The sequence below is a fragment of the Sphaeramia orbicularis genome, unplaced genomic scaffold (genome assembly GCF_902148855.1).
Source record: "Sphaeramia orbicularis unplaced genomic scaffold, fSphaOr1.1, whole genome shotgun sequence".
Classification (NCBI taxonomy): domain Eukaryota; kingdom Metazoa; phylum Chordata; class Actinopteri; order Kurtiformes; family Apogonidae; genus Sphaeramia; species Sphaeramia orbicularis.
In genome coordinates this window covers 75,559-219,737 of record NW_021941519.1, presented here as the reverse complement: position 1 = coordinate 219,737, position 144,179 = coordinate 75,559, and positions in this window count along the sequence as shown.

The window sequence follows — 144,179 nt, the reverse complement described above, 5'->3', positions numbered from 1 at the left end:
GAATGAGAACAGACCAGACCAAGAGACGAATGAGGATGGACCAGACCAAGAGGACGGACCAGACCAAGAGACGAATGAGGACGGACCAGACCAAGAGACGAATGAGAACAGACCAGACCAAGAGACGAATGAGGACGGACCAGACCAAGAGGACGGACCAGACCAAGAGACGAATGAGGACGGACCAGACCAAGAGACGAATGAGAACAGACCAGACCAAGAGACGAATGAGGACGGACCAGACCAAGAGGACGGACCAGACCAAGAGACGAATGAGGACGGACCAGACCAAGAGACGAATGAGAACAGACCAGACCAAGAGACGAATGAGGACGGACCAGACCAAGAGGACGGACCAGATCAAGAGACGAATGAGGACGGACCAGACCAAGAGACGAATGAGAACAGACCAGACCAAGAGACGAATGAGGACGGACCAGACCAAGAGGACGGACCAGACCAAGAGACGAATGAGGACGGACCAGACCAAGAGGACGGACCAGACCAAGAGACGAATGAGGACGGACCAGACCAAGAGACGAATGAGAACAGACCAGACCAAGAGGACGGACCAGACCAAGACACGAATAGGGACGGACCAGACCAAGAGACAAATGAGGACGGAGCAGACCATGAGACGAATGAGGACAGACCAGACCAAGCGACCCAATGAGGACAGACCAGACCAAGAGACGAATGAGGACGGACCAGACCAAGCGACCCAATGAAGATGGACCAGACCAAGAGACGAATGAGGACGGACCAGACCAAGAGGACGGACCAGACCAAGAGATGAATGAGGACGGACCAGACCAAGCGACTCAATGAGGATGGACCAGACCAAGAGACGAATAAGGATGGACCAGACCATGAGGACGGACCAGACCAAGCGACCAAAAGAGGACAGACCAGACCAAGCGACTCAATGAGGACGGACCAGACCAAGCGACCAAAAGAGGACAGACCAGACCAGGACAAAAGTGAAAGTGACATTTCGAGTCCACTGAGTCCATCAGGAACCTGCTCAGATGCTCCAGTCTGACAGAACAACTGCTGCTTCAATTGTGGGGAGTGGTTGGGCTTCTTTTATGACCTTTGACCTTTGTCAGCGTTAACATTGCAGACATTCCGCCCACTGCCCTCAGAACACTGACCTTTACCTGTTCACCTACACTGGCCCAACAGATCCAGTATAATGACCAGCATGAGCGTTGGCTTGGACTTGGTCTGATAAAACAAGTGGAAGGTGTTTGTTTTGTTTTTTCTGAGGTTCATGATACATTTGTAATAGTAGCCGTTTGTATGTTATACTTTTAATAACACACGCACATACTTCTTTGATGTCACGGTATGGCAAGCTATAATTTCACTGTTTTCCTTTTCTGGAAAATGAGACACATCCATGTGCCAGAAGATGAATATATTTTCTCGGATTGTTGATTTTTTCTTTTTTAAACTTATTATAGACATTCATCATACAGTCACAAGACTTGGATTGCAAATACTCAAAATACAACAGACTGAAGTATCACATCCGATAGATTCATACCAACAAATTTACACACAGACAAAAACAAAACAAAACAAGTGTAAGGTACGAGTTACTGAACCACCCTGGTGGTAGGACTGAGTCCCAAACCGCCCTGGTCACCTGTGGGGTCCCACAGGGTTCTGTCCTGGTCACCTGTGGGGTCCCACAAGGTTCTGTCCTTGGCCCACTCCTCTTCATGGCCTACACTGTCCCACTGGGCCATGTCATCAGTTGCCATGGTGTCTCTGTTCACTGCTATGCTGATGATGCACACCTCTACTTTTTCCCACCCCCCACCCCCCCAACTCTCCACCTTCACCTCGTGCCTTCTTCAGGAGATAAAGACTTGGATGAACCAAAATGTCCTCCTCCTGAACATTAACAAGACCGAAACCCTTTCGATCGGTACCCCCCCCCCCCCCCCCCCCCCCCCCACACACACACACACACACACACACACACACACACACACCAGGTCTGGTTCTCCTCCGTACCCTCCATCTCCTTCTGGGTCCAGAACATACCACTCTACACCTATGTAGCTAACCTCTGTGTGAAACTGGACCCACTCCTAACCTTTGAAAACCACATCAAACACCTGTTAAGAACCTGCTTCTTCATCTGCAGACTCCGTCCTTCCCTCAGGATGTGACACAGATGCACAAAAGCTCATCCACACCTTGGTCTCCTCCAGGCTCACAATCCTCACATGACTCCACTTCTCCACAAACTCCACCGGTTTCCAATCTCCTTCAGAATCAACTATAAGACCGCCCTCATGAACAGGGTGGGGAAGCAAACTGTACACTGAACATTTAGTTGTTTTTTCTCAGCAGACACTACGTCAGTTGTTTTGAACCCAAACATATACTGATGTCATAATCATACCTAACACTATTATCCATACCTTTTCAGAAACTTTTGCCCATATGAGTAATCAGGAAAGCAAACGTCAAAGAGTGTGTGATTTGCTGAATGCACTCGTCACACCAAAGGAGATTTCAAAAATAGTTGGAGTGTCCATAAAGACTGTTTATAATGGAAAGAAGAGAATGACTATGAGCAAAACTATTACCAGAAAGTCTGGAAGTGGAGGAAGCAACAAAAAACGTACCAAAGCTTTTATTAAAGCTCTCAAATCCAAAAGGATCCAACCAAATCCATGAGAAAAATGGTAATTGACCTTGAGGTAGACAACAAGAGCATTAGAAATGCAATAAAATATGATTTGAAGTTAAAATCTTACACAAGAACACCAAAACACTTGTTGACAACAGCAACAAATCCAACTTTAGCAATTTTTGGGAATCATGTTTATGTCCGCCTTCTAGCCCAGATCTAAACCCTCTGGATTCTGCTGTTTGGGGCGTTTTAGAACATGCTACCAATAGAACATCACACAGCAATGTCCACTTTATTAAAGATACTATTAAAGAAGAATGGGAGAAGTTGTCACCCGAATATTTGAGGAACACTTGCACAAGTTTCAGGAAGCGTGTGAAGGCAGTTATTGAGAAAGAAGGAGGACACATAGAATAAAAACATTTTCTATTATGGACATTTTCTTGTGGCAAATAAATTCTCATGACTTTCAATAAACTAATTGGTCATACACTGTCTTTCAATCCCTGCCTCAAAATATTGTACATTTTGCTTCCCCACCCTGTATCCATGGAAACGCCCTCGTGTATCCATAGAAACACCCTCATGTATCCATGGAAACACCCTCGTGTATCCATGGAAACACCCTCATGTATCCATGGAAACACCCTCGTGTATCCATGGAAACACCCTCGTGTATCCATGGAAACACCCTCATGTATCCATGGAAACACCCTCGTGTATCCATGGAAACACCCTCATGTATCCATGGAAACACCCTCGTGTATCCATGGAAACACCCTCACGTATCCATGGAAGCACCCTCGTGTATCCATGGAAACACCCCCACCACCACTTCAAGGAAGGACCTCCTCACCCCTAACACATCCACCCATAGCCTCAACCCCCCTGAACTAAACTTTGGACCATGGGCCTTCTCCTCTACCCCCCCCACCCCCTTTATCTGGAACTCCCTCCCCCCACCGCCTCTGAAGACATTCCTGTTCAGACAGGCTTGTTATGATGCTTTGTTTTATTTGTTTAGTATTTTATTTCTATGTAGTATTTTTTTTTATTGTTGGACTGTCTATTTTCTGTAGCACTTTGAGACTGAAATGAAAAGAGCTTTATAAATAAATTATTATTAATAAATGACACTCATGCAAGATAAGGCAGGACACACGTGTTAGTGCAGCAGCGTTCATCCACAAGGCCGGTCACAGATGTGTCCAAAAACACAGACGATGACATCAGACAACAGCAGAAGAAGACATTCAACACAAGGAAAGGACACAGAACATGCTCCACTGCAGCACAAAACACCACCCTGGGGGGGGTCACGGGCCCCTGGGGGGGGTCATGGGCCCCCGAATCCCAGAGGCTCAACCAGTTGTTAACCGTGTCTCTGTGAACACCGGGTTAACCCTGCTGACCCGGGTCTGGAAAACCTGGAAGCCCAGTCTGGTTGGTTCCCTTGCACTGGGTGTGGAACCCTGGCAGCAAAGAACCAGGAACCGGCAAATACTGTCAATCTAGAACCCATTTATTCTATAGCATAAAGAAATGACTGAAAGACAGGAAGCACATTCACAAATGAATGACACAAGCATGTTGATGTCCACACAGCTGCGGCCTTCACTGGTCTGAACAGAAACCCAGAGTCCGTTTAGTCCAGACCAAGACAAGATGGGTTTCAAATAGATAAATAGATGTGAGACTGAGACGATGACAATGCCTTCAAAAAAAGACAAAAAAACCCAAAACAAAACAAAACAAGAAAAGCACTTGGGGAGTCCAGACCTCTGCCAAGACAGATCTGCCCCCCCCCCCCCCCAGTCACAACCAAACTTTAATCATTTCTTCTTGTGCCAGTATCAACATTTACTGAAAATTGACTGTAAATCCGTCCTTAACTTTTTGAGTTATCTTGCTAAGAAACACACAAACAAACACACAAAGCAAAGTGGTCACAACACCTCCTGGAGGAGGAAACAATGTTTAAACCAGTCTGAAGAACTACAACACCAGTTTATTACAGTCAGTGTCTTTAGTTTAGTACAGAGGTAACCAGTGCCACTGTTGTGTGTGTGTGTGTGTGTGTGTGTGTGTGTGTGTGTCTGTGTGTGTGTGTATGTGTATTCACGTGGGGGGTGGGCTGAGTCCATCTGAGCGTGCTCATAAGTGTCCATATGTGCCTCTTGTGCCCAGCAGGTCCAAACCAAACAGACAGCAGACGCTCTTCCAGAACCGCTCATCAGCTGCCATTAGACCAGCACGACTCCACCCACAACACCCCCACTCCTACTCTGAGCGGACATGGGGGGGGGGGGGTCAAACAGAACCAGGTCTAACAGCTCTAATGTGTGCCAATAAGCAGGTCTAACAGCTCTAATGTGTGCCAATAAGCAGGTCTAACAGCTCTAATGTGTGCCAATAAGCAGGTCTAACAGCTCTAATGTGTGCCAATAAGCAGGTCTAACAGCTCTAATGTGTGCCAATAAGCAGGTCTAACAGCTCTAATGTGTGCCAATAAGCAGGTCTAACAGCTCTAATGTGTGCCAATAAGCAGGTCTAACAGCTCTAATGTGTGCCAATAAGCAGGTCTAACAGCTCCAGTGTGTGCCAATAAGCAGGTCTAACAGCTCTAATGTGTGCCAATAAGCAGGTCTAACAGCTCTAATGTGTGCCAATAAGCAGGTCTAACAGCTCTAATGTGTGCCAATAAGCAGGTCTAACAGCTCTAATGTGTGCCAATAAGCAGGTCTAACAGCTCTAATGTGTGCCAATAAGCAGGTCTAACAGCTCCAGTGTGTGCCAATAAGCAGGTCTAACAGCTCCAGTGTGTGCCAGGTGTTGCCAGCGGTGACAGGAGTTTTTAATGACCGTCAGTTTGTGGATGTCAGAGTCTGAGACCGGGACCAAAAAAAACTCACATTAGAACATGACTTCACATTGTATTGGACAGAACCAAAGCAAGTCCACCCTTTAATCTCAACAGGACCCAGATTTAAAGGTTTAGAGCTCCATCAGTTCCAAGAGGATGCTTAAGTAAAGAAATAAATTAACCAATCAATCAATCAAATTGGCCCACAGCGTCCATCCGTTGGATAGAATAAATGCTGTCAGTATTTCCAGCATTAATCCAAAATTCAATCACCTTGAAGAAAACCACTTCCACTGTCCTTGAACCATCAGCTGTTCATGCAGGATCCTCAGTTTCATAATGTTAGAGGAATTATCTGACACATGTTCCTCATGTACATGTTGTATTCATTAAAAACACTGGAGTTCACAACAACCACCACTTTTAGAAACCAAACTGTCTTCACTCCATCTGGGGGTCTGAGTGAAGGTTTCCAGTCCAGTGAAACTGACAGATCCCACTGCACAGTAATAGAGTACAGATGTGACTGGACAGTAATAGAGTACAGATGCGACTGGACAGTAATAGAGTACAAATCCCACTGCACAGTAATAGAGTACAGATGTGACTGGACAGTAATAGAGTACAGATCTGACTGGACAGTAATAGAGTACAGATGCGACTGGACAGTAATAGAGTACAGATGCGACTGGACAGTAATAGAGTACAGATCTGACTGGACAGTAATAGAGTACAGATGTGACTGGACAGTAATAGAGTACAGATGCGACTGGACAGTAATAGAGTGCAGATGCGACTGAACAGTAATAGAGTACAGATCTGACTGGACAGTAATAGAGTACAGATGTGACTGGACAGTAATAGAGTACAGATGCGACTGGACAGAAATAGAGTACAGATCTGACTGGACAGTAATAGAGTACAGATGCGACTGGACAGTAATAGAGTACAGATGCGACTGGACAGAAATAGAGTACAGATCTGACTGGACAGTAATAGAGTACAAATGCGACTGGACAGTAATAGAGTACAGATCTGACTGGACAGTAATAGAGTACAGATGTGACTGGACAGTAACAGAGTACAGATGCGACTGGACAGAAATAGAGTACAGATCTGACTGGACAGTAATAGAGTACAGATGCGACTGGACAGTAATAGAGTACAGATGCAACTGGACAGAAATAGAGTACAGATCTGACTGGACAGTAATAGAGTACAGATGCGACTGGACAGTAATAGAGTACAGATGCGACTGGACAGAAATAGAGTACAGATCTGACTGGACAGTAATAGAGTACAGATGCGACTGGACAGTAATAGAGTACAGATCTGACTGGACAGTAATAGAGTGCAGATGTGACTGGACAGTAATAGAGTACAGATCTGACTGGACAGTAATAGAGTACAGATCTGACTGGACAGTAATAGAGTACAGATGCGACTGGACAGTAATAGAGTACAGATGCGACTGGACAGAAATAGAGTACAGATCTGACTGGACAGTAATAGAGTACAAATGCGACTGGACAGTAATTGAGTACAGATCTGACTGGACAGTAATAGAGTGCAGATGTGACTGGACAGTAATAGAGTACAGATCTGACTGGACAGTAATAGAGTACAGATCTGACTGGACAGTAATAGAGTACAGATCTGACTGGACAGTAATAGAGTACAGATCTGACTGGAGGCCTGCTGACCAACACGGTTGAACACATTTCCACTGGATCTACAAACACTCAATAAGGAGGAGTTCTATGGAAAAGGGAACGTTACTCAAACAGACAAGTGGAAAATGTTAAAGAGGAGAACAGTCCAATATCTGAGGTCCGTCTGTGGTGTTAACCCTTCAAGCCCCAAATATCCACCTACGGATGTAAAATGTGCAACAACTTAACTGAACCATCAAACTGATTCTGAAATGTCAATAATTGGTGTCAAATACAGTTCTTCATCTTTTCATGGTCGTCAGATATGACCATATTTGGACGTTCAGAGGCTCCGTAGTTACCGTGGAAACTCTGTCATCTTCTCCAACATTGGTTCTCCAGTCAAACCCATGGATTTGGATCAGGACCAGTGGACGGACACACTGGGTTTATGTTGAGTTCATGACAAAGACACTGTTTATTCAGTTTGATGTGTTTCTGATCGAAGAACCATCAACTGGAATCTGAGCCGTAATGAACACCTACAGGATCAGTGAATCAAACAGAAAATACAGGATTTACACTGAAAAAACACAAAATACACAGGATAAGATTACAACAAATGCTGATAAATCATTTAACAAAGATTAAATGTCGAGGAAAAAATCCTTTGGGAAGAACCACAGTAGTGCTGGGTCTTTATGGGTCAAGGATCCACCGACAACCTCATGTCAACCCTAAACCACAAGCTCCGCCCATAGCAGACACCAGACCAAGCTCCACCCAAACCGACCCAGACCACCTGGGACCAAGACCACGACCCCCGATCTCCAAAACCACCTGGAGCTGCTGACACCAGACTTGACATGTCTCCATGGAAACCACAGAAGAAGAGGAAGAAATGGAGGACACTCACCTGGAAGACACAAAAACAAAGAGAAGGTAAAGGTTAGGTGGATCTGAAACAGGGTCAGGGTTAGGCAGATCTGAAAAAGAGTTTGGTGGATCTGAAACAGGGTTAGGTGGATCTGAAAATGGGTCAGGGTTAGGTGGATCTGAAACAGGATTTGGTGGATCTGAAACAGGGACAAGGTTTGGTGGATCTGAAACAGGGTCAGGGTTTGGTGGATCTGAAACACGGTTAGGTGGATCTGAAACAGGGTAAGGGTTTGGTGGATCTGAAAAAGGTTTGGTGGATCTGAAACAGGGTCAGGGTTAGGTGGATCTGAAACACAGTTAGGTGGATCTGAAACAGGGTAAGGGTTTGGTGGATCTGAAACAGGGTCAGGGTTGGGGGATCTGAAACACGGTTAGGTGGATCTGAAACAGGGTAAGGGTTTGGTGGATCTGAAACAGGGTCAGGGTTAGGTGGATCTGAAACACAGTTAGGTGGATCTGAAACAGGGTAAGGGTTTGGTGGATCTGAAACAGGGTCAGGGTTAGGTGGATCTGAAACACAGTTAGGTGGATCTGAAACAGGGTAAGGGTTTGGTGGATCTGAAACAGGGTCAGGGTTGGGGGATCTGAAACACGGTTAGGTGGATCTGAAACAGGGTAAGGGTTTGGTGGATCTGAAACAGGGTCAGGGTTAGGTGGATCTGAAACACAGTTAGGTGGATCTGAAACAGGGTAAGGGTTTGGTGGATCTGAAACAGGGTAAGGGTTAGGTGGATCTGAAACACGGTTAGGTGGATCTGAAACAGGGTAAGGGTTTGGTGGATCTGAAACAGGGTACTGTCACATCTGCCACCAGTCTGGTTTTGTCTGTCTTGTGTGTTTTGTCTGTCACTTCCTGTTTTATTTTGTTCAGTTCTCCTCATGTGTCATGTCTGGTGTCTTTACTTCCTGTCACTAATCTTCTCCACCTGTGTGTGATTACCTGTCCCCGCCCTGGTTTGCTCCACCTGTGTCTCATTGTCTTCCCTCCCTCTTGTGTATTTAAGCCCTGTGTTTTCCTCTGTCCTGTGCCAGTTCGTATCGCCTTGTGTGTTACTTACCAGCGTTTTTTGGATCCTGTTTGTCTGTCTGCCTGTTTTTTGACCCGGATTCTTCCTCAAGACCTCTGCCTTTCTGCCCGTCCCCTGTCTGTGCCTCTGCTGCTGTTGCTTAAACGTGTGTTCGACCTTTTGCCTGTTTTCCTGGTACGTGAGCTAGTCTGTCCCCCATGTACAGTTGCATCTCCGTTTGCCTCACCGTGTATGACCTGCTCTGTTTTCTGACAACCCTCTGCTCTCCCCTAGTCGGACACCCGACGTGTGTTTTCTGTCCGGGCTGTGAGGGTCCGTCTCCGGTCCACCTCACAAACCCTGTGAAGAACCCTGAACTCTGTGACCTCAAGAATCTGTATTCGGTCACAATCCAAGACTTGTCAGTTAAACCTGTGTTTAATAAACACTGTAAACTTTTATGTCTGCTTCCGGGTCTTGCATTTGGGTTCAGTCACCGTACTCAGATCGTTAAAGGTTAGGGTTTGGTGGATCTGAAACAGGGTCAAAGTTTAGTGGATCTGAAACAGGGTCAAAGTTTGGTGGATCTGAAAAAGGGTTAGGTAGATCTGAAACGGGGTCAGGTGGACCTGAAACAGGGTTAGGTGGACCTGAAACAGGGTTAGGTGGATCTGAAACAGGGTTTGTTGGATCTGAAACAGGGTCAGGGTTTGGTGGATCTGAAACAGGGTAAGGGTTAGGTGGATATGAAACAGAGTTAAAGTTTGGTGGATCTGAAACTAGGTCAGGGTTAGGTGGATCTGAAACAGGATTGGGTGGATCTGAAACAGGGTCAGGGTTTGGTGGATCTGAAACAGGATTGGGTGGATCTGAAACAGGGTCAGGGTTTGGTGGATCTGAAACAGGATTGGGTGGATCTGAAACAGGGTCAGGGTTTGGTGGATCTGAAACAGGATTGGGTGGATCTGAAACAGGGTCAGGGTTAGGTGGATCTGAAACAGGATTGGGTGGATCTGAAACAGGGTCAGGGTCACTGACAGACTGGTCTGAAAACACAAATACACGCTTTTATCAGACAAAAGTGTCGCATAAAAAACTTCACACAGAAAAACACATCAGCACACACAGGTGAGCCACCAGTGACTATATATGGATAAAGGGGTGGAGCTATGGGAAATCAAGGGGTCATGGATGAGCTGAACACTAGTTCTGTCTCAGCTGTGACGGGGCTGTTTCCAGCTGAACTTTTTGTTCATTCAGGCCCATATCGGCGCTCTCAGTGCCTACTTTCGTTGACGCTCTCAGTGCCTACTTTCGTTGACGCTCTCAGTGCCTACTTTCATTGACGCTGTCATTGCCTTCTTTCGTTGACGCTCTCAGTGCCTACTTTCGTTGACGCTCTCAGTGCCTACTTTCATTGACGCTGTCATTGCCTTCTTTCGTTGACGCTCTCATTGCCTACTTTCGTTGATGCTGTCATTGCCTACTTTTGTTGACGCTCTCATTGCCTTCTTTCATTGACGCTCTCAGTGCCTACTTTCGTTGACGCTGTCATTGCCTTCTTTCGTTGACGCTGTCATTGCCTTCTTTCTTTGACGCTCTCATTGCCTTCTTTCGTTGATGCTCTCATTGCCTTCTTTCATTGACGCTCTCATCGCCTTCTTTCGTTGACGCTCTCATCGCCTTCTTTCGTTGACGCTCTCATCGCCTTCTTTCGTTGACGCTCTCATTGCCTTCTTTCGTTGCCAGCTCCAGGCGTTCGTTCTTGGAAACCTCTCATGACGGTGCGTTCTTTGCCAAACTGCTGAACGGTTGCTGAACGGCTGTTGCCACTTGCCAAGATGCTTTTGTGTCTGCATTTTGGGGGCGGGGGGGGCGTATGTGACAGGATCAGGGAAAAGCAGCAAAAATCTGATTAACACTTTCCAACTGACAACATGTATGTGTGTGCATGAGCTCCACTTCCTCAATGTGTGCTTTCATGGAACTGAACAAGCCAAAAATAGGATTAGTGCGTGTCTTGGCAACGCTCGGAGCAAAGACTTTACAGGAGAACACAAAAGGATGGGGGGGGATTATCACTGCAGAATACTGGTACCTAATGCTGCTTTTCTACTGGTTTTGCCGTTTGTTCCAAAGAAAATGTCAGACTTTCTAGACCACACAAACTCAGACTGAATATTCCAAACTGTCCAGAAACAAACCAACACAACGCTGACTCCAACACAAACTCCAGTGTTTGTTTACATCTGTCTCCCTCCACCTGCACTGATGCTAACGGTAATAAGCACTGAGTCACTGAAACCAAGCATGAGGTTGTTGGTTCGATTCTGTGGTCTTTACTTATGAACTAAAGAAGAACAATCTGGAAACAGACAGAACCAGTCCCCATCCAGCAGGTCCATGTGGGCCCCATGTGTCCAAACTGGGTCAGGGTCTGAAACACTGGGATGGGCTACGTTTGGAACCAAAGATGTGTCAGCTGTGTCCACATGTGACCCCCCCCCCCCCCTTTTAAAAACCCAGATGAAAAATGGTGAAAGTGTGTGTGATAAAAAATCCAACTGTAGGCAGGTGGTTGGGACGCTGTGTCCAGGAAGGGTCACAGGGGGTCACAGCGGGGTCGCAGAGGGGTCACAGGGGGTCACGAGGGGTCATAGAGGGTCACAGGAGGTCACAGAGGTGTCGCAGGGGGTCATGGGGTTGCAGGGGGTCACAAAGGTGTCATAGGGGGTCACAGGAGGTCACAGAGGTGTCGCAGGGGGTCACAGAGGGTCACAGGAGGGTAGGAAGGGGGTCACGGAGGGGTCACAGGCTAAAAAGGACCAGAAATAACTGAAAACAAGAACATGGACACTGGACAGTAATAGAGTACAGATGTGACTGGGCAGTAATAGAGTACAGATGTAACTGGACAGTAATAGAGTACAGATGTGACTGGGCAGTAATAGAGTACAGATGTAACTGGACAGTAATAGAGTACAGATGTGACTGGGCAGTAATAGAGTACAGATGCAACTGGACAGTAATAGAGTACAGATGCGACTGGACAGTAATAGAGTACAGATGTGACTGGGCAGTAATAGGGTACAGATGTAACTGGACAGTAATAGAGTACAGATGTGACTGGACAGTAATAGAGTACAGATGTGACTGGACAGTAATAGAGTACAGATGTAACTGGACAGTAATAGAGTACAGATGTGACTGGACTGGACAGTAATAGAGTACAGATCTGACTGGAGAGTAATAGAGTACAGATCTGACTGGACAGTAATAGAGTACAGATCTGACTGGACAGTAATAGAGTACAGATCTGACTGGAGAGTAATAGAGTACAGATCTGACTGGACAGTAATAGAGTACAGATCTGACTGGACAGTAATAGAGTACAGATCTGACTGGAGGCCTGCTGACCAACACGGTTGAACACATTTCCACTGGATCTACAAACACTCAATAAGGAGGAGTTCTATGGAAAAGGGAACGTTACTCAAACAGACAAGTGGAAAATGTTAAAGAGGAGAACAGTCCAATATCTGAGGTCCGTCTGTGGTGTTAACCCTTCAAGCCCCAAATATCCACCTACGGATGTAAAATGTGCAACAACTTAACTGAACCATCAAACTGATTCTGAAATGTCAATAATTGGTGTCAAATACAGTTCTTCATCTTTTCATGGTCGTCAGATATGACCACATTTGGACGTTCAGAGGCTCCGTAGTTACCGTGGAAACTCTGTCATCTTCTCCAACATTGGTTCTCCAGTCAAACCCATGGATTTGGATCAGGACCAGTGGACGGACACACTGGGTTTATGTTGAGTTCATGACAAAGACACTGTTTATTCAGTTTGATGTGTTTCTGATCGAAGAACCATCAACTGGAATGGACACAAAGATGGGGACAAACACGTTTGAGTGTTTAGAAAATTAAAGAATAACATGAGTTAAATAGATGGAAGTGTATTTGTGTCATCTGTAAACATTCAATACACACATTCATTTGGAACCCCCCCCCCCCCCCCCCCCAGCAGAGTTCCCCTGTCTGAACAGGAAAACTTCTACCCTGTTTCCTCTGTTTCACTGGATGCTCTGTAGCCCCTCCCATGTCCAGGAGCAGCCCCTCCCCCACAGACTGTTTGTTTATTGGTGTTTTTTTTCTCGGATGTCGTTTGTGTTTCAGGTGTTTATCTGAAACACCATCTGAGACCCCTTCAGTCCTTTCACACAAACACCAGTGTGTGAGTCACAGTTTGACCTGGAGCTGCTGACTGGGCACATAACCCCCCCCCCCCCTTTAACTCAAACTGACCACAGACAGACCCACTGAGGGTCCAAGACTGAAGCAGGGTCTGCACATGCACTGAAACTGACACTGACACTGCATGGGCTGGGCCTGCTTCTCTGCAGGTGCACATGCACATACACATACACGTGCACATACACATGCACGTACACGTGCACATACACATGCACATACACGTACATGTACACATACACATACACATGCACATACACATGCACATACACATACACGTGCACATACACATACACATGCACGTACACATGCACATACACGTGCACATACACGTACACGTGCACATACACGTACACATACACATGCACATACACATACACATGCACATACACGTACACATGCACATACACATGCACGTGCACATATATATACACATGCACATACACGTGCACATGCACATACATGTGCACATGCACCCCAGTACTGTCCTGGTCCATAGTGGGTCCTTCCTTTCTGTTTCTGTGGTGGTGCGTCTCCTTGGCTGACCTTAAACTGGACTGACGCAGCTCGTTAGCATCATGAGGCTTATGGAGCGAAGCCTTACAGCTCCAACAGAGCAATGGTACATTTGGGGGTGGGGGGGTGCAGAACATTAATGGATGAAATATTAATATAGTTCATAAACCCTCCCCCATATTGTGCATCATCAGCCTCAGTCCATGGACAAAAACCTGAGTCTGAGTCTACTGAAGCCTAATACTGAAGCCTCAGGTCTAATTCTGAAGCCTGTGGTCTAATACTGAAGCCTCAGGTCTAATACTGAAGCCTATGGTCTAATACTGAAGCCTCAGGTCTAACACTGAAGCCTGTGGTCTAATACTGAAGCCTGTGGTCTAACACTGAAGCCTGTGGTCTAATACTGAAGCCTCAGGTCTAATACTGAAGCCTGTGGTCTAATACTGAAGCCTGTGGTCTAATACTGAAGCCTCAGGTCTAATACTGAAGCCTCAGGTCTAATTCTGAAGCCTGTGGTCTAATACTGAAGCCTCAGGTCTAATACTGAAGCCTGTGGTCTAATACTGAAGCCTGTGGTCTAACACTGAAGCCTGTGGTCTAATACTGAAGCCTCAGGTCTAATACTGAAGCCTGTGGTCTAATACTGAAGCCTGTGGTCTAATACTGAAGCCTCAGGTCTAATACTGAAGCCTCAGGTCTAATACTGAAGCCTCAGGTCTAATTCTGAAGCCTGTGGTCTAATACTGAAGCCTCAGGTCTAATACTGAAGCCTGTGGTCTAATACTGAAGCCTCAGGTCTAATACTGAAGCCTCAGGTCTAATACTGAAGCCTCAGGTCTAATACTGAAGCCTGTGGTCCAATACTGAAGCCTGTGGTCTAATACTGAAGCCTGTGGTCTAATACTGAAGCCTCAGGTCTAATTCTGAAGCCTGGTTATGGCTCTGCATTACGTAAGTTATACTGTTTTGGTAAAACAAACAGGACGCACAACAGTTTGGCTTTTCTTCTGCTGCTCATACAGAACTAATACTGAACACAGCCTGTACACACATATAGACACACACACACACACACATATATATATATATATATATATATATATATATATATATGTACACACACACACACACACACACACACACATATATATATATATATATATATATATATATATATATATATATATATATATATATATATATATATATATATATATATAATGGTCATATGTCATGGTCTGATGTAGCTCTGTTAGTACTGACCACCAGCTCCTATCACACATAGGACTGACCAGTACCACATGGACACTGGTCTGGTCTGGGTCTGGGTCTGGGTCTTCCTCTAAAGAGGCCGATCCACACATCCAGTGTTTTATCTGAGGCTGCAGACTCCGCCCACAGAGCATGAGCTAATTAAAGGGTTCAAATAGAAGATGAGCTCCTGTTTTAGATTTGAAACTCTAGCCCAGTTTCATCTGGAGTCATGGAAGTTCCCTCTGGCTTCAGGACAAACAGTTTCATCCAAATGAGTTCAGATTTGGACCAATTTAGCAGCAAATGATCCACAAGTCACAAAGTTAAAGAAAGAGTAGATATGAGTTTGTACCACACACAGAGTAGATACGAGTTTGTACAAGAGAAAGTGTAATGGTCTGAGTACGAAAACTGAACCCAACTGTAAGACCCAGAGACAAACGTAAAAGTTTACAGTGTTTATTAAACACAATATTAACTGACAAATCTCTGACAGTGCAAGTAAGCAGAATCTTGAAGAAACTGAGTCCTGGATTCTTCACAGGATCTGAGAACTGGACCAGAGACGGGACCGCACAGCCCAGACCGGTAATACATGTTGGGAACCCAACTAGGGGAGAGCAGAGGGCAGTCAGTAAACGGACCAGGTCATACACGGGAAGACAAACGGAAAGGCAACAGAACATAGAGAACAGGCAAGCTCATGTACCAGTAAAACAGACAAATAGGTCGAACACACGTAGACTCGTTGGAGGCAGAGGCACAGACAAGGGTAGGGCAAAAACACAGGAGTCAGAAAAGGCAATCCAGTTCAAAAACAGGCAGGAAGGTAGACAGACAGACGGACAAAGACAGACAGGATCCAAAAATGCTGGTAAGTATTACACAGAGGAAAATACAAACTGGCACAGGACAAGGGGAAACACAGGGCTTAAATACACAAGAGGGAGGGAAGACAATGAGACACAGGTGGAACAAATCAGGGCGGAGACAGGTAATCACACACAGGTGGGACAAAATAGAAACAGGAAACAAAGACACCAGACATGACACATCAGGAGGACTTAACAAAATAAAACAGGAAATGACAGACAAGACAGAAGAGACCAGACTAATGTCTGGTAGCAGATGTGACAGAAAGAGTAGATACGAGTTTGTACCACAGACAAAGAGTAGATACGAGTTTGTACCAAAGAAAGAGTAGATACGAGTTTGAACCCAAGAAAGAGTAGATACGAGTTTGTACCCGAGAAAGAGTAGATATGAGTTTGTACCAGAGAAAGAGTAGATACGAGTTTGTACCACAGACAAAGAGTAGATACGAGTTTGTACCACAGACAAAGAGTAGATACGAGTTTGTACCCGAGAAAGAGTAGATACGAGTTTGTACCAGAGAAAGAGTAGATACGAGTTTGTACCTGAGAAAAAGTAGATACGAGTTTGTACCCGAGAAAGAGTAGATACGAGTTTGTACCACAGACAAAGAGTAGATACGAGTTTGTACCACAGACAAAGAGTAGATACGAGTTTGTACCACAGACAAAGAGTAGATACGAGTTTGTACCCGAGAAAGAGTAGATACGAGTTTGTACCAGAGAAAGAGTAGATACGAGTTTGTACCTGAGAAAAAGTAGATACGAGTTTGTACCCGAGAAAGAGTAGATACGAGTTTGTACCAGAGAAAGAGTAGATACGAGTTTGTACCCGAGAAAGAGTAGATACGAGTTTGTACCCGAGAAAGAGTAGATACGAGTTTGTACCCGAGAAAGAGTAGATACGAGTTTGTACACGAGAAAGAGTAGATACGAGTTTGTACCCGAGAAAGAGTAGATACGAGTTTGTACCCGAGAAAGAGTAGATACGAGTTTGTACCACAGACAAAGAGTAGATACGAGTTTGTACCACAGAGAAAGGAGGAGATACGAGTTTGTACCAGAGAAAGGAGGAGATACGAGTTTGTACCACAGACAAAGAGTAGATACGAGTTTGTACCAGAGAAAGAGTAGATACGAGTTTGTACCACAGACAAAGAGTAGATACGAGTTTGTACCAGAGAAAGAGTAGATACGAGTTTGTACCCGAGAAAGAGTAGATACGAGTTTGTACCCGAGAAAAAGTAGATACGAGTTTGTACCCGAGAAAGAGTAGATACGAGTTTGTACCCAAGAAAGAGTAGATACGAGTTTGTACCCAAGAAAGAGTAGATACGAGTTTGTACCCGAGAAAGAGTAGATACGAGTTTGTACCACAGACAAAGAGTAGATACGAGTTTGTACCAGAGAAAGGAGGAGATACGAGTTTGTACCAGAGAAAGGAGGAGATATGAGTTTGTACCACAGACAAAGAGTAGATACGAGTTTGTAACAGAGAAAGAGTAGATATGAGTTTGTACCAGAGAACGAGTAGATACGAGTTTGTACCACAGACAAAGAGTAGATATGAGTTTGCACCACAGAGAAAAAGTAGATACAAGTTTGTACCAGAGAAAGGAGGAGATACGAGTTTGTACCACAGAGAAAGAGTAGATACGAGTTTGCACCGGAGAAAGAGTAGATACGAGTTTGTACCAGAGAAAGGAGGAGATACGAGTTTGTACCAGAGAAAGGAGGAGATACGAGTTTGTACCAGAGAAAGGAGGAGATATGAGTTTGTACCACAGACAAAGAGTAGATACGAGTTTGTACCAGAGACAGAGTAGATATGAGTTTGTACCAGAGAACGAGTAGATACGAGTTTGTACCACAGAGAAAAAGTAGATACAAGTTTGTACCACAAACAAAGAGTAGATACGAGTTTGTACCAGAGAAAGAGTAGATACGAGTTTGTACCACAGAGAAAGAGTAGATACGAGTTTGTACCAGAGAAAGAGTAGATACGAGATTGTACCCAAAACAGAGTAGATACAAGTTTGTACCAGAGAAAGGAGGAGATACAAGTTTGTACCACAGACAAAGAGTAGATACGAGTTTGTACCCGAGAAAGAGTAGATACGAGTTTGTACCACAGACAAAGAGTAGATACGAGTTTGTACCAGAGAAAGAGTAGATACGAGTTTGTACCCGAGAAAGAGTAGATACGAGTTTGTACCCGAGAAAGAGTAGATACGAGTTTGTACCACAGACAAAGAGTAGATACGAGTTTGTACCAGAGAAAGGAGGAGATACGAGTTTGTACCAGAGAAAGGAGGAGATATGAGTTTGTACCACAGACAAAGAGTAGATACGAGTTTGTAACAGAGAAAGAGTAGATATGAGTTTGTACCAGAGAACGAGTAGATACGAGTTTGTACCACAGAGAAAGAGTAGATATGAGTTTGCACCACAGAGAAAAAGTAGATACAAGTTTGTACCAGAGAAAGGAGGAGATACGAGTTTGTACCACAGAGAAAGAGTAGATACGAGTTTGCACCGGAGAAAGAGTAGATACGAGTTTTTACCAGAGAAAGGAGGAGATACGAGTTTGTACCAGAGAAAGGAGGAGATACGAGTTTGTACCAGAGAAAGGAGGAGATATGAGTTTGTACCACAGACAAAGAGTAGATACGAGTTTGTACCAGAGACAGAGTAGATATGAGTTTGTACCAGAGAACGAGTAGATACGAGTTTGTACCACAGAGAAAAAGTAGATACAAGTTTGTACCACAAACAAAGAGTAGATACGAGTTTGTACCAGAGAAAGAGTAGATACGAGTTTGTACCACAGAGAAAGAGTAGATACGAGTTTGTACCAGAGAAAGAGTAGATACGAGTTTGTACCCAAGACAGAGTAGATACAAGTTTGTACCAGAGAAAGGAGGAGATACAAGTTTGTACCACAGACAAAGAGTAGATACGAGTTTGTACCCGAGAAAGAGTAGATACGAGTTTGTACCACAGACAAAGAGTAGATACGAGTTTGTACCAGAGAAAGAGTAGATACGAGTTTGTACCAGAGAAAGGAGGAGATATGAGTTTGTACCACAGACAAAGAGTAGATACGAGTTTGTAACAGAGAAAGAGTAGATATGAGTTTGTACCAGAGAACGAGTAGATACGAGTTTGTACCACAAAGAGTAGATATGAGTTTGCACCACAGAGAAAAAGTAGATACAAGTTTGTACCAGAGAAAGGAGGAGATACGAGTTTGTACCACAGAGAAAGAGTAGATACGAGTTTGCACCGGAGAAAGAGTAGATACGAGTTTGTACCAGAGAAAGGAGGAGATACGAGTTTGTACCAGAGAAAGGAGGAGATACGAGTTTGTACCAGAGAAAGGAGGAGATATGAGTTTGTACCACAGACAAAGAGTAGATACGAGTTTGTAACAGAGAAAGAGTAGATATGAGTTTGTACCAGAGAACGCGTAGATACGAGTTTGTACCACAGAGAAAAAGTAGATACAAGTTTGTACCACAGACAAAGAGTAGATACGAGTTCGTACCACAGACAAAGAGTAGATACGAGTTTGTACCACAGAGAAAGAGTAGATACGAGTTTGTACCAGAGAAAGGAGGAGATACAAGTTTGTACCACAGACAAAGAGTAGATACGAGTTTGTACCAGAGAAAGAGTAGATACGAGTTTGTACCACAGAGAAAGAGTAGATACGAGTTTGTACCACAGAGAAAGAGTAGATACGAGTTTGTACCAGAGAAAGGAGGAGATACAAGTTTGTACCACAGACAAAGAGTAGATACGAGTTTGTTCCAGAGAAAGAGTAGATACAAGTTTGTACCAGAGAAAGGAGGAGATACAAGTTTGTACCACAGACAAAGAGTAGATACGAGTTTGTACCAGAGAAAGAGTAGATACGAGTTTGTACCAGAGAACGAGTAGATACGAGTTTGTACCACAGAGAAAAAGTAGATACAAGTTTGTACCACAAACAAAGAGTAGATACGAGTTTGTACCAGAGAAAGAGTAGATACGAGTTTGTACCACAGAGAAAGAGTAGATACGAGTTTGTACCAGAGAAAGAGTAGATACGAGTTTGTACCCAAGACAGAGTAGATACAAGTTTGTACCAGAGAAAGGAGGAGATACAAGTTTGTACCACAGACAAAGAGTAGATACGAGTTTGTACCCGAGAAAGAGTAGATACGAGTTTGTACCACAGACAAAGAGTAGATACGAGTTTGTACCAGAGAAAGAGTAGATACGAGTTTGTACCAGAGAAAGGAGGAGATATGAGTTTGTACCACAGACAAAGAGTAGATACGAGTTTGTAACAGAGAAAGAGTAGATATGAGTTTGTACCAGAGAACGAGTAGATACGAGTTTGTACCACAAAGAGTAGATATGAGTTTGCACCACAGAGAAAAAGTAGATACAAGTTTGTACCAGAGAAAGGAGGAGATACGAGTTTGTACCACAGAGAAAGAGTAGATACGAGTTTGCACCGGAGAAAGAGTAGATACGAGTTTGTACCAGAGAAAGGAGGAGATACGAGTTTGTACCAGAGAAAGGAGGAGATACGAGTTTGTACCAGAGAAAGGAGGAGATATGAGTTTGTACCACAGACAAAGAGTAGATACGAGTTTGTAACAGAGAAAGAGTAGATATGAGTTTGTACCAGAGAACGCGTAGATACGAGTTTGTACCACAGAGAAAAAGTAGATACAAGTTTGTACCACAGACAAAGAGTAGATACGAGTTCGTACCACAGACAAAGAGTAGATACGAGTTTGTACCACAGAGAAAGAGTAGATACGAGTTTGTACCAGAGAAAGGAGGAGATACAAGTTTGTACCACAGACAAAGAGTAGATACGAGTTTGTACCAGAGAAAGAGTAGATACGAGTTTGTACCACAGAGAAAGAGTAGATACGAGTTTGTACCAGAGAAAGGAGGAGATACAAGTTTGTACCACAGACAAAGAGTAGATACGAGTTTGTACCAGAGAAAGAGTAGATACAAGTTTGTACCAGAGAAAGGAGGAGATACAAGTTTGTACCACAGACAAAGAGTAGATACGAGTTTGTACCCGAGAAAGAGTAGATACGAGTTTGTACCACAGACAAAGAGTAGATACGAGTTTGTACCAGAGAAAGAGTAGATACGAGTTTGTACCACAGACAAAGAGTAGATACGAGTTTGTACCAGAGAAAGAGTAGATACGAGTTTGTACCACAGACAAAGAGTAGATACGAGTTTGTACCAGAGAAAGAGTAGATACGAGTTTGTACCAGAGAAAGGAGGAGATACGAGTTTGTACCACAGAGAAAAAGTAGATACAAGTTTGTACCAGAGACAGAGTAGATACGAGTTTGTACCACAGAGCGTTCAGACTCCGCCCACAGATTGTCCCACTTCCTGTACTTCAGACTCCGCCCACTGACCCACAATGTCACAGTGAACATACCAGGGTTATTTTCATCACAACAAACACAGGCTGCCATGGCAACTGCCAATCACAACTGACTGTAAGAGCAGTTTAAACCCTCAGAACTACATTACTTTCCTGCTCATTATTATGGGAAGTATTTGTGACAGATTCAGGTCCAAATGGACCCAGATGGTTCCACGGTAAACCCCTCCAGTCCACCAGATTCAGGTCCAAATGGACCCAGGTGGTTCCACGGTAAACCCCTCCAGTCCACCAGATTCAGGTCCAAATGGACCCAGGTGGTTCCACGGTAAACCCCTCCAGTCCACCAGGGCTGGTTTACAGAATGATGGAGGTAAAGGACACATGTAGGTTCAACACTCACCAATAGACAAACTGAACCTGCACAGAACTCACATTCCCACAATGCACTTTTGCAACAAATTTGTCGAAAAGGGCCCGAGTATCTTTAGGGTTCATTCTGTAAACAAGTGGACTGTGTTTGTGATGGAGTTATCTGCAAAGGTGTTCAGGAGCAGAAGCACAGACAGACGAATGGACTAGAGAGAATTAGGACATGTCTGGGGTTGGACACATCTGAACAAACATCTGGGATCAAAGTCAGATCCTGACTTCATTAAGCACCTGCAGATACACCACACAAAGGAGCTCCAGGAGCACCAGGAGCATCAGGAACACCAGGAGCACCGAGAACACCAGGAACACCGGGAGCACCAGGAGCATCAGGAACACCAAGAACACCAGGAACACCGGGAGCACCAGGAGCATCAGGAACACCAGGAGCACTGAGAACACCAGGAGCACCAGGAGCATCAGGAGCATCAGGAACACCAGGAGCACCAAGAACACCAGGAACACCAGGAGCATCAGGAACACCAGGAGCACCGAGAACACCAGGAACACCGGGAGCACCAGGAGCATCAGGAACACCGAGAACACCAGGAACACCGGGAGCATCAGGAACACCAGGAGCACTGAGAACACCAGGAGCACCAGGAGCATCAGGAGCATCAGGAACACCAGGAGCACCAGGAACATCAGGAGCACCAAGAACACCAGGAACACCAGGAGCATCAGGAACACCAGGAGCACCAGGAGCATCAGGAGCATCAGGAGCACCAGGAGCACCAAGAACACCAGGAACACCAGGAGCATCAGGAACACCAGGAGCACCAGGAGCATCAGGAGCATCAGGAACACCAGGAGCACCAGGAGCATCAGGAGCACCAAGAACACCAGGAACACCAGGAGCATCAGGAGCATCAGGAGCACCAGGAGCATCAGGAACACCAGGAACACCAGGAGCATCAGGAGCATCAGGAGCACCAGGAGCATCAGGAGCATCAGGAACACCAGGAGCACCAGGAGCATCAGGAACACCAGGAACACCAGGAGCATCAGGAGCATCAGGAGCACCAGGAGCATCAGGAGAAGGAGGAGGAAGTAGAGAGTTTGTAACAGAGAAAGAGTAGATATGAGTTTGTACCAGAGAACGAGTAGATACGAGTTTGTACCACAAAGAGTAGATATGAGTTTGCACCACAGAGAAAAAGTAGATACAAGTTTGTACCAGAGAAAGGAGGAGATACGAGTTTGTACCACAGAGAAAGAGTAGATACGAGTTTGCACCGGAGAAAGAGTAGATACGAGTTTGTACCAGAGAAAGGAGGAGATACGAGTTTGTGCCAGAGAAAGGAGGAGATACGAGTTTGTACCAGAGAAAGGAGGAGATATGAGTTTGTACCACAGACAAAGAGTAGATACGAGTTTGTAACAGAGAAAGAGTAGATATGAGTTTGTACCAGAGAACGCGTAGATACGAGTTTGTACCACAGAGAAAAAGTAGATACAAGTTTGTACCACAGACAAAGAGTAGATACGAGTTTGTAACAGAGAAAGAGTAGATATGAGTTTGTACCAGAGAACGCGTAGATACGAGTTTGTACCACAGAGAAAAAGTAGATACAAGTTTGTACCACAGACAAAGAGTAGATACGAGTTTGTACCACAGACAAAGAGTAGATACGAGTTTGTACCACAGAGAAAGAGTAGATACGAGTTTGTACCAGAGAAAGGAGGAGATACAAGTTTGTACCACAGACAAAGAGTAGATACGAGTTTGTACCAGAGAAAGAGTAGATACGAGTTTGTACCACAGAGAAAGAGTAGATACGAGTTTGTACCACAGAGAAAGAGTAGATACGAGTTTGTACCAGAGAAAGGAGGAGATACAAGTTTGTACCACAGACAAAGAGTAGATACGAGTTTGTACCAGAGAAAGAGTAGATACAAGTTTGTACCAGAGAAAGGAGGAGATACAAGTTTGTACCACAGACAAAGAGTAGATACGAGTTTGTACCCGAGAAAGAGTAGATACGAGTTTGTACCACAGACAAAGAGTAGATACGAGTTTGTACCAGAGAAAGAGTAGATACGAGTTTGTACCACAGACAAAGAGTAGATACGAGTTTGTACCAGAGAAAGAGTAGATACGAGTTTGTACCACAGACAAAGAGTAGATACGAGTTTGTACCAGAGAAAGAGTAGATACGAGTTTGTACCAGAGAAAGGAGGAGATACGAGTTTGTACCACAGAGAAAAAGTAGATACAAGTTTGTACCAGAGACAGAGTAGATACGAGTTTGTACCACAGAGCGTTCAGACTCCGCCCACAGATTGTCCCACTTCCTGTACTTCAGACTCCGCCCACTGACCCACAATGTCACAGTGAACATACCAGGGTTATTTTCATCACAACAAACACAGGCTGCCATGGCAACTGCCAATCACAACTGACTGTAAGAGCAGTTTAAACCCTCAGAACTACATTACTTTCCTGCTCATTATTATGGGAAGTATTTGTGACAGATTCAGGTCCAAATGGACCCAGATGGTTCCACGGTAAACCCCTCCAGTCCACCAGATTCAGGTCCAAATGGACCCAGGTGGTTCCACGGTAAACCCCTCCAGTCCACCAGATTCAGGTCCAAATGGACCCAGGTGGTTCCACGGTAACCCCTCCAGTCCACCAGGGCTGGTTTACAGAATGATGGAGGTAAAGGACACATGTAGGTTCAACACTCACCAATAGACAAACTGAACCTGCACAGAACTCACATTCCCACAATGCACTTTTGCAACAAATTTGTCGAAAAGGGCCCGAGTATCTTTAGGGTTCATTCTGTAAACAAGTGGACTGTGTTTGTGATGGAGTTATCTGCAAAGGTGTTCAGGAGCAGAAGCACAGACAGACGAATGGACTAGAGAGAATTAGGACATGTCTGGGGTTGGACACATCTGAACAAACATCTGGGATCAAAGTCAGATCCTGACTTCATTAAGCACCTGCAGATACACCACACAAAGGAGCTCCAGGAGCACCAGGAGCATCAGGAACACCAGGAGCACCGAGAACACCAGGAACACCGGGAGCACCAGGAGCATCAGGAACACCAAGAACACCAGGAACACCGGGAGCACCAGGAGCATCAGGAACACCAGGAGCACTGAGAACACCAGGAGCACCAGGAGCATCAGGAGCATCAGGAACACCAGGAGCACCAAGAACACCAGGAACACCAGGAGCATCAGGAACACCAGGAGCACCGAGAACACCAGGAACACCGGGAGCACCAGGAGCATCAGGAACACCGAGAACACCAGGAACACCGGGAGCATCAGGAACACCAGGAGCACTGAGAACACCAGGAGCACCAGGAGCATCAGGAGCATCAGGAACACCAGGAGCACCAGGAACATCAGGAGCACCAAGAACACCAGGAACACCAGGAGCATCAGGAACACCAGGAGCACCAGGAGCATCAGGAGCATCAGGAGCACCAGGAGCACCAAGAACACCAGGAACACCAGGAGCATCAGGAACACCAGGAGCACCAGGAGCATCAGGAGCATCAGGAACACCAGGAGCACCAGGAGCATCAGGAGCACCAAGAACACCAGGAACACCAGGAGCATCAGGAGCATCAGGAGCACCAGGAGCATCAGGAACACCAGGAACACCAGGAGCATCAGGAGCATCAGGAGCACCAGGAGCATCAGGAGCATCAGGAACACCAGGAGCACCAGGAGCATCAGGAACACCAGGAACACCAGGAGCATCAGGAGCATCAGGAGCACCAGGAGCATCAGGAGCATCAGGAACACCAGGAGCACCAGGAGCACCAGGAGCATCAGGAGCACCAGGAGCATCAGGAACACCAGGAGCATCAGGACAGGGACGTGCACAGGATTATAGAGGGGCAGGGGCTCAAACTCAGAAAAGGGCAGGATGTGTGCGCCAAATTTTTGTCAGGCCTGAATAACACAATATGTGGTTCAATGTAAAATGAATAAAGTAGCCACAGATAACAACAACAACAACACAGCTGTGTATACTTGGTAGCTGCGAGTGATGCAGTTGCTGTTTCTCTTGTGTCATCAAATTATTGTCCAGATGGATCATCATACTGAGGTTTGGAGGACATGTGATTCAGCTGCAGTTCTAAAAAGTAATAAAACATTGTCTTATTATCAGGCTATGTATTGTTGAAGCTAAAGACTGTAACACATGAACATTCAACTGTGAAACATTGAACACTGACAGAAATATAGAAATAAATGCTGTAAAGCAGTGGTGTTTAGTCTGTAGTTCAGCCTGCACGCCTACAGGACTGCAGTCCACATGTGGATCAACAGGAGTAGCTGTTGACGTAGCAGAGCCAGTACAGTCTGAGACTGAGATTAGATTCACAACAAACTACAACATTTACCCACTCCCCAAAACCCAGTCAGAACTTCCAAACTGGTAAGCTGAGGATAATAGGATATTTTTCCCATCATGAACGGAGCTTTCATTTAAAAAAAACTGGTCCAGTCTGCACATAAACCAGTCCTACTGTGACTGCTGTTGGACTTTCCTGTTCCTACTGAAGAAACATTCACAGCAGCAAAGGCACAACACACTCAAGATCTGGAAACTAATGGAAACTGTCAGTGAAATCAAGCGGAGTGAATGATTCCTCCTGTTTCTGCTGGGATTCAATACATTCAAGTAATGTTGGGGGGGTTGGGGGGGGGGGCTGGATAAACCACAAAGGTTGAAGTCAACCCACTGTCCTGTCTGATCTGTGCAGGAAGTACAGACTGGACATGTGACCACGGCTTGTACTGCTCTCTCTCTCTCTCTCTCTCTCTCTCTCTCTCTCTCTTTCTCTGTACATGCATGTGAGCGTGCAGCATGGGGAAGCCCCGCCCCTCAGTGACAGACAGCGGACAGAGAAGCGCATCAGACTCTACGCACATACAGTACCATGACGCACTATTACAAGGAAATGTGTACGGTAGATAACCGTGGTGTTTTTATACAGCTGTTTTCTTTTACATTCCTATGCAGAACAGGAATTTATTTATTTTTTAAAAGTAAAAAGGACACTTTTTTCTACGAGGCAAAAAGGGCAGGAGCTCAAGCCCCCTTTGGGCCCTACGTGTGCATGTGCCTGCACCAGGAGCTCCAGGAGCACCAGGAGCACCACAGATCAGAAGGAGCCACTGCTGCTGGAGGTCGAACACAGCCAACGTTGGTAGATGCTCTACAGAGACGGATGAAAATGTCAATGATATCGGATGGTTATCGTATATCGACTGATACCAAGGGCCCGGAATCTGTACCAGTATCAGAACTGAAAGAGTCCGATGGGTTTATCTGTATTTAAAGTGACAAACGTCACATGTGCAGATCAGGGCAGAACTGGCAGGGTTAAATAATAATAATAATAATAATAATACTATATTACATTTGTATGACTGTGTCATTAATACGCGTCCACTTTTCCATATTTGTCATTTCCTGTTCAAACTCTACTTCCACTTGTGTCTGTTAACTGTGACTTCAGGGACAAATACTTTAGTTCTGCTTTAAACAAATGGACTAAAAACTTCTAACGCTAACTGTTCGACTTGGAGGAGAAAAGGAGTCGATTCTGGAGACGTTTTCACCACAGAATGTCCCTGTTTTGGCTGGAATGTACATCATGTGATGGCCTAAAGCTCTGCCTCTGAGGTGTCTGACAGACAGCAGCACTGGTGTCGTCAGGGTTCGACTAATTGAACAGCACACTACAAAAAGATGTCAGGGTTCGACTAATTGAACAGCACACTACAAAAAGATGTCAGGCCACTGTTGTGACAGGACAGAAGACACAAAGGCGACAGCCACTGGTTGACTGTTAATTGTCTGTTCAGAGCAGAGGAGCCCAGATTTTAGTGAGTGTCAGAGTCTGCTCATCACTGGGGTTTTGAAGCCAATCACGCCTCAGATGTCTCCCATCTGCTGAGATCAAATGACAGAACATCACTTTGAGACAAGAACAGAGCCACCAGGCCTGTCCGGGTATGAAATGTGGAAGTAGGATAAAAGCCTTTCATGTCCTGGTAGATGGCGGTAGAAGATCATGAGCGCTGAGTCTCCGGCTGTCACACACCAACTGCACCGTCTGCGCCCTGGGAGCCCACCGTCTGCGCCCTGGGAGCCCACCGTCTGCGCCCTGGGAGCCCACAACCACACAAGACGCACACCTACACTCAAGGCTAATTGGGTTTTCTGCCTTTTTTTTTTCTTTCTTTTTTTTTCAGTGCAACACAGTGACAAGGTAAGACTAATGTGTTTATGTTTGAGGATGGAGAGAACAAGCATTTGGCAGGTGGACAGTCAAGTGGACCAGACCTTTGAAACAGTGACCACCTGGACCAGGTTCAACAAACCAGTGGAATGACCAGCTGACATGAGGTCCACAAACACCCAGAGCATAAAACCAGCCTCCTGGACACCAATGAATGAAGCACACAGAAGGAAGGATCCGTTAAATGAAGGAGGGATCTGTTAAATGAAAGAAGGATCCATTAACAGAAGAAGGATCCATTAACAGAAGGAGGATCCATTAAATGAAGGGAGGATCTGTTAAATGAAGGAAGGAGCCGTTAAAGCTGCGGCAGACTTTCATCCCCAGTGTTTCCTCACATCTGTCCATCCTCACATCTGTCCATCCTCACATCTGTCCATCCTCAGTCCTCTCCTCAGTCTCATTGGTCCGTTCGTCTGTCTGTCATTCCTCAGCTGAATCTCTTCCTCATGCTGAACAGTTTCTTAGTTCCATCCACCACAAACAAACCATGTGTTTTACAAACAGAGCAGGAGGAACTCAGGCATCTGAGGAGATTTGTCATGATGTGCATTGTGGGAAGCGGAGGTTCGTGCCGCCTGGCAGCACCAGCTGGAACACACACAACCCAGAGACGGCAGGAGCTCCGCTTCCCTCTGTCCATATTCCTCCAGCCGTTTCCACATCATGTTTGTTGCTTTCTCATCCTGCTGCTGCCAGGCGGCTGTGTGAACCTCCGCTTCCCATAATGCACATCATGACAAAATTCCTCAGATGCCTGAGTTATCACTGATGGGATCATTTGGAAAAAAAGAACAAACCTTGGTACGAGGAAAATCAGACTGGATATGAGATGGAAAAGAGGAGGAAGAAAAAGAGAGAGATTTATTTAAAAGAAGGAGAGTTTTAGGACGAAAACATTTATTGGCAGGATTTTTTTTTTTCTATTTAGATGAAAAATAAAACAAATGCTGTAGAAATAAGACCGTTTCACCTCCTGCAGTGTTCAAACTGTGATAGTGGACAGATGCCTCAATGCAATAAAAATGTGAATTTTCAAGGTTTGTGTCTTGACTGAATATTCGGATAAAAAAAGAAAACCCTGTTTCAAATGTTTTATTAATTCATGAGGGAACGGCCGAGTGCAGAAGACATCATTATTGAAGCACATGTACCGACCAGAAGGCACGTCTGCGCTTTTGTGAATGCAGGAAACCTCAGGGGGATTAGCAGTGCTCATCAACCCCCCCCCCCTCCCATCAGCCCCCCCACCCCCCACCTCATGCTTTCCTGATCACATAAAGGATTACACAGCTTTGAGAGAACACATTTGAGCATTAGCCCCTGACAAAGCACTCCAGTCTGCAGGCCCAATGAAACATCTGAAACATCTGAAGCTTTACAACTCACTCATTCACAGGTATCTAACATGTGGACCGGGGTCCCAAACCAGCCCCCAAATGGTCCAGTCCGGCCCCCAAAAGGGTCCAAAACTGGCCCCACAAAGGGTCCAAAACCGGCCCCCCGAAGGGTCCAAAACTGGCCCCCCAAAAGGTCCAAACCGGCCCCCAAAGGGTCCAGTCCGGCCCCCAAAGGGTCCAAAACCGGCCCCCCAAAGAGTCCAAACCGGGCCCCAAATGGTCCAGTCCGGCCCCAAAAGGGTCCAAAACTGGCCCCACAAAGGGTCCAAACCAGCCCCCCCGAAGGGTCCAAACTGGCCCCCCAAAAGGTCCAAACCAGCCCCCAAATGGTCCAGTCCGGCCCCCAAAAGGGTCCAAAACCAGCCCCCCGAAGGGTCCAAAACTGGCCCCCCAAAAGGTCCAAACCAGCCCCCCAAAGAGTCCAAACCGGGCCCCCAAATGGTCCAGTCCGGCCCCCCAAAGGGTCCAAAACTGGCCCCTTAAAGGGTCCAAAACCGGCCCCCCGAAGGGTCCAAAACCAGCCCCCCAAAGGGTCCAGTCCGGCCCTGGGATGAATTTGTCGAATATGAACATATGAACAATCCAGGACGTGAAAATGGTTTGAGTTCAGACCAGTTTGACCTGGAATGGATCAGAGCCAGGACCAGACTATTATCAGAACCAGGACCAGACAATTATAAGAACCAGGACCAGACTATTGTAAGAACCAGGACCAGACGATTATAAGAACCAGGACCAGACTTCTGTAAGAACCAGGACCAGACTATTATCAGAACCAGGACCAGACTATTAATAAGAACCGGGACAAGACTATTATAAGAACCAGGATCAGACTATATAAGACCAGGACCAGACTATATCAGAACCAGGACCAGACAATTATAAGAACCAGGACCAGACTATTGTAAGAAACCAGGACCAGACGATTATAAAGAACCAGGACCAGACTTCTGTAAGAACCAGGACCAGACTATTATCAGAACCAGGACCAGACTATTAATAAGAACCGGGACAAGACTATTATAAAAACCAGGACAAGACTATTATAAGAACCAGGACCAGACTATTATCAGAACCAGGACCAGACTATTATCAGAACCAGGACCAGACTATTATAAGAACCAGGACCAGACTATTGTAAGAACCAGGACCAGACTATTATAAGAATCAGGACCATACTATTATCAGAACCAGGACTAGAGTATTGTAAGAACCTGGACCAGACTATTACCAGAACCAGGACCACATTATTATAAGAACCAGGACCAGACTATTACAAGAACCAGGACCAGACTGTTATCAGAACCAGGACCAGATTATTATCAGAACGAGGACCAGACTATTATCAGAACCAGGACCAGACTATTATCAGAACGAGGACCAGACTATTATCACAATTAGGACCAGACTATAATAAGAACCAGGACCAGACTATTGTAAGAACCAGGACCAGACTATTATAAGAACTGGGACCTGACTGTTATAAGAACCAGGACCAGACTATTATCAGAACCAGGACCAGACTATTATCAGAACCAGGACCAGACTATTATAAGACCAAGGACCAGACTATTATCAGGAATACACTCACACTCATTATATGAACGTTTATGACAGTGTTTGAAGTGACAGTAAAAATCATACTAGACCAACATTTATTCTGTTTCTCAGGGGGTTTTTGCATGTTTTGTTTCTTGTTTTTGCTTATTTGGTCATATTTTTCAGCTTTTTGTTTTGTTTATTTCTGTTCTTTCTTTTTCTTTTTTTAGGTGACACGGTTGTGCAGTGGATAACTGGTGTCTCACAGAAAGAAGATCCTGCTTCGATTCCAACACCAGTCGATGGGGGGGGTGGGTCCTTAGTCCATGGGGGTGGGACCTTTAGTCAACTGGGTGGGTCCTTTAGTCCATGGGGGTGGGACCTTCAGTCCATGTTGGTGGGACCTTTAGTCCATGGGGGTGGGACCTTCAGTCCATGTTGGTGGGACCTTTAGTCCATGTTGGTGGGTCCTTTACTCCATGGGGGTGGGTCCTTTAGTCCATGGGGGTGGGACCTTCAGTCCATGTTGGTGGGACCTTAGTCCATGTTGGTGGGTCCTTTATTCCATGGGGTGGGTCCTTTAGTCCATGGGGAGGGACCTTCAGTCCATGTGGTGGGACCTTTTAGTCCATGTTGGTGGGACCTTTAGTCCATGGGGGTGGGACCATTCAGTCCATGGGGGTGGGTCCTTTAGTCCATGGGGGTGGGACCTTCAGTCCATGTTGGTGGGACCTTTAGTCCATGGGGGTGGGACCTTTCGTCAATGGGGGTGGGGGCCTTTAATCCATGGGGGTGGGACCTTTGGGTTCTCTCTGGTACTCTGGCTCCTCCCACCCATCCAAACACATGCTCTGATAGGTTCCTGGGTCATCTAAATCCCCATAGGTGTGAATGTGACAGTGTTTGTTTTGTCTCTATATGTTCAGTCTGTGATGAACTGGTCACATGTCCAGGGTGAACCCCGCCTTCACCTGTAAGTGCCTGGGAAAGGCTCCGCCCCGTGACCCTAGTGAGGATAAAGCAGGTTCAGAAAATGAATGAATGAATGAATGAATGAATGTTCTTTTTTTTCCCCACATTCTCTAACTTTCTGTTCATTTTTGTGCATGTTTTTGTTTGGTTTGCTTAATTAAAAACAACAGTAACACTGTCCTGTGGTAAACTGTGTGTGATAGAGGAGGAGCTGTAACCTGTGACTGCGCAGGAGCTCCGTCCTACTGTCCACTGTCCATCCAGGTATTAGACTGTGACAGAACTAAATAGAAGCTCAGCAGCAGCAGAAACAGCAGCTCCAGAAGGAGCTGCTGTCATCAGTCCATCCCAGATATTAGACTGTGACAAGTAAATAACACACTCCAGCAGGAGCTGCAGTCTACTGTCCACTGTCCGTCCCAGGTATTAGACGGTGACAGAACCAAATAATACACTCCAGCAGGAGCTGCAGTCTACTGTCCACTGTTCGTCCCAGGTATTAGACTGTGACAGAACTAAATAATGAACTCCAGCAGAAGCTGCAGTCATCTGTCCACTGTCCAAACCCAGGTATTAGACTGTGACAGAACTAAATAATGAACTCCAGCAGAAGCTGCAGTCATCTGTCCACTGTCCACCCAGGTATTAGACTGTGACCAGAACCAATAATAAATCCAGCAGGACCTGCAGTCTACTGTCCACTGTCCATCCCAGGTATTAGACTGTGACAGAAGCAAATAAAACACTCCAGCAGGAGCTTCAGTCATCTGTCCATCCCAGGTATTAGACTGTGACAGAGCTACTAATCCACTCCAGCAGGAGCTGCAGTCATCGGTCCATCCCCAGGTATTAGACTGTGACAACTAAATAATACACTCAGCAGGAGCTGCAGTCACTCTGTCCACTGTCCATCCCAGGTATAGACTGTGAAAGAAACCAAATAATACACTCCAGCAGGACCTGCAGTCTACTGTCCACTGTCCATCCCGGTATTAGACTGTGAAAGAAAACAAATAATACACTTCTGCAGGACCTGCAGTCTAATGTCCACTGTCCATTCCAGGTATTAGACTGTGAAAGAAAAAAATACACTCCAGCAGGACCTGCAGTCTACTGTCCACTGTCCATCCCAGGTATTAGACTGTGACAGAACTAAATAATGAACTCCAGCAGAAGCTGCAGTCATCTGTCCACTGTCCAACCCAGGTATTAGACTGTGACAGAACCAAATAATAAACTCCAGCAGGACCTGCAGTCTACTGTCCACTGTCCATCCCAGGTATTAGACTGTGACAGAAGCAAATAAACACTCCAGCAGGAGCTTCAGTCATCTGTCCATCCAGGTATTAGACTGTGACAGAGCTAAATAATACACTCCAGAAGGAGCTGCTGTCATCAGTCCATCCTAGATATTAGACTGTGACAACTAAATAACACACTCCAGCAGGAGCTGCAGTCTACTGTCCACTGTCCATCCCAGGTATTAGACTGTGACAGAACTAAATAATGAACTCCAGCAGAAGCTGCAGTCATCTGTCCACTGTCCAACCCAGGTATTAGACTGTGACAGAACCAAATAATAAACTCCAGCAGGACCTGCAGTCTACTGTCCACTGTCCATCCCAGGTATTAGACTGTGACAGAAGCAAATAAAACACTCCAGCAGGAGCTTCAGTCATCTGTCCATCCCAGGTATTAGACTGTGACAGAGCTAAATAATACACTCCAGAAGGAGCTGCTGTCATCAGTCCATCCTAGATATTAGACTGTGACAACTAAATAACACACTCCAGCAGGAGCTGCAGTCTACTTTCCACTGTCCATCCCAGGTATTAGACTGTGAAAGAACTAAATAATTGTCACACCTGCAGCCAGACGTTAGTCTGGTTTTTGTCTGTCTTTTATGTTTTGTTTGTCACTTCCTGTTTTATTTTGTTAAGTTTTCCCTCATGTGTCTTTTCTGTCGTCTTTACTTCCTGTTCCCTGATTCTCCTCACCTCTGACCTGATTACCTGTCTCCGCCCTGATTTGCTCCACCTGTGTCTAGTTGTCTTCCCCCCCCTTTTGTGTATTTAAACCCTGTCTCTTCCCTATGTCAGTCGCCAGTTTGTAACTCTTGTAGTTCAGACCAGCGTTCTTGACCTTGTTTGTTCGTTTGTCTGCCTGTTTTTGACCTGTTTTTGGATTCCTCGGTTTCTCGTCTTCTGCCTGCTCCCTGTCTGGTTTTGTCTGCCTCTCCTGATTCCTGGTTTTGACCTTCTCGCCCTGACTACCGGTACGTGAGTTTTGTCTTGTCCTTATGTCCTGTTGCCCGAGAATTTGCCTACCTGTGTATTACCTGTTTCCGTCCCTGACCTCCCTTTGCTTTTCCCTAGTCGGGAAAAACACCCCAAACACCGTACGGGGAGACGGGCTGTCGCCCCCGATCCAGAGAACGAATCAGAGGAGGATATCACCCACCATTATCCTCAAGATTCTGTCACTGATCATTATTCTTCACCTGTGTGTGATAAATAAACCTTTTGAATTATATTTTGGCGTTTGAGTTCTGCATTTGGATTCTGTGTTTGTACTCGCACCATTACATAATGGTATTAGACTGTGACAGAACGAAATAATACACTCCAGCAGGAGCTGCAGTCATCTCTCCATCCCAGGTATTAGACTGTGACAGAACTAAATAATGAACTCCAGCAGGAGCTGCAGTCGTCTGTCCACTGTCCATCCCAGGTGTTAGACTGTGACAGAAGCAAATAATACACTCCAGCAGAAGCTGCAGTCATCTCTCCATCCCAGGTATTAGACTGTGACAGAACTAAATAATGAACTCCAGCAGAAGCTGCAGTCATCTGTCCACTGTCCATCCCAGGTATTAGACTGTGACAGAACGAAATAATACACTCCAGCAGGAGCTGCAGTCGTCTGTCCACTGTCCATCCCAGGTGTTAGACTGTGACAGAAGCAAATAATACACTCCAGCAGAAGCTGCAGTCATCTCTCCATCCCAGGTATTAGACTGTGACAGAACTAAATAATGAACTCCAGCAGAAGCTGCAGTCATCTGTCCACTGTCCATCCCAGGTATTAGACTGTGACAGAACCAAATAATACACTCCAGCAGGAGCTGCAGTCTACTTTCCACTGTCCATCCCAGGTATTAGACTGTGACAGAATTAAATAATGGTATTAGACTTTGACAGAACAAAATAATACACTCCAGCAGGAGCTGCACTCGTCTGTCCATCCCAGGTATTAGACTGTGACAGAACGAAATAACACACTCCAGCAGGAGCTGCAGTCATCTGTCCACTTTCCATCCCAGGTATTAGACTATGACAGAACTAAATAAAACACTCCAGCAGGAGCTTCAGTCATCTGTCAATCCCAGGTATTAGACTGTGACAGAACCAAATAATACACTCCAGCAGGAGCTGCACTCGTCTGTCCATCCCAGGTATTAGACTGTGACAGAACGAAATAACACACTCCAGCAGGAGCTGCAGTCGTCTTTCCACTGTCCATCCCAGGTATTAGACTGTGACAGAACGAAATAATACACTCCAGCAGAAGCTGCAGTCATCTGTCCACTGTCCATCCCAGGTATTAGACTCTGACAGAACCAAATAATACACTCCAGCAGGAGCTGCAGTCTACTTTCCACTGTCCATCCCAGGTATTAGACTGTGACAGCACGAAATAATACACTCCAGTAGGAGCTGCAGTCGTCTGTCCACTTTCCATCCCAGTATTAGACTGTGACAGAATTAAATAATGGTATTAGACTGTGACAGAACAAAAATTAATACACTCCAGCAGGAGCTGCAGTCATCTGTCCACTGTCCACCCCAGGTATTAGACTATGACAGAACTAAATAAAACACTTCCAGCAGGAGCTTCAGTCATCTGTCCATCCCAGGTATTAGACTGTGACAGAACCAAATAATACACTCCAGCAGGAGCTGCAGTCATCGGTCCATCCCAGGTATTAGACTGTGACAACTAAATAATACACTCCAGCAGGAGCTGCAGTCTACTGTCCAATGTCCCGTCCCAGGTATTAGACTGTGCCAGAATCAATAATACACTCCAGCAGGAGCTGCAGTCTACTGTCTACTGTCCGTCCAGGTATTAGACTGTGACAGAATCAAATAATACACTCCAGCAGGAGCTGCAGTCTACTGTCCACTGTTCGTCCCAGGTATTAGACTGCGACAGAATTTAATAATACACTCCAGGAGCTGCAAGTCGTCTGTCCGTCCCAGGTATTACACTATGACAGAACTAAATAATACACTCCAGCATGAGCTGCAGTCTACCTTCCAGCCCAGGTATTAGACTGCGACAAAATTAAATAATACAGTTCAGGTAATAATCCACGTCTATGCACAGACCCTGAACCAGACGACACATCTGTCTCATGTCTTGGTTTTCACTTGGTTCTTTCTTTCTTTTTGCTCTTATGAAATCACTTTTTAAATACGTTTTTTTTTTGTTTTGTTTTGTTTTTTTTTTATTGTCTGTTTTCCTGGAATCATGTCTCCCTCAGGGGAATAGTTTTTCTTCCAAAGGCACAGTTTTGTTTGGTGTTTTTTTTTTTCTGCCTCAGTAACTGCTTTGTCTCTGGTTGATTGTTGTTGTTTTTTTTTTTTTTTTTTTTTTTTTTTTTTTTTTTTTTGTTAATTATTCTGTTTTTTTTTTAAATACGCCCACTCAGATGCATTAATACACATGTAAACCCAGTTTAAAGTGAACAAACGATCATGTCATGTGGTCAAAGGTTTCCAAACAGAATTCTTGGGTCCAGTTCGTTCACTGCGTCCACAAATGACTGACAAAAGGACGGACAAAAGGACACATGACGGAAAAACGGACGTCAGCTGTGACGGACTCACCACTGGAATGAACACACTTCCGACAAGAGGAGAGCAAATGAACCCGTTTCTATGGCAACACGGAAGCAACAAAAACAGACAATCACCAGCAACCACATTAGAACAGGACCAAAAAAAAGAAATAAAAAAGAAGAAGAAAAAAAAAAAACTTAACAATAAATAAAGTAAAAATAAAAAGAACAGGACCCAGGCTCCTGCAGTCCAATGGCACATTTAAAGACATTATTGTCGGTCGTGGTCTTGGGTCGTGGTCGTAGTTGTAGGTTGTGGTCTTGGGTTGTGTTGTGGTCTTGAGTCGTGGTATTGGGTTGTGGTTGTGGTCTTGGGTAGTGGTTGTAGTTGTGGGTCGTGATCGTAGTTGTAGTCATGGGGTCGTGGTCTTGGGTCGTGGTGGTGGTCTGGGTCATGGGTTGTGGTCTTGCGTCATGGTCGTAGTTGTGGGTCGTGGTCTTGGTTCGTGGTCATAGTTGTGAGCTGGTTCTTGGGTCATGGGTTGTGGTCTTAGGTCATGGCCGTAGTCGTGGGTCGGTCTTGGGTCATGGTCGTGGGTCGTGGTGGTGGTCTGGGTCATGGTTGTAGTCGTGGGTCATGGTCTTGGGTCGTGGTCATGGTCTTGGGTCGTGGTTGTAGTTGTGTGTTGTGGTCATGGTCGTGGTCATAGTCGTGGTCTTGGGTCGTGGTTGCAGTTGTGGATCATGGTCTAGGACCACCCACACTTGGACATGGATGTAGGACCGCCCACACTTGGCCGCCCACACTTGTTCACACAGTTCTGAAGGTGTCGCAGGTCGTTGACAGTTCATTAATCCATGGACGTATGCATCGGTCCACTCACTTTTCCCTCCACAGTGAAACCTCTGCTAAGGACACCAGTGAATAAAACTGTGCTCCAGTTCCTTCTGCCCCCCCCCCCACCCCCACAGTATGGTGGTCACCTTGGCCCACAGTATAATAAAGCTAAGTGGACCTGCAGACTGATACTGACACATCTGAACCCTAAAGCCTGGCCTGGTGGACCAGGAGCTCAACATGTCCTATTACTCTGGGGGGGGGGGTTGGTAAGCTGATTCCATAGCGAACAGTAAGCAGCCAATGGGATCCAGGCTCTGGTCCAATCGGATCCAGGCTCTGGTCCAATCAATGCTCCACTGTTCATTTATCTGTTTATCTGAAAAACCAACAGGCTGTAGACGGAGCCGCTAATGAGGACTGAGAAAGGTTAGCTAAATACAGAAGGTACGGGGCGGGGCGGGGGGGGGGGCAGTATGTGAGGAGGAGCCCATTAGGATCAGCAGCTCCAGTAGCTCCAGCAGCTCCGTAGTCGATGGTCAGGATAAATGATGCAGCAACTCCTGCAGGAAAACTGATCTAAAGGACAGAGGCCACGCCCACACACAGGACAGAGGCCACGCCCCACACAGGCCTTTACTACTGATTGACAGATGCCTGCTCCTGCGGACTCCGGATCCCTGTGGACCGCTGGACAGCGCCATTTCCACTCAGGTTTCCATAGTACCAAAGCTGTTTGAGCCTTGAGCTCTTCAGTCCATTCCCATTTGCACTTTGTAAAGGTGAAGGTACAGGATTTGGTTTGACAGTGGGGGGGGGGGGGGTCACCAGTGGGGCTGGATACATGAAGTCATTTGGACAGATCTAGCAGTTGAGCTGTGAAGGGGAGGAGGGTCTGGTTCAACTGCACTAAACACAACAAAAAAAAAACTCTGGGTTGACTTTTAAGGAAACTGTCTGATAAACTGGCAACAATTTTACAAAGTCATGTTCAATTTCAAACCCCTTGGATTTTAATTACAAGACTTCCAACAGGACAGCCTGAACAATGAGCAGTTGTACCAGCGAACGTCCATTTGACCCGTTGAATTAAATTCACAGTCGAACCAAGGACAGAGTTCAGACAAATGACCAGACTGCACACAACAATGACATTATGAGGAAAATACCCTGTTTTTATTGAGTTTTATCCAATATTCTAATTTTTGAGAACTGAATTTGGGGTTTTCATTCTGTCAGACATAAACATCAACATGTGCAGAAATCAGGCTTAAACATTTCCCTCTGTGCCTCATGAGTCTGTTTAATATCTTGGGTTTGACTGTGAAATGAGGGACAAAAATATGGAACTTTTTCATGCTCTTCTAATTTTGGAGCTAGGCCTTCAAATGCAGCACTGGGCTGTTTGTGCTGATGGTCCATAAAATACAGATGGATTTGAAATGATTTGTCCTAAATGTCTGTGCTAACATCGTCCCCTGTTGCATTTGATTAATGTGTATTTGTGCCTGTGTGTATTTGTGTGTATTTTGTGTGTCTTTGTGTTTTTGTGTAACCTCAGTCCTTCCAGGAGGTCTAAAGAGTCTCAGAATCTAATCTGAAACATTTACATTTGTTCTTAAATGTTCATTAATAAGCATTGTTCCTCCTTTTCTTAAATACATATATAATACTACAGGGTGGGAAGCAAAATGTACAATTAGTTTGAGGCAGGGATTGAAGACAGTGTATGACAATTAGTTTATTGAAAGTCATGAGAATTATTTGCCACAAGAAAATGTCCATAATAGAAATGTTTTATTCTATGTGTCCTCCTTCTTTCTCAATAACTGCCTTCACACGCTTCCTAACAACTTGCGCAAGTGTTCCTCAAATACTGGGGTGACAACTTCTCCCATTCTTCTTAATAGTATCTTCCAGACTTTCTGGTAATAGTTTTGCTCATAGTCATTCTCTTCTTCCATTATAACAGTCTTTATGGACACTCCAACATTTTTGAAATCTCCTTTGACAAGTGCATTCAGCAAAATCACACACTCTTGGACGTTTGCTTTCCTGATTACTCATATGGGCAAAAGTTTGTGAAAAGGTACTGGCAATCGTGTTAGGTTATGATTATGACATCAGTATATGTTTGGGTTCAAACAACTGACGTAGTGTCTGCTGAGAAAAACAACTAAATGTTCATTGTAAATTTTGCTTCCCCACCCTGTATATATAATAAATGTATGTAATTAAATGGATATGAACATTTGTGTGTTGCTTTTAAACCCAGTCACATTAATAAGTGGAACATGAATTCAAAACGTGTTCAGTCAAACTAATCCCTCTGAGTAACTTCAACAGAACACTATCACACAGTCACCTCTGGACGCTCTACGACTGTCCTACATGGGCTTCCATAGGTCGCACACTGCACATGCTCAGAAGCTGAGTGGAATTTTGCTGATTGGTGGGAAAATGGTCACATCCATCTGAGTAAAGGAACTTTCTATAAAGACGTTGAAACATTAGCACACATTTAGGATGTGATATTGTTAACGTATTTGGTAAAAAAATATAGCATATATTAGCACATGTTAGCTAATGAGCTAGCTAACAATCAAAAATGGGGTTTGGCTCATGGTTGTGTGTGTAAATGTTTGCAGCTTCATAAGCTACCGATGAAAATGCCTTTGTTTTGGAGGGTAGGCGGGGCCACAGAAAACCACATCCTGTCCACGTTAGGTCAAAAACAGCAGAAACAGACCTCTGAAACAGGCATCCGAAAGGTTCCTCTGAAACAGACCTCTGGTCCGCTGGTGTTCGTTCAGACCGTCATGTGTTCTTTTTTTTTTTTTTTTTTTTCATGTGTTTTTTTTTTTTTCATGTGTCCTTTTTTTCTTGTGTTCTTTTTTTTTTCATGTGTTCTTTTTTTCCATGTGTTCTTTTTTTTTTCATGTGTTCTTTTTTTTTTCATGTGTCCATTGTGCATCCGTTTGCTACAGGAACGTGTTTAGCTTTTCTGTCCCCCTTGTGGGATGAAATATACTGAGTCTTCTAATGAAACTGGGTAGAAACGGGGTCAGAAAGTCCAAACAAAAACAGATCTGCTGAAGCCAGAACTAAAGCCTGAGGGCTCTGAAGGTTTGTGTTTGATCTGCGCTCACTGTGACCACCATCCAACACCCACACAGTCTGATTAGCATATCAGTGAGCGCAGTCCGCACTGGCCCCGCCACACCAAAGCTTCAGCCTGAAGGGGACACACCAAGGTCTGCAGTGCCCCCAGCACCCCCACATGGAGCCGCTGAGTCTGGGAACGTCGATAAGTGCAGGATCAGGATCTGGAGCGCAGACGGGTCGGCTCAGATCAGCTCTGCTGATGTCACAGCTTCAGTTATCGTCTGGTGCAGTTCTGTCCAACTCATGTTAGTTCAGTTCCACATTCAGCCCAGTTTTATCTGCAGTGGGCTGAACCAATAAAAGAATAACGGTGAAAAAAGTACAATTCTATTATGATCAGGTTTACATCTACAAAGTTTCCTTAAAAATCTGAATAACATGAACAAGTTGAATTGCCATTAGAAAAACAAGTGCAATTTTAACATTTTAACAATATTCTGCCTCATTTTTACCAGTTTATCATTTCCACATATGCATTACAACTGCACAAAACATTCAGTAACAGGCAGAATACTGGTAAAATTGCATTTAGTTTTCTTAAGACATTTCCGTTTGTTCATATTTGTTCAGGTTATTCACATTTTTTGTAAAAGTATAGTTTGGTAATGTAAACATTCTCATGTAATTTTACTTTTTTACACCAAAAAAAAAAAAAACAAAGAAAATTTAGGGTTTTTATTTATAGGTTATTCTGATAATATTTTACTGGTTCTGACTCACTTGAAATCTAATTGGACTGTATGTGTGTGTATGTGGAACCTGAATTAAAATGACTTGGACACCACTGATCATTAATATCGTCAGTGTAATTTTTGCATTTCATATATTTCCCGCAGGCCGGATTGGACCCTTTGGTGGGCTAGATTTGGCCCCTGGGCCACATGTTTGATACCTGGGGTCTAAGAGGTCCTGTTCTGTTCCACTCTTCAGTTTCATACACACTGTTCAGCTCTGAAACATGTCAGTACTCAACGATCTGAATGAAGCTGGGGGAAATGGAACACCACAAATACACAAATACACACCAACACACTCCTGCAGTGTCACATGGGAATGCTCATGTTGTCTTTACTAAATGTGTTAGAGAATATGGGTTCTGCAATATATCATGATATTTCATTTCACGATACTGTATCGATATTAAAAGTACTGTATGAATATTTTTAGGTATTTATTCAAATGCAGATATTGGAGGTTCATTTTAGTTTTTTGTTTTTCTTTATTATTTCTATCTTATTTATTATTATTTAACACTGTTTTATTAAATACTGCTTCTTTGAATCCTAAAAACCGTTTTTCTGTCTGAGGCAGATGGGAGTTCCACTGGAAACCAGGACAATTAGAGACATTGTGTGATATAACATCAGATCCTGTTCTGATCTAATAAAAACGTGTTTAGTATTTGTGCAGATTTCTGTTGTAATTCAATTCTTCCAGGAAATAATAATAAAAATAAAAAAAGCTTTTTTAACAATATCATGATATATCGTGATATATCGTATGGTGATCCTAGTATTGTGATTCATATTGTTGTTGCCGATACACAGCCCTAGTCTGTATTAATGAAGGTGTTTAGGAATGAGCAGGACCATGAAGGCATCACTGTGGTTCTCCTGGTCCACCATGGACCCCCCCTCACACACACCCCCCAAGCACCCCCACCCACACACACCCACACACACCCACACACACGGCTTTGATGTTTTGCTTTAGCTCAGCAGTGGTGTTGGTTGGAGACGTACTGAAACATGTTTGCTAACAGCTGAAACTGACCCCCCCTCCCTAATCACAGGTCCTCACATGTGTCCAGTCCAAGGTTATTATCATTAACGAAAACTAACGAAATGACCAAAACTAGAATTGTAAAAACCATTTTCGTTAACTGAAATAAATAAAAACTATAATTAAAAGAAAAAAAAAAACAAAACTACTGAAACTGTATTGGTGTTTACAAAACTAAACAGATAAAAATTATGGATTTTAAAATTCCCTTCGTTTTCGTCTTTGTCAGTGTTGGACTGATAGGAAATCGATTATTTCACTCGAGCAATTTTAACTGGCGACACCATACGACACTTCACGGTCCGTCACTTCTCATCAGTTGTCCGTTTAGAGTCGGAGACTAAAGTGGGAGAAAGCAGCAGAGTCCTGTCTGGATTTATTTGAATATGATGACAGAGAAGAAGGAAAAGAGCCACTAAACTACAACTAAACTAAAACTAAGCATTTGGAAAAAAACCGAAAACTAATAAAACTAGCAAACCTGCCTAAAAAACAATTAAACAACTGAATTAGAGGAAAAAGAAGTCTAAACTAAATAAAACTAAACTAGAATGAAAAATCCCAAACTACTGTAACCTTGGTCCAGTCGACTTTACTGTGGATGGAATGAAAACATAAGCTCCTCGGTGGCAGGGCTCCGGGGTGGATGAGATTCGCCCTGAGTACCTTAAGTCTCTGGATGTGCAGGACTGTCTTGGCTGACACATCTCTGTAACATGGCGTGGCAGTCAGGGACAGTACCTCTGGACTGGCAGACCGGGGTGGTGGTCCCCCTTGTTAAGAAGGGGGACCAGAGGATGTGCTCCAACCACAGGGATCACACTCCTCAGCCTCCCGGGAAAGTCTATTCCAGGTACTGGAGAGGAGGATCCGAACCAATAGTCGAACCTCGGATCCAGGAGGAACCATGCGGTTTTTGTCCTGGTCGTGGAACGCTGGACCAGCTCTATACCCTCCATCGGGTGCTTGAGGGTTCATGGGAGTTTGCCCAACCTGTCCACATGTGTTTTGTGGATCTGGAGAAGGCGTTCGACCGTGTCCCTGGTGATATCCTGTGGGGGTGCTTTGGGAGTATGGGGTCCAGGGCCCTCTGCTGAGGGCAGTCCGGTCCTTGTATGACTGAAGCAGGAGCCTGTTCGCATTGCCGGCAGTAAGTCAGACCTGTTCCAGGTGCATGTTGGTCTCCGGCAGGGCTGCCCTTTGTCACCGGTTCTGTTCATAATTTTTATAGACACAATTTCTAGGTGCAGCCAAGGGCCGGAGGGGGTCCAGCTTGGGGACAAAGGATTTCATCTCTGCTTTTTGCGGATGATGCTGTCCTGTTGGCCTCATCAAACCTGGACCTTCAGCGTGCCCTGGGGCGGTTTCCAGACGAGTGTGAAGCGAGTGGGTGAAGATCAGCACCTCCAAATCCAAGGCCATGGTTCTCGACCGGAAAAAAGGTGGTCTGCTCTCTCCGGGTCGGTGGAGAGTCTTTGCCCCAAGTGGAGGAGTTTAAGTATCTGGGGTCTTGTTCACGAATGAGGGAAGGATGGAGCGTGAGATTGACAGACGGATCGGTGCAGCGTCTGCAGTGATGCAGTCGCTGTACCGATCTGTCGTGGTTCAGAAGGAGCTGAGCCGAGAGAGAAGCTCTCGATTTACCGGTCAGTCTACGTTCCTACCCTCACCTAGGTCATGAGCTTTGGGTCAGGACCGAAAGGACAAGATCCCGGTTAAAAGTTGTCGAAATGAGTTTCCTTCGTAAGGTGGCTGGGCGCACCCTTAGGTATAGGGGGAGGAGCTCAGTCACCAGGGAGGAGCTCAGAGTAGAGCCGCTGCTCTCCACATCGAGATGGGCCAGCTGAGGTGGCTCGGGCATCTGTTTCAGATCCTCCTGGACGCCTCCCTGGGGAGGTGTTCCGGGCATGTCCCACTGGGAGAGGACCTCGGGGAAGACCCAGGACACACTGGAGAGACTATGTCTCTTGGCTGGCCTGGGAACACCTCGGGGTCCCCCCGGAAGTGCTGGAGGAGGAGTCTGGGGAGAGGGAACTCTGGGCATCCCTGATTATACTGTTACCCCCGCAACCCGGCCCTGATAAGCAGAAGATAATGGATGGATGGATGGATGGATGGAATGAAAACATGATGAGGACTTCACTCAGTCCTGTGTCCATGACTGCTAGCTTAATGGTAACACGAACACTGTAGGACAGGGTTGTGTCCATTTGTCTGTAGTTGGAGCCCGGGGGGAGGGGGGGCACAGCAAGAAGACCACCAGGCCTCCACAGGGTGGGTGGGGGGGGGTGGTGGAACTGTGCATGGTGGTGAATCAGGCAGCGAACCCTTCACCTGTGATTTACACAGTTTAATTATGAAAAGCCGACCAAAAACATGGTGCACAGTTAGCTCAAAGGAGCGCTAATGATCATATATAGTCGTCTTCTGTCGTCTGTGGTATTACCATGTGGAACTGACAGCGGGTGGACCAGTAGTGCTCCTCTACAGGGGCGGTACCTGCAGAAAGACCCCGTGTAGGCGCAAATTTGGTTTCCAATAGGAACTCTGTACACCCCCAAAACACCCCCCTCATCAGTCTGAAACTTTGGGGACGGGGGGCTGGCTCATACTCTGGTCCACAGTTCAGCTCATGTGTCCACAGCTGGAGAACAGCAGCTTTAAACCAATTTGAAACTCCAAGCACAGCCCAGGTAGTTTATAAAATGAACCAAAGGCATCACTGCGAACCTGAAGTACACCTGGACTCCACCTACTGGTGTACAGACCAATAGGAGGAGTCCCTCTGTGGCGGCAGAAGACCAGAAACACTAGGGGCCTCATGTACAAAGCGTGCGTATGCACAAAAACCTGGCGTATGCCCTTTTCCACGCTCACGTTCAGATGTATAAAGACTGAAATGACCGTGGAAATGTGCGGTCCTTCACGCCAACTCCATAGCTGGCGTACGCACGTTCTAGTGCTTTGGAACCTTGGCGACACTTAGAGGTGACACTGAAAAACTGTTAATAATGTGACAAAGGTCATTCCTCCGATTGATGTGCACATCGGAGATACACAGAAGAACAATGAACACACAGACACGTCATCCTACTGCTAGAGCAGCACATCCACCACCAGAACCAACCAGACCAACCAGACCCAGACAAACCCTGGACCCATCAATGCCAATCCTGCCCGGGAGGACATTAAAGCAACAACCATATAAAGAGACAAGGACACAGAATTCATTGGTTGATAAATATAGTGTTCATGTCTGTGAGAACATTTATTAGTCGGTCCAGTCGCTCATTGACTCCGCCAATTGTCCTCTCTCTGTCCTTTTGTGACTCGGGTCAGTACAGACCCATGTAGGTCAGACGGGCATCAGCAGTGGGCTATGGCGGACCGGAGGACCGGCTAACACTGGGGAGTTGACAGAAGCCTCTGTGACAGGGAGGATGACACTGCGTCTGACCGTCTTCTGTCTCACTGTTGGAAAATAATAATTTGAGTGATTAAACATGAGTCAAAGTCATTGATTTCCTCTTTGATATCCTGACATGACTACGCATGAACCTTTATCTTGTTTGTCTGTGATCAGACTGTGTATGACCCGTAGAATAAACTAATGTGTGACTTACACAAATACTAAATATATACAGTACAGGCCAAAAGTTTGGACACACCTTCTCATTCTTCGCATTTTCTTTATTTTCATGACTATTTTCATTGTAGATTCTCACTGAAGGCATCAAAACTATGAATGAACACATGTGGAATTATGTACTTAACAAAAAAGTGTGAAATAACTGAAAACATCTCTTATATTCTAGTTTCTTCAAAGTATCCACCCTTAGCTCTGATGACTGCCTTGCACACCCTTGCATTCTCTTGATGAGCTTCCAGAGGTAGTCCCTGAAATGGTTCCACTTCATAGCTGTGCCTTGTCAGGGTTACTTAGTGGAATTTCTTGCCTTATTGATGGGGTTGGGACCATCAGTTGTGTGTGGCAGAAGTCAGGTTGATGCACAGCTGACAGCCCTATTGGACAACTGTTAGAATGCATATTATGGCAAGAACCAATCAGCTAAGTAAAGACAAACGAGTGGCCATCATTACTTTAAGAAATGAAGGTCAGTCAGTCTAGAAAATTTCAAAACTTTGAACGTGTCCCCAAGTGCAGTCGCAAAAACCATCAAGCGCTCCAACGAAACTGGCTCACATGAGGACCGCCCCAGGAAAAGGAAGACCAAGAGTCACCTCTGATGCTGAAGATAAGTTCATCTGGTCACCAGCCTCAGAAATCGCAAATTAACAGCAGCTCAGATTCGAGACCAGATGAATACCACACAGAGCTCTAGCAGCAGACACATCTCTACAACAACTGTTAAGAGGAGACTGCGTGAATCAGGCCTTCATGTCAAATAGCTGCTAGGAAACCACTGCTCAGGAGAGGCAAACAAACATAAGAGATTATTTGGGCCAAGAAACCCAAGGAATGGACATTAGACCAGTGGAAATCTGTGCTTTGGTCTGATGAGTCCAAATTTGAGATCTTTGGATCCAACCGCCGTGTCTTTGTGCGACGCAGAAAAGGTGAACGGATGGATGCTACATGCCGGTTCCCACCGTGAAGCATGGAGGGGGAGGTGTGATGGTGTGGGGGTGCTTTGCTGGTGACGCTGTTGGGGATTTATTCAAGATTGAAGGCAACCTGAATCAGCATGGCTACCACAGCATCCTGAAGGTGACATGCCATTCATCCCGGTTTGCGTTTAGTTGGACCATCATTTATGTTTCAACAGGACAATGACCCAAACACACCTCCAGGCTGTGTGAGGGATATTTGACCAAGAAGGAGAGTGATGGAGTGCTGCGCCAGATGACCTGGCCTCCACAGTCACCGACCTGAACCCAATCGAGATGGTTTGGGGTGAGCTGGACCGCAGAGTGAAGGCAAAAGGCCAACAAGTGCTAAGCATCTGTGGGAACTTCTTCAAGACTGTTAGGAAACCATTTCAGGTGACTACCCTCTGGAAGCTCATCAAGAGAATGCCAAGGGTGTGCAAGGCAGTCATCAGAGCTAAGGGTGGATACTTTGAAGAAACTAGAAGATAAGATATGTTTTCAGTTATTTCACACTTTTTTGTTAAGTACATAATTCCACATGTGTTCATTCATAGTTTTGATGCCTTCAGTGAGAATCTACAATGAAAATAGTCATGAAAATAAAGAAAATGCGAAGAATGAGCAGGTGTGTCCAAACTTTTGGCCTGTACTGTATTTACCTTGGGGGTGATCCGCATCAGCCCTGTAAGAAAAGTGTCACAATATCGGCGACTCTTTCCTCAAACGGTCTGAGTTCGTCTCTTTTCTTCTTCCGCCTGTTTTGGCCTCCGCTTCGCGTTCCACCTTGATGTCATCGTCTGATCACGCAGACAGGGGAATCCCAGAGGGAACCCCACCTGCAGACCCCGTTTATGCTGATTTGCATATTTAAATGTGGGCGTGGAGAGGGAGGAGTCAGGTACTCCAACCTATGCGCTCAATTCCACGCTGATTGGGATGAATAAAGGAAGTGTACTTGGATTCGGGCGTACGCACAGTTTTATACATCTGGATTTTTTTGTGCATTCGGACTTTTCTGGATTTGGGCGTACACCAGGTTTCAGTATGAAATCCACTCAAGTCTTTATACATGAGGCCCCAGTAGATGGAGAAGACCATGGGCATTTGGTCTCATGTCCGTATTTGGACACACTGGTGGTTCTGTGGCACATGATTAAGAGTTCAGGGTTCACAGGAGGAGGATATTGTCATGCTTAGCTCCAGACATGCTTATCTCCACAGATGGTTAGCTCCACAGATGGTTAGCTCCACATAAGCGTAGCTCCACAAATGGCTAGCTCCACAGATGATTAGCTCCACAGATGGTTAGCTCCACAGATGGTTAGCTCCAGACATGCTTAGCCCCAGACATGTTTAGCTCCACAGATGTTTCGCTCCACAGATGGTTAGCTCCACAGATGATTAGCTCCACATATGTTTAGCTCCCCAGATGGTTAGCTCCACAGATGTTTAGCTCCACAGATGGTTAGCTCCACATATACTTAGCTCCACAGATGGTTAGCTCCACAGATGGTTAGCTCCACAGATGGTTAGCTCCAGACATGCTTAGCCCCAGACATGTTTAGCTCCACAGATGGTTAGCGCCAGACATGCTTAGCTCCAGAGATGTTTAGCTCTACAGATGTTTAGCTCTATAGATGGTTAGCTCCACAGATGATTAGCTCCACATATGCTTAGCTCCACAGATGATTAGCTCCACAGATGTTTAGCTCCACAGATGGTTAGCTCCACATATACTTAACTCCACAGATGGTTAGCTCCACAGATGTTTAGCTCCACAGATGGTTAGCTCCAGACATGCTTAGCTCCAGAAATGGTTAGCTCCAGAAATGCTTTGCTCCACAGTTGTTTAGCTCCACAGATGCTTAGCTCCACAGATGGTTAGCTCCACAGATGGTTAGCTCCACAGATGGTTAGCTCCAGACATGCTTAGCTCCAGAGATGTTAAGCTCTACAGATGTTTAGCTCCACAGATGGTTAACGCCACAGATGATTAGCTCCACATATGCTTAGCTCCACAGATGGTTAGCTCCACAGATGTTTAGCTCCACAGATGGTTAGCTCCACATATACTTAGCTCCACAGATGGTTAGCTCCACAGATGGTTAGCTCCACAGATGGTTAGCTCCAGACATGCTTAGCTCCAGAAATGGTTAGCTCCAGAAATGCTTTGCTCCACAGATGTTTAGCTCCACAGATGCTTAGCTCCCCCCAGACATGCTTAGCTCCACAGATTGCTTAGCTCCAGACATGATTAGCTCTACAGATTCTTAGGGTCCACAGCTATTTAGTTCCAGACATGCTTAGCTCCACAGATGTTTAGCTCCAGACATGCTTAGCTCCAGACATGCTTAGCTCCACAGATGCTTAGCTCCAGACATGCTTAGCTCCACATATGCTTAGCTCCACAGACGCTTAGCTCCAGATATGCTTAGCTCCAGAAATGCTTAGCTCCACAGATGCTTAGCTCCAGACATGCTTAGCTCCACAGATGGTTAGCTACCACAGATGCTTAGCTCCAGAAATGCTTAGCTCCACAGATGCTTAGTTCCAGACATGCTTAGCTCCACAGATGGTTAGCTCCACAGATGTTTAGCTCCACAGATGTTTAGCTCCAGACATGCTTAGCTCCACAGATACTTAGCTCCAAACATGTTTAGCTCCACAGATGCTTAGCTCCACAGATGCTATTTACCACAGATGCTTTGCTCCACAGATGCTTAGCTCCACAGATGCTTAGCTACACTATGCTTAGCTTCACAGATGATTAGCTCCAGACATGCTTCGCTCTACAGATGCTTAGCTCCACAGATGTTTAGCTCCAGACATACTTAGCTCTACAGATGCTTAGCTCCACAGATACTTACCTCCAGACATGTTTAGCTCCACAGATGCTTAGCTCCAGAAATGTTTAGCTCCACAGATGCTTAGTTCCAGACATGCTTAACTCTACTGATGCTTAGCTCCACATATGCTTAGCTCCACAGATGTTTAGCTCCAGACATGCTTGCTCCACAGATGCATAGCTCCAGACATGTTTGGCTCCACAGATGCTTAGCTCCACAGATGCTTAGCTACCACAGATGTTTAGCTCCAAAGATGCTTAGCTCCACAGATGCTTAGTTCCACAGATATTTAGCTCCAGACATGCTTAGCTCCAGACATGTTTAGCTCCACAGATGCTTAGCTCCGACATGTTTAGCTCCAGACATGCTTAGCCCCAGACATGTTTAGCTCCACAGATGTTTCGCTCCACAGATGGTTAGCTCCACAGATGATTAGCTCCACATATGTTTAGCTCCCCAGATGGTTAGCTCCACAGATGTTTAGCTCCACAGATGGTTAGCTCCACATATACTTAACTCCACAGATGGTTAGCTCCACAGATGTTTAGCTCCACAGATGGTTAGCTCCAGACATGCTTAGCTCCAAGAATGGTTAGCTCCAGAAATGCTTTGCTCCACAGTTGTTTAGCTCCACAGATGCTTAGCTCCACAGATGGTTAGCTCCACAGATGGTTAGCTCCACAGATGGTTAGCTCAGACATGCTTAGCTCCAGAGATGTTAAGCTCTACAGATGTTTAGCTCCACAGATGGTTAACGCCACAGATGATTAGCTCCACATATGCTTAGCTCCACAGATGGTTAGCTCCACAGATGTTTAGCTCCACAGATGGTTAGCTCCACATATACTTAGCTCCACAGATGGTTAGCTCCACAGATGGTTAGCTCCACAGATGGTTAGCTCCAGACATGCTTAGCTCCAGAAATGGTTAGCTCCAGAAATGCTTTGCTCCACAGATGTTTAGCTCCACAGATGCTTAGCTCCCTCCAGACATGCTTAGCTCCACAGATTGCTTAGCTCCAGACATGATTAGCTCTACAGATTCTTAGGTCCACAGCTATTTAGTTCCAGACATGCTTAGCTCCACAGATGTTTAGCTCCAGACATGCTTAGCTCCAGACATGCTTAGCTCCACAGATGCTTAGCTCCAGACATGCTTAGCTCCACATATGCTTAGCTCCACAGACGCTTAGCTCCAGATATGCTTAGCTCCAGAAATGCTTAGCTCCACAGATGCTTAGCTCCAGACATGCTTAGCTCCACAGATGGTTAGCTACCACAGATGCTTAGCTCCAGAAATGCTTAGCTCCACAGATGCTTAGCTCCAGACATGCTAGCTCCACAGATGGTTAGCTCCACAGATGTTTAGCTCCACAGATGTTTAGCTCCAGACATGCTTAGCTCCACAGATACTTAGCTCCAAACATGTTTAGCTCCACAGATGCTTAGCTCCACAGATGCTTAGTTACCACAGATGCTTTGCTCCACAGATGCTTAGCTCCACAGATGCTTAGCTACACATATGCTTAGCTTCACAGATGATTAGCTCCAGACATGCTTCGCTCTACAGATGCTTAGCTCCACAGATGTTTAGCTCCAGACATACTTAGCTCTACAGATGCTTAGCTCCACAGATACTTACCTCCAGACATGTTTAGCTCCACAGATGCTTAGCTCCAGAAATGTTAGCTCCACAGATGCTTAGTTCCAGACATGCTTAACTCTACTGATGCTTAGCTCCACATATGCTTAGCTCCACAGATGTTTAGCTCCAGACATGCTTGCTCCACAGATGCATAGCTCCAGACATGTTTGGCTCCACAGATGCTTAGCTCCACAGATGCTTAGCTACCACAGATGTTTAGCTCCAAAGATGCTTAGCTCCACAGATGCTTAGTTCCACAGATATTTAGCTCCAGACATGCTTAGCTCCAGACATGTTTAGCTCCACAGATGCTTAGCTCCAGACATGTTTAGCTCCAGACATGCTTAGTTCCACAGATGTTTAGCTCCACATATGCTTAGCTCCACATATGTTTAGCTCCAGACATGCTTAGCTCCAGACACGTTTAACTCCACAGATGCTTAGCTGCAGACATGATTAGCTCCAGACATGCTAAGTTCCACAGATGTTTAGCTCCACAGATGCTTAGCTCCAGACATGCTTAGCTCTACAGATGCTTAGCTCCACAGATGTTTAGCTCCAGAATGCTTAGCTCCAGACATATTAGGTCCACAGATGCTTAGCTCTACAGATCTTTAGCTCCCCAGATGCTTAGCTCCAGACATGCTTAACTCTACAGATGCTTAGCTCCACAGATGTTTAGCTCCAGACATGTTTAGCTCCAGACATGCTTAGTTCCACAGATTTTAGCTCCCCAGATGCTTAGCTCCAGACATGCTTAGCTCCCAGATGCTAGGTCCAGGTCATGTGACTGGTCCCCCCAGGACCTGCAGCCCACTGTGGTCAGGAGCCGTTCAGATGAAGGTGAAGCGGTCATTGGGTCAGTCCTGCTGACCTGAGTGTGAACAGGATGGAGTCCAAGGGAGCGAAGGTGTGAACACAAACCACAGGAGGGAGTTTGAAGAAGAACACATTCTGCAGCACAGGGTTAACCCTTTCATTCACTTCAAGAGAATGTTCATTAAAATGTACTGGAATGAATCACAACTACGATAATGACACACAGACAGACACAAAGACAGACACACAGACAGAGAGACAGACAGACACACACGCACACACACACACACACACAGACAGACACAAAGACAGACAGACAGACACATATGCATACACACAGACAGACAGACACAAAGACAGACAGAGAGACACACACGCACACACACAGACAGACACACAGACAGAGAGACAGACAGACAACACAGACAGACACAAGGACAGACAGACACACAGACACACACACCACACACACACACCACACACAGATACACACAGACAGGTAAGTGTGTGCTCTAGTTCAGTTTAGTATTCCTCCATCATAACTCTTCTGATTAACTTATTTGTCTTATGCAAGCAGACGCTTCACACACAGCACTGAGGGGGAATCTGAATAAAGAAGATCATGTTCACCCAGGAATCTGAATAAAGAAGAGCATTTTCACCCAGGAATCTGAATAAAGAAGAGCATTTTCATCAGAGCAGCCATACAAAAGAGAAGGAGCAGATACACACACACACACACACACACACACACACACACACACACAGATACACACATACGCACACACACACACAGATATACACATACACACACACACACAGATACACACACACATACACACAGATACACACATACACACACACACACAGATACACACACACATATACACACACACACACACACACACACACACACAGATACACACACACACACACACACACACACACACACACACACACTGTGGGTTTCATCAGGGACTTGACTCTGGCCCTGTATGTGGTGATGCAGGCCTGAGTGGGAGGGGCCATGGCTGTAGTGGGAGGAGCCATGGCCCTTGACATGACTTCAGTTTACAGATACAAGTTTATGATATGAAGTAATGGATGGAACCCACAGAGAAAAGAACCAGAGTGAATCAGAACCCAGGTCCTGGTCCTGGTCCTGGTCCTGGTCCAGTCTAGTGAGGACAAAGTCATGGGAAGAACAAAGTGCATCTACAGAAGTTCAACAACTTCATTAAAACAATGGTGATTAGTTTGAACAAATGACGGCAATTTAAAGGATGAAGGCAGACGGTGAAGAAACAGAAGAGGCTTAGAACCACAGGGGGTCCATGGACAGTTCTGGAGCACAGGGGGGTCCATGAACAGTTCTGGAGCACAGGGGGGTCCATGGACAGTTCTGGAGCACAGGGGGTCCATGGACAGTTCTGGAGCACAGGGGGGTCCATGAACAGTTCTGGAGCACAGGGGGTTCCATGGACGTTCTGGAGCACAGGGGGTCCATGGACAGTTCTGGAGCACATTGGGGACCATGAAGACAGTTCTGGAGCACAGGGGGTCCATGGACAGTTCTGGAGCACAGGGGGTCATGGACAGTTCTGGAGCACATTGGGGACCATGAAGACAGTTCTGGAGCACAGGGGGTCCATGGACAGTTCTGGAGCACAGTGGGGACCATGAAGACAGTTCTGGAGCACAGGGGGTCCATGGACAGTTCTGGAGCACATTGGGTCCATGAAGACAGTTCTGGGGCACAGGGGGTCCATGGACAGTTCTGGAGCACATTGGGGTCCATGAAGACAGTTCTGGGGCACAGGGGGTTATGAGGACAGTTCTGGAGCACAGGGGGGTCCATGACGACAGTCTGGAGCACAGGGGGGTCCATGGACAGTTCTGGAGCACAGGGGGGTCCATGAGGATGGTTCTGGAGCACAGGGGGTTATGAGGACAGTTGTGGTGCACAGGGGGGTCCATGGACAGTTCTGGAGCACAGGGGGGGTCCATGAGGACGGTTCTGGAGCACAGGGGGTCCATGAGGTCTGAGAACGGACACCCACATATGTGGGACCAAAGACAGCAGAACCAGATGGAACCAGGACCAGATGGAACTAGGACCAGATGAAACCGGGACCAGATATAACCTCCAGTGGACAGAACCTCCACCGGACAACCCCCCCCCCCCCACACACCACACACACACACACACACATTTCATCCATAACATGGACAAAAACATGTTCCTGTTGCCATTGAACCTTCAGCTGTGAAGAACTGAACATGAGAGAGTGGAGTAATGTTGAAAAGGACAAAACCAACTCATATTTACAAGGTTCAGACGTTTACAGCTGAAGCATTTCCACTAACATACAGAAAAAAGTCAACAAACAAACAAATTCATTAATGAACATCATTCAAGCATTAACACAAACGGGTTTGTGACATACAGTCCAAAAACTGATCCAACATCTGCCTCTGCCTGTGTTTGCACCTGGATGAGCTGAAGGGGCTGTTCTGAATGCAGCGCCGTACCTTCACCTGAACGCCTGATTTACTGCCTTTGGTTCTGAAGGACTGAAAAGAGCAGCACATGGGGGGGGGGGGGGGGGGGGGGGGGGGGGGGGGGGGGGGGGGGTGGGGGGGGGGGCAGTGTGGGTTTGAGGGGGGTGGTCTGTGAAGGCACTGTCAACACTCAACTGATCCAAGGGGAAGAACGGATGAACACACTGATGAGTAGAAGGAAGAGAAGAGATGTACCGACCCAAAGAACTAAAGAAGCATCAGTTCATCTGTTTACACTGAGAAGGACCCCCCCCCCAACACACACATATAATACGGGGGGGGGTCAGTTAATCTGTTTACACATAGAAGGACCCCCCCCCCAGTGGTTCACTGGTAATAACAGATGAATCCACAGTAAACTTTATGAAAAAACATTGTAGTCATGGAGGAAGAACCAGAATGAATAAAAGACTTCAACATCAGTATCAGACATGAGGAGGAAATACATTTAGAAATACATGAATAAAAAGAGTTCAGGGAGTTTACATCCACATGTATAGAATACAATAGAATGTCTTCATGGTCATTGTACAGGTACAACAAAATTAAAAATAGGACCAGTGTTCCTGTATCTTAGCGGCCAAATTCAAAGCTTTGGGAAATGTATCCAAATCCATTTCTTCTCCCCCAGTTCTGTGTATTTATTCTATTACAGAAATAGTCCATGTTTTGCTCATATTCAATCAGATCTGTAAAAAATTCAAATTCACATTTGATATCATTGATACTGATTTATTGGATCAATCCACTTCCTATGTGTTAGAATGGGAAAATTTTTCAAAGTGGCACCAAATCCAGAATCAGATCTGGATCGAAATAATTTCAATCTCTTGTGTTGACATCATCATACAGAAGCTGTAGACCAAGTTTGAAGTCAATCACAACTGGAGTTTAGGAGAAGAAGACGACTGAAATGTTTTCCCCATAAGAGCCCATGTTAAATTTTCCATAAGTTCCCAGATCCAGAAGAAGATCCTGATCAGCATGTGGACATTATGTTTGGGTCATCTCCCCATCAGGGCTGGACTGGAGACATTTACACTGGAGATCATTTAGATTTACTGAGTTATTGCATCTATCCACTTCCTATCTCTTATAGTGGGGAAAGTTTTCAAAGTTACACCAAATCCAGAATCAGATCCAGATCCAAATAATTTCACTAACTTTTGTTGACATCATTACAAAGAAGCTGTATACCAAGTTTGAAGTCAATCGGAATTGTAGTTTTGGAGAAGATGATTGAAATTTTTTTAATAGACGATGGATGATGGACAACAGATGACGACGACAGACGACAACAGACGACGGACACCGCATGACGACAATAGCTTACGGCCTGTCGGCCGGCAAGCTAAAAAGTGCAATCATCCTAGGTGCCACAAAAAAGTGTAAATCATGTATATAAAAGAGTATAAAAACTAAAATATAAAAGAAAACAAAATGTATGTATGTGTATATGTGTATGTGGTTTTCTCTGTTCCACTGCACTATAAACTCTACCGTATACAGACACACTATAAACTCTACCGTATACAGACACACTATAAACTCTACCGTATACAGACACACTAAAACTCTACCGTATACAGACACACTATAAACTCTACCGTATACAGACACACTATAAACTCTACCGTATACAGACACACTAAAACTCTACCGTATACAGACACACTAAAACTCTACCGTATACAGACACACTACAAACTCTACCGTATACAGACACACTAAAACTCTACCGTATACAGACACACTAAAACTCTACCGTATACAGACACACTATAAACTCTACCGTATACAGACACACTATAAACTCTACCGTATACAGACACACTATAAACTCTACCGTATACAGACACACTAAAACTCTACCGTATACAGACACACTATAAACTCTACCGTATACAGACACACTAAAACTCTACCGTATACAGACACACTAAAACTCTACCGTATACAGACACACTATAAACTCTACCGTATACAGACACACTAAAACTCTACCGTATACAGACACACTAAAACTCTACCGTATACAGACACACTATAAACTCTACCGTATACAGACACACTAAAACTCTACCGTATACAGACACACTATAAACTCTACCGTATACAGACACACTATAAACTCTACCGTATACAGACACACTATAAACTCTACCGTATACAAACACACTAAAACTCTACCGTATACAGACACACTATAAACTCTACCGTATACAGACACACTAAAACTCTACCGTATACAGACACACTATAAACTCTACCGTATACAGACACACTATAAACTCTACCGTATACAGACACACTAAACTCTACCGTATACAGACACACTATAAACTCTACCGTATACAGACACACTAAAACTCTACCGTATACAGACACACTATAAACTCTACCGTATACAGACACACTATAAACTCTACCGTATACAGACACACTATAAACTCTACTGTATACAGACACACTAAAACTCTACCGTATACAGACACACTATAAACCAGGGGTCCTTGCCCGCAAGGACTGCGTGAGTCGCCCGCAGGCCTGTTCTAAAAATAGATCTAGTCCAGATGTCTCCAACACGTTGCTCATGATCTACCGGTGGCTGCCAAGGGTCAATAATTTAAGAACACAAAGTTGATTCATCATTTGGTCAAACAGCTCTAAATTTCCACCCAAGCAAAATTACTGCCCCCCTCCCAAGATGAAACGGTCAGCTAGCTGTCAGTCAAACTTTAGCGCTGGTTTGCTGTCTGTCATTGGAGAGGGGCGGGGCCCAGGAGGAGCAGGATGAGCCAGATTTCAGGCAGGTAGTGGGTTTAGCCCCGCAACGATGTGGGCCAAGTATAGACAGGGCGTTACTTTCACCAACAATGAGACACGGACTTCTGTTTGACAAATGTGAAAGACAAGCGTGTGTGTCTGATCTGTGGGCGGAGCCTAGCAGTCGGTAAAAAATGCAACGCGGAGTGGAATTCCATCAAAACTCACACCAGCTTTTCTGGAGATTCTCCGGTGGGAATCAACCTCCATAAAGAGAAGGGAAAAGAGCTGAAAACTAAACTCCAAAAACAAGTCCATGTTCACTAAGCTGATCAAGACCAGTGCTTCAGCAGAGGCATCAGTAAAGTGGGTCACATCCTGGACAAGTGCAAACATATGTGCACTATCTGCGCACACGCTCAGACAGCTGGAGTCGGACCTGAACAGGTGCCTCTGTGATTTACTCCGGTGTGATGACTCTGCAAAGTTTTATTGTGTGAGTGACAACGTTCCTTTTCACAATTTCAAAGTGTTAAAAATGCACATACAGGTGTGTATTATTTGTTTTTAATAATTCTACAAAAATATGCAGGATTGTTCCATTTCATAATATTTGACAGTATTAAAATATTTAGGAATAAAGGATACAAATGCTTGTATCTGTTTTTTCTACTTTTGATTTTCTTAATAAAAGTAAAATAGTTTCATATTAACACTTCTTAAGTATTGTAAATGTTAAAACAAAGAAATATAAAAAAAATGAAATAAGAAATAAGAAACACAATGTTACAAACATATTATACAAAATACGCATATGTATGAAAATTAGGTCTGTAATAAATGTTGCAAATTAGAGTAGCCCTGCGGCAACTTCATTATGTAAAAGTAGCTCACAGAAGAGAAAAGGTTGGTGACCCCTGCTATAAACTCTACCATATACAGACCCCGCCCACAGAATCTCCTTCCATCCTGAATCCGTTCATTTGACTTGAACCCTTTGATCAAACTAAGTCCAACCTAACATTCCAATCACACAAACATCCCATAATGCCGTTCTCTCTGCACATACAGATACATGGGCTTCAGTTCAAACCCAGGATGAAGGAACCCATCCAACTGCACCAACGGGTCCACACTGGGCCATCCAGAACCAGAACCAGAGTCTGACAGGAAGTGGACCCATGGGTCAGAGACAGGTTGTATCCACCGGGACCACAGACACTGGTCAAGTGGATCAGAGTGGATTAGAGTGAATCCGAGTGGATCTGTTCCACAAAGCCCTACTCTACTCATTTGGTCCACCAACACATTCATCAGAACCATGTTGACTGAACCCTCGGCCTTGGTCTGTTCTGGTTCCAAATACCCCTGTCCACCATCCCCTCTGACTCTGGAGCTGACCCGGCCCAGACCCAGCTCCTGGTTCTGACCTCCATACCATACCAAACTTTATTTCTAATGCACTTGCAGAACTTTACAGCTGGCCAAAGTGCCGTACACTAAACAGAAAACGAGGGATTAAATAAGTAAATAAGTAAGTAAAACTGGTGATGACACAGGGTGTAAAGCGGGCTAAGAACAACGAAATACAACCATCATAAAAACAAAGACAAATTAAAATCTGATAAAAACAGCATTAAAAAATATGACATGTCACTCACTGATTAAAAGCCAATGAGAAAAAGTGTGTTTTTGGAAGTGATTTAAATGCAAGTAGAGACTGAGCCTGTCGGACATCGACGGGAACTGGGTCCACAGCTTTGGGGTGACAACAGAAAAGGCACGAGGGGTGTCAGGTCGGACAGGTAGGAGGGGCCAAGGCCATTCAAACATTTAAAAGCAAATAGAAAAATTTTAAAATCAACTCTAAGACGCGCTGGGAACCAATGGAGTCAAGCTCAAACTGGTGAAATATGTTCATGTTTGTGTCCCTGTTAAAGCCCAGGTGTAGCATTTAGAACCAGCTGTAGCATTTAGAACCAGCTGCAGCATTTAGAACCAGCTGCAGCATTTAGAACCAGCTGCAGTCAGGAAAGTGCATTTTCACTCAACCCGACATACAGTGCATTACAATAGTCAGGTCTAGCAGTTCCAAAAGCATGGACCACAGTTTCAAACAGATCCCTGGGCAGAACTGATTTTACTTTTGCAGGCTGTCTTAAGTGAAAGAAACTAGACTGGACCACACCACTAATTTGTCGGTCAAGTTTAAGATTGGGGTCCATTTGAACACCCAAATTTGACATGAGCGGTTTAAATAATGTGATCAGGAACCCTGGTCAACAGGGGCAGTGGGATTTGAAACACTGGGGCCAAATACCATCACCTCTGATTTGTCTTCTCCACCCAAAGACCATCCCCTCTGACCCTGGAGCTGACCCTGGACCTGGCCCAGACCCAGACCCAGACCCAGACCCAGCTCCAGCAGGACCTCACTTCTGTTGACACACTTTCACCACATGGTCATCACTCAAACATCTGAACTGTATGAAAGCCTCACCAGGACCGATGGGGGGGGACAGTCGGCCAACGCCCCCCACCACCATCACTGCCACAGAGACAAGGGGAAGTTCTTACCTAGAAGAGAAACACAGACAGAGCCAGAGTTATTCACAGTGTTATTCACTGGGTCAGGGTCAGGGTTTGGGTCAGAGTCAGGGTTAAGGTTAGGGTCAGGGCCAGGGTCAGGGTCTGGGTCAGGTTTTGGGTCAGGGTCAGGGTCTGGGTCAGGGTGTGGGTCAGGGTTAGGGTCAGGGTCAGGGTTTGGGTCAGGGTTAGGGTTTGGGTCAGGGTTAGGGTTTGGGTCAGGGTTTGGGTCAGGGTTAGGGTCAAACACTTGCAAATACAGACAAATCCACAGGTGTCAAACATGTGGACCAGGGGCCAACACCGGCCCACCAAAGGGTCCAGTCCGTTCTGAGCGATGAATTTGTGAAATGCAATAATTACACTGAAGAGATTAACCATCGATGGTGTCCCCCCTCCTCCCCGTTGGAGGCTTCCACTCCTCTCCTGCTTTAGAGTGATAGACCCTCTTATGTGTGGTACCTATAGGCCCGTTTCCCTCTTAAATGTTGACCTAAAGATCCTGTCTAAGATCCTAGGCCAATGCCTACATTGGGTCCAATCAACTCTAAGATCAGCTGATCAAACAGGTTTCATACTTGGAAGGCACTGATTTCAGAACACCAGGGGCCGCATGTATAAAGACTTGTGTTGATTTCATACTGAAACCTGGTGTACGCTCAAATCTAGAAAAGTCTGAACGCACAAAAAAATCCAGATGTACAAAACTGAGCATACGCCCGAATCCAAGTACATGTCCTTTACACATCTCAATCAGCGTGGAATTGAGCGCATATGTTGTACCTGACTCCTCCCTATCCACGCCCACATTTAAATATGCAAATTAGTATAAACGGGGTCTGCAGGTGGGTTTCCCTCTGGGATTCCTCTGTCTGCATGATCAGATGATGACGTCAAGGTGGACGTGAAGCTGAGGATGAAACAGGCTGAAGGAGAAAAGAGACGAACTCAGCCTGTTTGAGCAGAGAGTCGATGATACTGTGGGTGACACTGTTCTCACAGGGCTGACGCCGATCACCCCCAAGGTAAATATATATTTAGTATTTGTGTAAGTCACACATTAGTTTATTCTACGGGTCATACAACAGTCTGATCACAGCCAAACAAGATAAAGGCTCATGTGTAATCATGTCAGGATATCAAAGAGGAAGTCAAAGACTTTGACTCATTTTTAATCACTCAAGTTATTAGTTTCCAACAATGAGACAGAAGACGGTCAGACGCAGTATCATCCTCCTGTCACAGAGGTTTCTTGTTGACTCCCCGGTGTTAGCCGGTCCTCCGGTCCGCCACAGCCCACTGCTGATGCCTGTCCGGCCGGTGCCCAGGACACTGGCATGGGTCCGAGCTGACCCGAGTCACATTAGGACATCGTGAGGACAATCGGCGGAGTCAATGAGCGACTGGACTGACTAATAAATGTTCTCACAGACATGAAGACTACATTAAATGCATTTATCAACCAGTGAATTTTGGGTCCTTGTCTCTTTCTGTGGTTGTTGCTGAATGTCCTCCCGGGCAGGATTGGCACTGATGGGTCCAGGGTCTAACTGGTTCTGGTTCTGGTGGTGGATGACAGTAGGATGGTGTGTCGGTGTGTTCATTGTTCATCTGTGTATCTCCGATGTGCCCATCAATCCGAGGAATGACCTTTTTCACATTATTAACAGTTTCTCAGTGTCACCTCTAAGTGTCGCCAAAGGTTCCAAAGCACTAGAAACGTGCGTACGCCAGCTATGGAGTTGGCGTGAAGGACCGCACATTTCCACGGTCATTTCACTCTTTATACATCTGAACGTGAGCGTGGAAAAGGGCGTACGCCAGGTTTTTGTGCGTACGCACGCTTTATACATGAGGCCCCAGGAGGCTCTTCAGTATCATTGGCTCCCCTCGTTCAAACACCAGGGTGGAGTAGAGCTTCCTGTTTTTTCCTCTGCACAAATCTGGTTTCAACCCAGAATTTATATCTTGGATAAAATGACTTTTCTCCAGCCCAGTTGCCTCAGTCCACACAAAAGGACTTCATGCTGCCCCCTTTTCCCCTTTATCATGGAACCACACAGGGGCTGACCCCCCCCCCCCCCCCCCCTTATTTGCCATAGCTATTGAGCATCTAGCCATCTGGCTCCGTCAGGAGGGTGGGTTTGAGGGCATCACCAGAACTGGGAAAGTTCACACATTATCAGAGTTTGCCGACGACGTCCTTCTGTACACGTCTAATCCAGCTGCCTCTCTCCCTGCAGTTCTAAGTATCTTTGACAAATTTGGATCCTATTCAGGCTATAAACTGAATCTCCATAAGAGCAAACTTCTTCCCATTAATTTTCCGGCCAAAAATACACCCTGGTCTTTTTTCCCCTTCAAATATGCAACATACAGTTTTAAATATTTCGGAGTGTATATTACGAATTCAATCAACCAACATTTATCTAAACAATTCTCTCCTCTCCTTGACAGATGTAAACTAGACTTTGACAGATGGTCTGGTCTCCCACTATCCCTAGTAGGTCGTGTTAGTTTAGTTAAAATGGTTGTTTTACCCAAGTTTCTAAATCTTTTTTCGCATATTCCTGTCCTTATTCAAACATATTTTTTAGATCACTTGACCCCTTAAGTTCCTTCCTCTGGGGCAATAAAAATCCATGCATTAAAAGACCAAAAGCTCTTGGTGGTTTAGACTTGGTCTGACAAAGGGATAACTAAAGTTAAGGACCTTTACAACTACGGAGCTTTTAAGTCCTTTTCTGAGCTCTCAAAGAAATTTGACTTAACTAAATCCCACCTATTTCGTTTTATTCAGACAAGGCACTACAGAATCAGAACTCCAAATTCCCTAGTCGACCCCTGGAGACTTTGGTTAGTTTATATTGACTCTTGATCCTGAACAAAAGCAGCTCATCTACTAGTGACACCCCAGCATCCGGTCCCAAGGACTCTTGGGAACAAGAGTTTGGAATCACACTGCCTGATGATTATTGGCGACAAGTCTGACGATTAGTTGACTCCTCTTCAATCTGTGCGAGGCATGGTCTCCTACAGTGGAAAGTTGTCCACAAAGCTCACTCCTCTAATTTGAGGCACTCTCAGATTCACCCCAGTGTATCGGACTCATGGAACAGGTGTGTACAGTCTCCAGCAGACCACTCCCACCAGTAGACCACTCCCACATGTTCTGGTTCTGTCCCAGTCTGGACACATTCTGCTCTGAATTTTCCAAATTCTTAACACAGCATATAACACTACTATCAGTCCTGATTGTCTATTGGCTCTGTTTGGTTTGGTTTGGTGTGCCGTCCCCCCCCCCGTTTGGTGCCCCTCCTTCACTTCTAAAGTCATGCAGACTGTTCTTCCCTTATACAAACACCCTTAACCTCCATCTCCTAAGAGGAGGGTGATAGAGCTGTTACTGTCCATTAGACTTCTAAAGTTTAGATTTCCCCTTAATGGCTCCTTAAAACTTGGGGACCTCTCTTAAATTACATTGAATCTTTTACATCTCTGCCTGATTGTGATGACTGAGCCCCCCCACCCCTGTTTTTCTATAAATAATCTGTCCCTGTTGTGTCCATATCACTACAAACCCTGCGTTGTCTTTCATCAGCTCAGATCGACAGCCCCCCCCCCCCCCCCCCCCAGCGTTAGCTCCCATATGAAATCTCTGTATATAAGGCATACACTGAGTAAAACATGTTCACAACAAATATGAACTGAGGTGAGGACAGCGTTCTGAGCAGCTCCGCCCAACCCCCAGCAGGCCAGAACCTGTGAACCTGAGATCTGGGAAAAACTGTGATTTCCCCGAGGCTTCGCTGTTCAAACTGAAACAGGACTTCAAAGCTACAGAGAAAAGCCACGGGATCCGAAAAGATGGAGATGGACGCATCAGCCCCCGAAAGGAGGGATGCATCGGCCCTAGAAAGGACGGACGTATCAGCCCCCGAAAGGACGGACGCATCGGCCCCAGAAAGGATGGTTGCATTGGCCCCAGAAAGGACGGACGCATCGCCCCCCGAAAGGACGGACGCATCAGCCCCAGAAAGGATGGACGCATCGGCCCTAGAAAGGACGGACGTATCAGCCCCCGAAAGGACAGACGCATCGGCCCCAGAAAGGATGGTTGCATTGGCCCCAGAAAGGATGGTTGCATTGGCCCCAGAAAGGATGGACGCATCGCCCCCCGAAAGGACGGACGCATCGGCCCCAGAAAGGATGGACGCATCGGCCCTAGAAAGGACGGACGTATCAGCCCCCGAAGGACGGACGCATCGGCCCCAGAAAGGATGGTTGCATTGGCCCCAGAAAGGACGGACGCATCGCCCCCCGAAAGGACGGACGCATCAGCCCCAGAAAGGATGGACGCATCGGCCCTAGAAAGGACGGACGTATCAGCCCCCGAAAGGACGGACGCATCGGCCCCAGAAAGGATGGTTGCATTGGCCCCAGAAAGGACGGACGCATCGCCCCCCGAAAGGACGGACGCATCAGCCCCAGAAAGGATGGACGCATCGGCCCTAGAAAGGACGGACGTATCAGCCCCCGAAAGGACGGACGCATCGGCCCCAGAAAGGATGGTTGCATTGGCCCCAGAAAGGACGGACGCATCGCCCCCCGAAAGGACGGACGCATCAGCCCCAGAAAGGATGGATGCATCGGCCCCAGAAAGGACGGACGCATCGGCCCCAGAAAGGACGGACGCATCGCCCCCCGAAAGGATGGACGCATCGGCCCCAGAAAGGACGGACGCATCGCCCCCCGAAAGGACGGACGCATCAGCCCCAGAAAGGATGGACGCATCGGCCCTAGAAAGGACGGACGTATCAGCCCCCGAAAGGACGGACGCATCGGCCCCAAAAAGGATGGTTGCATTGGCCCCAGAAAGGACGGACGCATCGCCCCCCGAAAGGACGGACGCATCGGCCCCAGAAAGGATGGACGCATTGGCCCCAGAAAGGACGGACGCATCGGCCCCAGAAAGGACGGACGCATCGCCCCCCGAAAGGACGGACGCATCAGCCCCAGAAAGGACGGACGCATCAGCCCCAGAAAGGATGGACGCATCGCCCCCCGAAAGGACGGACGCATCAGCCCCAGAAAGGACGGACGCATCAGCCCCAGAAAGGATGGACGCATCGCCCCCCGAAAGGACGGACGCATCGGCCTCAGAAAGGAGGGACGCATCGGCCCCCGAAAGGAGGGACGCATCGGCCCCAGAAAGGACGGACGCATCGGCCTCAGAAAGGAGGAACGCATCGGCCCCAGAAAGGATGGACGCATCGGCCCTAGAAAGGACGGACGTATCAGCCCCCGAAAGGACGGACGCATCGGCCCCAGAAAGGATGGTTGCATCGGCCCCAGAAAGGACGGACGCATCGCCCCCCGAAAGGACGGACGCATCGGCCCCAGAAAGGATGCATGCATTGGCCCCGGAAAGGATGGACGCATCGGCCCTAGAAAGGACGGACGTATCAGCCCCCGAAAGGACGGACGCATCGGCCCCAGAAAGGATGGTTGCATTGGCCCCAGAAAGGACGGACGCATCGCCCCCCGAAAGGATGGACGCATCGGCCCCAGAAAGGACGGACGCATCGCCCCCCGAAAGGACGGACGCATCAGCCCCAGAAAGGACGGACGCATCAGCCCCAGAAAGGATGGACGTATCACCCCCCGAAAGGACGGACGCATCGGCCTCAGAAAGGAGGGATGCATCGGCCCCAGAAAGGACGGACGCATCGGCCTCAGAAAGGAGGAACGCATTGGCCTCAGAAAGGAGGGACGCATCGGCCCCCGAAAGGAGGGATGCATCGGCCTCAGAAAGGAGGGACGCATCGGCCCCCGAAAGGAGGAACGCATCGGCCCCAGAAAGGACGGACGCATCGGCCTCAGAAAGGAGGGACGCATCGGCCCCCGAAAGGAGGGATGCATCGGCCCCAGAAAGGACGGACGCATCAGCCTCAGAAAGGAGGAACGCATCGGCCCCAGAAAGGACGGATGCATCGGCCTCCGAAAGGACGTACGCATCGGCCCCAGAAAGGACGGACGCATCAGCCTGTGGAAGACCAGCTGCAGCACAAACCCACACAAACGCCACTGCCACACAAACACCACGTTACACAAACACCACCACCATGCAAACACCACCACCACACAAACGCCACTGCCACGCAAACACCACATTACACAAACACCGCCACCACGGAAACACCACCACGGAAACACCACCGTTATGCAAACATCACCGCCACGGAAACACTACCACGGAAACACCACCATTACGCAAACACCACCACCATGGAAACACCACCGTTATGCAAACACCACCACCACGGAAACACCACCGTGGAAACACCACCGTTATGCAAACACCGCCACCACGGAAACACCACTGCCATGGAAACGCCACCACCATGGAAACACCACGTTATACAAACACCACCACCACGGAAACACCACCGTTATGCAAACACCACCACCACAGAAACACCACCACGGAAACACCACCGTCATGCAAACACCACTGCCACAGAAACACCACCACCATGGAAACACCACCGTTATGCAAACACCACTGCCACAGAAACACCACCACCACAGAAACACCACCGTTATGCAAACACCACTCCCACGGAAACACCACCGTTATGCAAACACCACCGCCACAGAAACACCACCGTTATGCAAACACCACCGCCACAGAAACACCATCGTTATGCAAACACCACCGCCACAGAAACACCACCACGGAAACACCACCGTTATGCAAACACCACTGCCACAGAAACACCATCACCACGGAAACACCACCGTTATGCAAACACCACTGTCTCGGAAACACCACTGTCTCGGAAACACCACTCCCACGGAAATACCACCGCCACAGAAACTTTTGTCTTTTCACTTCTTTCTCATTTTCACCAATGTTGTCTTCATTGAATTATGTGAAGTTGCTTTCTCTGACATCAGGAGTCGTCCTCTGATCTACATACAATGGTTTTTGTTATGTTGAAAAGCATCTGCGATCATCTGTCAAATGAGAGAGTTCTACCTGTTCAGATGAAACGGACAAATGTGAAGGAGTTCCACAAAGAACACCACCGCCCACAGTGTCTAGAAGACGCTCCAACCCTAGTTATTCCAGACCAGATCAGTGTGGGATCAGAACCACCATGCAGACCCTTTCACTAATGAGCTTTTGTGGAATCACTTTACCAAATGACGGTTCAGTGTTTATTGACTGGACTGAAATCCTGCGCTAATGGTGCAGCAGTAGATGGTAATGGTGCATCAGCAGATGCTAATGGTGCAGCAGTAGATGCTAATGGTGCAGCAGCAGATGCTAATGGGGCAGCCGCAGATGCTAATGGGCAGCAGTAGATGCTAATGGTGCAGTAGTAGATGCTAATGGTGCAGCAATATATGCTAATGGTGCAGCAGTAGATGGTAATGGTGCAGCAGTAGATGGTAATGGTGCAGCAGTAGATGCTAATGGTGCAGTAGTAGATGCTAATGGTGCAGCAGTAGATGCTAATGGTGCAGTAGTAGATGCTAATGGTGCAGCAATATATGCTAATGGTGCAGCAGTAGATGCTAATGGTGCAGCAGTAGATGCTAATGGTGCAGCAGTAGATGCTAATGGTGCAGTAGTAGATGCTAATGGTGCAGCAGTAGATGCTAATGGTGCAGTAGTAGATGCTAATGGTGCAGCAATGTATGCTAATGGTGCAGCAGTAGATGCTAGTGGTGCAGCAGTAGATGGTAATGGTGCAGCAGTAGATGCTAATGGTGCAGTAGTAGATGCTAATGGTGCAGCAGTAGATGCTAATGGTGCAGTAGTAGATGCTAATGGTGCAGCAATATATGCTAATGGTGCAGCAGTAGATGCTAATGGTGCAGCAGTAGATGGTAATGGTGCAGCAGTAGATGCTAATGGTGCAGTAGTAGATGCTAATGGTGCAGCAGTAGATGCTAATGGTGCAGTAGTAGATGCTAATGGTGCAGCAATATATGCTAATGGTGCAGCAGTAGATGCTAATGGTGCAGCAGTAGATGCTAATGGTGCAGCAGTAGATGCTAATGGTGCAGCAGCAGATGCTAAGCCGCAGCAGTAGATGCTAATGCTGCCTTCATTACCATCTGCTGGAGTTTAATTAGAACCTTTGAGTCTCAAACAGTGTTCCAGATTCATCTGGACAATCTCAGGTTAAGTCCATTTTAATCAGCTTTGAAAAAACGCTCTTCCATTTCCATGGGACTAATCCATCCCATAGTGAACAATAACAGCAGAACAAACATGTATGAATATGAATATATGCGCCCCCTTCCCTGGGAGGAAGAACAGCATCCACTAATGCAGGCGCTGATAGGACCAAGGTCTGGACCAGGGACCAAGGGTCTGGACCAGGGTCCAAGGGTCTGGACCAGGGTCCAGGGGTCTGGACCAGGGTCCAAGAGTCTGGACCAGGGTTCAAGGGTCTGGACCAGGGTACAAGGGTCTGGACCAGGGTACAAGGGTCTGGACCAGGGTTCAAGGGTCTGGGCTTCATTGAAGTCCCTGCAGACTTTTGACTTACATCAACACTAGTCCCTTTGGTCCACAAAAGGTCCACACAAGGTCCACTTCATTTGACACCTTTTCAAATATGTGTTTTTTTCTGTTTTTGTTTTTAAATTTCAAATAAAAACCAACACACAAATCATGTTCATGTTCATATAATTAAACTGTGGTCTTCATGGTGGGGGTGGGGTGGGTGGGGCTAATGTCAGACACATGATCATTGGGTCAGTCTTCATCATTTTCAATATGACGGAGTAATAGCATATTTGTGTGATTCCAGTGTTTGGAACGTTCTGACTCAAATCGATGTGTGCTGTTACTTGAAATGTCATTTCACAGATTAACGGCGTTTGTCGTATTCACGTCAGGAAATGATCGACTACGCTCCACTTATGACGGTCCACGGTGTTTTCAGTCGCTGATCGACGTGAAACTGTTGAAATGATAGAAAATCGGACTGGAACACAGAGTCCACCAGACCAGAACGAAGCCAACCCCCCCAAACTTGCTCTACAGATTCCACCAGACCAGAAACAGGATCCAGCGTTTGTTTGGTTCTACAGACGTTGAGCCTGGTGCTAACTGTTACAGAATGCATTTGTAACAGATCTATGTTGGTCAGGATTAGAGCTCACAGCTCATTGGTACCAGACTAGATTTCAAAGGTCCAGTGGTATTTAATGGAGCCCACCTGGACATGATGTGGAATTCAAATGCACAGATTTAAATAAAGCTGCGGCTGGATCAGGTTCATTATGAAAATGCCAGATTTGCTCCGTTAATACCGCCCAGTTCTGCTGCAATTACCAGGAATCCCAGGTTGACCTGAGGCGCTGCTGCTGCTGCCATGCAAATCAGGCTTCAGAATGAACCCTGATGAATACCAGCTGAGGGGAACCAACAGGTCAGGCCCAACACCAGGTCACCAGTCTGCATCAGACCTGATGGGGGTCTACTAGACTAAAGATCACTGGATGACCAGAGAATTCAAATGATGGCAGAAGATTTGACAGGAATGATAGCAAGAGACACCTCTGATCTGGAAGGAAGACGTCAAATAAGGAGCAAATAAGGCACAGCCAAAGCCAACACTAAGTCCAAGTCCAACGCCAAGGCCACCACTAACGCCAAGTCCAATGCCAAGTCCAACACCAAGGCCAAGTCCAACACCAAGGCCAACACCAAGGCCAGGGGCACCACCAATGCCAAGGCCAAGGCCACCACCAACGCCAAGGCCAATGTCAACACCAAGGCCAAGGCCACCACCAACGCCAAGGCCAATGTCAACACCAAGGCCAAGGCCACCACCAACGCCAAGGCCAAGGCCACTACCAACACCAAGGCCAATGCCAAGGCCAAGGCCACCACCAACGCCAAGGCCAAGGCCACTACCAATACCAAGGCCAATGCCAAGGCCAAGCCCACCACCAACACCAAGGCCAACGCCAATGCCACCACCGGCACCAAGGCCAACACCAACACTACTGCCAGTGCTGCCACCAATGCTACCACCAACATCAAGGCCATCACTAAGGCCAACACTGCCGGCGGCGGTGGCCTGTCCAATGGTAATAAGAGCCTGCAGACAGACAAACAGAGCACGGCCTCCTCCTTCTCCTGCCATTTATATTTGGTGCTGCTGACTGGTGAGGCCGTGCCACTGTCATGTACTGACTTCACAAAGCGGTGCCACTTTGACACCTTGGCGTCGACCTATGAATCCAGTGAGTCCGTTTGGTCCAGGTTCCAGTTGGGTTTGAACACAGATGGACTGAAGTAGAAGCTGATATTTGAGCCCACAGCAGTGACCAGCAGATGTGGACATTGACCTTACCTCTGTCCCAAACATGAGTCTGTTTGAAATAGGACTCAAAGGTGGAATCGAACAGTGAACTGAGCAGCACCCATAGTCTGACACACACTGTCTCCTCATGGATGGTTCTTTAACACATCATGGCTTTGGTAACCCAGACCATCTGACAAAAGAGACAGAAAACAGGTCAGAAAAGTTGGACGAGAAAGAACTGAGGTTTGACAAGAACTACACTGCAGTTTTACACCCACACTATCGTCCAAGTCCACTGAAAAGTGTCAAATGACTGAAGAAGGGACCAAGTGTGGACAGCATGAGGTTTAGAACCAATGGACAGATGGACACGGGAACTTATGACCAGGTGGACATGGGAACTCATGGACAGGTGGACACGGGAACTCATGACCAGGTGGACATGGGAACTCATAGACAGGTGGACAAGGGAACTCATGGACAGGTGGACACGGGAACTCATGGACAGGTGGACATGGGAAGTCATGGACAGGTGGACACGGGAACTCATGGACAGGTGGACACGGGAACTCATGACCAGGTGGACGCGGGAACTCATGACCAGGTGGACACGGGAACTCATGACCAGGTGGACGCGGGAACTCATGACCAAGTGGACACGGGAACTCATGACCAGGTGGACACGGGAACTCATGACCAGGTGGACAAGGGAACTCATGGACAGGTGGACAAGGGAACTCATGACCAAGTGGACACGGGAACTCATGGACAGGTGGACAAGGGAACTCATGACCAAGTGGACACGGGAACTCATGGACAGGTGGACAAGGGAACTCATGGACAGGTGGACACGGGAACTCATGGACAGGTGGACAAGGGAACTCATGGACAGGTGAACAAGGGAACTCATGGACAGGTGGACAAGGGAACTCATGGACAGGTGGACAAGGGAACTCATGGACAGGTGGACATGGGAACTCATCCCCAATCCAACCCACTGGACCAGTGGGGTAGAGGATCTGAAGTCCCAATCCCAGTTCTCATTTTTACCCCTCCCACTCAAAACACAGAGGAGTAGGGCTAAGGGGGAGGGGCCAAGGGGTGAATTGGGGTTGGACCTAAATGTCCTTTTCCCATCATCCATTTGGATTCTGTTTTTGTCAGTGACTCCTCCTTCATCCTCTCCTCAGACCCTGAACACACCCACCAGTGACTCCACCTACATCCAGTGGGCGGGTGTTGGAGGGAGGTTTAAGAAAGACACCGAGCAAGTGTTAAAAAAGGAAGAGCAGGAGTTGGGTTTAAAGGTGCATGAGTTAGTCTGAGCCACATGTGTTTCCTGGGAGGATGGGGGGTGGGGTGGAGGAGGGGGGAGGAGGGGGGGAGGAGGGGGGGTGTCTGAGAGCGAACGAGCAAGTGAACTGGAAGAGCATCAATAATAAAGGAGAGAGAGAGAGAGTCCACCTGGGATTGGACGAACGAGAGCTTTTCCATGTAAAAGCACTGCCCCCCGAGCCCCCCCCCCCCCCCCCCCCCCCACACACACACACACACACACACACACACAGACACACACACACACACACACAGACACACACACACACACACACAGACACACACATACAAAGGAAAAGCAGCTGAGCTGGAAACACTTAGATGAAGAGAAGTGGAACACTGTCAGTTCAAACAGCTTCAGCCGTTACACAGCACTGAAACACAGGAGTGAAACGGGTCTGTTTACACAGACTGACACCAGGTAGTTATTGTTACTGACACCAGGTAGTTACTATTACTGCAGTTACAACAAAAGCACCTCCATGATTCAACTCTTCAACTTAAATCTCAAATCATGTTTTTCTCCCACAAACGATGTGATTTTCATGATGCTACGTCACATGACCACCGGACACATGACATTAAGTGCACGAGACAGTAAACTATCATGTCAGAAGTGTGGGAACATAATGCTTGGATACAGACTATTACCTGGATGGGAACATAAAGCTTGGATACAGACTATTACCTGGATGGGAACATAATGCTTGGATAAAGACTATTACCTGGATGGGAACATAAAGCTTGGATACAGACTATTACCTGGATAGGAACATAAAGCTTGGATACAGACTATGACCTGCTGCTACTCCGGCTCTCCTGCTGCTTGGATGGCTGTTCAGAGGCCTGAGGTCCAGATAAATGAGTTTCCACCAGAACAGCCCTCTATTAGGCAGCGCAGAAAGGCCCTAAGTGGGATCTGAGTCCCCATCACAGTTTGACTCCACTTCAGCCATTTAGCACCTAGCATAGCCCTTCAGCTGCTGGTGGCCTGACAGAGCGTCAATACAAGCAGACAAGTGCTAATGGCAACAGGAAAAGGCTACGCAGCTTAAACAGTATGTGGTGGAACATTCAGGAGGTGCTGTATACATTTGTGCTGATCGATCAATAGATGTGTGGTGAAAGTTCTGTGGAGAAAAGTCCAATTAGGCCAGAGTTTGATTTGAGACGGGTTATGCACAGGGACGATCATTAGGAATCAAAGAATGCATTTTGGGGATGGAAGCTAATAGAAGGGATGTGTCAGAAGCAAAAGGCTTCCGTTCAAAAGTCAAAGAACAGCCTTTACGGAGCGGTGCCGGTGTCGGTCGTCACCATGTGACAGCTGCAGCTTCACCCGAACCCATGGTATAAGGTTGACTCCGACCAACAGCGCTAACGTGTGCTAACGGCGCTAACGTGTGCTAACGTCGGACAGACCAGTGGGCGGTTGGATTTGTTGTGAGGACTCCTTTTCTTCAGGGTCTCCATCAGTCCACATCAGACAGACTCTGCTCTTTCACTTGAGTAAACAATGGCAGGGAGGTGGCGCCGGTGTCTGGAGTCCCCGTGGACGCAGCCGTTCGCCAGCAAATGAAAGTTTAATCAGAGGAGCAGAAGGCAGCGCTTCGTCTCTGAGGAGGGAAACACCGAACCAGCGACCAGGAAGCTGTGGAAAAGGTCTCCTGTCGCATTTACAAGTCATTAGGCTGCTAATAACAAGCACCGGGCCATGGCAACAGCCGCGCTCACAACAACACAACAGCCCAGAGGAGGGGCCTGAGGGGGGCGTGACCCCCCCCCCCCCACACACACACACACACACACACACATATTTACATAAGCATTTTGAATCCAATTCAGCATAATGAAAGATAAACAACTGGAAGGAAGAGCAGGATGGAATGATACTTAAGAACCTGAGACATGTGGGCCCCCCAGGTCCCACTGGACCCCCAGAGGACTCTAGAGTTAGGCCAGGTCCCACTGGATCCCCAGAGGACTCTAGGGTCAATACAGAGTTAGACCAAAGTGATGAGTCCAATCAGAAAGACCCAACCAATTTAAAAAAAAAAAAAAAAAAAAAAAAAAAAGAAAGACCCAACCCACAACGAGTCAACCACAGAACCAAAAAATCCAAACCCTCCTGCACTAAATCACCACTTGTCCAACAGGATCAGTTCTTTTTTTCTTTTTTCTCTTCTTCTTCAACAGGATCAGTTCGGATAAAACCCGCTGGTCACAGGGTGTGATTCGAGAGACTGACACTGAACAAGGTCAGCCTCGACCCTGAGCCCCGCCCCCCCCCCCCCCACACACACACACACACATACACACATACACACATACACACAATCACACACCTGCCCCATTTCTCCCAGATCCTCATTTCTCAGAACACCAACACTGCACCAACTGTGGATGAAATGTGAGCTCCACTGGACTCCATTAAACGAGAGCACAGGCCCACAAATGGCCAATTAGGAGGCACTGAGACCCCCAGGCTGTCCATCAACAGGACCCGCCCACCACCACCAGGCTTTCCATCAACAGGACCCGCCCACCACCACCAGGCTGTCCATCAACCATCTGTCCTACCGCGAGGCCTTAGCTCCACAGCACCTCCTCCATCCTACCTCGACTCCACAGCACCTCCTCCACCTCCTCCATCTCAGTGATAATATCACAGGTGGCTGGAGCAGCAGGGGAGATCCAAACCTCTTTTAGCAGCCCGAAGGGAAGGCAGTGGAAGGAGGAGGAGGAGGATGCAATATGGTGAGTTTAGTTTCACCTGGCCTCACAGTTTGACCTCTGGACCAAGTGTCAACTCCAACAGAAGAGATCAGAAATAATTAAGGAGCAAAAGTCTAATGAGAAGGAAGGACTGCAGCAGAATCACATAGAAGAGAAGTGTTGAGGAGGACGAGTGGGTCTGAACCACCTATACACACACATACACAATACTGGTCCACAGTTTTAGAACAGCCCAGGTTTTTCCAGCTTTGTCTGTAAATTCCAGCAGTTCCAGTCCAATGAACAGCTGTAAATGGTCCGAAGGTAAGAGTGAACTGACAGAGGAAAAAAAAAAAGGTAAAGTTAAACAAAACAGAAAAATAATGTACATTTCAGAATTCTACAAAAAGGAGAACAAGAAATGAGTTCACAACTGAAAGCAGTTCTGCAGCAATGGAGGTTGATCAAGCCTGGAAAGTTGGTGGTTCAATTCCTCCAGGTGTCCCAACTGGGAACAGAAGACTGAACAGTGTCAGGTTTGATGGGTCCAGTTGCAGCTAAAGCCATTGGTGAGACTTCAGAATCACAAAAAGAGGCTTGGCTGGGCCACGAAACAGCACCAGTGGAACTACTGAAGACTGGAAGAAGACTACTGAAGTCTACTGAAGACTGGAAGAAGACTACTGAAGTCTACTGAAGACTGGAAGAAGACTACTGAAGTCTACTGAAGACTGAAAGAAGATTACTGAAGACTGAAAGAAGACTACTGAAGTCGACTGAAGACTGAAAGAAGACTACTGAAGACTGAAAGAAGACTACTGAAGTCTACTGAAGTCTGGAAGAAGACTACTGAAGACTGAAAGAAGACTACTGAAGTCTACTGAAGACTGGAAGAAGACTACTGAAGACTGAAAGAAGACTACTGAAGTCTACTGAAGACTGAAAGAAGACTACTGAAGACTGAAAGAAGACTACTGAAGTCTACTGAAGACTGAAAGAAGACTACTGAAGACTGAAAGAAGACTACTGAAGTCTACTGAAGTCTGGAAGAAGACTACTGAAGACTACTGAAGACTGAAAGAAGACTACTGAAGTCTACTGAAGACTGGAAGAAGACTACAAGAAGACTACTGAAGTCTACTGAAGACTGAAAGAAGACTACTGAAGTCTACTGAAGACTGGAAGAAGACTACTGAAGTCTACTGAAGACTGAAAGAAGATTACTGAAGACTGAAAGAAGACTACTGAAGTCTACTGAAGACTGAAAGAAGACTACTGAAGACTGAAAGAGAACTACTGAAGTCTACTGAAGTCTGGAAGAAGACTACTGAAGACTACTGAAGACTGAAAGAAGACTACTGAAGTCTACTGAAGACTGGAAGAAGACTACTGAAGACTGAAAGAAGACTACTGAAGTCTACTGAAGACTGAAAGAAGACTACTAAGGACTGAAAGAAGACTACTGAAGTCTACTGAAGACTGAAAGAAGACTACTGAAGACTGAAAGAAGACTACTGAAGTCTACTGAAGACTGAAAGAAGACTACTGAAGACTGAAAGAAGACTACTGAAGTCTACTGAAGACTGGAAGAAGACTACAAGAAGACTACTGAAGACTACTGACGACTGGAAGAAGACTACTGAAGTCTACTGAAGACTGAAAGAAGACTACTGAAGACTGAAAGAAGACTACTGAAGACTACTGAAGACTGGAAGAGGGGCTTATGGAATGATCAAACCTGTAACTGTTCAGTCTGTTCTCAGTGTAAACTCATCTGTTCACTCTGTTCAGTGTAAACTCATCTGTTCAGTGTGTTCAGTGTAAACTCTTCCTCTCTTCCTCCTCCTCTCTCTTCTCTCTTCTTTCAGCTGTTGTCCTGTCAGTCTCCTCTCCTCCTCCTCTATGACCTCCTCTCTTCCTCCTCCTCTCTCTTCTCTCTTCTTTCAGCTGTTGTCCTGTCAGTCTCCTCTCACTCCAGCTGTTTTCTGTCCTAAACTCTTCTTCTTCTTCTGTTGTGTCTGTGCTTCTTCCAGACCTCTTCTGTCTGCATTTCCAGTCCATTTTCAGTGCCTTTGGATGCTGAAGGAAACTGGACTTCCTGACACCTGGACTTTCTTGGACATTTCTCTGGAGGACACACCTCCATTTTTCCCTCTTCTGATGCTCTGTCTCTCTTCTCTGGTTCATTCCTTTTCCTCTTTTCCATTTTTATAGTAATACACCCCTTTCTTTCTTTCAGTCCTGCTCCATGGGTCTGGTACCACAGTGTGTTCCACACTCCTGTTCTGCAGACAAAGGGGGTGGAAGGAATTCACAAATGCTGGGCCGCCTGCAGGAATTGAACCACTAACTTTCCAGGCTTGATCAACCTCCATTGCTGCAGAACTGCTTTCAGTTGTTAACCCATGTCTTGTTCTCCTTTTTGTATAACTTTACCTTTTTTTTTTTTTTTTTTTCCTCTGTCAGTTCACTCTGACCTTTGGACCATTTACAGCTGTTCATTAAACTGGAACTGATGAAATTTAAAGATAAAACTGGAACAAACTGGGGTGTTCTAAAACTGTGCACCGGTAGTGTGTATCAGTGGGTCATACTACTGACACTATGTATGTTTATATCAGTGGGTCATACTACTGACACTATGTATGTTTATATCAGTAGGTCATACTACTGACACTATGTATGTTTATATCAGTGGGTCATACTACTGACACTATGTATGTTTATATCAGTAGGTCATACTACTGACACTATGTATGTTTATATCAGTGGGTCATACTACTGACACTATGTATGTTTATATCAGTAGGTCATACTACTGACACTATGTATGTTTATATCAGTGGGTCGTACTACTGACACTATGTATGTTTATATCAGTAGGTCATACTACTGACACTATGTATGTTTATATCAGTGGGTCATACTACTGACACTATGTATGTTTATATCAGTAGGTCATTCTACTGACACTATGTATGTTTATATCAGTGGGTCACACTACTGACACTATGTATGTATGTATGTATGTATGTATGTATGTATGTATATATCAGTGGGTCATACTACTGACACTGTATGTATATATCAGTAGTTCATACTACTGACACTATATATGTATACATCAGTGGGTCATACTACTGACACTATGTACGTATATATCAGTGGGTCATACTACTGACACTATTTATGTATATATCAGTGGGTCATACTACTGACACTATGCATGTTTATATCAGTGGGTAATACTACTGACACTATTTATGTTTATATCAGTGGGTCAAACTACTGACACTATGTATGTATATATCAGTGGGTCATACTACTGACACTATGTATGTATATATCAGTAGGTCATACTACTGAAACTATGTATGTTTATATCAGTGGGTCATACTACTGACACTATGTATGTATATATCAGTAGGTCATACTACTGACACTATTTATGTTTATATCAGTGGGTCATACTACTGACACTATGTATGTATATATCAGTAGGTCATACTACTGAGATTATGTATGTATATATCAGTGGGTCATACTACTGACACTATGTATGTTTATATCACTGGGTCGTACTACTGACACTATGTATGTATATATCAGTAGGTCATACTACTGAAACTATGTATGTATATATCAGTGGGTCATACTACTGACACTATGTATGTATATATCAGTAGGTCATACTACTGAGATTATGTATGTATATATCAGTGGGTCATACTACTGACACTATGTATGTTTATATCACTGGGTCGTGCTACTGAAACTATGCATGTATATATCAGTAGGTCATACTACTGACACTGTATGTTTATATCAGTAGGTCATACTACTGACATTATGTATGTTTATATCAGTTGGTCATACTACTGACACTATGTATGTTTATATCACTTGGTCATACTACTGACACTATGCATGTTTATATCAGTGGGTCATACTACTGACACTATGTATGTTTATATCACTGGGTCATGCTACTGAAACTATGTATGTATATATCAGTGAGTCATACTACTAACACTATGCATGTATATATCAGTAGGTCATACTACTGATATTATGTATGTTTATATCAGTAGGTCATACTACTGACACTGTATGTTTATATCAGTAGGTCATACTACTGACACTATGTATGTATATATCAGTAGGTCATACTACTGAGATTATGTATGTATATATCAGTGGGTCATACTACTGACACTATGTATGTTTATATCACTGGGTCGTACTACTGACACTATGTATGTATATATCAGTAGGTCATACTACTGACACTATGTATGTATATATCAGTGGATCATACTACTGACACTATGCATGTATATATCAGTAGGTCATACTACTGATATTATGTATGTTTATATCAGTAGGTCATACTACTGACACTATGTATGTTTATATCAGTGGGTCATACTACTGACACTATGTATGTATATATCAGTAGGTCATACTACTGACACTGTATGTTTATATCAGTAGGTCATACTACTGACACTATGTATGTATATATAAGTAGGTCATACTACTGAGATTATGTATGTATATATCAGTGGGTCATACTACTGACACTATGTATGTTTATATCACTGGGTCGTACTACTGACACTATGTATGTATATATCAGTAGGTCATACTACTGACACTATGTATGTACATATCAGTGGATCATACTACTGACACTATGCATGTATATATCAGTAGGTCATACTACTGATATTATGTATGTTTATAACAGTAGGTCATACTACTGACACTATGTATGTTTATATCAGTGGGACATACTACTGACACTATGTATGTATATATCAGTAGGTCATACTACTGAGATTATGTATGTATATATCAGTGGGTCATACTACTGACACTATGTATGTTTATATCACTGGGTCGTACTACTGACACTATGTATGTATATATCAGTAGGTCATACTACTGAAACTATGTATGTATATATCAGTGAGTCATACTACTAACACTATGCATGTATATATCAGTAGGTCATACTACTGATATTATGTATGTTTATATCAGTAGGTCATACTACTGACACTATGTATGTTTATATCAGTGGGTCATACTACTGACACTATGTATGTATATATCAGTAGGTCATACTACTGAGATTATGTATGTATATATCAGTGGGTCATACTACTGACACTATGTATGTTTATATCACTGGGTCGTGCTACTGAAACTATGCATGTATATATCAGTGAGTCATACTACTGACACTATGGATGTATATATAAGTAGGTCATACTACTGACACTGTATGTTTATATCAGTAGGTCATACTACTGACATTATGTATGTTTATATCAGTAGGTCATACTACTGACATTATGTATGTTTATATCAGTAGGTCATACTACTGACACTATGTATGTTTATATCACTTGGTCATACTACTGACACTATGCATGTTTATATCAGTGGGTCATACTACTGACACTATGTATGTTTATATCACTGGGTCGTGCTACTGAAACTATGTATGTATATATCAGTGAGTCATACTACTAACACTATGCATGTATATATCAGTAGGTCATACTACTGATATTATGTATGTTTATATCAGTAGGTCATACTACTGACACTATGTATGTATATATCAGTGGGTCATACTACTGACACTATGTATGTTTATATCACTGGGTCGTACTACTGACACTATGTATGTATATATCAGTAGGTCATACTACTGACACTATGTATGTACATATCAGTGGATCATACTACTGACACTATGCATGTATATATCAGTAGGTCATACTACTGATATTATGTATGTTTATATCAGTAGGTCATACTACTGACACTATGTATGTTTATATCAGTGGGTCATACTACTGACACTATGTATGTATATATCAGTAGGTCATACTACTGACACTGTATGTTTATATCAGTAGGTCATACTACTGACACTATGTATGTTCACATCAGCAGGTCATACTACTGACACTATGTCAGTTTATATCAGTGGATCATACTACTGACACTATGCATGTTTATATCAGTGGGTCATACTACTGACACTATGTATGTATATATCAGTGGGTCATACTACTGACACTATGTATGTTTATATCAGTGGGTCATACTACTGACACTATGTATGTATACATCAGTGGGTCATACTACTGACACTATGTATGTATATATCAGTGGGTCATACTACTGACACTATGTATGTATATATCAGTGGGTCATACTACTGACACTATGTATGTATATATCAGTGGGTCATACTACTGACACTATGTATGTTTATATCAGTGGGTCATACTACTGACACTATGTATGTATATATCAGTAGGTCATACTACTGACACTGTATGTTTATATCAGTAGGTCATACTACTGACACTATGTATGTTTACATCAGCAGGTCATACTACTGACACTATGTCCGTTTCTATCAGTGGATCATACTACTGACACTATGTATGTATATATCAGTGGGTCTTACTACTGACACTATGTATGTTTATATCAGTGGGTCATACTACTGACACTATGCATGTTTATATCAGTGGGTCATACTACTGACACTATGTATGTATACATCAGTGGGTCATACTACTGACACTATGTATGTTTATATCAGTGGGTCATACTACTGACACTATGCATGTTTATATCAGTGGGTCATACCACTGACACTATGTATGTATATATCAGTGGGTCATACTACTGACACTATGTATGTATATATCAGTGGGTCATACTACTGACACTATGTATGTTTATATGAGTGGGTCATACTACTGACACTATGTATGTTTATATCAGTGGGTCATACTACTGACACTATGTATGTATATATCAGTAGGTCATACTACTGACACTGTATGTTTATATCAGTAGGTCATACTACTGACATTATGTATGTTTATATCAGTTGGTCATACTACTGACACTATGTATGTTTATATCACTTGGTCATACTACTGACACTATGTATGTATATATCAGTAGGTCATACTACTGACACTGTATGTTTATATCAGTAGGTCATACTACTGACACTATGTATGTTTATATCACTGGGTCGTACTACTAACACTATGTATGTATATATCAGTAGGTCATACTACTGACACTATGTATGTATATATCAGTGGATCATACTACTGACACTATGCATGTATATATCAGTAGGTCATACTACTGATATTATGTATGTTTATATCAGTAGGTCATACTACTGACACTATGTATGTTTATATCAGTGGGTCATACTACTGACACTATGTATGTATATATCAGTAGGTCATACTACTGACACTGTATGTTTATATCAGTAGGTCATACTACTGACACTATGTATGTTTACATCAGCAGGTCATACTACTGACACTATGTCAGTTTCTATCAGTGGATCATACTACTGACACTATGCATGTTTATATCAGTGGGTCTTACTACTGACACTATGTATGTATATATCAGTGGATCATACTACTGACACTATGCATGTTTATATCAGTGGGTCATACTACTGACACTATGTATGTATATATCAGTGGGTCATACTACTGACACTATGTATGTTTATATCAGTAGGTCATACTACTGATACTATGTATGTATACATCAGTGGGTCATACTACTGACACTATGTATGTTTATATCAGTGGGTCATACTACTGACACTATGCATGTTTATATCAGTGGGTCATACCACTGACACTATGTATGTATATATCAGTGGGTCATACTACTGACACTATGTATGTATATATCAGTGGGTCATACTACTGACACTATGTATGTATATATCAGTGGGTCATACTACTGACACTATGTATGTTAATATCAGTGGGTCATACTACTGACACTATGTATGTATATATCAGTAGGTCATACTACTGACACTGTATGTTTATATCAGTGGGTCATACTACTGACACTATGTATGTGTATATCAGTAGGTCATACTACTGACACTGTATGTTTATATCAGTGGGTCATAGTACTGACACTATGTATGTATATATCAGTAGGTCATACTACTGACATTATGTATGTTTATATCAGTGGGTCATACTACTGACACTGTGTATGTATATCAGTGGGTCATACTACTGACACTATGTATGTATATATCAGTAGGTCATACTACAGACATTTTGTATGTATATACCAGTGGGTCATACTACTGACACTATTTATGTATATATCAGTAGGTCATACTACTGACACTGTATGTTTATATCAGTAGGTCATACTACTGACACTATGTATGTTTATATCAGTGGGTCATACTACTGACACTATGTATGTTTTTATCAGTGGGTCATACTACTGACACTATGTATGTTTATATCAGCTGGTCATACTACTGACACTATGCGTGTTTATATCAGTAGGTCATTATACTGACACTATGTATGTATATATCATCGGGTCTTACTACTGACACTATGTATGTATATATCAGTGGGTCATACTACTGACACTATGCATGTTTATATCAGTGGGTCTTACTACTGACACTATGTATGTATATATCAGTGGGTCATACTACTGACACTATGCATGTTTATATCAGTGGGTCATACTACTGACACTATGTATGTATATATCAGTAGGTCATACTACTGACACTGTATGTTTATATCAGTGGGTCATACTACTGACACTATGTATGTGTATATCAGTAGGTCATACTACTGACACTGTATGTTTATATCAGTGGGTCATAGTACTGACACTATGTATGTATATATCAGTAGGTCATACTACTGACATTATGTATGTATATATCAGTGGGTCATACTACTGACACTATTTATGTATATATCAGTAGGTCATACTACTGACACTGTATGTTTATATCAGTAGGTCATACTACTGACACTATGTATGTTTATATCAGTGGGTCATACTACTGACACTATGTATGTTTTTATCAGTGGGTCATACTACTGACACTATGTATGTTTATATCAGCTGGTCATACTACTGACACTATGCGTGTTTATATCAGTAGGTCAATATACTGACACTATGTATGTATATATCATCGGGTCTTACTACTGACACTATGTATGTATATATCAGTGGGTCATACTACTGACACTATGCATGTTTATATCAGTGGGTCATACTACTGACACTATGTATGTATATATCAGTGGGTCATACTACTGACACTATGTATGTATATATCATTGGGTCATACTACTGACACTATGTATGTTTATATCAGTGGGTCATACTACTGACACTATGTATGTATATATCAGTAGGTCATACTACTGACACTGTATGTTTATATCAGTGGGTCATACTACTGACACTATGTATGTGTATATCAGTAGGTCATACTACTGACACTGTATGTTTATATCAGTGGGTCATAGTACTGACACTATGTATGTATATATCAGTAGGTCATACTACTGACATTATGTATGTTTATATCAGTGGGTCATACTACTGACACTGTGTATGTATATATCAGTGGGTCATACTACTGACACTATGTATGTATATATCAGTAGGTCATACTACTGACATTATGTATGTATATATCAGTGGGTCATACTACTGACACTATTTATGTATATATCAGTGGGTCATACTACTGACACTGTATGTTTATATCAGTAGGTCATACTACTGACACTATGTATGTTTATATCAGTGGGTCATACTACTGACACTATGTATGTTTTTATCAGTGGGTCATACTACTGACACTATGTATGTTTATATCAGCTGGTCATACTACTGACACTATGCGTGTTTATATCAGTAGGTCATTATACTGACACTATGTATGTATATATCATCGGGTCTTACTACTGACACTATGTATGTATATATCAGTGGGTCATACTACTGACACTATGCATGTTTATATCAGTGGGTCATACTACTGACACTATGTATGTATATATCAGTGGGTCATACTACTGACACTATGTATGTATATATCAGTGGGTCATACTACTGACACTATGTATGTTTATATCAGTGGGTCATACTACTGACACTATGTATGTATATATCAGTAGGTCATACTACTGACACTGTATGTTTATATCAGTGGGTCATACTACTGACACTATGTATGTGTATATCAGTAGGTCATACTACTGACACTGTATGTTTATATCAGTGGGTCATAGTACTGACACTATGTATGTATATATCAGTAGGTCATACTACTGACATTATGTATGTTTATATCAGTGGGTCATACTACTGACACTGTGTATGTATATATCAGTGGGTCATACTACTGACACTATGTATGTATATATCAGTAGGTCATACTGCTGACATTATGTATGTATATATCAGTGGGTCATACTACTGACACTATTTATGTATATATCAGTAGGTCATACTACTGACACTGTATGTTTATATCAGTAGGTCATACTACTGACACTATGTATGTTTATATCAGTGGGTCATACTACTGACACTATGTATGTTTTTATCAGTGGGTCATACTACTGACACTATGTATGTTTATATCAGCTTGTCATACTACTGACACTATGCATGTTTATATCAGTAGGTCATACTACTGACACTATGTATGTATATATCATCGGGTCATACTACTTACACTATGTATGTATATATCAGTAGGTCATACTACTGACATTATTTATGTTTATATCAGTGGGTCATACTACTGACACTATGTATGTATATATCAGTAGGTCATACTACTGACATTATGTATGTATATATCAGTGGGTCATACTACTGACACTATGTATGTTTATATCAGTGGGTCATACTACTGACACTATGTATGTATATGTCAGTGGGTCATACTACTGACACTATTTGTGTATATATCAGTAGGTCATACTACTGACAGTATGTATGTTTATATCAGTGGGTCATACTACTGACACTATGTATGTTTATATCAGTGGGTCATACTACTGACACTGTATGTATATATCAGTAGATCATACTACTGACACTGTATGTTTATATCAGTGGGTCATACTACTGACACTATGTATGTTTATATCAGTGGGTCATACTACTGACACTATGTATGTATATATCAGTAGATTATACTACTGACACTGTATGTTTATGTCAGTAGGTCATACTACTGACACTATGTAAGTAAGTAAGTAAGTAAATAAGTAAGTAAGTAAGTAAATTTTATTTATAGAGCACTTTTCACAGACAGAGTCACAAAGTGCTTCATCAGTTCAAATTCGAATCAAATTAAGTTTACAGAGACCCAACAGAATCCTTCAGGATCAAACACTTGTGATTGGTGACAGTGGAAGGAAAAACTTCCCTTTAACAGCAGAAACCTCGAGCAGACCCAGACTCCTGAAGGATGGCTGTGTGCCTGGACCAGTTGGGGTTCAAGAGAGAGAGAGTAAAGGAGGAGAAAAGAGAGAGCGATAGAGATATAGAGACTGGGGGGGTGGGGCACATGGAGTACGTTATGATGAATACATAGAGTGTAATCAGTCTGTGGTGGTCCTGGGTCAGGTGGGAGACTAAAAAGCCTTTTTGAACAGGAGGGTTTTCAGGTGTTTCTTAAAGCTCTGTACAGAGTCCATGGACCGTAGGTGTAGAGGCAGGTCATTCCATAGACGTGGTGCCACAGCTTTAACAGACCTGTCACCGCGTTTGCTAAAACAGGTGTGTGGAACCATCAGCAGGTGTGTGGAACCATCAGCAGGTGTGTGGAACCATCAGCAGGTGCTGTCCTGAAGACCTCAAGCTACGAGTCGAGCTGTAGGGCTGGATCAGGGAAGCAATGTATACAGGGGCCTGGCCATGTAGAGCCCGGAAAGTTAGCACAAGAATTTTGAAATGAAGACGATACAGAACAGGAGCCAGTGGAGAGATTTAAGGATGGGAGTGATGTGGGTTCTCCTGTTTGTGCGGGTCAGAAGCCTTCAGCAGAGTTCTGGACAAACTGTAGACGGGCCAGCTCCTTCTGTTTAAACATGTGAACAGGCTGTTGCAGTAGTCTAAGCGAGAAGACACAAAAGCGTGAACGATCATCTCGAGCTCATTGATGGACACCATAGATCTGAGTTTGGAGATGTTGCGTAGTTGGAAGAAACAGTTTTTGACTAGGTGTTAGGAGTAGAATTCTAAAGACATGTCCCGGTCAAAGATGACACCCAGATTCCTCAGTTTGGTCTTTACCGAGGAACTCAGGTCTCCAAAGTGATGTTTGATCCCTGGGATTGCACTATCCGGGGCAATGATGATGCTGGAGTTCAGCTGGAGTTCAGCTGGAGGCTGTTCTCATTTAGCCACTGCTTCAGCTCTGACAAGCAGTTGATTAAGGAACTCAGTTTGTGGGGCTCAGAGGAGTTAAAGGAGCAGTATATCTGGATGTCATCCATGAATAGATGATAGGAGACATCACTATACTGTCGGATAATGTGGCCAAGTGGGAGGACATAGAGTAAGAATAGCACTGGTCCCAGGACAGAGCCTTGGGGCACACCACACAGTAGATCCGCTGAGTCAGATTGGAAGTTGTTTATTGACACAGTGAAGCTTCTGCCGGTCAGGTAAGAGGAGAACCAGTCTAGCACCGGACCTGACATCCCTACCAGGTCCCTCAGTCTCTCAATCATTATGGTATGATCCACTGTGTCAGAGGCCGAGGACAGATCTAGCAGGACCAAGACCGTGGATTTCCCAGAGTCAGCCGCCATCAGGATGTCACTAGACACTTTTAATAGTGCGGTTTGTGTTGAGTGGCGTTGTCTAAACCCAGACTGAAAAGTGTCATAGATCTGGTGTGTCTCCAGAAAAGCTGTCAGTTGTTTAGACACTGCCTTCTCAAGGATTTTGGCCAATAGGGGGAGCTTTGAAATGGGCCTGTAGCTTTTGAAGTCTGTGGGGTCCAGTGTGGTTTTCTTTAGTTTAGGTTCTATGATGGCCTGTTTGAAGGAGCTGGGAAACAAACCAGTTGAGAGCGACAGGTTAAAAAGCTTTGTGACCCATGGTCCAATAGTGTCAAAGACACCGACAAGAGCTTATGGGGGAGGAGGTCTGCAGAGTTGGAGGAGGGTTTTGTTTTGGATAAAAGTGCTGAGATGTCCTCCAGTGTCACAGGGTCGAAAAAGGACCAGGTTTGCAGAGGGGGATCAGCTAGGGTCAGACGGCCAGAGGGTGGTGGGATATTGTGTTTAATATCCCTGATCTTGTCTGTGAAGAAGTTTAGGAAGTCATTGCTGTCAGCTTTACAGAGCACGGGGGGGGGGCAGGGACAGCAGGGGACACACTGGACTGGACTGTGTCACAGATTACTTTGGGGTTTTTCTTGTTTGTGGCTATAAGTTTGTGGAAGTAGCTGGATCTTGTCTCCTTAATCATTTTATTTAATGAGGTTATGAGATCTTTCAGATGTAACCTGTGTACTTCCAACTGGGTTGATTTCCAAAGACGCTCAGTTTTGCGAAAAGTTCTCCTTAGGTTTAAGATGTTTTCATTTATCCAGGGACAAGACCACTTATGAGTGACATTGGTTTTCAAGGGAGCCACCTGGTCTAGAATAGAGCTGCAGTGTGTGGAGAAGCACTGGGTAAACTCATCAACATTGGAACACTCATTAAGAAGACTAGGGTTAAACAGGGCACGGAGAACCTGGGCTGTGGACTCTGTAATGATCCTCCTCTTGGCCCTTCTAGGTGCAGGCTTGGGCTCCAGAGGCACACATAAGTCAAAAAACACACCACAATGATCACTCAAGTGGACATCCTCAGCACACACATTTGTGACGTGTAAGCCCAATGAGAAAACCAGGTCCAGGGTGTGGCCTTTCCTGTGGGTGGGGCCAGATACATGTTGTTTGAGGTTAAAAGTGTCAGTCATGGCTAAAAGTTCCATTGCTGGGCTGGATGAATTGTTGTCGATGTGCAGATTGAAATCTCCAAGAATTCAAACCTTCTCCAGTTTTATTATTGATGTTAGGAAATCACTGAAATCGCTTAAGAAGGCACCAGCAGGGCCAGGGGGACGGTAGATTAAGAAACAGTAAAACACACTGGACGAGCCAATCTTGATCATTTGTGACTCAAATGAGGGAAAGTCATCGGTGCTCATCCTCTGCATATGTATTTGTCCTGGTGCACTACAGCAAGGCCACCGCCCCGGCGACAGGGGCGGGGCTGACCAACAGCAGAGCAGCCAGGAGGGCACAGTTCATTTAAATGAATGAAATCCCCATCCCTCTGCCACGTCTACGTCAGGAATAATGCGTCCAAGTTCCTGTTGGTAAAAAGCTCATTTAGGGAGAAGGATTTATTGGCAATGGAACGTGCATTTAGTAATCCAAACCGGCTAGGTGGTGGTGACGTCATGGTGTTGGTGTCCGCTGTGTGTAATGGGATTTTTCTGAACCACCTACGATGCCTTTTAGCAGAGTGAAACCCCATACGAGACCTGGATATGACAGGAATGGGGAAGAGCAAGGCAGAGGTGTAGGCTGCTGGAGATGGGGAAGGAGAAGAGGAATTCACTGAGGTGGTTAGTTGACAGGTGGACAGTGAGGGCCTGGGAGAGGAGGAGAGATCAGCTGGGGTGGTGTTCATTCTCACTACAGATTTTATAGGAGACTCTGAACGTGGTGATATTAGATGTGACCAGCAGGGGGAGCAGGTGACTGCAGCAGAAGAGGGAGGGCATAGTCACATTGGTGTGGGTGTGGTTTTGGTCAGGACAGCGTGTTGGATGTTTTGAGCCAGGACCCTGCTGCCTCGTCTAGAGGGGTGGACACCATCGGACTTGTAGAAGGAGGGGCGGTTCCAGAACAGATTAAAGTTATCAATAAAACTGAAGCCGTTCAGAGCAGAGGCGGACTGGAGCCAGGTGTTCAGGCTGAGGAGTCGGCTGAACCGCCCACACCACGGGCAAAGGAGGGGAGGGGCCTGGAAATGAAAACAGCCTTCCCGGATCCTTTCAGTTTATCAAAGAGGTTTTTAAAATGAACCTTTGTCACTTCGGACTGTTGAAGAGTAGTGTCATTGAAGCCCATGTGAACTATGATCCGGGTAACGGTGGACGGCAATGAGAGCAGCAGCTGAGGCAGTTCATGGGGGATGGAGGTGACGGTAGAACCAGGAAAACACCTGGTTATGGCGTTAAAGAAACGGACGTTACGGATGATGGAGTCCCCGAGGATAGCGGTGGTCAGAGGGAAAAGTGGTCGAGGAGACGGTGTTGAGGGTGAGGGGTTCCTGGTCTCTCTAGATGGACATTCCACGGGTGGACTGTCGGAGTGACGGCGGACGGCCTCTCGGAGGGGGCGGCGTCGGGCCGAAGAGCGGACCGAGGAGCGGGGACCCTTGTTCGACGGCTTCACAGGAGGACCGGCTTTAGGACCGTCGCTGGTAATCAGCTCGGTGGCAGCCACGGTTGTCAGCAGGAGCCGGTTCCCGGACAGAGCCAGGTGGGATGGGGGGCACACCAGCCGTGGCGGGGGGAGCCGGAGCGTCCTCCACGGACAGGACGCCGAAGCGGTTTGATGTGCTGATGGTCGGAGGTGGAGAGTCTTTGCTCGTGTTCTTTTTGCGGCCACGAATCACCACTTCAGACCAGGGTGTAGAACACGGGGGATGAGGACAGGCAGAGGAAGGATCCCATAACACCGTATCATCACAGGAGGCTTTGGGCTTCTCTGTGCTTTTCAGGAACAGACTGGACAGTGTGGGAAGGCAGCTGGAGAAACCACAGAGCTGGGCATTTTTCTCCGCTAGTTCTGCGGAGAGGCGCAGTATTTCCTCTTTGAGATCCGCGATCGTTTGGTAAGCCTTTACCAGGGTTTTGTTTGCTTGGACGAGAGGAGTATCTCCGGCTGATGAGGATGACGCCATGGTGGAAACAGCGGGATACCGGGGCAGAGCGCGGGAAGCGGTGGGTGACAGCCACAGGTAAGGATCCACTGACAATACTGACCTGCCCTGATGGAGGTTTGGGTTGATAGCGTCAAGTTAAAAAGACACGGTTAAGAGGTTGGGTTCAAGTGAGTAAGTGTTGAAAGGCAAGAAATAAGTAGTTAAAAGGCTGTATTTCTAAGAGTAGATCTGCCGGCGGTTTGACATGCGCACAGGAGTGAAAAGGGGACTTTTTGATATATCAGTAGGTCATACTACTGACACTGTATGTTTATATCAATAGGTCATACTACTGACACTATGTATGTATATATCAGTGGGTCATACTACTGACACTATGTATGTATATATCAGTAGGTCGTACTACTGACACTGTATGTTTATATCAGTAGGTCATACTACTGACACTATGTATGTATATATCAGTGGGTCATACTACTGACACTATGTATGTATATATCAGTAGGTCGTACTACTGACACTGTATGTTTATATCAGTAGGTCATACTACTGACACTATGTATGTATATATCAGTGGGTCATACTACTGACACTATGTATGTTTATATCAGTAGGTCATACTACTGACACTATGTATGTATATATCAGTGGGTCATACTACTGACACTATGTATGTTTATATCAGTAGGTCATACTACTGACACTATGTATGTATATATCAGTGGGTCATACTACTGACACACACACAGCTCAGATAACACCACTGACTTCAGGTTGATGCATCTATACTCAGTCAATAATAAATGCGTCCCTATGAGACAGTACTTCAGGACAAATGTCTGTACTATGAGCAACACCCCCCGGCTGTTACAGGACGGTCCTCTGGTGTGGGTCAGCTGTACACACAGGTGACCTTTAGGTAATGTCCAGCATTTCCATCCCGGGTTAGGGACAACTACACAACTACAACCACCACAACCACAACTTCAACCACCACCACAACCACAACCCCCACCACATCAACAACCACAACCACAACTATAACTACAACTACAACCACCACCACCACCACAACAACCACCACCACAACCACAACCCCCACCACAACTTCAACCACCACCACAACCACAACCCCCACCACATCAACAACCACCACCACAACCACAACCACAACCACGACTACAACCACAACTATAACTACAACTACAACCACCACCACCACAACAACCACCACCACAACCACAACCCCCACCACATCAACAACCACCACCACAACCACGACTACAACCACAACTATAACTACAACTACAACCACCACCACCACAACAACCACCACCACAACCACAACCCCCACCACAACTTCAACCACCACCACAACCACAACCCCCACCACAACTACAACCACATCAACAACCACCACCACAACCACAACTACAACCACAACTATAACTACAACCACCACCACAACCACAACCCCCACCACAACTACAACCACAACTATAACTACAACTACAACCACCACCACAACCACAACCACAACCCCCACCACAACTACAACCACAACCACATCAACAACCACCACCACAACCACAACCACCACTGCAACTACAACCTCAACTACAACTACAACCACAGCTACAACCACAACTACAACCACCACAACCACAACTACAACCACAACCACAACTATAACTACAACCACCACCACCGCCACCACAGAGAACAGACTGGAGCTAGCAGAAGGACAGCAAAGACCAGCACACAACAGCCACGAACGACCATGATGACCATGACAACCACAACCACAACTACAAACACCTCCACAACTACAACAAGAAGTACAGCACAGAGCAGCACGCAACAGTCAGGAACATCTGAGACGACCACAATGACCATGACGACGACAACCATGATGACCACCACGACCACAACCGCAACTACAACTACAACCACAACTACAACTATAACCACAACCACGACGACCACAATGGCGACGACAACACCTTCATCCTTGCACTCCTTGTGTACCTCACAGTTTCACTCTGTAGGTGCAGCTGGGTATTCATACTGTATATTCATTGTGCATATTCATAGTGTATATTCATTCTGTATATTCCTACTGTATATTCATACTGTATATTCATTATGCATATTCATAGTGTATATTCATTCTGTATATTCCTAATGTATATTCATTCTGTATATTCCTACTGTATATTCATTCTGTATATTCATTGTGCATATTCATTGTGTATTTTCATACTATATATTCATTCTGCATATTCCTACGATATATTCATACTGTATATTCATTCTGTATATTCATTGTGCATATTCATACTGTATATTCATTCTGTATATTCATTGTGCATATTCATACTGTATATTCATTGTGCATATTCATAGTGTATATTCATTGTGTATTTTCATACTGTATATTCATTCTGCATATTCCTACTGTATATTCATTCTGCATATTCCTACGATATATTCATACTGTATATTCATACTGTATATTCATACTGTATAATCATTGTGTATATTCCTACTATATATTCCTACTGTATATTCATTGTGTATATTCATTCTGCCGATTCCTACTATATATTCATACTGTATATTCATTCTGCCTATTCCTACTATATATTCCTACTGTATATTCATACTGTATATTCATTCTGCCTATTCCTACTATATATTCCTACTATATATTCATACTGTATATTCATTCTGCCTATTCCTACTATATATTCCTACTATATATTCATACTGTATATTCATTGTGTATATTCATTCTGCCTATTCCTACTATATATTCCTACTGTATATTCATTCTGTTTATTCCTACTGTATATTCATTCTGTATTTTCATACTGTATATTCATACTGTATATTCATTCTATATATTCATTCTGTATATCCATACTATGTATTTATACATGTTTACATTTTAAAGAATAATTTACCAAACAATTTTCATGTCTGCTCTCCCCAGCATCAAAACTACCACATCTAAAACCCAGGGTTCCTCACCGGTTACATACTAGTACTATCAAATTAACAGTAACAACAACTATAAAAAAAAAAAAAAAAAAAAAAAAAAATAATAATAATAATAATAATAATAATAATAATAATAATAATACCATTTTATGAACTATAACATAATTATGGACTCAGAATGTTGGTGAACCCAGACCTGAACCAACTGAACCAACCCCAGATCAGAACCCCGCCCCCACAGGACTGGACTGGAGGCACTAGGCATGATGGGTAATCCCTCCGTGCTCCTCTGGACCAGGGTCATGTGGACGTCTCAGACCATATGACCTTTATCACATGCTCAGTGACTCAGTTTAGTGTAAATGTGTAAATGTTTAGGGCTTTTATTGTGAAAGGTCATGACAGGGGGTGGGGCCATCGAACACAGAACTAGAATTGACTTAGTGTTTTTTTGTGTTTCGATCTTCTGTTTTTATCAGATGTGAGTTTGACACAAGTTGACGGCAGGAGTACAGTCTGAACGGCTGAAGGGGTTCAAAGAGTGAAAAGAAAGAACAGAAAAGAATGTAGGAGAAAACAGAGGAGACAGGGACATGTGACCCGCAGCCTCCGCCCCCCCACCCCGCCCCTCTGTGCAGCCAGGTGGCCGGGCCGGCCACAGACCGCCCCCCCCTCCCCTGGTCCAGGCTGGTCCTGCTGGTCCATCCAAACGTGAAGCAGCAGTGTGTGTGTGTGTGTGTGTGTGTGGGTGGGTGGGGGGGGGCACCAGCCAGGATGGGCAGGCCTGGCACAGCCCCCCCCCACCCCCCCACCCCCCAACCACCAGAGAAAAAAGAACAAGACACAAAGAAAACATGTCCAAGGAGAACAGAGGACAGACTGCAGACAGAGGAGACACTGTAGAAGAAAAGACCCCCCAGAGTCCAAGGGGGGTGGGGGGTTTAACTCTGAACACAAACAAACACTCCTATTTTTTTTATTTATTTATTTATTGATTGATTGATTGATTGATTGAAGTCAACTGCAGTTTCAGTTTTCTGATTTAACTTCAACTGTTTACACCGAAAGCAAAGCCTTGGACCTGAGAGTCAACCACACAGAAGAACGAAGCAACAAGACGAAAAAGACAGTCTACAGAAAGACAGGACTCAGATAGACCAGCAGAGACCACCTACAGACAGACAGGACTCAGATAGACCAGCAGAGACCACCTACAGACAGACAGGACTCAGATAGACCAGCAGAGACCACCTACAGACAGACAGGACGCAGATAGACTAGCAGAGACCACCAACAGACAGGACGCAGACAGACCAGAAGAGACCACCTACAGACAGACAGGACGCAGATAGACCAGCAGAGACCACCAACAGAAAGGAAGCAGAAAGACCAGCAGAGACCACCTACAGAAAGGACGCAGATAGACCAGCAGAGACCACCTACAGAAAGGACGCAGATAGACCAGCAGAGACCACCTACAGAAAGGACGCAGATAGACCAGCAGAGACCACCAACAGAAAGGACGCAGATAGACCAGCAGAGACCACCTACAGAAAGGACGCAGATAGACCAGTAGAGACCACCTACAGACAGACAGGACACAGACAGACCAGCAGAGACCACCTACAGACAGAAAGGACAGAGGTAGACCAGCAGAGACCATCTACAGACAGGACGCAGACAGACCAGATGAGACCATCTACAGACAGGACGCAGATAGACCAGCAGAGACCATCTACAGACAGGACGCAGATAGACCAGCAGAGACCATCTACAGACAGACAGGATGCAGATAGACCAGCAGAGACCACCTACAGACAGACAGGATGTAGATAGACCAGCAGAGACCACCAACAGAAAGGACGCAGATAGACCAGCAGAGACCACCAACAGACAGAACGCAGATAGACCAGCAGAGACCACCTACAGAAAGGACGCAGATAGACCAGCAGAGACCACCTACAGACAGACAGGACTCAGTTAGACCAGCAGAGACCACCAACAGAAAGGACGCAGATAGACCAGCAGAGACCATCTACAGAAGGATAGGACGCAGATAGACCAGCAGAGACCATCTACAGAAAGGACGCAGATAGACCAGCAGAGACCATCTACAGACAGGACGCAGATAGACCAGCAGAGACCATCTACAGACAGACAGGATGCAGACAGACCAGAAGAGACCACCTACAGACAGACAGGACACAGACAGACCAGCAGAGACCACCTACAGAAAGAAAGAACAGAGATAGACCAGCAGAGACCACCTACAGACAGAAAGAACAGAGATAGACCAGCAGAGACCATCTACAGAAAGGACGCAGATAGACCAGCAGAGACCATCTACAGACAGACAGGATGCAGACAGACCAGCAGAGACCACCTACAGACAGACAGGACACAGACAGACCAGCAGAGACCACCTACAGAAAGAAAGAACAGAGATAGACCAGCAGAGACCATCTACAGACAGGACGCAGATAGACCAGCAGAGACCATCTACAGACAGACAGGATGCAGACAGACCAGCAGAGACCACCTACAGAAAGACAAGACACAGACAGACCAGCAGAGACCACCTACAGACAGAAAGAACAGAGATAGACCAGCAGAGACCATCTACAGACAGGACGCAGATAGACCAGCAGAGACCATCTACAGACAGGACGCAGAAAGACCAGCAGAGACCATCTACAGACAGACAGGATGCAGATAGACCAGCAGAAACCATCTACGGACAGCATGCAGATAGACCAGCAGAAACTATCTACAGACAGACAGGACACAGATAGACCTGCAGAGACCATCTACAGACAGAAAGGACGCAGATAGACCAGCAGAGACCACCGACAGAAAGACAGGATGCAGATAGACCAGCAGAGACCACCAACAGACAGAAAGGATTCAGATAGACCATCAGAGACCACCTACAGACAGGACGCAGATAGACCAGCAGAGACCACCTACAGAAAGGACGCAGATAGACCAGCAGAGCCCACCTACAGACAGACCGGACTCAAATAGACCAGCAGAGACCACCAAAAGAAAGGACGCAGATAGACCAGCAGAGACCACCTACAGACAGACAGGACGCAGATAAACCAGTAGAGACCATCTACAGACAGACAGGATGCAAACAGACCAGCAGAGACCACCTACAGACAGACAGGACACAGACAGACCAGCAGAGACCACCTACAGACAGAAAGGACAGAGATAGACCAGCAGAGACCATCTACAGAAAGGACGCAGACAGACCAGCAGAGACCATCTACAGACAGGACGCAGATAGACCAGCAGAGACCATCTACAGACAGACAGGATGCAGATAGACCAGCAGAGACCACCTACAGACAGACAGGATGTAGATAGACCAGCAGAGACCACCTACAGACAGACAGGACTCAGATAGACCAGCAGAGACCACCAACAGAAAGGACGCAGAAAGACCAGCAGAGACCACCTACAGAAAGGACGCAGATAGACCAGAAGAGACCACCTACAGACAGACAGGACTCAGATAGACCAGCAGAGACCACCAACAGACAGAACGCAGATAGACCAGCAGAGACCACCTACAGAAAGGACGCAGATAGACCAGAAGAGACCACCTACAGACAGACAGGACTCAGTTAGACCAGCAGAGACCACCAACAGAAAGGACGCAGATAGACCAGCAGAGACCACCTAAAGAAAAGGACGCAGATAGACCAGCAGAGACCACCTACAGACAGAAAGGACTCAGATCGACCAGCAGAGACCACCTACAGAAAGGACGCAAATAGACCAGCAGAGACCACCTACAGAAAGGACGCAGATAGACCAGCAGAGACCACCTACAGAAAGACAGGACGCAGATAGACCAGCAGAGACCATCTACAGAAGGATAGGACGCAGATAGACCAGCAGAGACCACCTACAGACAGGAGGCAGATAGACCTGCAGAGACCATCTACAGAAAGGACGCAGATAGACCAGTAGAGACCATCTAAAGACAGACAGGATGCAGATAGACCAGCAGAGACCACCTACAGATCGACAGGACGCAGACAGACCAGTAGAGACCATCTACAGAAAGACAGGATGCAGACAGACCAGCAGAGACCACCTACAGACAGACAGGACACAGACAGACCAGCAGAGACCACCTACAGACAGAAAGGACAGAGAAAGACCAGCAGAGACCATCTACAGACAGGACGCAGATAGACCAGCAGAGACCATCTACAGACAGGATGCAGATAGACCAGCAGAGACCACCTACAGAAAGGACGCAGATAGACCAGCAGAGACCACCTACAGACAGACAGGACTCAGATCGACCAGCAGAGACCACCAACAGAAAGGACGCAGATAGACCAGCAGAGACCACCTAAAGAAAGGACGCAGATAGACCAGCAGAGACCACCTACAGAAAGACAGGACGCAGATAGACCAGCAGAGACCACCGACAGAAAGACAGGATGCAGATAGACCAGGAGAGACCACCAACAGACAGACAGGATTCAGATAGACCAGCAGAGACCATCTACAGAAGGATAGGACGCAGATAGACCAGCAGAGACCACCTACAGACAGGAGGCAGATAGACCTGCAGAGACCATCTACAGAAAGGACGCAGATAGACCAGTAGAGACCATCTACAGAATGACAGGATGCAGATAGACCAGCAGAGACCACCTACAGATCGACAGGACGCAGACAGACCAGTAGAGACCATCTACAGACAGACAGGATGCAGACAGACCAGCAGAGACCACCTAAAGACAGACAGGACACAGACAGACCAGCAGAGACCACCTACAGACAGAAAGGACAGAGATAGACCAGCAGAGACCATCTACAGACAGGACGCAGATAGACCAGCAGAGACCATCTACAGACAGGACGCAGATAGACCAGCAGAAACTATCTACAGACAGACAGGACACAGATAGACCTGCAGAGCCCATCTACAGACAGACAGGACGCAGATAGACCAGCAGAGACCACCGACAGAAAGACAGGATGCAGATAGACCAGCAGAGACCACCAACAGACAGACAGGATTCAGATAGACCAGCAGTGACCACCTACAGACAGGACGCAGATAGACCAGCAGAGACCACCTACAGAAAGGACGCAGATAGACCAGCAGAGACCACCTACAGACAGACAGGACTCAGATAGACCAGCAGAGACCACCAAAAGAAAGGACGCAGATAGACCAGCAGAGACCACCAACAGAAGGGACGCAGATAGACCAGCAGAGACCACCTACAGACAGACAGGACTCAGGTAGACCAGCAGAGACCACCAACAGAAAGGACGCAGATAGACCAGCAGAGACCACCTACAGAAAGGACGCAGATAGACCAGCAGAGACCACCTACAGAAAGACAGGACGCAGATAGACCAGCAGAGACCACCTACATAAAGGACGCAGATGGACCAGCAGAGACCACCTACAGAAAGGATGCAGATAGACCAGCAGAGACCACTTACAGAAAGACAGGACGCAGATAGACCAGCAGAGACCACCTACAGACAGGAGGCAGATAGACCTGCAGAGACCATCTAAAGAAAGGACGCAGATAGACCAGTAGAGACCATCTACAGACAGACAGGATGCAGATAGACCAGCAGAGACCATCTACAGACAGACAGGACGCAGATAGACCAGTAGAGACCATCTACAGACAGACAGGATGCAGACAGACCAGCAGAGACCACCTACAGAAAGAACGGACTCAGATAGACCAGCAGAGACCACCTACAGAAAGGACGCAGATAGACCAGCAGAGACCACCTACAGAAAGGACGCAGATAGACCAGCAGAGACCACCTACAGAAAGACAGGACGCAGATAGACCAGCAGAGACCACCTACAGACAGGATGCAGATAGACCAGTAGAGACCATCTCCAGACAGACAGGATGCAGATAGACCAGCAGAGACCATCTACAGACAGACAGGACACAGATAGACCAGCAGTGACTACCTACAGAAAGACAGGATGCAGATAGACCAGCAGAGACCACCTACAGACAGACAGGACTCAGATAGACCAGCAGAGACCACCAACAGAAAGGACGCAGATAGACCAGCAGAGACCACCTACAGACAGGAGGCAGATAGACCAGTAGAGACCATCTACAGACAGACAGGATGCAGACAGACCAGCAGAGACCACCTACAGACAGACAGGACTCAGATAGACCAGCAGAGACCACTTACAGAAAGGACGCAGATAGACCAGCAGAGACCACCTACAGAAAGGACGCAGATAGACCAGCAGAGACCACCTACAGAAAGGACGCAGATAGACCAGCAGAGACCACCTACAGAAAGACAGGACGCAGATAGACCAGCAGAGACCATCTACAGAAGGATAGGACGCAGATACACCAGCAGAGACCACCTACAGACAGGAGGCAGATAGACCTGCAGAGACCATCTACAGAAAGGACGCAGATAGACCAGCAGAGACCATCTACAGACAGGACGCAGATAGACCAGCAGAGACCACCAACAGAAAGACAGGATGCAGATATACCAGCAGAGACCACCTACAGAAAGACAGGATGTAGATAGACCAGCAGAGACCACCTACAGACAGACAGGACGCAGATAAACCAGTAGAGACCATCTACAGACAGACAGGACACAGACAGACCAGCAGAGACCACCTACAGACAGGACGCAGACAGACCAGAAGAGACCATCTACAGACAGGACGCAGATAGACCAGCAGAGACCATCTACAGACAGACAGGATGCAGACAGACCAGCAGAGACTACCTACAGAAAGACAGGATGCAGATAGACCAGCAGAGACCACCTAAAGACAGACAGGACGTAGATAGACCAGCAGAGACCATCTACAGACAGACAGGACTCAGATAGACCAGCAGAGACCACCAACAGAAAGGACGCAGATAGACCAGCAGAGACCATCTACAGACAGACAGGATGCAGACAGACCAGCAGAGACCACCTACAGACAGACAGGACACAGACAGACCAGCAGAGACCACCTATAGACAGAAAGGACAGAGATAGACCAGCAGAGACCATCTACAGAAAGGACGCAGACAGACCAGCAGAGACCATCTACAGACAGGACGCAGATAGACCAGCAGAGACCACCTACAGAAAGGACGCAGATAGACCAGCAGAGACCACCTACAGAAAGACAGGACTCAGATAGACCAGCAGAGACCACCTACAGAAAGGACGCAGATTGACCAGCAGAGACCACCTACAGAAAGACAGGACGCAGATAGACCAGCAGAGACCATCTACAGAAGGATAGGACGCAGATACACCAGCAGAGACCACCTACAGACAGGAGGCAGATAGACCTGCAGAGACCATCTACAGAAAGGACGCAGATAGACCAGCAGAGACCACCTACAGAAAGGACGCAGATAGACCAGCAGAGACCATCTACAGACAGGACGCAGATAGACCAGCAGAGACCATCTACAGACAGACAGGATGCAGACAGACCAGCAGAGACTACCTACAGAAAGACAGGATGCAGATAGACCAGCAGAGACCACCTAAAGACAGACAGGACTCAGATAGACCAGCAGAGACCATCTACAGAAGGATAGGACGCAGATACACCAGCAGAGACCACCTACAGACAGGAGGCAGATAGACCAGTAGAGACCATCTACAGACAGACAGGATGCAGACAGACCAGCAGAGACCACCTACACACAGACAGGACTCAGATAGACCCGCAGAGACCACCTACAGAAAGGACGCAGATAGACCAGCAGAGACCACCTACAGAAAGGACGCAGATAGACCAGCAGAGACCACCTACAGAAAGGACGCAGATAGACCAGCAGAGACCACCTACAGAAAGGACGCAGATAGACCAGCAGAGACCACCTACAGAAAGACAGGACGCAGATAGACCAGCAGAGACCATCTACAGAAGGATAGGACACAGATACACCAGCAGAGACCACCTACAGACAGGAGGCAGATAGACCTGCAGAGACCATCTACAGAAAGGACGCAGATAGACCAGCAGAGACCATCTACAGACAGGACGCAGATAGACCAGCAGAGACCATCTACAGACAGACAGGATGCAGACAGACCAGCAGAGACTACCTACAGACAGACAGGATGTAGATAGACCAGCAGAGACCACCTACAGACAGACAGGACTCAGATAGACCAGCAGAGACCACCAACAGAAAGGACGCAGATAGACCAGCAGAAACCACCTGCAGAAAGGACGCGGACAGACCAGCAGAGACCACCTACAGACAGACAGGACTCAGATAGACCAGCAGAGACCACCTACAGACAGACAGGACTCAGATAGACCAGCAGAGACCACCAACAGAAAGGAAGCAGATAGACCAGCAGAGACCATCTACAGAAAGGACGCAGATAGACCAGAAGAGACCATCTACAGAAGGATAGGACGCAGATACACCAGCAGAGACCACCTACAGAAAGGACGCAGATAGACCAGCAGAGACCACCTACAGACAGACAGGACGCAGATAAACCAGTAGAGACCATCTACAGACAGACAGGATGCAGACAGAGCAGCAGAGACCACCTACAGACAGACAGGACACAGACAGACCAGCAGAGACCACCTACAGACAGGACGCAGATAGACCAGCAGAGACCATCTACAGAAAGGACGCAGATAGACCAGCAGAGACCACCTACAGAAAGACAGGACTCAGATAGACCAGCAGAGACCACCTACAGACAGGATGCAGATAGACCAGTAGAGACCATCTACAGACAGACAGGATGCAGATAGACCAGCAGAGACCATCTACAGACAGACAGGATGCAGACAGACCAGCAGAGACCACCTACAGACAGACAGGACACAGACAGACCAGCAGAGACCACCTATAGACAGAAAGGACGCAGATAGACCAGCAGAGACCACCTACAGAAAGGACGCAGATAGACCAGCAGAGACCACCTACAGACAGACAGGATGCAGACACACCAACAGAGACCATCTACAGGCAGGACGCAAATAGACCAGCAGAAACCATCTACGGACAGGATGCAGATAGACCAGCAGAGACCACCTACAGATCGACAGAACGCAGACAGACCAGCAGAGACCACCTACAGACAGACAGGATGTAGATAGACCTGCAGAGACCATCTGCAGACAGACAGGATGTAGATAGACCTGCAGAGACCATCTCCAGACAGACAGGACACAGATAGACCAGCAGAGACCACCTACAGACAGACAGGATGTAGATAGACCTGCAGAGACCATCTCCAGACAGACAGGACACAGATAGACCAGCAGAGACCATCTACAGACAGACAGGACACAGATAGACCAGCAGAGACCACCTACAGAAAGACAGGATGCAGATAGACCAGCAGAGACCACCTACAGACAGGATGCAGATAGACCAGTAGAGACCATCTCCAGACAGACAGGATGCAGATAGACCAGCAGAGACCATCTACAGACAGACAGGACACAGATAGACCAGCAGTGACCACCTACAGACAGACAGGACACATATAGACCTGCAGAGACCATCTACAGACAGGATGCAGATAGACCAGTAGAGACCACCTAAAAAAAGACAGGATGCAGATAGACCAGCAGAGACCACCTACAGACAGACAGGATGCAGATAGACCAGCAGTGACCACCTACAGACAGACAGGATGCAGACACACCAGCAGAGACCATCTACAGACAGATAGGACACAGATAGACCAGCAGAGACCATCTACAGGCAGGATGCAGATAGACCAGCAGAGACCATCTACAGACAGGACGCAGATAGACCAGTAGAGACCATCTACAGACAGACAGGATGCAGATAGACCAGCAGAGACCATCTACAGACAGGACGCAGATAGATCAGCAGAGACCATCTACAGACAGACAGGACGCAGATAGACCTGCAGAGACCATCTACAGAAAGACAGGACGCAGATAGACCATCAGAGACCATCTACAGACAGACAGGACACAGATAGACCAGCAGAGACCACCTACAGACAGACAGGACACAGATAGACCAGCAGTGACCACTTACAGACAGACAGGACACATATAGACCAGCAGTGACCACTTACAGACAGACAGGACACATATAGACCAGCACTGACCACTTACAGACAGACAGGACACATATAGACCAGCAGAGACCATCTACAGACAGACAGGACACAGACAGACCAGCAGAGCCACGTTTACACAGACCTGGGTCAGTGGTCAGATGGTGATCCACCTTTTTTTCCTCCTTTGTCTGATTTCCACAAACAAAGGAGGAAAAAAAGGTGAGACAGGTTGAAGATTACAACAGAGGAGAGACAGGTGGACTCCAACAACAGAGGTGAGACAGGTGGACGTTTACAACAGAGGTGAGACAGGTGGACATTTACAACAGAGGTGAGACAGGTGGACGTTTACAACAGAGGTGAGACAGGTGGACGTTTACAACAGAGGAGAGACAGGTGGACTCCAACAACAGAGGTGAGACAGGTGGACGTTTACAACAGAGGAGAGACAGGTGGACGTTTACAACAGAGGTGAGACAGGTGGATGTTTACAACAGAGGAGAGACAGGTGGACGTTTACAACAGAGGTGAGACAGGTGGACGTTTACAACAGAGGAGAGACAGGTGGACGTTTACAACAGAGGTGAGACAGGTGGACGTTTACAACAGAGGTGAGACAGGTGGACTATTACACATTGGGCCTGGGTTCAGATGTTCTTATGGATTCAGTCCTCCACCCAGTTCCATGTCTGTCTGGTGGTGTTCATATGTTTGTTTACTGTACTTGGCCCACACCCATTCTTAACCCCCCCCCCACTCGGGGGGGTTCTGACTCTCTTCCACACAGATTGACCGGTCCACAGCAGAACGTGTCCAGACCTCTTACACTTGGAAAACAGACCTCCTGTCCACTCAGCCCAAACTTCCTAACTGTTGTGTTCCCCTTGTTTCCACTCAGTGCCAGTTACAGTAAAGCACTGGGTTCTTTGTGTTGGCGGCTGCAGACTTTGGCCTTTTCTCGGTTCATTTCCACCAAAGAACGGCTGCGAAGCTTCGGCGTTGCAGCAGAAATGCACAGAAGCAACTCGGGCGATCTGAGACAGCCCTGTTCAAAAGCAGACCCCGTTGCAGCCCAGTTGCATCAGTTGGATATGCAGTCCATAGGAGCGTTGCCGGAATATTCGTCATTCCCAAAGCCGACGAGGTCCTCCAAAGTTAAAATCCAAACAATGCTCAATGAAGTGATTGATGTGCGCAGCGTAAACACCGCTCTGACGGAACCACACAAAAGACACAAAGGCCGGTTCTGAAGCTCTGCGTTCACACTGCTCCCCATTTAGCGCTGTGCGTTAGCGCTGCACATTAGCCCTGTGCGTTAGCGCTGTGCATTAGCTAAAACACATTTGACTGGATTAATCCACTCTCCTCTGCCTGGAAGGTGAAGATAAAATGGACTATAGGCCAGTATCAGCAGAAAGGACGGCGGGGGGGGGCAGTGATCACATGGAACCAAAGAGTATGGCAGACGTTCTAATGATCATTATTTACCTCCTCTATCAAGGTCACCACTCGAACTCTGAGGGAAACTTCTGGAGCTCAAACCAAACAATCGCTGCTCCTTTAGTTTAATGAGTATCTGATTTGGAAAAAGTGCACGAGGGACAAAAAAAGGTCAACAACACAGTTTGTCAACGACCTAAATGAATAAAGGTCTAGATAAAGAACAATGATTAATTGGTTCTGCGCATCAATGCGAGGCAAGGACAAACCTGCAACCGACTAATCAGCCCCGAACAGGAGCCAGGACCAACGAGGAAGGAGGCAAGCCCCCCCACCCACCAAAAAAAAAAAACAAAACAAAAAAAAACCCGAACACAGTGTCATTTCAGCCCAAGGCAGACTCCACTGTCCACCATGTTTCACACCAACCACAGCATGTGTTCCACAGCCGGGGGGGCGAGGACATCAGAGCCTTCAGTTGCACAGATGAATCACCACAGCACCACCAGTCTGGAGGGGGGCGCTGGTTTGGATGGGTTTGATGATGTAGAAGAGGGAGAAGCTGAGCCTCACTTACCTAAAAACACACAGAGACACACATTAGTCATATGACACAAACTGAGACCACAACATGGACCCGAGGACTTTAAAGCAACGACCGCAAAGACTGAACAAGAAAAGAACACCAAACCAAGAGTCAGGGTGTCAGAGTCTGTGAGGTCTGAGTTTACGAACAGGAACCAACTCTGAGGTCTGAGTTTACGAACAGGAACCAAATCTGAGGTCTGAGTTTACGAACAGGAACCAAATCTGAGGTCTGAGTTTACGAACAGGAACCAAATCTGAGGTCTGAGTTTACGAACAGGAACCAACTCTGAGGTCTGAGTTTACGAACAGGAACCAACTCTGAGGTCTGAGTTTACGAACAGGAACCAACTCTGAGGTCTGAGTTTACGAACAGGAACCAACTCTGGTCAAAGGTGGTGTTGGGTTTCATACATGAATGTGGTTCCAGCTACAGTGACACCTGGGCCATCATTGGTCCAACTAGCCATCAGTCCATTCAATGGGACACAGAGGAACCAGGAGCTACCCCCCAAAGGGGAGGAAAGGACTACTGTTACCCCGCCCCCCAAAGGGGAGGAAAGGACTACTGTTACCCCACCTCCCAAAGGGGAGGAAAGGACTACTGTTTCCCCACCCTCCAAAGGGGAGGAAAGGACTACTGTTACCCCACCCTCCAAAGGGGAGGAAAGGACCGCTGTTACCCCACCCTCCAAAGGGGAGGAAAGGACTACTGTTACCCCACCCCCCAAAGGGGAGGAAAGGACCACTGTTACTCCACTCCCCAAAGGAGAGGCAAGGACTACTGTTACCCCGCCCCCCAAAGGGGAGGAAAGGGGTACGGTTACCCCACCCCCCAAAGGGGAGGCAAGGGCTACTGTCGTCCCGCTCCCCAAGGGGGAGGCAAGGGCTATTGTTACCCCGCCCCCAACAGGGAGGCAAGGGCTATTGTTACCCTGACCCCCAAAGGGGAGGAAAGGGCTACTGTTAACCCCGCCCCCAAGGGGGAGGCAAGAGCTATTGTTACCCCGCCCCCAACAGGGAGTCAAGGGCTCCTGTCCCCCCCCCCCCCAATCCTACCCCAACCCTTGAACTTAGATCAGGACCTGGCCCAGGGTTAGTTTTAAACCCGTTCCATCTGGTTTCAGTTCAAAGCTGGTGTTTTTTTTTTACATTTACTACATGTTTGTGTGCGGTGTTAACCACACACTTCAGAGTAAAAAGAACTCTAGTGTTAAAGTGAATGAAGCCGTAGGATGTGAACGTACGCCTCCATCATTAAAACTCCTTCACCTCCATGTTCCGGTACCCCTGCACCTCCATGTTCCGGTACCCCTGCACCTCCTCTGTACTTTATCACCTGTTCCATTTATTACAATCTCAAAGGGAATTCACCCCCCCCCCACACACACACACACCACCACCCCTGTTATTGCAGGTGCTGTGGCAGGTAAACGTTGCGTTTGCATCCCCTGATGCCCCCACCCCCCCCACCCCCACCCCCCCAGGGCCACTGTTCTCCTGATTCATCATTCTCATTTACTGCCGTGCTTTGCGTATTTCTTATCAGCTGCAGCCATTCTCTGTCCTCCCTCCACCCCCCCCCTCCTCTACTGCCTTTTTCCTCCCTCTGTCCTGCTTTAGCAAACACCCCCCTGACCCCACCCCCAGCAAAACGCTTTACCCCAGATATCTAATGTAAGTGATCTGACTTCTGATTAATATGGCTGACAGAAGCAGAATGAAGACTGTGGCTCTGATGGTAAACACCAGACACACGCACATGACGACCACGGGGGGGGGGGGGGGGGCAGCTGGTGAAGTAAACACATGCACACACACACAGACACATACACACACACACACGTACGTACGTACACACACACACACACACACACACACACACACACACTGTTCAGACGTTGACACTTCCAGTTAAACCACAGACACCTGCATACAACTGTTTTCAGTCTTGACACTTCTTATTTTTTACCTCCACCAAAGAGGTTCTGTTTTTGCTGGCATTGGTTTGTCTGTGTGTCTGTCTGTCTGTTTGTCTGTCTGTCTGTTTGTCTGTGTGTCTGTCTGTCTGTTTGTCTGTCTGTCTGTGTGTCTGTCTGTCTGTGTCTGTGTCTGTGTGTCTGTCTGTTTGTCTGTGTCTGTCTGTCTGTGTCTGTCTGTCTGTGTCTGTCTGTCTGTGTCTGTCTGTCTGTTTGTCTGTCTGTCTGTGTGTCTGTCTGTCTGTGTCTGTGTCTGTGTGTCTGTCTGTTTGTCTGTGTCTGTCTGTCTGTGTCTGTCTGTCTGTGTCTGTGTGTCTGTGTGTCTGTCTGTTTGTCTGTGTGTTTGTCTGTGTCTGTCTGTGTGTCTGTCTGTCTGTTTGTCTGTTTGTCTGTGTGCAAGATAACTTAAAAAGTAATGGATGGATTTGAATGAAATTTTCAGGAAATGTTGATACTGGCACAAGGAACAAATGATTACATTTTGGTTGTGATCGTGGTGGGGGGCTGATCTGCCTTGGAGGAGGTCTGCGCTCTCCGAGTGCTTCTAGTTTCCTGTGTTCTGTGGCTGCACATGCTTCCAGTTTTATGAACTCCACTAAATGTGATAATTCCACTCAGAGTGTGTGTACCTTGGACAGCAGAGGACAAAGGGTCACAGCTCTGGTTCTGAACTGAAGGAGTTTGAAGCTAAGAGGACGGACTCTTTTGGAAATGTCCAAATATGAGCGTGTTCTGCAGAAGGAGTAGTCCTGTCCACTGGAACACATTTCTGTCATTTCGACAGGAAAAACAATTCTAACAATTGAGAAGGTGTAACAGTATACTGCAATGCATTATGAGCAAAAACATATTTAGAGTAACCTCCAGTCTTTGTTCTAGTATCACATTAAAATGACAGGATGGATGTTTTCACCGTAAACGACACAAATGACAATGAAACACTGACAAAGACGACATGAAGGCGGAGCCAGGGGAGCCACGCTCACATGAAGGCTGAGGAAGGGGAGCCATGCACACATGAAGATGGAGGCAGGGGAGCCACGCCCACATGAAGGCGAAGCCAGGGGAGCCACGCCCACATGAAGGGGGAGCCAGGGGAGTGACACCCATGTGAAGGCGGAGCCAGGGAAGCCATGCCCACATGAAGGCTGAGCCAGGGGAGTGACGCCCATGTGAAGGCGGAGGCAGGGGAGCCACGCTCACATGAAGGCTGAGGAAGGGGAGCCATGCCCACATGAAACCGGAGGCAGGGGAGCCACGCCCACATGAAGGCGGAGCAAGGGGAGCCACGCCCACAAGAAGGCAGAGCCAGGAGAGTGACACCCACATGAAGGCGGAGCCAGGGGAGCCACGCCCCCATTAAGGCAGAGCCAGGGGAGTGACACCCACATGAAGGCGGAGCGAGGGGAATGACGCCCACGTGAAGGCGAAGCCAGGGAAGTACAGCCCGACCGATTAATCGGCTGGGTGACTAATCAGGCCAGTTATAGCATATAATAATAATAATAATAATAATAATAATAATAATAATAATAAACTTTATTTGTATAGCACCTTTCATACAGAAATTGTAGCCCAAAGTGCTTCACATTGATTGAAAAAAATACAATATTAAAATACATTTAGATTTGATTAGAAATACAATAAAATAAAAATAAATATAAAAACAGCGCACATTAAAATATTTGATTATACATAGAATTTTTGAAGTGCAAGAAATAAGATGAAATATGAGAAATACAATAAAATAAAAATAAAAGCAGCGCACATTAAAATATTTGATTCTACATAGAATTTTTGAAGTGCAAGAAATAAGATGAAATTTGAAATACAGTAAAATAAAAAAATAAAAACAGAAATACAATAAAATAAAATAAAAATGAAAAACCGCACATTTCTGGTTCCTGAATTGTGACCCCATTTTTATCTCCTTTCAAAGGCTAATGAGAATAAAAATGTTTTTAATTTGGTTTTAAATATATTCAGTGAACTGGCTTCTCTAATGTCTTTTGGAATTGTATTCCATAACTTTGGTGCATAGTTAGTAAAGGCTGCGTCCCCCATTTTCTTTGTAATATTTCTGGGAGTCGCTAGTAAACCTGCGTTTGATGACCTCAGTGTTCTAGTTTGTACATAATTGATCAGTGAGTTTGCAATGTAACTTGGTCCGGTTCCATTTAGAGCTTTATACGTGAGGAGTAGTATCTGAAAATCAATTCTGTAGGTTACCAGTAGCCAGTGCAGGGAAACCACCACTGGAGTAATGTGCTCTCTCTTCTTGGTTTTGGTTAATAACCTAGCTGCAGAGTTGTGAATCAGCTGAAGTCTGTCTGTGCTGCTTTTTGGAAGACCTGTAAGGAGTGCATTACAGTAGTCCAGTCTGCTGGAGATAAAAGCATGGACCAGTTTTTCAGCATCCTTTCCATTTATAACCGGCATTACTTTGGCTATGTTTCTGAGGTGGAAGAATGACGTTTTAGTGACTTTCTTTATGTGGGACTTAAAGTTTAAGTCTGAGTCTATAATGACTCCCAGACTTGTCACTTCTGGTTTGATCCAGGAAGTGAGTTTGCCCATCCTACTCATCAGCATTTCCCTTTTTGCTTTTGGGCCAACAAGCAGGATTTCAGTTTTTTCCTCATTCAGTTTCAGAAAGTTCCTGCACATCCACTGATTCATTGCTATGAGGCAGTTTGTAATGGAATGGATGGCTGTCACGTCATTGGGTTCTGCGGAGATGTATATTTGTGTGTCGTCCGCGTAGCTATGGAAGCTAACATTATGTTTCACCAATGTGTGTATGTATCACCAATTAATCAACATCGGCCAATATGTAGCCGATATATTAACTTTTTTTTTTTGCTGCGCGGAGATTCTGTCACTTGTGTCTCCTGTGTGTGTGTGTGTGTGTGTGTGTGTGTGTGTGCTGCCCGGAGAATAAGAGGAAATTTAGGGGCCGTTTGCACGGCGTAGGATTCAGTCGACTCTGGGAAGATTTCATGGCAGATTAGCCTTCTGTTAACATGGAAACGGTGCCTAGGGTGCCTGAATCCGGAAACTTTTGATACCAGGGTCCAGGGTGGGATGTTATCGATACGCTCCACATTTCAGCTCTGTGTTAACGCGAATCGGAGCGTTCCGGGGTAAAATATGACGTCACCGCATGCGCGCGCAGCCAAGAACCGCCAGTTAACCCACTCCAGGCCAGTTGGTGGCGGTAATGCGCCTCCAAGCTGGTTTGCCAGCCTCTATGACACAATAAAGCTGCAGAACAAGAAGGAACAACCACAACAACAGTGGCCGGTTTCAGAACAACATACGTGCTGCTAACTGTGCTCAGCTCGTCTGTCCAGACAAAGAAGTCCTGCGTCTTTGTACGACCACTCACCATTGTTGTTTGTAAATAGTGTTAGCCGCCTCTTCTTCTTCTTCTTCTCCTCATTTAAAGGCTGTCTAAACCAGAAATCGTTTGTGCGCAGGCGCATGTTTTACCGCCACTGTTTCACTACAGCTCCACATCTCCACCTACTGGTCTGGCATGGCCACTACAGCGTATTCAGCCATCCTCGCGGACTCATGTTAACGCAGATCGTTATCATAGCGGCTTCGTCTTAACGCAGAATGATTTTATAACGCAAAGGAGAAATCTTTGCGGAGTGTTGCCGTGTAAACGTATCCTTAAAGCGAGTTACTTTCACTTTCACTCCTGCTCGGACAATGACACTATCAACCCCCCGCACACAATCACATAATCACCCCCCCCCCCCCAGACTCTGACAAAGATGGACTGCTTACCCCCCCCCCCCCAAGCAAAAGTCACGGACCGCTACCGCACGCTCTGAGGAGGATAGACCGCTAATCCCCCCCCCACAAGAAGTATTCACTCCCCCACACTCCCATATTCGTGCACTTCCTGTCTCCCTCACAGTTTCATTCTGCCAGCAGGCCTGGGAGTTAATAGTGTAGGGGAGACTGGGGACAGTTGTATCATGGGTCAGTTGTAACTCTTGCAATTGCTCCAATCAGGAACAACTTAGGACTCACCGAATTCACTCTGCACATGCTCGGTTTAGTCCTTAGTCCACATAAGAAGTTGTAGTGCCGTGAGACTGACACATCAAAATTTGTGAGGGAAAACATAATTGTGTGGTCAGTCATATTTTTTGCTCTAATTATTTTTGTGATTGCATAGTTTGCATTTGAAAGTTGTGTAAATTATATTTGTGAGATAAAAAAAGATTTATGTAACTGTTTATCCACCTGTGCACAATTATCTAATACAAGATTATTATATCCTGTGTAGATCAGTGTTCTTATTTCATATATCGGCCAATATATCGGTTATCGGCCAATATCAGATATCGGCCGATATATCGGATATTGGCTTTTTTTAGCCCCCAATGTTGGTATTGGCATCGGCCCAAAAAATCCCATATCGGTTGGGCTCTACAGGGGAGTGACACCCACGTGAAGGTGGAGTCAGGGGAGCCATGCCCACGTGACGGCAGAGGCAGGGGAGCCACACCCACATGAAGGCTGAGCCAGGGGAGCCACGCCCACAAGAAAGGCGTTGTTCCCGTTGTTCAACATCCCCAGTTGCTGACCTCAACTGGGGATGTTGTCAGACAGTGGAAGGAATACTTTGAGGATCTCCTTAATCCCACTGTCATATCTTCCATAGAGGAAGCAGAGGCTGAGGTCCCAGAGGTGGACTCATCCATCACCCAAGGTGAAGTCACCGAGGTGGTTGGACAGCTCCTTGGCGGCAGAGCACCAGGGGTGGATGAGATTCGCCCTGAGTACCTTAAGTCTCTTGGATGTGCAGGGACTGTCTTGGCTGATACGTCTCTGTAACATTGCGTGGCAGTCGGGGACAGTACCTCTGGATTGGCAGACCGGGGTGGTGGTCCCCTTTTTAAGAAGGGGGACCGGAGGATGTGCTCCAACCACAGGGGGATCAAACTCCTCAGCCTCCTGGGGAAAGTCTATTCCAGGGTACTGGAGAGGAGGATCCGACCAATAGTCGAACCTCGGATCCAGGAGGAGCAATGCGGTTTTCGTTCTGGTCGTGGAACGCTGGACCAGCTCTATACACTTCATCGGGTGCTTGAGGGTTCATGGGAGTTCGCCCAACCGGTCTACATGTGTTTTGTGGATTTGGAGAAGGCATTTGACCGTGTCCCTTGTGGTATCCTGTGGGGGGTGTTTCGGGAGTATGGGGTCCGGGGCCCTCTGCTGAGGGCAGTCCGGTCCTTGTATGACTGAAGCAGGAGCCTGGTTTGCATTGCCGGGAGTAAGTCAGACCTGTTCCAGGTGCATGTTGGACTCCGGCAGGGCTGCCCTTTGTCACCGGTTCTGTTCATAATTTTTATGGACACAATTTCTAGGCACAGCCAAGGGCCGGAGGGGGTCTGGTTTGGGGACCACAGGATTTCATCTCTGCTTTTTGCAGATGACATCCTGTTAGCCTTATCAAACCTGGACCTTCAGCGTGCCCTGGGGCAGTTTGCAGCTGAGTGTGAAGCGAGTGGGATGAGAATCAGCACCTCCAAATCCGAGGCCATGGTTCTCGACCAGAAAAAGGTGGTCTGCCTTCTCCGGGTCGGTGGAGAGTCTTTGCCCCAGTGGGGTCTTGTTCACGAGTGAGGGAAGGATGGAGCGTGAGATTGACAGATGGATTGGCGCAGTCGCTGTATCGGTCGGTTGTGGTGAAGAAGGAGCTGAGCTGAGAGGAGAAGCTCTGGATTTACCGGTCAATCTACGTTCCTACCCTCACCTATGGTCATGAGCTTTGGGTCATGACCGAAAAGACAAGATCCCGGATACAAGCGATTGAAATGAGTTTCCTCCACAGGGTGGTTGGGCGCACCCTTAGGGATAGGGTGAGGAGCTCAGCCACCAGGGAGGAGCTCGGAGTAGAGCCGCTGCTCCTCCACGTCGAGAGGGGCCAGCTGAGGTGGCTCGGGCATCTGTTTCAGATGCCTCCTGGATGCCTCCCTGGGGAGGTGTTCTGGGCATGTCCCGCGAGGAGGAGGCCTCGGGGAAGACCTCGGACACGTTGGAGAGACTATGTCTCTCGGCTGGCCTGGCAATGCCTCGGGGTCCCCCCGGAAGAGCTGGAGGAGGAGTCTGAGGAGAGGGAAGTCTGGGCATCCCTGTTGAGACTGTTGCCCCTGCGACCCGGCCCCGGATAAGCGGTGGATAATGGATGGATGGATGGAAGACATTATTGGGACACAACATTAAAAGAGGATTCAAGTAGTAACTTCATGTCATATGATGGGACCGTGTAGGCATCTGTTTAAACTGCGTGTGTCATGTCAACATTTTAGTCACAATAATATATGACTGTATTTGACATTATTTTATTTATCTTATATCACACAATATATGGGTGTTGGGACTTAGAATGCAAATATTAGCTGGCAAAAATCTGGTTAAGTTAAGCTAACGCTAGCTGCCTGCATTAGCCCCGTTCGGAAAGGCCTCCGATAGTCCAGGCTCCGTTAGCACTGTTAGCGCTGTTAGCATGGTTAGCACGGCCACAGTCAAATTGTAAATAAAATACAATTAATAGTTGTTTCTAATATAAAACACCAATCCACTGGTGTAATTTAAAAACACCACAAACCTGTCAAAAGTATCCAGTAACATATTAACATTATTTTTACAGTAATTAGAAAATAATTGGACAGCACTTTATTGATGGTAGTCACTGTCAGTTCTAGAGGAAATGTGTCATGTACTGGGATCTGCAGTTCTACTCAGTCCTCATATTTCACATCTGTGTCATTTTCAGGACACAACTGTTCTTAAAAAAGATTAATATTTGGTGAAAATACAGTTAAGAGCTGAAAAAAAAAAAAAAAAAAAAACTATACCAAGGAACTGGTGGAAGGAAACGGTTCCATCCCAGGATCAGAGGATAAACACCGTGGAAGAAAGATTTAAATGAACAAATGAAGCACCGACTGAGACTGGAAGAGACACAACGGGAGACCAAATGGACCTATAGGACCAAAAGGACCAAATGGACCAAAAGGACCAGGTTTAAACCAAACCAACAGACTGACTGTGGACACGCAGGTGCACGGGGCTCATCTGGATTATTTTTTTTTTTTTTTTTTGTATTATAATTGTTTTTCATAAAACTAAAGATAAACTGAAGTGACAAACTCAGTGACACGACCACAGACAGACAGACAGACAGAGATACTTTTTTCATCCCACAGTGACATTTACATGATGAAACCACCTGGTCTGTCTTTGTTTCTCTCATTTCTGGTCCAGCTGTGTCCACTTGTCCCTGTACCAGACCTGGTCTCCATGTTACTCTGTTGGTCCGAAATAAATATAAGACAGTGTTCGGCTGAATCAGGACAAGTCCGCCTGGGGGACGCTCTAGAAATATGTCCTGACAGGAAACAGGCCCCTGTGGTTCCCTGGGATTCCTTGGACTAAGGGCCTCACAGGGAGGCTCTGTGGTTTCCTTGGACTAAAGGCCTCAGAGGCCTCTTGCTGATTCCATGTCCCTCACAGGAGGCTTTTTTATTTCAAAGTGCCAACATGTCCAAAGTCTGAGAGAAGAAGCACCTGAGGGACAGGAGGTGAAGTCCTTCAAGAGGGATGGTTTCCAGGGGACAGTCCACCAGGACGTCTGTGATGCCAAGAAAAATGTCCACCTCTAAACAACAGCACCGAACCAGAACTGGGACTCAGTTTAAACAAATGGAGCTTCAGTGAAAAACACCAACATGTTCTCCTGTCCCAAGTGGAGAACGCTGATGTTCTGCAGATACTGTCCACATGTTCTCCTGTCCCAGGTGGAGAACGCTGTTGTTCTGCAGATACTGTCCACATGTTCTCTTGTCCCAGGTGGAGAACGCTGTTGTTCTGCAGATACTGTCCACATGTTCTCTTGTCCCAGGTGGAGAACATTGATGGAGGACTGAACATGTCCTTAATGACTGTAATTAGACTCAGTGTCCACCATCAGCAGTAGGGACTGTATTTAGTCCCAGCCCGGAGCAGAGGCAGTGAAGGCCACATGGGTTTAAAGGCTAAGTGGACTGTGTTTGGATCCTGATGGTTCTAATAGTTTTTAGTTTTTCGTTCGTTTTTTCGTTCGTCGTCTGGTGAGGGAAGTGTTGCAGTTGAAGTTCGGAGCTCCACAGTCGTCACAAAGACAAGCTGATGGAGCCACTGTAGTAGCATTTTGGCTAACACCTTCTAGACCTCCTGGTACTACAGGTGACCATATTTGGATGTGTGACCAGTTGGACTGATAACCAGGTCATGTGACCATAAACCACACCAACAACATTCACTACCCCTGAGGTTTGTCTTTTATCTTATTAATATCAGCTTACTGTAACGGCCGGCCCAGTTAGCATGCTAGCAGAGCATCTCATACCGAATTTATGCTAACATTAACATTAATGAGTGCTGGTGCATTAGCGTCCAGTACCAGTTAGCTTCACCAACAAAACCGGTGAGTCCTCCAGCACAGCCACAGTCCAACTGAGTGTAAACAGGACATTTGGTTCAATGAACAGAAGCTCCAAAACAACCAGGTCACAACACACAGTTTATATTTTAGATATATTTATATTATATTGGCTCTAATACAGTTAACTGAGCCAGGATCATCACATGACGAGACACTAAAGATTTATACTGAGAGCATTTACACACATGGTTTATTTATGGATTTATTTATGGATTTATATATTGGGCCCATTCCACACTGGGTTCAGTTTCCAACTAACTGCTGTCCACTGGAGATACAATACATCATAGTCCCGGTCCCAGTCCTGGTCCCAGTCCCGGTCCCAGTCCCAGTCCCGGCCCCGGGCCCAGCCCCGGGCCCAGCCCCGGTCCCAGTCCTAGTCCCAGTCCCAGTCCCAGTCCCGGCCCCGGGCCCAGCCCCGGGCCCAGTCCTAGTCCCAGTCCCAGTCCCAGTCCCGGTCCCAGTCCCAGTTCCAGTCCCAGTCCTGGTCCTGCTGAGTGGATCTGCTGTCTGTCAGAAGTCCAGACCGCTCCCACTGGTCTGGGTTTGACCCATTCTCTGAACAGGTGACTGACAGCAACAAGGAGACGAAACAGGACAGGACAGGACTGGAATGGACTGGAATGGACTAAAGACAGAGAATGTCCTCAGATTGTGTCTGCAGCAACGGAAAGGACAGAATGACAGACAGAAGGACACCCCAGACTGTCCCTGTGGACAAACCTAGTCCAGCTGGTTCCTCTGGTTTCCAGTCACAACAAATACAAAAGCTTCTGGATGTGCATGAAGACCCCCCCCACACACACACACACTCTCCTTTTAAGGCCTGATGATGTATCACTGTGAGCGACTACTTGTAACCATGGCAACCAGCAGATGGAGAGGAAACACTGTTCGACAGACAGTCCACTGGAGACGCGCCCCCCCCCCCCCCCCCCCATCTAAGATCCTTCATCTGTGCAGGGACCCTGGACCTCCTACAACACCATGTCCCATGTCCTTTGTCCCATGTCCCATGTCCTTTGTCCCATGTCCTTTGTCCCATGTCCCATGTCCCATGTCCTTTGTCCCATGTCCTTTGTCCCATGTCCCATGTCCTTTGTCCCATGTACCATGTCCTGTGTCCCATGTACCATGTCCTGTGTCCCATGTACCATGTCCTTTGTCCCATGTCCTGTGTCCCATGTACCATGTCCTGTGTCCCATGTACCATGTCCTGTGTCCCATGTCCCATGTCCTTTGTCCCATGTACCATGTCCTGTGTCCCATGTACCATGTCCTGTGTCCCATGTACCATGTCCTGTGTCCCATGTCCTGTGTCCCATGTACCATGTCCTGTGTCCCATGTACCATGTCCTTTGTCCCATGTCCTGTGTCCCATGTACCATGTCCTGTGTCCCATGTACCATGTCCTGTGTCCCATGTACCATGTCCTGTGTCCCATGTACCATGTCCCTGCTGGACTCCACATCAGCACACATTCAACAACCCGATACAGAAATTAATCACAGTGGGCAGAGCCTGGGGCCAAGAGGACCAACCAGGACCAGGGTCAAAGAAAACAACAGCAAAACCTGAACCAGAACTGAGCTGGACCAGAGGACTAGATCTGATCCAGTACCAGGACCCAAAACAACAACACAGACCAGAGGACTGAATCTGATCCAGGACCAGGATCCAAAACAGCAAGAATACCAGAGGACTGGATCTGATCCAGGACCAGGATCCAAAACAACAACAACACAGACCAGAGGACTGGATCTGATCCAGGACCAGGATCCAAAACAACAACAACACAGACCAGAGGACTGGATCTGATCCAGGACCAGGATCCAAAACAACAACAACACAGACCAGAGGACTGGATCTGATCCAGGACCAGGATCCAAAACAACAACAACACAGACCAGAGGACTGGATCTGATCCAGGACCAGGATCCAAAACAACAACAACACAGACCAGAGGACTGGATCTGATCCAGGACCAGGATCCAAAACAACAACAACACAGACCAGAGGACTGGATCTGATTCGGGACCAGGATCCAAAAAAACAACAAGAGGACCAGAGGACTGGATCAGATCCAGGACCAGGATCCAAAACAACAACAAGAGGACCAGAACAACGGGACATGTCCAGGATGTTCCCCTCAGGACACATTTACAGAAGGACAGGCTGACGCTTAGAATGCTCAGAATGTTTAGAACGCTTAGAACCGAGGGGCCCCCTCGGTCCTTCAGTCCTTCGGTCCTTTGGTCCTTCAGTCCTTTGGTCCTTCAGTCACGCGGTCCCTCTGTCTTTTGGTCCTTTAGTCCTTCAGTCCTTTGGTCAGTCAGTCCTTCAGTCCTTCAGTCCTTCGGACCCTCTGTCTTTTGGTCCTTTAGTCCTTCAGTTTAAGGACATGTGAAACAAGGAACTCCTGCAGGTTTGGATACTCCTTTATGCACAGGTGTGTTTGACATACGGAGGTCAAAGGTCAGTCCTTCAGTCTGAGGACATGTGAGACACTGAGGGTTTGTGGGACCAGACTGTCCCAGACTGTCCTAGACTGTCCCAGACTGTCCTAGACTGTTCCAGACTGTCCCAGACTGTCCTAGACTGTTCCAGACTGTCCCAGACTGTTCCAAACTGTTCCAGACTGCCTCACACTATCCTAGACTGTTCCAGACTGTCTCAGACCGACCTAGACTGTCCCAGACTGTCCTAGACTGTCCCAGACTGTCCTAGACTGTTCCAGACTGTCCCAGACTGTCCTAGACTGTTCCAGACTGTCCCAGACTGTTCCAAACTGTTCCAGACTGCCTCACACTATCCTAGACTGTTCCAGACTGTCTCAGACCGACCTAGACTGTCCCAGACTGTTCCAGACTGTTCCAGACTGACCTAGACTGTTCCAGACTGTCCCAGACTGTCCTAGACTGTTCCAAACTGTTCCAGACTGCCTCACACTATCCTAGACTGTTCCAGACTGTCTCAGACCGACCTAGACTGTCCCAGACTGACCTAGACTGTTCCAGACTGTCCCAGACTGACCCAGACTGTCCCAGACTGTCCTAGACTGTCCCAGACTGTCCCAGACTGTTCCAAACTGTTCCAGACTGCCTCACACTATCCTAGACTGTTCCAGACTGTCTCAGACCGACCTAGACTGTCCCAGACTGACCTAGACTGTTCCAGACTGTCCCAGACTGTCCCAGACTGTCCTAGACTGTCCCAGACTGTCCACACACTGGAATATCATCAGACTATTTTACCTTTGGTCCAGCTGACCCAGTCCATGCTGAAACCAGGAGCATGTGGACATCAGAGCCGCCCCCCCCCCCCCCCCCGCTGTCAGTCTGTCTTCACAGACAATGTGAGGATATTAGAGTGCTTCAGTATCCGCCTTCATTCATCTGATCTGAAACTGAGCAATGATTGGATAATGGTGCTCCTGCTCGTCCCAATGGAAACCCCCCCCCCCCCCCCCCCCCCCCCCCACCGTTACATACAGGTTCATTACGCATCAGTGTGCGTGGGGGGGGGGGGGTTCCAGTGGATAAAAGCCTGCTCTATTTGTCAGGATGCAAAAGGCTCCTTCATCAGATGGAGCCGTCACACTCACACACACACACACACACACACACACACTCTCACACACACACACACATTCTCACACACACACTCCCTCACACACACACACACACACACTCACACACACGCACACACACACACACTCACACACATGCACACACACTCTCACACACACGCACACACACACACTCTCACACACACACACTCACACACACGCACGCACACACACACTCACACACATGCACACACACTCTCACACACACACAAACACACACTGACTTTCCCTTTGTATGAAAATGCCTGTGCAGCAGCAGCACTACTTCACTGCCCCCCCCCCCCCAGGCAGATAAATGGGACGGACTCAGACTGAATGAGCTTCCTCCACTGATCCCACTTCCACACCAGCAAACCAATTACCATGACTAAGAGAACACCCCCCCACCACCTCCTTTCCCGGCAGAAAGAACCAACCATTGTTGTGCCTCTGCATTTCTGCGCTGACCCCTGGGGGGGTGGAGTCGCTGTTCTGTCATCAAATATGACAGACACACACACACACACACACACACACACATACACACACACACACACACACACATACACACACACACACACACGTCTCTTCATGATCGTTTTTTTCTGTATCTTAAAACTGAGGAATGTCACGCTCATTCCTGGGGGGGAGGGGGGTGTGGGGGGTGGCAGGTCATTCCTGGGGGGCAGCTCATGCCTAGGGGGCTACAAGTGTCAGCGCTGGGTGAGCAGTGGCTCCACTGGGGGGGGACGGACCTTTGATTAATTCCTGTGCCCGAGCTTCTGCGACTCCATGATTAATGAGCGAAGCCTCGTATTTGTGTGTCATAAAAGGGGCGTGGCCACATCATGGTTCTTTCCATCGGAGCCCCTCAAATATAATCTATATAATCTACAGGGGCTTCTGTTTCATCCACTGAGGCATCCAAGCACGCTTCAGTCCACAGACTTCAACTCCTGTCAGTTCTTTTGTTCAATAATCATCAGAACTCCACGCTTTGTGTGTGTGTGTGTGTGCGTGTGTGCGTGTGTGTGTGTGTGGGGCGGGGGGGGGGGGGGGGTTTGTACTGTTAGTGGACGTGTGCATGCAGGATACAGTAATGCATTATGGGTGTGTTCTGTTAAAGGAACGAGAGAAGAGGATGAAATTCAGTCAAAGAGGAAGCAATGAAAAGGACTGAACTGAGCAGGAAAGGAGTCCACAGCTGAGCAGGAACAGAAGAAACTGACAGAACAGACGGAACAGAAGGAACAGACGGAACAGACAGAACAGAAGGAACAGACAGAACAGAAGGAACAGAAGGAACAGACGGAACAGAAGGAACAGACAGAACAGAAGGAACAGAAGGAACAGACAGAACAGATGGAACAGAAGGAACAGACAGAACAGAAGGAACAGAAGGAACAGACGGAACAGAAGGAACAGACGGAACAGACAGAACAGAAGGAACAGACAGAACAGAAGGAACAGAAGGAACAGACGGAACAGACAGAACAGAAGGAACAGACAGAACAGAAGGAACAGAAGGAACAGACGGAACAGACAGAACAGAAGGAACAGAAGGAACAGACGGAACAGAAGGAACAGAAGGAACAGACGGAACAGAAGGAACAGACGGAACAGACGGAACAGAAGGAACAGACGGAACAGACGGAACAGAAGGAACAGACAGAACAGAAGGAACAGAAGGAACAGACGGAACAGAAGGAACAGACAGAACAGATGGAACAGAAGGAACAGACGGAACAGAAGGAACAGAAGGAACAGACAGAACAGACAGAACAGACGGAACAGAAGGAACAGACAGAACAGACGGAACAGACGGAACAGAAGGAACAGACAGAACAGATGGAACAGAAGGAACAAAAGGAGCAGAAGGAAAAGAAGGAACAGACATAACAGAAGGAACAGACGGAACAGAAGGAACAGAAGGAACAGACGGAACAGATGGAACAGAAGGAACAGACAGAACAGACGGAACAGAAGGAACAGACGGAACAGACAGAACAGAAGGAACAGACAGAACAGAAGGAACAGACAGAACAGACGGAACAGAAGGAACAGAAGGAACAGACAGAACAGACGGAACAGAAGGAACAGACAGAACAGACGGAACAGAAGGAACAAAAGGAACAGAAGGAAAAGAAGGAACAGACGGAACAGAAGGAACAGACATAACAGACGGAACAGAATGAACAGAAGGAATAGACGGAACAGAAGGAACAGACGGAACAGATGGAACAGAAGGAACAGACGGAACAGATGGAACAGAAGGAACAGACGGAACAGAAGGAACAGACGAAACAGAAGGAACAGAAGGAACAGACGGAACAGATGGAACAGAAGGAACAGACGGAACAGATGGAACAGAAGGAACAGACGGAACAGAAGGAACAGACGAAACAGAAGGAACAGAAGGAACAGATGGAACAGACGAAACAGAAGGAACAGAAGGAACAGACGGAACAGACGGAACAAGGAACAGAAGGAACAGACGGAACAGAAGGAACAGACGGAACAGAAGGAGACAATGTTCCACTGGGAGGAGTTCAACACCTCTATCTAGAACAGTCAGACCAGATCCAGTCTAAAACACAGACTCTGATGCTTGGTTCACATGTAGAAACAGATATTTCTGTCCTTTTTAATTTTAAAAAAACTTTTTCTAAAACCTCTGTTTTTTTCTGGTATATCTGCACCTTTAACCCCACACCTGTAAGTGGCAGTGTGCTGATCTGCACCTTTAACCCCACACCTGTAGGGGGCAGTGTGCTGATCTGCACCTTTAACCCCACACCTGTAGGGGGCAGTGTGCTGAGCCCATACAGTATTTTGAACCAAAATCAGAATCCAGAAAAGAATCCCAACTAAACGTTCCTTCTGTTCCTTCACATGTGATGCTCACGTATTTCTGTCTCAAACTGGGACGTCCGTCCTGTTTTCACACAAATACCAAAACTATCTCCACTGTGGGTGGAGTTTATAAAAACCCTGGTTTTCGGTGGGCGTGGAAATCATTGTCGGGTACACGATAAAAAATAACACAGACAAACGTGTGTTTTTCCACATACTGACTCCATGGAAACGTGTCCTGGTCCTGAGGTTTGGTTTCCAGCGTCTGAAAAACCCTGTTCAGTCCATGTTTGACAGTGGTCTACTGCTGTTAGGGTCAAAGGTTGTCCACAGTCTGGGACTAATGATGAAGCTGGCGGTGGGGGGGCCTCAGTGGACTGCCAGTCCTTGACCCGCCCTGTCTTCGGTCCATTTACCAGATGAACTGGACTGTTTGTACAAGAGTCCACCAGGGACCAGCGTCCTCTCATTATCAGAGACCAAAAAGACAAAGGCACACAAACTGGACTTGTCCCTTACAGTCCCGCTGGTCCCGGTCTGTTAGAGTCCCGGTCTGTTAGAGTCCCGGTCTGTTAGAGTCCTGGTGGTCCCAGTCCGTTACAGTCCCGGTGGTCCTGGTCTGTTAGAGTCCCGGTCTTTTAGAGTCCTGGTCCGTGTAGACCAGGGTTGTAAGACTCATGTTAGTCCAGGTTCCAGGTTCAGTCCAGTTGGATCTGCAGTGGACCGGACCAGACCAGACCAGACCAGAACAAGAAGAACAGAAGAACCTACAAATAACTGGAAACTGTTCCTTTGTTTTAATGCAAAAAAAAACAAAACAAAAAAAACATTAAATTACAAAAATATTTATATTTACAAACTTTCACCAAAAATGTGAAAAACCTGAAAAAAATGAAACTTCATTAGAAAAATGTGTGCCATTTTAAAAATATTCTGCCTGAACTTTTCATCATTTATAAAAGTGTAATAAACACAAACCTGTGGAAGCAGACTGAAGACTGGTCCCAGTTGTGACTGTGGAACTCAAATCAGAACTGTTTCTATCAGATGACGTCACAGGTTATGACGAACAGAACGTACACCAAACATCTAAGAACAGACAGAACACTGGAACAGTTCCACTGAAGGTTCTGCATTTCAGGTTCTTTATATTTGATTCTTATTGGAGAGTTCATAAATGTAAATATGTTCATAGTGTCCTATTATTTTGGACGTGAAATCCAGATGAAAGTGTGTGGTTGTTCTTATTTACAGACTCTGTTCTGATTGGTCTGGATCCCATTAGACTGGATCCCATTAGACTGGATCCCATTAGACTGGATCCCATTGGACTGGATACTATTGGACTGGATGTTTGACCCCCCTGGTCTAGGGGGGGTGCTATGTCCACTGGTCCAGGTCTAGGGGGATGCTGAGTCTACTGGTCCTGGTCTAGGGGGGTACTCAGTCTACTGGTCCATGCTACTGCTTCAGGTCCAGTTCACACTGAGACCGTTTCAGTCGTATCCACAAAACTTTTGTGTTGGATAAACCTTCCATCCACACGAAACCGGAGTTTTCAGTCACTGAACCAGGTCCCAGAGTGGATCCAACTGAAAACACCAGGTCCCAGAGTGGATCCATCTGAAAACACCAGGTCCCAGAGTGGATCTACTGGAGCTGCGTTCTACTGCAGCTGGGTTCTACTGCAGCTGGTTCTACTGGAGGTGTTTCTACTGCAACTGGGTTCTACTGCAGCTGGTTCTACTGCAACTGGTTCTATTGCAGCTGGGTTCTACTGCAGCTGGTTCTACTGCAACTGGTTCTATTGCAGCTGGGTTCTACTGCAGCTGGTTCAACTGCAGCTGGGTTCTACTAAAGCTGGTTCTACTGGAGCTGGTTCCACTGCACCTGGTTCTACTGCAGCTAGTTCTACTGCACCTGGGTTCTACTGGAGCTGGTTATGCTAGAGCTGGTTTGACTGCAGCTGGGTTCTACTGGAGCTGGTTCTACTGCAGCTGGGTTCTACCGGAGCTGCTTCTACTGGAGCCGGTTCTAGTGCAGCTGGGTTCCACTGCAGATGGTTCTACTGCAAATGGTTCTACTGGATCTGGTTCTACTGCAGCTGGGTTCTACTGGAGCTGGTTCTAATGCAGCTGTGTTCTACTGGTGCTGGGTTCTACTAGAGCTGGTTCTACTGGAGCTGGTTCTAGTGCAGCTGGGTTCCACTGCAGCTGGTTCTACTGGAGCTGGTTCTACTGCAGCTGGGTTCTACTGGAGCTGGTTCTACTGCAGCTGTGTTCTACTGGCGCTGGGTTCTACTAGAGCTGGTTTTACTGGAGCTGGTTCTACTGCAGCTGGGTTCTACTGGAGCTGGTTCTACTGCACCTGGTTCTACTGCAGCTGGGTTCTACTGGAGCTAGTTCTACTGCTGCTGGTTCTACTAACTCTGGGTTCTCCAGTGTGCATCATCATCAACCTCAGATGTTCCTGCAGTTCCGTTCACTCCTGTCAGGACTCACTGCGGTTCATTCAGGACTCGTTGCAGTTCATTCAGGACTCATTGAGGTTCATTCAGGACTCGTTGCGGTTTATTCAGGACTCGTTGCGTTTTTTTCAGGACTTGTTGCGGTTCATTCAGGACTCGTTGCGGTTCATTCAGGACTCGTTGAGGTTTATTCAGGACTCGTTGCGTTTTTTTCAGGACTTGTTGCGGTTCATTCAGGACTCGTTGCAGGTCAGGACTTATTGCAGTCCATTCAGGACTCGTTGCAGTTCATTCAGGACTCGTTGCGGTCCATTCAGGACTCGTTGCGGTTCATTCAGGACTCGTTGCGGTTCATTCAGGACTCGTTGCGGTTCATTCAGGACTCGTTGCGGTTCATTCAGGACTCACTGAGGTTCATTCAGGACTCGTTGCGGTCCATTCAGGACTCGTTGCGGTTCATTCAGGACTCGTTGCGGTTCATTCAGGACTCGTGGTTCATTCAGGACTCACTGAGGTTCATTCAGGACTCGTTGCGGTTTATTCAGGACTCGTTGAGGTTTATTCAGGACTCGTTGCGTTTTTTTCAGGACTTGTTGCGGTTCATTCAGGACTCGTTGCGGTTCACTCAGGACTCGTTGCAGGTCAGGACTCATTGCGGTTCATTCAGGACTTGTTGCGGTTTAGGACTCATTGCAGTTCATTCAGGACTCGTTGCAGGTCAGGACTCATTGCGGTTCATTCAGGACTTGTTGCGGTTCAGGACTTGTTGCGGTTCAGGACTCGTTGCGGTTCATTCAGGACTCGTTGCAGGTCAGGACTCATTGTGGTTCATTCAGGACTTGTTGCGGTTCAGGACTTGTTGCGGTTCAGGACTCGTTGCGGTTCATTCAGGACTCGTGGTTCATTCTGTGTGTGGTTTGTCTCATGGAAGCAGCAGGTTTATTATTTATGTGAGCAGTAAAAAAACATCTGAGGACGTTTGGAAAAAGAACCAAACACACAAACGCTGTCATGTGTTTGAAGTCATCTGAATGGTAATTTTATGGAGCAGTGCTTGGAAATAATTGGTGTCAGAAATGACACAACAATTTAACACAAAGAGCTTTTACTGAGTGTAGACCAAGATGACACAAATACACACAATACACACACTAATACACACACACAAATACACACACACAGTGAGTGTGGACCAAGATGACACAAATATACACAATATACACAAAAATACACACAAATTCAGAGATACACACAGATACACATAAATACACACACACACAGTGAGTGTGACTGGATGAGTGGATGAAGATGATGGGACACAATATACACACAAATACACACACACACACACACACACACACACACACACACATACACAGTGAGCGTGGACCAAGATGACAGTACCACAATAATACACACACACTGATACACACACAGATACACACTGATACACACACAGATACACATATATACACACACAAATACACACACACAGTGAGTATGGATGAAGATGACGGGACAGCGGGAATATACACACGTGTGTTTTATTATATGTGATGTTTGACTCTATTCAACAGTTTACACTCACAGGTGTGATTTATGAATGAAAGGTCAGCACTGAGGCCCAGGCTGATCTGAAGGACACTAAAGGAAGAAGAAGACCACCAGGACCAGGACCAGGACGGTAATGGGGTAGGAGGACCTGAGAGTGGATGGACGGAGGCTGGACCGGCTTGGACCAAACCAGACCCCAGGTCCAGGTCTACCACACCAGACCAGACCCAGGTCCAGGTCTACCACACCAGACCAGACCCAGGTGCAGGTCTACCACACCAGACCAGACCCAGGTCCAGGTCTACCACACCAGACCAGACCCAGGTGCAGGTCTACCACACCAGACCAGACCCAGGTCCAGGTCTACCACACCAGACCAGACCCAGGTCCAGGTCTACCACACCAGACCAGACCCAGGTGCAGGTCTACCACACCAGACCAGACCCAGGTGCAGGTCTACCACACCAGACCCAGGTCCAGGTCTTCCACCCCAGACCAGACCCAGGTCCAGGTCTAACACCCCAGACCAGACCCAGGTCCAGATCTACCAGACCAGACCCAGGTCCAAGCTGTGCAGCAGATCACAGCAGGGTGTAAGATGTCGACAGTAAAAGCATAGAATAGAATAGAATAGAATAGAATAGAATAGAATAGAATAGAATAGAATAGAATAGAAAATCTTCATTTCCATCTTCAGTCCAACATACAGGTTCCATCCACTGTGTGCATTCATTCTGTACAGAGTCTGGTAACAAATATGAGTCTAAATGAAAGCAGGTCCAATAATCAGGTGGAAAAGCAGCAGAACCACAAACAGACGTCTGTCTGTGCACTGATCTTAGCACAGACGGCAACTTTATGTGCAATAAGGCAACTCTATTCAATCAGTCAACTCTATTCAATAAGTCAACTCTTTTCAATAAGTCAACTATTCGTCACCTGTGAGGACAAACTCAGGGCTGAAAAACCATCATGTACAGGTGGAGGTGGATGTCAGTATACGGTCCACTGAGCATGCTCCAGTGCATCTGTTTTCAGAATAGTTCAACTCAGAACCATGTAGTCCCAGCAGAAAAACACTGACGTGTACCCTGGGGTGTTCAGAAGCAGCACTGGTATGGTATGGTACGGGTGTCAGCAACGTCCAGGAGGTGAGGACTGAGCCGAGGAGGACTCTTCTGAGGAGGTAGGAGGAGGAAAAGCCAAGTCTCACTTACCTAAAAGAAAGACAGACAGACAGGTCAGTACTCCAGCCTTTAACCTTGAACATCTGTATATATATATATATATATATATATATATATATATATATATATATATATATATATATATTTATATCCTGGCAGGAGGGAAACATGGATCCAGGAGGGCCCTTGGGCAAGGCCCTTTGCGCTCCGAACGAGCATCACAATAAATGACTGAGTCATATCAGCTCAGACATCGCCTGGGACAACAAGGTCCACGTCAGGTGTTGAAACCAGGACATCCTGATGTCAAATTGGAACTGGAATAAGACATTCATGGAGCAGGGCAGAGAACATGGTACTGATGGAGTGGTACTACAGGACTAACCCCAGTGACAGAGGGTCCATGCAGAGGATGCGGGACAAATGGGTGCTTCCAAACCCCACATTCTCACTGACGTAAAAACAGCTGTTAGCTCAGTGTTCAAATATCCGCAATAAGAAGTTGCTATCACAGCTAGAGATTGATGAGGTACAGCGTTGGACCTCAATCACGGTACAAAGATGCTACGGCAAGGAGGGGGAGCCAGGACAACAGGTCAGCTTGGGGGTGGTTTCACCATCACCCCCAAATATCGAGACTGGGTACCAAGCCCCAAAGACAGACAGACTGAATGCAAGGACAGCTGACCTGAGAGAGAGAATCAGGAAGTCCTGGGGGAATTCAACTACCTCCTGCTGACCAAGGCTAAACAACAAAGTACCAGACCAGTCTGTACTGGAAGACTGGAACACCGCACTCCTAACTATCCCTACCAACACCATCACTGGGACCAATCGGCTGATGTATGCAGCAGCAACAGTCATCCTACAAATGAAAAGCATAAGTAGTAGAAGAAGGAGTGAACTGTCCCATGGAGGAGAAGGACAGAGGCAAAGATCGTGGCGGCATGGAGAGAAGTCAGCCTTCTACCAGAACTAAGCAGAGGTCTAAGGAAAGAGCTGCCCAGGAAATAGAACAAACTGTCCACAGCTGAGGACCTGGAGACTGCTAAGCAAAGGCTCACAGCCCTAGGTAGCCCCTAAAGAGGTCTACAAGACAAGGAGAGGCAACGAGAAGAAACAAAGTGTTCTCCACCAACCCAGCTAAGGTCTACTGTCAATGGAAGGGTAACAAGGTGACAACAGACCCACCCAGGGCTGAGACTGAGCAATACTGGAAGAGTGTCTGGGAGAAAGAGGCACCACAGGGCACTAAGCCCCCCCCCCAGTCAGTCAGAGCTGTGGTGTATCGTAGACCCCCCCAAGTCAGTCAGAGCTGTGGTGCATTGTAGACCCCTCCACCCACCAGTGTCCACCATCAGTGTTTGCTGGTGGTGTGGGTGAAATGACACCTGTGTGGAAAGTGTCCCAATGCAACCAGAAAAGAAGAGGACATGACTGCAGTGTGCCGCTGTGGAACCCTGTGGAATCCAGTGGAACCCTGCATCCATGAGGAACCTCTGTGGAGGAACACGGACACACACTTCCACCTCACAAGTGTTTGTAAAAAGAAGCAAACATCAACCCAACAGAAGAACCCATGAAAGTGTTCCTGAACGGACTGTTAGAGGAGGAGTCAGGTGAAGACAACAGACGTGTTCATCTATTTAAAACCAAGTGACCAAATATGGCTGCAGCCGTCGAACTCTGCTACTGATGAGGTTCCAGCTGCTGACAAGAACAGGAGAACATGCTGGAACATCTGCAGTGTCAGAAAACTGTCTGTGACGAGCAATGACCAAAGGGCCAAAGTCAAAGCAGATCCTGATGTGGTCAACAGGCTGTTAGCTGTTAGCTGTTAGCGTCCAGTCCATATTCTGTCCAACTGTCACATGTGTGTTTTTCCTTTTCTGGTTTAGTTTTAGTTTCTCCACTATGCACAAGTCATAACTAATCTGTCAAATCCCTCCAAATGGACGGAGTGTGAACATGTCTGTGTGTCTGTCTGTCTGTGTGTCTGTCTATGTGTCTATCTCAGTCATTGATCAGCTGTTTCCTGTTTTATTACCTCCGCCAAGGAGGTTATGTTTTTGCCTGGGTTTGTTTGTTTGTTTGTTTGTTTGTCTGTCCGTTAGTGTGCAACATAACTCAAAAAATTATGGACAGATTTGGATGAAATTTTCAGGGTTTGTTGGAAATGGGATAAGGAAGAAATGATTAAATTTTGGTGGTGATCGGGGGTGGGGGGGCCCACGGGGGGGGCCACTGATCAGCCTTGGCGGAGGTCTGCGCTCTCCGAGTGCTTCTAGTTTATTACTCTAATTATTCATCCTTTTATTGTTTTATTAATTACTCTATTTATTCATCCTTTTATTCTGTGACTCTTGGACCAAACACACTCAAATCTGTCCAATCATATCGTCATGGTCATTTGGAACCATGTTTTCCTGACATCTCATTGGCTCATTGTTGCCTGATGTCCCGGTCAGAGGCGGAGTCCAGGGTGTCCACGCTTTAAAGCAGCGGTCTGGAAAACCCGCTGACAACCCCCCCCCGCCCAAACCCTGGACTTCAGGCTTTAACACAGAGCCAGGATGACGGCAGGAACTACAGCATGCTCAGAAACAACGCCCCGGTCGGTCCCCACCTCCCAGACCGCCCACCCACAGGCTCCTCCTACTTCCTGCTCCTCAGGCGCTCCCTCAGCTCCTGTTTTCGTCCCCCTGTGCCGCTGTTGCTCCCACAACATGAATGAGACACAGTATTGACTCTAAAGACGCTAATTATGGACTCAACATGCAGGCGTCAGCTTCAGTGTGTGACCTGGTTTACATGTGATGACAAACACGACTTGACACAGAATACACAGATAATAAGAACGCTCGTATGTTCATGTGGGTTTTCTCCTACAGCCTATCCCAGGGGTAGGCAACCTGTGGCTCTGGGGCCACATTTGGCTCTTGGGCCCTTTTCAAGTGGCTCCATGTGGCTTTGTCAAAAAATATCCAGAAATGTATAACTTTTTTGTTTTTTGCAAATTTGGTATTTTCACTAGCATAAAGTCATTCTGAATTAAAAACTACAGGCCTACTAGTGGTAGTAAAAATAGACTATGTATTATTTTATCACAGTTACTCAACTTGCTTCATATACCAGTCAATTTTTTCTGCACAAATTAACGACAAATGTCAGTGTTCCTTAGTGTAGTTCTGTAATTTCTTTGTAGATCTGTAAATGCACAGAAACTTTGATTTCTCCTTGACATATTGAATATAAAGTAATCGTAAACAGTCACCCCTTTGATGTAAAATATATAGGGCTATATATTGGCTCCAGACAGTTTTTTTTTCTATTTCAGTTCTAAAATGGCTCTTTAGATATTAAAGGTTGCCGACCCATGGCCTATCCCATCATGCATAAGTCCTACTACATCTACGGTCAGTGTCCAGGAACAAAACACAACCACCTGTGGATGACACCTCAAGGGCAGTGCCACACCATTAATTATTCCTTGTGTCTTTAGTTATAATTAAAGCTGGAAATCAACATAAAACAGTTGTTAAATGATGGAACTAGTTCAAAACAACTTGAATCTGCTGAGTGGTCAGTTGTAATTTGTCAATTTATTTCCACAAAACTCACCACAAGTCACAATTTAAAGGGTTATTTTGCAACATGTTTCTCTGGGGGAGGATGCCCCCAGACCCCCCAAGTGTTGCTAGGTTACCAACACAGCATCGCTGCTACAAACCTATTATTGGATGCATAATGTTCACTAATGCCTGATGACAATCTCATAATTACAGCTGGTTTCCAAATCTCACATTCCAAATTGAATCTGGAAGTGCACTTTTGGCAGCACCAGTCCAGGCCACAAAAGCACAGACGACAGAGTGTTCACCAGACCAGGCCACAAAAGCACCAACAACAGCGTTCACCAAACCAAGCCACAAAAGCACCAACAACAGCGTTCACCAAACCAGGCCACAAAAGCACCAACAACAGCGTTCACCAAACCAGGCCACAAAAGCACCAACAACAGCGTTCACCAAACCAGGCCACAAAAGCACCAACAACAGCGTTCACCAAACCAGGCCACAAAAGCACCAACAACAGCGTTCACCAAACCAGGCCACAAAAGCACCAAACACAGCGTTCATCAGACCAGGCCACAAAAGCACCAATAACAGCATTCACCAAACCAAGCCACAAAAGCACCAACAACAGCGTTCACCAAACCAGGCCACAAAAGCACCAACAACAGCGTTCACCAAACCAAGCCACAAAAGCACCAACAACAGCGTTCACCAAACCAAGCCACAAAAGCACCAACAACAGCGTTCACCAGACCAGGCCACAAAAGCACCAACAACAGCGTTCACCAAACCAGGCCACAAAAGCACCAACAACAGCGTTCATCAGACCAGGCCACAAAAGCACCAATAACAGCATTCACCAAACCAGGCCACAAAAGCACCAACAACAGCGTTCACCAAACCAGGCCACAAAAGCACCAACAACAGCGTTCACCAAACCAGGCCACAAAAGCACCAACAACAGCGTTCACCAAACCAGGCCACAAAAGCACCAACAACAGCGTTCACCAAACCAGGCCACAAAAGCACCAACAACAGCGTTCACCAAACCAGGCCACAAAAGCACCAAACACAGCGTTCATCAGACCAGGCCACAAAAGCACCAATAACAGCATTCACCAAACCAAGCCACAAAAGCACCAACAACAGCGTTCACCAGACCAGGCCACAAAAGCACCAACAACAGCGTTCACCAAACCAAGCCACAAAAGCACCAACAACAGCGTTCACCAAACCAAGCCACAAAAGCACCAACAACAGCGTTCACCAGGCCACAAAAGCACCAACAACAGCGTTCACCAAACCAGGCCACAAAAGCACCAACAACAGCGTTCACCAAACCAGGCCACAAAAGCACCAACAACAGCGTTCATCAGACCAGGCCACAAAAGCACCAATAACAGCATTCACCAAACCAGGCCACAAAAGCACCAACAACAGCGTTCACCAAACCAGGCCACAAAAGCACCAACAACAGCGTTCACCAAACCAGGCCACAAAAGCACCAACAACAGCGTTCACCAAACCAAGCCACAAAAGCACCAACAACAGCGTTCACCAAACCAGGCCACAAAAGCACCAACAACAGCGTTCACCAGACCAGGCCACAAAAGCACCAACAACAGCGTTCACCAAACCAGGCCACAAAAGCACCAACAACAGTGTTCACCAAACCAGGCCACAAAAGCACCAACAACAGCGTTCATCAGACCAGGCCACAAAAGCACCAACAACAGCGTTCACCAGACCAGGCCACAAAAGCACCAACAACAGCGTTCACCAGACCAGGCCAAAAAAGCACCAACAACAGCGTTCACCAGACCAGGCCAAAAAAGCACCGACAACAGAGCATTCACCAGAACAGGCCACAAAAGCACCGACGACAGAGCGTTCACCAGACCAGGCCATAAAAGCACCGACCAATGAGCGTTCACCAGACCAGGCCATAAAAGCACCGACCGCAGAGCGTTCATCAGACCAGGCCACAAAAGCACCAACAACAGCGTTCACCAAACCAGGCCACAAAAGCACCAACAACAGCGTTCACCAAACCAGGCCACAAAAGCACCAAAAACAGCGTTCACCAAACCAGGCCACAAAAGCACCAACAACAGCGTTCACCAGACCAGGCCACAAAAGCACCAACAACAGCGTTCACCAGACCAGGCCACAAAAGCACCAACAACAGCGTTCACCAAACCAGGCCACAAAAGCACCAACAACAGCGTTCACCAGACCAGGCCACAAAAGCACCAACAACAGCGTTCACCAAACCAGGCCACAAAAGCACCAACAACAGCGTTCACCAGACCAGGCCACAAAAGCACCAACAACAGCGTTCACCAGACCAGGCCAAAAAAGCACCGACAACAGAGCATTCACCAGAACAGGCCACAAAAGCACCGACGACAGAGCGTTCACCAGACCAGGCCATAAAAGCACCGACCAATGAGCGTTCACCAGACCAGGCCACAAAAGCACCAATAACAGCGTTCACCAGACCAGGCCATAAAAGCACCGATGACAGAGCATTCACCAGACCAGGCCATAAAAGCACAGACCACAGAGCGTTCACTTCAGTTTACACTGACAGTGAGATGACCAGGTGATTTATGACCTTCAATCACATGAAGATTAACCTGTTTCCTTTGAAAACATCTCAACTGTGTTTCACTAGAGCTTTGAAAAGATTGGAAGGTTACGAAGTTACACATGACGGGACTACACAAAAAGGACGATTCTGTGATCACAGCCCCAACAAAAAACAAATAACAAAAAAGGGAGGAAAGTCACTAAATTATCATTATAAAAAAGGACAATAAAGACCCGGTGGTCAACTTTAAGGGGTTGTTTCTTGGTTTGTTTCTGGGGTTATTTCTGGGGTTGTTTCTGGGTTTTTTTTTCTTGGGTTGTTTCTTGGGATCTTTCTGGGGTTATTTCTGGGGGGGGTTTCTTGGGTTGTTCCTGTGGTTGTTCCTGGGGTTGTTTCAAGGGTTTTGTTTCTGGGTTTTTTCTGGGGTAGTTTTTTTTCTTGGGTTGTTTCTTGGGGTTGTTTCTGGGGTTGTTTCTTGGGTGGTTTCTGGAGTTGTTTCTTGGGTTTTTTGTCTTGGGTTGATTCTTGAGTCATTTCTGGCGTTGTTTCTGGGGTTGTTTCTTGTTTTTTTTTTTTTTCTTGGGTTGTTTCTGGGGTTATTTCTTGGGTTGTTTCTGGGGTTGTTTCTTGGGTTTTTTCTTGGGGTTTTTTCTTGGGGTTTTTTCTGGGGTTGTTTCTTGGGTTGTTTTTTGGGTTTTTTTCTTGGGTTTTTTTCTTGGGTTTTTTTCTTCAGGTTTTTCATGGGGGTTTTTCTGGGGTTGTTTCTTGGGGTTTTTTTCTTGGGTGGTTTCCTTGGTTGTTTGTTGGGTTTTTTTTGTTTTGTCTTGGGTTGTTTCTTGGGTTTTTTTCTTGGGTTTTTTCTTGGGTTGTTTCTGGGATTGTTTCTTGGGTTGTTTCTGGGGTTGTTTCTTGTTTTTTTTTTTCTGGGTTTCTTTCTTTGGTTGTTTTTTCAGTTGTTTCTTGAGGTTTTTTTTTTTTTTCTTGGGTTATTTCTGGGGTTGTTTCTGGGGTTTTTTTCTTGGGTTGTTTCTTGGGTTGTTTCTGGGATTGTTTCTTGGGTTGTTTTTGGGGTTATTTCTTGTTTTTTTTTCTTGGGGTGTTTCTTGGGTTTTTTCTTGGGGTTTTTTCTGAGGTTGTTTCTTGAGGCTTTTTTCTTGGGTTGTTTCTTGGGCTGTTTCTGGATTTTTTTTTTTTTTTTTTGTCTTGGGTTTTTTCTTGGGTTTTTTTCTTGGGTTGTTTCTTGGGTTGTTTCTGGGATTGTTTCTTGGGTTGTTTCTGGGATTGTTTCTTGGGTTGTTTCTTGTTTTTTTTTCTTGTTTTTTTTCTGGGTTTCTTAGGTTGTTTTTTCAGTTGTTTCTTGAGGTTTTTTTTCTTGGGTTATTTCTGGGGTTGTTTCTGGGGTTTTTTTCTTGGGTTGTTTCCTGTTTTTTTTTGTTTTGTTTTTTGTTTTGTTTTTTGTTTTGTTTTTTCTTGGGTTGTTTCTGTTTTGTTTTTGTTTTTTTTTCTTGGGTTGTTTCGTTTTTTGTTTTTCTCTTTTTTTTCTTGGGTTGTTTCTTGGGTTGTTTCTGGGGTTATTTCTTGTGTTGTTTCTGGGGTTATTTCTTGTGTTGTTTCTGGGGTTGCTTCTTGTGTTGTTTCTGGGGTTGTTTCTTGTGTTGTTTCTGTTGTTTTTGTTTTTTTTTTCTTGGGTTTTCTCTGGGATTTTTTTTTTTTTTTTCTTGGGTTGTTTCTTGGGCTTTTTTCTTGGGTTTTTTCTTGGTTTTTTTCTTGGGTTGTTTCTTTTCTTTTTTTTTTTTTTTTCTTGGGTTGTTTCTGGGGTTGTTTCCTTTTTTTTTTTTTCTTTTCTTTTTGTTGGGGTTGTTCCTTGGGTTGTTTCTGGGATTGTTCCTTGGGTTTTTTCTGTGGTTGTTGGGTTGTTTTTGTGTTTTTTTTTTCCTTTGGTTGTTTCTTGGATTGTTTCTTGGATTGTTTCTAGGGTGGCTTCTTGGGTTGTTTCTTAGGTTTTTTTCTTGGGGTTGTTTCTTGGGTTTTTTTCTGTGGTTGTTACCTTGGTTTTTTTCTTGGGTTGTTTCTGGCGTTGTTTCTTAGGTTGTGTCTTGGGTTTTTTTCTTGGGTTGTTTCTGGGGTTATGTCTGGGGTATTTTCTTGGGTTATTTCTTGGGTTGTTTCATGGATTTTTTTCCTGGGTTGTTTCTGGATTTTTTTTTTTTTTTTTTTTTTTTTTGTCTTGGGTTGTTTCTTGGGTTTTTTTCCTGGGTTGTTTCTTGTGTTTTTTTTGTTTGTTTGTTTGTTTCTTTTTTACTTGGGTTGTTTCTGTTTTTTTTTTTCTTTTTTTTTTTTTTTTTTTCTCTCTTTTTTTTTTCTTGTTTCTTGTGTTGTTTCTGGGGGTTTTTCCCTTGGGTTGTCTCTGGGATTTTTTTTTTTTTTTTTCTTGGGTGTTTTCTTGGGCTTTTATCTTGGGGTTTTTCTTGGGTTTTTTCTTGGGTTGTTTCTTTTCTTTTTTTTTTCTTGGGTTGTTTCTTTTTTTTTTAAATTTATTTATTCTTTTTTCTTGGGTTGTTTCTGGGTTTTTTTCCTTGGGTTGTTTCTGTTTTTTTTTTCTTGGGTTGTTTGTGGTGTTTGTTTCTTGGGTTGTTTCTGTTTTTTTTGTTTTTTTTTCTTGGGTTGTTTCTTGGGTTGTTTCTGGGGTTTGTTTCTTGGATTGTTCCTTGGGTTTTTTCCTGGGTTGTTTTATGGTTTGTGTCTTTCAGGTGAGTCTATTGCATCTGCAGGAACCTCATGCTCCTTCCCAGATTTCACAGCCTTTACTTATTCCTGTTTCTTGGCACTAACATGTTGTTGTCAAGAATAGAGTAGAAGAATAGAATAGCCTTTATTGTCATTGTGCAAAAACGCAAACAATGAAATTGGAGTGGTACTTCCCACCGACAGTGCAAAAATAAAGTGTAAACATATACGAATTTGAAAGGCATCAAAGACAATAAATACAGTTAACATTCAACATTTAACGTTCAACATGTTTTTTTTTATGGTTTCTCGTCGGTCGCATGTATGGCAGACCTCAAACCCATTAGAAGGTCAACAGTTCCAGACAGGACTGGAGGGTTTATGTCTGGATTGGATCTAATAACACATCTGAACATCTGCATTTCCACAAACCTCACTATAAAAGGCACTCAACAAACTGAAGACAAAAAAAAAAAAAAAACCTGACTGAAAAAAAAAGCAAACCGACTGAAGAAAAAACAAAACTAACTGACTGAAGAAAAAAAGCAAAAAACAAAACAAAAAACAGACTGACAAAAAATAAACAAACAAACAAAAAAAACATAACAAGCTGACTTCACCATACGATATAGAGAAAGCAGTGATGGCGATACTGTTGCGCTGTGTGCCTGACTTTAATGCCCGCTACAATATTACACACTTTTTTTTTTTTTTTAATACATGCCCTGTTTTTTTTTCTTACACACCTTTTTTTTCTTACACACCCTGTTTTTTTCTTACAAACCCTGTTTTTTTTTTGTTTTGTTTTTTTACACAACTTGGTTTTTTTTTTACACTTTTTTTTTTTTTGCACACTTTGTTTTTTACGCACCCTGTTTTTTGTTTTTTTTTACACACTTTTTTTTTTTTTTTTCTGAAACACAAAGTTCATTGCACTGCTGCTACAATTTGGCATATTTACAGCTGCAATTGTAGATGTTCATTAATATGCACTGTCCCTATTAAATAAATAAAGAAAAAAATAAAATAAATTGACGTTCATGAACTCCTTCCTGTTTGAACACACTGAACTGGCTGTGCTTCTCAAACTGAACTGGTTCTGAGTCCTACTCCTCTGGAACCACAACAACTATTATATATGGACAGTTGTTTCTTTTTTTTTTCTCCCATCACCGTACAATCTCTTCTCAGTGTGAACGTGGATCTTTCTGACCAACAGTCGTAGATGTCAGAGGTTCTGTTGGACCCTCTTCAGTCTGGGGTAAACAGAACCAAACCTGTCAGAGGTTCTATGGGACCCTCTTCAGTCTGGGGTAAACAGAACCAAACCTATTGTAGGGAAGTCCACTGAGGTTCCTCTGTTCTAAATGTGTGGCCCATGTGCTGGTATTAGCTTTGCACACAGTAGCTAACATATGTTTAGAACCCATGACTGTAGAGCAGTTCCTCCGCTAAGAACACATGTGGTCTCCTGCCAGTGCAGCTCTGTTCTAATGATGTTCCCACACATTCATATTTAGAGCTGGAGTCGGTGCCTTGGCTCCATTTTCCTTTGAACATCAGGCTGATCTCCAAATTACCCAGGACTGAAGCTGACTGAGCCCAGGACTGAAGCTGACTGCATCTGTGTGAACGTTTCAGCCAGACTGGACCAAGACTGGACCCCCTGTACAGATGAATGGTTCCTGTTTGTCTGTTCTTTGCGGTGCCTTCACACACATCCCTCCAGATGCATGCTGGTCCTGTGTGTGTGTGTGTGTGTTTGTCACTCATCCACCTCCATTGGCTTTCCTTTCTCTGTAGCTTTAGTTCTGCATGGCTGCTTGTTTGGAACTCTGTGTGTGTGTGTTTTAAAGTGAATATTACCTTTTATTCTAGTCCTTTTTATTTTTGGAAAGGACTGTTCCAGATTGTTGTGATAAACTGCATGTATTTCCTGTTGACCTTCTGACTTTCCTTCACAAATAAAACGGTGTTTGAACGACTGGGCTTTTAATCCTGCTGTAATACTGTTATACAAGCACACATGCACACACACGCACGCACACGCACACACACACACACACACACACACACACACACACACACACACACACACACACACACACACACACACTTTGGTAGTATTTCCCAAAGTCTTCTCAGTTTCTATTATTGTGAAAGGGGAACAGGACAACATTTGACTGTTGTGGTTCTTCTTCACTGTTTTTCAAGCACCCCCCCCCCCCCCCCCCCCCCCCCCGCACACACAGTTTCAGAGTACACATTTACTGATCCAATTTAAAAAAAAACAAAAAAACATACTGATCAAATAAAAAATACTGATCAAATAGAAAATACTGATCAAATAAAAATAAAAAAAAATACTGATCAAATAAAAAAATACTGATCAAATAAAAAAAAATACTGATCAAGTAAAAAAAAAATACTGATCAAATAAAAAATACTGATCAAATAAAAAAAATACTGATCAAATAAAAAAAATACTGATCAAATAAAAAAAAATACTGATCAAATAAAAAATACTGATCAAATAAAAAACACTTATCAAATAATAAATACTGATCAAATCCACTACAGGAGCAGAACGGGAAACTTTAGCCAGACTTTGAAGTTTCCGACATTTGCTTCCGCTCCACTCTACTCCACGTTAGCTCTGCGGCTAATGTTAGCAGCTCGGTGCTAACGGCTGCAAACACAGCCTCAGACCGCCGATGTCACTGTGACCTGTCCATCTGGTTGGTCACGAGGGAATGTACGAACAGGATACTGAGGTTATGTCTGCAGCTGCTAGCACCACGCTGCTAACGTTAGGTGCACAGCTTATGAACGAACCGGTGCCTTGAGGCTCCGTCTGTAGCTGCTAGCACCACACTGCTAATGTTAGCCACACAGCTTTTGAGCGAACCGGTGCCTTAGCTCATACAGTCCAATACAGTCCAACAGAGTCTCATAAAGTCTCATACAGTCTCATACAGTCTAATACTCTCAAACAGTCTCATACAGTCCAATACAGTCCAAAGGAGTCTCATACAGTCCAACAGTGTCTCATACAGTCCAATACAGTTTCATACAGTCCAATACAGTCTCATACAGTTCAAGACAGTCTCATACAGTCCAATACAGTCTCATGCAGTCCAGTACAGTCTCAAACAATCTCATACAGTCCAATACAGTCTCAAAATGTCTAATACAGTCTCATACAGTTCAATACAGTCTCAAACAGTCCAATTCAGTCTCATACAGCCTCATACAGTCTCATATAGTCTAATACAGTCTCATACAGTCTAATGCAGTCTCATACAGTCTAATACAGTTCAATAAGGTCTCATACAATCTCATACAGTCCAATACAGTCTCATACAATCTAATAAAGTCTCATATAGTTCAATACAGTCGCATAATGTCCAATACAGTCTCATACAGCCTCATACAGTCTCATATGGTCAAATACAGTCTCATACAGTCTCATACAGTCTCAAACAGTTCAATACAGTCTCACACAGTCGAATACAGTCTCATACAACCTCATACAGTCTCATATAGTCTAATACAGTCTCATACAACCTAATACAGTTCAATACAGTCTCATACAGTCCAATACAGTCTCTTACAGTCTCATAATGTCTAATACAGTGTCATACAGTTCAATACAGTCTCATACATTCTAATACAGTCTCAAACAGTTCAATACAGTCTCATACAGTCCAATACAGTCTCATACAGCCTCATACAGTCCAATACAGTCTCATACCGTCTAATAAAGTCTCATACAGTTCAATACAGTCTCATACAGTCCAGTATAGTCTCATACAGTCTAATACAGTCTCATACAATTCAATACAGTCTCATACAGTCCAGTACAGTCTCATACAGCCTCATACAATCTCATACAGTCCAATACAGTCTCATACAGTCTAATAAAGTCTCATACAGTTCAATACAGTCGCATACAGTCCAATACAGTCTCATACAGCCTCATACAGTCTCATATGGTAAAATAAAGTCTCATAAAGTCTAATACAGTCTCATACAATTCAATTCAGTCTCATACAGTCCAGTACAGTCTCATACAGCCTCATACAGTCCAATACAGTCTCATACAGTCTAAAAAAGTCTCATACAGTTCAATAGAGTTGCATACAGTCCAATACAGTCTCATACAGCCTCATACACTCTAATATGGTAAAATACAGTCTCATACAGTCTAATACAGTCTCATACAATTCAATACAGTCTCGTACAGTCCAGTGCAGTCTCATACAATCCAATACAGTCTCATACAGTCTAATACAATCTAATACAGTCTCATACAGTTCAATACAGTCTCATACATTCTAATACAGTGTCAAACAGCCTCATACAGTCTCATATAGTCTAATACAGTCTCATACAGTCCAGTACAGTCTCATACAGCCTCATACAGTCTCATAATGTCCAATACAGTCTCATACAGTCTAATAAAGTCTCATACAGTTCAATACAGTCTCATACAGTCCAGTGTAGTCTCATACAGTCTAATACAGTCTCATACAATTCAATACAGTCTCATACAGTCCAGTATAGTCTCATACAATTCAATACAGTCTCATACAGTCCAGTACAGTCTCATATAGCCTCATACAGTCTCATACAGTCCAATAAAGTCTCATACAGTCTAATAAAGTCTCATACAGTTCAATACAGTCTCATACAGCCTCATACAGTCTCATATGGTAAAATACAGTCTCATACAGTCTAATACAGTCTCATACAATTCAATTCAGTCTCATACAGTCCAGTACAGTCTCATACAGCCTCATACAGTCTCATACAGTCCAATACAGTCTCATACAGTCTAATAAAGTCTCATACAGTTCAATAGAGTTGCATACAGTCCAATACAGTCTCATACAGCCTCATACAGTCTCATACGGTCAAATACAGTCTCATACAGTCTAATACACTCTCATACAATTCAATACAGTCTCATACAGTCCAGTGCAGTCTCATACAGTCCAATACAGTCTCATACAGTCTCATACAGTCTAATACAATCTAATACAGTCTCATACAGTCCAATACAGTCTCATACAGCCTCATACAGTCTCATATAGTCTAAAACAGTCGCATACAGTCCAATACAGTCTCATACAGTCCAATACAGTCTCATACAGCCTCATACACTCTCATACAGTCTCATATAGTCTAATACAGTCGCATACAGTCTAATACAGTCCAATACAGTCTACTACAGTCTCATACAATTTAATACAGTCTCATACAGTCTCATACAGCCTCACACAGTCTCATACAGTCCAATACAGTCTCATACAGTCCATTACAGTCTCATACAGTCTGATAGTCTCATACAGTTCAATAGAGTCTCATACAGTCCAATACAGTCGCATACAGCCTTATACAGTCTCATATAGTCTAATACAGTCTCATACAGTCTAATACAGTCCAATACAGTCTACTACAGTCTCATACAATTCAATACAGTCTCATACAGTCCACTACAGTCTCATACAGCCTCACACAGTCTCATATAGTCTAATACCGTCTCATACAATCTAATACAGTCTCATACATTTCAATAGAGTCTCATACAGTCCAATATAGTCTCATGCAGTCCAATATGGTCTCAAAAAGTCTCATACAGTACAATACAGTCTCATACAGTCTAATAAAGTCTCATATAGTTCAATACAGTCTCATACAGCCTCATACAGTCTCATATGGTCAAATACTGTCTCATACAGTCTAAAACAGTCTCATGCAGTTCAGTACAGTCGCATTCAGTCCAATACAGTCTCATACAGCCTCATACAGTCTCATATAGTCTAATACAGTCTCATACAGTCTAATGCAGTCTCATACAGTCTAATACAGTCTCATACAATCTCATACAGTCCAATACAGTCTCATACAGTCTAATGCAGTCTCATATAGTCTAATACAGTCTCATACAGTCTAATACAGTTCAATACAGTCTTATACAATCTCAAAAAGTCCAATATGGTCTCAAATAGTCTAATACGGTCCAATACAGTCTCATACACTCTAATACAGTCTCATTCATTTCAATAAAGTCTCATACAGTCCAATACAGTCTCATGCAGTCCAATATGGTCTCAAACAGTCTCATAAGGTCCAATACAGTCTCATACAGTCTAATAAAGAATCATACAGTTCAGTACAGTCGCATACAGTCCAATACAGTCTCATACAGTCTAATACAGTCTCATTCATTTCAATAAAGTCTCATACAGTCCAATACAGTCTCATGCAGTCCAATATGGTCTCAAACAGTCTCATAAGGTCCAATACAGTCTCATACAGTCTAATAAAGAATCATACAGTTCAGTACAGTCTCATACAGTCTAATACAGTCTCATACAGTTCAATACAGTCTCATACAGTCTAATAAAGTCTCAAACAGCCTCATACAGTACAATACAGTCTCATACAGTCTAATAAAGTCTCATATAGTTCAATACAGTTTCATACAGCCTCATACAGTCTAAAACAGTCTCATGCAGTTCAATACAGTCTCATACAGTCCACTACAGTCTCATACAGCCTCACACAGTCTCATATAGTCTAATACAGTCTAATACAGTCTCAAACAGTTCAATACAGTCTCATACAGTCCAATTCAGTCTCATACAGCCTCATAAAGTCTCATATAGTCTAATACAGTCTCATACAGTCTAATACAGTTTAATACAGTCTCATACAGTCTCATACAGTCCAATATGGTCTCAAACAGTCTCTTACGGTCCAATACAGTCTCATACATTTCAATAGAGTCTCATACAGTCCAATACAGTCTCATGCAGTCCAATATGGTCTCAAAAAGTCTCATACAGTACAATACAGTCTCATACAGTCTAATAAAGTCTCATATAGTTCAATACAGTCTCATACAGCCTCATACAGTCTCATATGGTCAAATATAGTCTCATACAGTCTAAAACAGTCTCATGCAGTTCAATAAAGTTGCTAACAGTCCAATACAGTCTCATACAGTCTAATACAGTCTCATACAGTTCAATACAATCTCATGCAGTCTAATACAGTCTCAAACAGCCTCATACATTCTCATATACTCTAATACAGTCTCATACCATCTAATACAGTCTCAAACAGTTCAATACAGTCTCATACAGTCCAATGAAGTCTCATACAGTCTCATAGAGTCTAATACAGTCTAATACATTTCAATACAGTTTCATACAGTCTCATACATTCCAATACAGTCTCATATACTACAATACAGTCTCAT